This window comes from Mytilus trossulus, chromosome 6, assembly GCF_036588685.1.
Source record: "Mytilus trossulus isolate FHL-02 chromosome 6, PNRI_Mtr1.1.1.hap1, whole genome shotgun sequence".
NCBI lineage: Eukaryota > Metazoa > Mollusca > Bivalvia > Mytilida > Mytilidae > Mytilus > Mytilus trossulus.
Window position 1 is genome coordinate 71697034 of NC_086378.1, and position 144179 is coordinate 71841212.

Consider the following 144179-nt stretch of genomic DNA (forward strand, 5'->3'; position numbering starts at 1 on the left):
AATAAAAAAAAACATATTCTTACTTACAAAAAACAAATACAAACAAAATAATTTATTCATTGGAAAAACATTGTATCGCCTTCTAAGTATACCGAATATCTTTCTTCTTTTCAAATTTCTTTTTTTTAAAGAATAAAATTGAACAACCGTTACGTATCATTTCGGAAGTGTGAAGTTACAAGTCAACTTATGAAAGATATGATAATCGACCGATTTTTTTTTAAAGATTTTCCATATATAGAAAATTATATATTTTTTGTTAGATATTTTACGGCAATATAGCATGACAAGCATTTTTTTTCCATAGATTATTGATCTGAAATTTTCACCGCAAAACTGAATAATTACAGTTCAACAGGACTTCTGGGCAAATTGTATGTGTCTGCGGCTTGATTTATAAACCTTTCACCTTAGAAGAAATGTATTAAATTTTATAATTCTCATCCCAAAAAGTTCGTTATTTTTATTTTTAGCAAATAAACCTTTTAAAGAAAAAGGAGGGGAGAGAAACGTTCAATGTCATTGATATTGAGTATCGACTAAAAGCTCTTTTTGAATGTATGGGAAGTGAAAATGAAAAAAAAAATCACAAACAAGTCATACGCACATCATATAATATAAGAACTATTTAGAATTCAGGTTGTATGTATGTTCTTTCTAATACAACTTTAAATTGTTTTATTTCAATGTTTTTAAGGATGCAGTTGACGTTTTTCGCAGGTTTCTTTGTTTTGGCAGTTTTTGTTACACACGGTAAGTTTTTTTAATATCTTTTTCTTACTGTGTTGTTTTTTAGTGTATTTTTGAATGCTTCTGGTCGTTTTTACAGCTTTACTTAATTATGAAACAATATCTTATAACATTGACGCTATTAACTTTACTGCACAAGATACGCTTTTCGACAAAAGATGAATCTTCGGTGGTGCTCGAGGCAAATATTTGAAAATTCAATAAAATCTGAATTACAGAAACATAAAAATAAAACGTCGGGTTTGATTTTTTAGTCAAAATAAATTAGAATTTAACAAGAGGGGGAAATTAAGATGTTAAAAAACAAATTTATAATTCAAAGAATGAAAAAAATACGAAAATACTAACTACAATCAAAATAAGACAAGAAAATATGTTGTTCGGTTGCGTTCCTGTCTATTTGACTAATAAAACAAAATCTCCCATCTCCATTTAAGTTGTATAAAATAATTAATCGATCATAAACACAAAAATACAAAATTTGACCTTTAATGGTTTACTTTTATAAATTGTTATTTGTATTGAGAGTTGTCTCCTTGGCACTTACACCACATCCTTCTATATCTATATGTCTATTGATATAAATATTTTACTTTCAACTTAATTTTCATCATCCATTCTAAACACTGAATCTGCAATCTTTAATGATGTTTGAAAATGACATACCTTTGTATATTTCAGTAAATGGGTGTGCCTTCATGGTATGTGAGAACAAGTCTGCATACATCAAATGTCCATATCCGTTGACAATATCGGTACGATCAGCAATATATGGGCGGTCCACTGATTCATCTGTATGCCCTGGAAAAGTCAAAACAACTCATTGCAGTTCATCAAGGTCAAACAGTAAGGTCAAAGCGCAATGCAATGGCAAAAGATTTTGTTTATTGAAACCAACCAACCGTCAATATGGAGACCCTTGCCGCGGAACATATAAGTACCTAGAAGTGGAGTTCAAGTGCATTTAAGATTTGCGTAACAACTTCATTGTCACACGCCGTTAGTGTGTTGAAGAAATATAATCCATGCGTTTTGTTTTGGCAAACTGCTTTTTTTCAATGTGACCAAACATTTCAAGAAAAACTGAACTATTCAACACTTGATACTTGTTTTTTAAATCTATCTTTTGTTAATCTATAATATTTATGGAGAACGGCTTGCTAAAAAAATGTTTTAATATCTTGTTTGATGTTATATTTTCTTTCTTTTGTGTTTATATTCAAATTGTAGACCTCAATCAAACTTGAGAGAGAGATCAATAAATACATGTAGTTATAAATATTGGGGGAAAAAACACGACAAAAACCCAAAATTACCTTCATACGGGGTATATTTCTACCAATTTATATGATATTCACGCGCTTGCATTCATATCGTGATTTTCTTGACAGAGTATTGCTGCTCACACGGAAGCTATTTAACCAAGAGTTCCAAATGGTGAAGTTGAAATAATCCCTTTGTAAATTTTACGGACGCCATCACGAGTTGGATAACCGTTTCACAGATGATATCTGATATTTTCCTTATGTCGTAACTACAATTCCCTACCCATCATGATTGTGACCTACCGAATCAGACTACTTAACGGATTTGCAATATTGTAACATAAGCAACACGACGGGTGCCACATGTGGAGCAGGATCTGCTTACTCTTTCGGAGCACCTGAGATCACCCCTAGTTTTTGGTGGGGTTCGTGTTGCTTATTCGTTAGTTTTCTTTGTTGTGTCATGTGAACTATTGTTTGTCTGTTTGTTTCATTTTTAGCCATGACGTTGTCAGTTTATTTTCGATTTATGAGTTTGACTGTTCCTCTGGTATTTTTCATGGCATTCTCATGTCAAAAGAATAATTGAAAAGTAAAATCACAAAAATACTGACCTTTGAGCAAAATCAATAGACCACTTAAGAGTTCATCCGTCGCCGGAAATAACTCGTCTATTAGGCACGCATTTATGATGTCATTTACCAGATAGACGGGGTCGCCTTTATCCCTGCACTATTTACGTTTATCAAGCGTCTTAGTGATCGTCATTGTGCAGGATGAACTAGAAATAATAGTTATTCTGTAGGCACTTGACGACAATCCCCTAATGACAGCAGTGCTGATTGTCAATTTCGAGAATTCAATTTGTCGTATAAATCGTACAATATGGAATTATAGTTTTCCAACCACTCGCTCAACATTGGAATGGAAGTGACGACGCCCCTAAACTCACAAATGACGTTCACTTAAACCAGAGTTTTTTACGGAAATGTACCGAACTCGAAAGTTGTCTATTCGGAAAGTCCATAATCACATGGCAATATCAAATAACAAAACGCATCAAAAATAAATGGACAAGAACTGTCATATTCCTGACTTGGTACAGGCATTTTTAAATGTAGAAAATGGTGGATTTAACCTGGTTCTATAGCGCTTACCCTCCTACTTTAATGACAGTCTCATCAAATTCCGTTATATTTACATTGATGCGTTAAATAAACGGACACAATAAATAAAATGGTCAAAATATGGGTACATCAGTCATCATCGTATAACAATTTTAAAAGTAACAATTTAAAGGAACACTAAACACATCTACTTTTCTACGAACACATTCATTGCTTGAGTGTCTGACGTCAGATTTTTTTTTACGTCAAATAAATTTGTCGTTCTATGTGCATACAAACAATTTTAAAATTTACATAGGCAATGTAAGCATATATGGTTAAAAATTCAAAAGTATGTAAGAATAAATTTCAGAAATAGACCGAGATTTAAACTAGTCCTAAAGTTATATATAGAATTTATAAGAATCCACAAATACTTAAATCCACTACGTGATTCAATGCTTTTTGACGTTTGTGGTTCAACGTATATTGTAATTCATAATAGAAATATTTCATAATGACATATAATAGAACAATATCATTCTGACGGAATCTTTTAAAATACAGAGTCACATAATAAGAACAAAAGAAATACAAGAAGTCGCATATACAAATCAAACAACCAAAATATGAAAGCCAATACAAACACATTGACGAGATGTATAAGTACCGAGCCACGTCAAACGGATATCACATAATACCATTCAGCAGTAAAAGTAATATTAATTATAGAACAGAGACAAATGAAAGAACTATAAAACACGTTGTTAAGATGATAAACAACATCAGTACGCAGAATCTGTACATCAAGACCATCGTGTATTATTTGAGAAGTTGATACGGAATATTTATCTTGGTACCTTCTGATCAACTTTTTTATCAAAAAAACGAGACGTTCTTTGACATACCCCTACTCAATCACTGATGACGTTTTACAAAGTCTGAGTAGAAGCTGCAAGCTCTTGAATATCGAATAAGTTGGGAAATATATATCCCATATGCAGGTGAAGTTTGTATATTGCTTCTAAGGTAAAGGAAATTTATAATTTCAAAATTAAAATCGTCTCGTTTGTCATAGATTCTGGTACTGAGATGACTGTGTCAGTCAAATTCGAGATATAAGTCTAAAAGTTAGGCATAGGAAGCCGTGTATGTTGTTTCTTTAATCTCTAGTTCTAGGGAATAAATCATTAATGGAACCCAATCAGAAAGGTTCGGATTGTTTAGGGAAAGAACATCATCAATAAAAGATAACACCTAGATTAAATCTATTTCATGACTTGAAATTCAAATTGAAAAGAAAGTATTTACAAACTATAAATTTAAGTTTTATCCGACCTTTATTTGAATATACAGATATTATTTGGGATAAATTCCAGACTATTTCAGTGATAAACTAGAAAATATGCAACTTGAAAACTGGTGGTACTAAGTTATCGTCAATAGATAAATTATACGAACGTCACGCACGCTGTTCCAACAACCCCTGTGATTTAAAACAGAATCTTCGAAATTTCCTCTGCAAAACAAAATAAAATGTTAACAAACACTAACCAATATAAAAACTAATTCAGTATATGTTTTCCTTTATATTATTGTAGCTCTTGGTCATATGCTTAGAAATATATAGTATATTTGAGGATTAAAACAACAAAGCTATGTGAAAAAAACGGATTTCCAACGTTACATTTTTGAACAACTGTTTTATTTCTTATGATTAGTGATCCTATTTTTTTATTCTCTGATCTTCCCGAAACTTGGCAGAAGCAACGAAGTGTGTCAGTTCGTGGTTAAATAAAAACCGTTCTTTTGTCGAATTTCGTTGGACTCGGTGGCTGTATATTAAGCAGAAATAAGAAAAATGTCCAATGACGTTTTTTGTTAACTTAACGGCTGAAAGGTAGTTTTATAAGTAAACATAGCTAAAAATGTCTAAAAAATGTGAGATAATTATAACATCTACCGAAAGAACAAACACTTGCATCATTGTTCGTGAGTTAAAAAATTGTAGATTCTATAAAACCATCTCTACACAGTGGTTGTTCAAGTGGTAGCCATTTTGTCCAAGTTGATATTTCATTTGTCCAAGCAATAAATGCGGGTTTTTTTACCTAATATTTCAATAAGTAATATATAATTTACCAAAACAAAAGTTAGATACACGAAAAGAACATAAAGTCTAGATTCTTTTTTTATTAACTGCATCTTTGCAGGAATAAAATGCTACGAAACATTACAAAACGGTAGCCATTTTGTCCAAACGTCGAAATACGTCGAAAAATCCAACCAAACGCTTTTTTTTACGTTGCATGTGCAAAAGTTGTTCCATTGGATATTCGTGTACTTAAACCGATTTGAAACACAGTTAAAGATAAATAATGAAAAAGAAGAAAAGCTTGAAAAGCTTTCTGAATCACTTTTAAAGAGTATATTGAAAATAGAAGACCAAGTGGCAAATTTGTGTATGGGTGTTTTAGATAAAATACCAAAAGTTACCAATGATTGTTCATGTGAGAATGCAAGTTCTAATGTTACCAATAAAGTATGCGGGAGTGGTGAATCAAACCAGTTGTCTTACCGAGAACCAGTATGCATCGAGACTATTGGGTATACCAAACCATCAATCTATGATGGGTCCACTAAATGGCTTGAGTACAAGTTACATTTTGAGGCTGTTGCAAAATTAAATAATTGGTCTGAAGATATTAAAGTTTTACAGCTTATTACATGTATGAATGGTGCTGCTTTATCGACCTTAGCTGATATTGAGATAGATAATATCCCAACATATTGTTATTTAGTTAAACTGTTAACCAAAAGGTTTGCTCCTGAAAACCTGACAGATGTATATATGTCACAAATTGATGCTTGTGTTAGAAAAGCAGGTCAACCATTGCAGGAACTGGCTGATAATATAAACAGTCTAGTCAGAATGGCTTACCCATCAGCGAGTCTCGAAACCAGAGACTATTTAACTTATAGGGCATTTAGAAAAGCACTAAACGATCGTGATTTAGAACTGGCTATTGTACAAAGCAGTGTTGAAACTATTGACGGGGCATTGCACTGTGCTCTCAAGTGTTTAACTTTTATGGCTAGAGAGAAAAGGTTTAGACAGCAACCAAAATTTGAAACTGCATCTTGTAATGTCAAGTCAAACCAGACGTGTTATTTCTGTAATGACAAGGGACACACCGTTAGAGACTGTCCTAAGAGAACGTAATGATCATTATATTTGTTGCATTCAGATACCATGAATGTTGGCATGTGAAAAATTATTATTAATGTAGTTTTTATATCTATTATTATGAAAAGTAATGTAGTTTTTATATCTATTATTATGAAAAGGAATTTTGTATCACAGTCATTTTCGATACCTGAAAGTGAGTTTTATACCAGCAATAGTAATTTTTGATACCGGAAAATGAGTTCGCTAATATTGCAGTATTTACGTATAGAGTTATACCTAGTTAAATCACGTTGTTTTAACAGTTGCAACTGTTAGATAATATGAATTCATGTTACCAATGAATAACCTTATTATAGACCATTTTATGATAAACAGAGTTGTATGGTTGGACCTTTTATTGACTGCTGTATTATTTACTATAGTATACAGAATATTCTGATTGACTCATCGACCTGTCTGAGTGACGGATGAGATGTCAACATCGTAGTAAACGTAGTAAAACATCTAGGTCAATTATGGTTTGGTCCATTTATTCAACGGGGATGCATACAATAGCAAGGTACGTGCATTGCATCGACTGCGGCACTTTTGGTTTGCCTTGGTAAGTTCCTTGGTATCAGGAGTGACTGCCCTGGTAGCGGGCCGCAGTCTATCTGAAGACTGTTGTGCACTTGCTTTTATATCTCTGTCCCACCAACGTCTCGTGCCCCTATGGAGATGGTGGGCAAATTTCGTTATGCTGATTGGATGCTGATCTCAGGTCATTAGGTCACTGACGTCAATAAACATAGTGATGCAAATGGCGGCGATCGGAATGTTGACATTCTATCGAGTCGGGAAATGGACAAACAGGACTTATCTAAGCTTACTCTTAGCATGTATGGGCCCCGGTTACAATATTCATGCCTTACGCTAATAAAATAACAAGGTAATAAAGCGGGAACATGTGAAATAAGGATAAACAGAATGTGGGAACCGTCGTTCAGTCAAGGGACCCCCCATGGTCAAACAGTGAAGACGAACTCTATTTTATTATTCCCAGAGACCTTAATAACAATATTTACATACAATAACAATATATAAGTATAACCAATGATCATCAAATGTCTTTGTATACGCGTTGGCTAACAGTAAACGACGAACGCGAAAATAGAAAAGAGTGTTTACTGAGTAGCCTGAAACAGTCGTATGTACAAACCTACAGCTTATACCCTAAACCGTAACAATATTATGAATCCTGATTTCTGTTAGTCGGACATGTAGAGTTGGACAATGAAAATGTGCTAGTTTACAAGAAATCTTTTCACAGGAAAACATTTCACCTATGTAATAACTCATTCAAATACCAATTTTAAAGTATTTGCTTCAACCCGATTTGAGCTACCACGGTATTCTGTTCCTGGGTTAGACAATCAAAATTTTGGTACATATGTATTACGAAAAAGTCAATGATTTGTAAGCAATCAACTTATAATTATGACCATTTCCACGCGGTGTTTTTACAATTGCCAAATAAATAGGAGCTTTGGCTAGCCATTTACTAGGTTCAACCCACCATTTTTCATTCAATATCCAGTACCGATTGAGAAATAAGTCTGTAAGTTTTCCCTCTGTCTGATCGCTCGTTTGATAGTCAATCTGTTTGTTCGTCCTTCAATCCTTTCGTCATCCGTCCGTCATAACATTATAGCCTAACAAGCGCCTTCCATTTTGTCGGATCTTCAAATGATTTCGATAATATGAAAAAAAACCTGAAGTAAGGAGGTTCTTTTACACATTTTCCATATTGTCACCAGGATATAGTCGTCACTTTTGAAAACATTTTCTCTAATTTGGGTTCAAGGTTTTAAAAACAACTTTGCATGACTTTAAACATCAGAGACGTGTTTGCACGGTTTATCTTCAAAATACCCCGTATTACTTATATTAAGCTTCGAGTTTGCTAGCTAGACGATATTTCATGGAGTGGATATAATTTATCACATATATCTTAATTGATTCCAAGTTATTTGCATTTGTTGGTACTTTAAAAAAAAAATCAAATAAACAATGCGTGGTACACAATTCTTATTTCTGAAATTAAAGGATTTAAAACCCAGCGAAATTGTTATATACATCTGTCTCATATGTTGTTTAATATTATAACTTTAAAAAATCGCTTCAACTTCCTAAGGCAGAGAGTTATTTCTTGAATGTTAATTCTCATGTTATAATAAGGTTGCTTTCCACACGCTTGACAAAATAGTGTCATATACAAACAATCTGCAAACGAGTTTAGAAAACAATAGTATTCCTATTTATCTATAATAACGTAGTTCTAAACCAATTTAAAGAGACACATTTATAGAATGAAGCTTATTATTCATACAATGTATATAATTACATTAGATGTAAGTTTCATTATAATACGATATTCTGATTGGCTAACTGCACATCACATGTTATTCCGTAAACAATTGTATCAGACAATAGCATTTATCATGCATGATGACACGAGGTCCCACAATAAAGTGCACAGGTGAATTAAATAAAAATGGATAAAACACGTGTTTTCATGAACCTAGCTAAAAAATGTAATTATAAGTATTGAATGCTTCTTTTTGAAACTTTATAGGGTTGTAAAAGCGTTGACCGTGCGTACATTTTTAGAATGAAGCGCTTCCGCGCTTCATACAAAATGTACTTCGGTCAACGCTTTTACAACCCAATAAATTTACAAAAAGAAGCATTCAATTTTAAATAATAACTGATATTTTTTTCATTTTTTTTAACATTCATAAATTCTTTATTGCACTCTTTGCTATTTTAACAAATTACTTAATGTACAGCATTTCATCAAGTATCCATATTACACAAAATTATGACTGACTATCCAGGGAGAATATACAGTAACACTTATTTCATTTTATATACATAGTCATTTTAATACTTTTAGTTACATAGTGTGCTAGTGACCTGAAACGGTATATATGGGGTCAGTAAATTCCATATGACTGACCCCATATATACCGTATTACGCCACTAGCACACTATGTAACACATTTATCTTACCGACTATCTTAACGTGTAAAATTTAGACTTCTGATCTATCAAAATTAGCAAGCTAGTCTTCAATACTTTAAGCATTAAGATCCTAATTCCATTGATCCTACAAGTGAAATAGACAACGATAACCACTTGTAAGACTTAACTGTGTTTAATGAATTCATTTCAATGATAATCATTAATGTCTTCGTCTGTTGAAACCTCGGTTGAAACCTTTAAGATTTTTTCTCAGTTCCGTTTTGTTTTTATAAAGGGACGTAACAACACTACTAACCGTGCGTTATTGTTATGCGTTTACTTTTCTACATTGGTTAGAGGTATAGGGGGAGGGTTGAGATCTCACAAACATGTTTAACCCCGCCGCATTTTTGCGCCTGTCCCAAGTCAGGAGCCTCTGGCCTTTGTTAGTCTTGTATTATTTTATTTTCAGTTTCTTGTGTACAATTTGAAAATTAGTATCAATGGCAATCAATTATCACTGAACTAGTATATATTTGTTAAGGGGCCAGCTGAAGGACGCCTCCGGGTGCGGGAATTTCTAGCTACATTGAAGACCTGTTGGTGACCTTCTGCTGTTGTTTTTTTATTTGGTCGGGTTGCTGTCTCTTTGGCACATCCCCCATTTCCATTCTCAATTTTATATGAAATAAGCCCCGCCTCCCTACTACCTAATATGGAATATAAAGGGTCGTAACTTCACTACTAACGGTGTATGAAATAAGCCATCACATTCCTAGAAATGAATAGGAGGTAAAATAAAATTCTATATTCTATAGTTTCTTTATAAATAATCATAATATCATATAAAATCTTATCGAAGTAGAAAGATATTACAGACGCGGTGTCGTGAAATTTACGGAGAAAATCCGTTATATATTCTTTTAATAAAATTTTGAAACATGTAAAATATGTGCGAGACAGCGTGGTTATTGTTTCTGATAATTTTTGATATTTCATACCTTTGGATTTATACCAGTTTTTGAAAGTGTTTGTTAATACTTAAAAGAATGGTATGTTACATATGATTTTTGTTTGAATCTTATTAACTTTTGTCTTGATTTTTTTTTTTACACATTTGACCCCAATTTATCTACCCGTGACCTTTATTTTTGTAAACATTACAATTATATATTATTTACTGATATATATGTTCTTTTACTTTCACATATAAAAAGAAAAACATCATTAAATATATGAAAGTTAATACCATTATACAAGCTTTGTTGACTTTTATAAACGTGTATTACATTATCTTAAAATCATTTCTTTTTTCTACAATATATTTACCCCCTTTTTTCTTTCCATTCTAATTTTATACTTTACTTACATACCTACATAACTTACTTATCTACATACATGCATACACACTTACATATGCATACATTCATACATATACTATAGTCGCATTCATTCATGTACACACATATATATATATATATATATATATATATATAACTGATATTTGATTATGTTTTAAGCAATTTTAAGTTAAAGATAAACTATAATTTTATCTACAAAACCATTATACTCATAAAAAAATCTTTAGTGAGCGTTTGAAATTATTGTTAGAAGTTTATGTCCTTGGTTTCATTTTCAATAAACGTGAAGAAGGTTTTTTTTATAACATACATTTATTTTCAATTACAGCATGTTTGTATAAATATTTATTTGAGAATTTGTTTCTTTAAACATTTAGTTTGGCCTAATCTTATTTTGTTATGATCAAATGCCACTGTTTTGTCTTCAAATATAGACTTTGGAAGATGGATATTTGATAAGAAATAATAATTTAAGACTTAGCAATAAACTCATCATAGATACCAGGACCAAAGTCAGTATATACGCCAGACGCGCGTTTCGTCTTCAAAAGACTCATCAGTGACGCTCGAATCCGAAAAATTTAAAAAGGCCAAATAAAGTACGAAGTTGTAGAGCATTGAGGACCAAAATGCCTAAATGATTTTTCCAAATACAGCTAAGGTGATATATAATGTTTGTGAGTAAACTAAATTTAAATATATATATTAAATTATTGGTTTTTATGCTCGAATGTTACCCAATTTCATGATTGGAGAAAAGTTGGATTTAGGCGTCTATAATCGTCAATAGTATTCATTGTCCTTTTTTTCCAACTGATTTTCAATCAAATCTAGCATATCAAGTAAATATAGAAATCTTCCTTCCTTCTTCTTCAAGTTTGCTGTTCGTCTTCCGTATTTTGTAGTCGAGTTGTAATATTATCTGATGTATTATCTCTGTATATCTGACATCCGGAAGAAATTCGAACAGACGGTTGTTTTCGTCGTTTCCTTTTTTGACCTATATAAAAAAAAAATAGACACAACTATTAATTCAGATTTTGTTTATGAGTTTAATAATGAGCAAACTAGCTGGGATAATTTAACAGATAACATCAAGCAGTGATTGATCAGTATAATTACCATTTCCTTTGAAAACCTACAATTTAACGTCCCACGCGTGAAAATCAGAGGCAATCATAATTAATATTAACTTGTCATCTACCTAATCTCAAAGGAAATCATTTGATTTTCAAAGGTGAGAGTAGGAAATACAGAACAGACGTGGTGTTTATAAAGGAAACATATTTAATGGCTTAATTAACTTTCAAGGGGAGTTCAAGAAGAAGCTAGGCTATATCCTTTTACTAGCAGTCCCTCAATGCTATGTAGACTTCCATTTAAAACATAATAATTGTGAGCATGTTTGGTTGGAACTTATGAGAGGTTTGAATTAAGCTAACAAAAATGCAGTAAAATTCATCTAAAAGGTCAGTGTTATAACTGAATGTATACGCAAGACGGTTTTGGTTTTTTTTTATGTACAGACGATTTTCCGGAATTTAAAACATTGAATGGCCTAGTCAATTTAAAAGTTTGTGAGTATTGAATACAATAAGCTTCAAAACATGGGTGTTAAATATAATTAGGGGATACCAAGTTAGGAGAGGAGCTATCTTACATTTTAAACTTATTTTCCCAACAGGCAGCTTTTACCGAAAAATGAACATATCAAGGACAATTTTTTCAGGCCAAAATTACCACCTCAAAAATACGTGTTCCGCGTGAATTATGGATTCAATTATTAACCCTCTTTATATGTAGCTAAATACATAAATTATGTCGTTAGTTTTCTCGTTTGAATTGTTTTACATTGTCATTTCGGGGCCTTGTATAGCTGACTATGCGTTATGAGCTTTGCTCATTGTTGGAAGCCGTGCGTTGACCTACAGTTGTTAATTCCTGTTTTATTTTGGTTTCTTGTGAAGAATTCTCTCATTGGCAATCATACCACATCTCCGTTTTTATGTATACATAAATAACTGTAAAAAGTTACCATTTTGTGCATCATACATGTAGATTCGATTGATAGTATCATTAAACATGTTGGCTGAATTTAATATTAAAATAATGATACTGTTATAGACAGTCACTGTTCCGTAAGCTAAATTCGTTTCAGTTCTGAAACTTTTGATGATAAACGTTTAATAGAAAAACAAACACTTGATCATTTGGTATCAAGTGATTTTGGCACAATATTTTCAACAATTAATGATAGTTGCACCCTCGTTTCATGATTTTTATAGTCTTTTTTGTTGTGCTGGCTGTTTATTCATTTTTCGATTCGTATATCATTATACTAGTAAATGGATGTTTCCTCATGTTATATACTTGCCTGATTTTACAATGAAGCAAATGGCAAAAACCAAAACAACAAAGAAGGCACAAACAACAATGGCAATGGACGTGCTATCAATCCTCTGTAAAACTGAAAATATAAATTGTCGAAATACTTATTGAATAATACTACCATTTATCAGTTGTTGGTTTACATTCAAAAGAATACACAAAATGATAAATTATAAGATCAATATATATATATTAATAGCAAAATACGTTTTCCTTGTAAACGAGTTTAAGTGAGTCATACAAGGGAAAAGTTAGCGCCATAAAACCAGGTTCAATTCATTAATTTCTATATGTGAAAATGCCTGTACCATGTCATGAATATGACAGGTGTTGTCCATTCATATGATGTGTTTTATCATTTGATTTTTGTCCTATGATAACGGAATTTTCGTTTTATATTTTCCTTGTCTTTCAGTGTTTTTGTGTGACTTTACTTTATTTTGAACCCCTCTCCATTGTGGGTGTCCCCTGTTTTAACTACTTAACTATGAATCTTGACATTACAGTGACAACTGTTAACTATTTCACCCTTTTACTCAGGCATAAATTTCTTTGTAGACATGTGTTTCGTTATCTTTCGGTTGGTGAATATTCGTACCGTTGTTTGATATATGCAATTGTTTGATTTAGTCAAGTATAATTGACCTCCTCTGGGTTTTTTTTACTGTTTTTTTTTTACTTTATGAATATCAAAGGTTATTGAAAAGATTTCATTGTACACTGATACCAATACAGATCAACGTTCAAAATAGTTGAAAACCTACAAACATCTGTCAAGATGAAAACAATTTCTCAACTATTTTTCGTGTATGTCATAGTATCGTTAATTGAATTATTTCCTTGATTGTTATATTTTTTCTGTCTATGAACAAATAACATAAAAAAATTGGTGCAGACTGAATAACACGCGTTGATTCTAAATTCCATTTTAAACCGTAAAAAAACATGAAAAAATGTTGATGACGTCACCTTCACATGACTTTATTATGTCTATGGGCTGATAACAATAACGTCAGCCAATCAGAAGACGCGTTTCATCCAAAATTAAATATCCTAATGTTGAACAATATCCATCGAACATATTTTTGTTAAACACATGTTAACTTCTGTAGCATTTCTGTATAGACGGGACTTAAATGAAACATATTCACTGTCCTCGGTATGGAAGTGGTTTGAAACATACATACTAACCCTCTTTAGTTTAAAAATAGTGTAATTGAAATGAACTACAGTTAAACTCTTAGGCTGTTCAGTATGTTAAGGTGCTAATGATACTGTAATTCAACAGGTTTTTCTTATATTTGTCTTCCTATAAAAAAAAGGCGAAAGAAAAATACCAAAGGGATATTTGAGCTCACGAGTTGGTAACAATCCGTCAATGTCATGACAAAAACAATACTCCAACTGAGTCTCATCGCAAGTTTGAGACGGACCCTACCAGTTTGAACGGATGTGTTTGAACAAATAATGTTGATAGACTTAAAATAAGTTTTACTTAGCGTATAGTTGTTTGTTTGTTTTATTACATTGGCTAGAAGTATAGTGGGGGGTGGAGATATAAAAACACATGTTTTACCCCGCAGCATTTTTTGCGTCTGTCCATAGTCAGGCGCCTCGGACCTTGGTGGATCTTGTATGATTTTTAACTTTCCTTTATATATTTTAGAGTATTATATGACGTCCATTATCACTGAACTAACATCCATTTTTGATTAGGAGCTAGTTAAAACACGCCTCTTGTTGCGGGACATTCTCGCTTCATTAAAGACCCATTGGTTGCCTTCGGTTGTTTTCTGCTCTTTGGTCAAGTTGTTGTCTCTTTGACACATTCCCCATTTCCATTCTCAATTGAATTTATAAGATGTAACACCACCTCATAGGGCTTAGTAATAAAGTACATATTGGAAAGTAGTATATGTGTAAATCAAAATAGTTCCTACGCATAAAGGTTACTATGTAGAATATATTTTAGTAATCAAGTTATCAGACGAAAGGGTAAGTACTGGTGAGTCTCGTAGAAAACATAATTTCTGATTATTTTGAATGATATAAAATATATGAATGAATTCTAAACTTCAGGGCACAAATATCCTGAAAGTATGGGTAAGGTTAATCTTAAATTTTGGTAACCAGTGCAGTCCAGCTAATGTATAAATACAGGTATGTTGATCCCGCTTCCATAAAATGTTTTGAAATGGAAAAAAAACGTTTAGAAATGAAGAACAAAAACAGATGGTGTGCGTCTTTTTTGTTAATACAAAATGGCCTCAAATTTAAGGAATTATTTGGCACACATCAGAGAAGTTAACTCAAGAATAAATACACCATAACTTTAAAAATACAGAAGAGCAATCATAGTATACATTTTTCTTGACGGGGCAGCTACGGACCGTTTTGGTGCGGGAATTTCTTGCTGTGTTGAAAACCTATTTATGGCCTTGGACTGTTTTCTGCTCTTCGGTTGAGTAGTTATCTTTTTGGAATATTTCTTTTTTCTATGCTTAATCGTATAAACAGGGTTCATTTGAGTTCCTAATATTAATTTTAGAACCGAAATGCACGAGATAAACAAATAGTTTGATAATGTTTTCGGACTGGTCTTACTAAGAATTCTTTGGTAGTAATTCGCAATTGGTCGTTTAATAAGCTATTTAAAGTAATTGTGACGTCTGATTAAGGTGGTTCCTAACACACTACAGGGAGATAGCTCTGTAAAATCAGCTCAACGTTTTAATTACGTTGTGTTGTTACGGGAATATTATGCTTCGCAATGATTAAACATAGTGTTTGTCAAACTGCTATAGAACCAGAGTAATTTTTCTGATAAAATGGTTGGTTTAAATGTTTTGAAATATTTATATTTTTGTCAATAGGTCAAAGCAAAAACTTAATCAAAATGTTATGAAAATTATACGAGCCAAATTAAATTTAATGAAAGTGTTGGGTAACACATTAAAATACAAACACCATAACATAATCTACCTGAATTATGAAGACAATTATCAGCTGGAAAACAGTGTTTTTTCTTGGCACATTTATGTTTATCCCAAGTAAGAAATGACTTTCCAGGATATTCTGTCAAACACGAATGAAGATCAGAACATAGACTCCATGGTTCTTTACATCGATCTAAATCAAAGCATTGATTACATATATTATGATTACAATGATATCATATATTTGAGTCGTTTGATGTGTTTGTTTTGCCGTAAATGTAGGACATAGAATTTAACCGATACAAGCTTTAGCCTGTTATCTTTTTTGTTTTTTGTTTTCAAACCACTTTTGCACGTGATTTGATAATCCGATGACAATTAAACATTGAGCATATTAAAATGTGTTACAACAAATTAAAACAACTTCAATATAATTTTTTTTTTATAAAGTACCAATTGTGCTGCACCAATTGCGTATTTCAACAATCAATATCTCTTCATTGATGCTCGAGGCAAAATATTTGAAGCTTATTAAAAAACGGATCTCTCCCATAAAAAGAAGAGCTATATAAACAAAAAAGGAAATAAAAACCAAAAACGGGCATTAAAGTGAGCTCTGCATTAGAGAGATACATTTCTTAACCTAAAATTATTATCATTTTCTTTAAAAGTACCACACAAACACTTTTGCATGTCCCTTGGTCTCTGTGAATAGTTGTCCCATTATCAACGAAACCACTCTTCACAATCTATATATAATATAAAACGGTTAATGTATTATACAAATTAACACTTTTAGGAACATTGTGTTCGCCTTGCGTTGACCCTTAATACATTTAAAACTAACTATACTTGCCTTCCTGTTCATCACTACCGTCTTTACAGTGATTTACCCCATCACAGATATACCAAAAGGGTTTCCCCCAATTATAGTGATACCGGGGTAACGTTGGGGATATACATGTTCCGTCTCCACATAGAAAACAACTGTCTGAGTCATCAGAATCTGAAATATGATTTAAATTTGTTTCTTATTACTGTGATATATGATGAAGAAAAGAAGGAACATAGTTTGATTAGTAAGAAAAAGTAGTAATTAATACTTCATAATATTTTTTAAGTGTTACTCGTTAAACTCGTTGTGACTTGTTTATTTTTCATAAACATTTTGACAACATATATACTTTGACTTGTTGAAAAAATAAAAAAATAATACAATAATAAATGCAATACAAATACGAATATTCTTTATTGAACCAATTACCGTTTTATAGCTTGTGATTGTCAGTTTATTTTCGATTTATGAGTTTAACTGTCCCTCTGGTATCTTTCGTTCCTCTTTTATGCTTATGATCTTACGTCTTTTCAACGTATTTTTATACGGACAAGGCGTCAAATTTAAATCTTTTTAATCTGATTAAAATCTTCCTACCATTAAGAGCTTAGTTTTTAAACAGAATTAAAAGTATTCGAAGGTTATTGAAAAACAGTTTGCCTATACAAACGTAGCAAACTGTTTCGAAAATAATCAAAAATGTCTAAAACTTTTTTTGACAAACATTCATTCACAAATAATTTTATACAAATAGATTGCTTTTGAATTCTCCGTTTTAACCGTGGGATGTTGTAATTTCTCCATAGAGGAATTACTTGATCCCATTAAGCAAATTTTACACGAATCACTCATTTCACTTCATTTAGAAATGTTTAAATTGACATTTGAAAACTGTATTGATTTTACCAATTACAAACCTAACTTTAATTATTCCAGATTAGAATATGAATAGTCACAACATTGTGTCCTCCTTTGTTGATTTCACTCATAAGAAAATACATACCGAAATCGTTTCCTGGTGGTTTTTTTTTTGTATCATTCGATTAAAACAAATAAGAGAATGCAGTGTTGTGGAGGAAATACAAATTAACAAGTGCTTTTTAAAACTCATCAGTCATCACAGTTATCAGTTTTATAATTGTGTACGGCAGACTCGCGTCTACATATCCTTAATTGATAGTAAAACTTCTGATCATTATTTATTAACAAGAGTTTGTTATGTTTAAATTTCCCAAATCTTACAAGTTAATCTAAATCTTAAGGTACGTAATTCTTTTACAAATTGTAGCTATGATTCTCCTCTGATTTTTCCCAATACAACTACCGTTTTTATTAGGGTTATAATAGATTTTCTTTTAATTTCTACGGACATGTAATGTGCTTATGTGAAGTAAACAAATAAAATGATTTGTTATATCATTGACTGAACTTTGACCTCTTACCACAGTATTCATCTCTACCATTATCGCAGTCTTTAACATTGTCACATAATGACGTCATAGGTATACATTGTACCGGAGAACACTCAAACTGAGAGGCATGGCAAAAAGCTGGAAAAAAATGTTTTTCTTTCTTCAAAAATTAATCAAAATAGAAATGTAACATGGATGATAAGGCTCAACTTGAAATAAACTACGTGAAAGATAATAACTGTGATCTAGAAACATTGGAAACAACAAAATGCTTTATCATTAACATATAATGTCAAATGAATGGTGGACAAACATTAAACAAACAATATTTAATACAAACTGGCTACAATTTATGACTTGGCACACTCACAAATGTAACTGACTAATACTAGCCTGTTCTTACTCGGAAATAAAACTTCCTCTTTTTATCAATTTACACCACATGTTAGAGAAAACACACAATTTACGCATTATAAAACTGTAAATTGTCAATGTACATATACGATTACCATTATGAGAGTAGAAAAAAAAATTATGCAACAAGTCGGAAAACACAAGCGAATTATTTTCAGATAAAACATAAATTCGTAATTTTGTGCATCTCGTCACTCTAAGCACTACCCAGTCTTCATCGGATAAAAAAATCTAGAAAAAAGTAATGTAGCATTAAATTGGCCCAAGTGTGCAAGTGTGCTTTACAGTATAACATGAATTGTCAGACAAAAAAAAACGAATTCCAAAATCTTAAAACAAAATTGTTTATCCGGAAAACAAGAGATAAAGAAAAAGAACATACTAAAAAAAGTACAGCAAAAGAAATCAGCTCTGAAATAATGGTATAACAGATGAAAAAACACAAAAAAGAAAAGCAAACAGTTATATGGGTTGATTTAACATCCATAAATAAAATACCCAAATAAGTAAAAATTGACCGTGGTTGTTAAATTTGAGATATGCTTTTTTGTGCTTCTTTGTTAAATATTGTTTGTTTTTTGTTCTGATTGAGATTGGGATACGGTGTTGACTGCTGTACACCTATTTTGACAATTTTACCTATAATGTCTGTTTTGTTCACGCGTGTTGTCAACATAAAGGAATGTGATGCGACTGTAATACAAGTGAAAGGTTTAGAGCTATAAAACATGTTCAATCCACCATTTTCGACTTAAGAAAAATGTCTGTACCAAGTCAGGAATATGACGTTGTTGTCCAATCGTTTGAAATGGTTTATCTCTTTATTTTGCCATTTGATTATGGACTTTTCGTTTTGAATTTTCCTCGGAGTTCTATATTTTTGAATTTTTTACTTTATACAGTAATAAAGAATGCTCACAGTGACTGAACACTGGTAGACATTACCTGCTGATATGACATAATGTCGTTCTAGATAGGCTTAATATCGGTTCCGTATGGCATAGAAGATTCACTTAGTTAATAAATAATACAGAATGACATTAAATGACTAAATTATAATATAGAAAAAATAAAGGTAAGGTTTAAGAATAGCTTCAGACTATGAATTAACGAATTTTTATTCATCTCTAATTATACCAGAAACTACAATATATCAATAAGTCTTATACGTAAACAGTTTGATGACCGTATGATGACATATATACTGCAGCTATTGCATTGGCCGTATAATTATTTGTGAAATAGAGTTACTGACCGTTTATCGCCTCCTTAATGACGTTGACAATGCGTTTCTGCAGAGTATTATCAAGGACGTCATTAATAGTACAGGTTCGTGGAACTTTTATGTCGTTTGTCGCTTGCTCCATTTTTTTTAATTTAAAACAGTAGAAGACATTGCAGTAGAGAAATAATAACCATACAGCAAAGAATTGTACAAATAAAACCTATATTTCGAGACAATGTATAGTTATTCCATAGATGAAGGTGTCGATAATGGGCTATAAGTAATATGAATCGTGTGAATAGGATAAGATTCAATATTTATTAACTCATTATCGTGCCCTCAATTTGAACAACACAATCAAACGGAATATTACAAAAAAAGTAAAGTATGATAAGCATAAGATTTATAAAGTACATTATAAAAAAGCATGTATGAACATTGAAATAAGGTCATTGACATATCTTTTTAAGCCACGGTGACCTTGTCAAAAACATTTTCTTATTAAATTTATAGACCTAGGACTATAGGAGACAACTGCTGGTCGATTTTTCTTTTTCAAACTATGTTGATGTTTCTAGGTGTTTCTTTTGTTCTTCGAATAGCGAATGTATTAATTAAGATAAGTTTGAATTAACATATATCATAAAATCTTTAGATGAAAAATGCCAAACAAATTTTATCTTAGCAGATAACTTTAAACATTTTTGTAATTTAAAATTCAAAGTAGACAAAATTTAAGATCTTGTGTCATTCAGAATAAAAACACTTTCTGTATTCAGCTATTACACCAATATACCAATATGTTTTGCCTGACTGCATGAGTACATTCCTTATCTTGTCTCGTTATACCCAAGTTTCTTATACTTTTCTTGCTACAAAGTTAAATATTATTTTCAATTTATAATTCTTGTTTTTGTTTAGAATTCCACTGGTTTGTTAATATATTCAAATATATGCCGTATGTTTTCTATTTAAGATTTCTTGTGGTGTGAAATGCGCATAGACGTATTCTCATTTTTTTGTTTATAAAATCTATTTGTTTTCCCATGACAACTTTCCCTTGCCAAAAAAGTTAAAAAAAAATGTTAAGTTCATGTAGCGTTAATTTTGTTACAGTTACGACATTTTAGTGATATTGATCCTAAAACATTAAACCGGTCATGATCAAAGTTTGTGACTAATGTTTGCAGTTTTCTTGACATGCATTGTGACGTGTCATCGTATTCATTTTATATTAGAAAACTATAGCAGTTATATTAGAAAAGTATCGCGTTCATAAATATTTGATATTAAAAAATCATCGCTTTGATATAAGACAAATATCGCATTGATATTTTAAAATATAGCAGTATCGTTGACTTATAGGTGATTTTGGCGTAGGAAACAATTGAATTCATCTCAATTGCATTCCATTGAATTTGCTTTATGATATTTATAGAAGGTGTACATTTACAAATGATAAATCGTGCATTTATGTTTCATTTATTCAATAATTCAATTTTCTCGTTTAAATACACCTTGCTTGTTATAACATAAAATAACTCATGAAATTATTCACCAGACGTATGTTGTGTTAAAAGATACCCTGTTTTAAGAAAAGAGTCATTAGTTTATACCGAGAAATCTGCCTTTCTTCGTACAAATGCTCAAATTCGTCTGAAATTTCCCACAATGCAACTCGTTGATATAAGACAATATCGCTCATTGATATAAGAAAAGTTTTTATCGTATCGCACCTTCCATAAACTGAGTGTCAAGCTATGAAAATCATTAACCATGTTAACCTCATGAGAAAATATTTGAAAACACGACTTCATATAAAAATCTTAATAAAGGTCATGTGGTGTGGAATAGATTTGAAAGTGACAAGTTATTGACAAGTCTGGAAATGATAAAAGAAAGCTGTCATCAACAGAATCAGTTTTAAATACCATGACCGAAAATACATATACTGATCAAAAATATCAATTATAACTTTAATCGTATAGCAGTAGAGCATACACATGATAAATATTTGTTGCTACAATATTTGACATATTATTAAAAAAAATTGTTTGGTCTAACATTAATATTATAACATAGACAATACAAGTACATTCACTGTCTGGTTATTATAAGTATGTTTTTGTGAGGTTCATGTTGCTCAGCCTTTAGTTTTCCATTATCTGCTTTGTCACTTCGTCATGTTTTTTCACTATTGTCATAGTTGCTAATACTTGTGAGTTTTAGTTGGTGATGTGGTTTTCACGAAAAACTTTGATAACATATTAGTCGATAATTTTAATGACAGATCGGTAACATAGTAAAATATCAAATGAACGATTTTGGCCTTGTATTTCAGGTTCATCTAACGAAAGTTTTTTGACACCTTTTAAACACTTAAGTGTCTATTTAAATTGTTTCGATTAGTTTCTGTGAAATATTATAACTGTTTTAGACATTAAAAACGCTCTCATTCAAGCTTAAATATGAAACATCTATCGAATATGCTTTACAGATGTTTTTGGTCAAAAATTAAAGTGGCCTCATCCGTGTACATCCTCAACCTTTATATATGTTTTTTATTATCATCAAATACAACTTACATTTCAATAATATGAATGTACACGAATGAGGCCACTTTCATTTTAGACGGAAACCGCCTAAAAATTAACCAAAATGCAAAAAATTCATACAAGTTTGGCCAAAAACAGCTAAGGTAATCTATTCCTGTTGCTAAACTTTCAAATACATATCAATTATTGTTTCGTTACTTCTAATGCGTGTATATTAAAGACCGTCTAGAATCCACGGTAAAAATAATGACTGCATTCTGATTATAAAAGATATAAACAATCCCGCAGAAACGACTTGTATATGGAAAATAAATTGAAAATAATATGTCCTTCGGGAATGCAAAATACGCATTTAAAATTGATTTTGCATAAAACGACTCAAAGGAATTATTATATATTGCAAGCGGAGGCGATTCATCCCTTTTAATCACAATGCTTTCGTTTATAATATGAACATACATAAACATATGATCGTAAGTTTATGTCCAATTAGAAGTTTTATTTATTAAGACTGGTTAATCGAGGCTTTCAAGCGCTTTCACATAATGCAGTTATTGAATTCAACTCATGTTGAGAAAGAAAGCTAAAAAAATGAAGTTAAACATTAATGGACTCAAATATCAAAGGGAACAAATATTAAATTGCGACGACATGATACAGTCATGTATATAATCTTGCCTCAAAGGGCCTTTAGTTGATTTATAAGAAAAATAGTATATCACATAGTTTTGAAAACTTTTTGGGTCTCTAAATATTCTTTATTGATCAATATTGAAAATGTCCGTATTGTGATCCATACCTACACAATTATAAAATATTTCAAATTATGATATGCATAATGTTTAGTTTGATGTACACTTTCTTAACAACATTGTTTTGGGTTAATAATTTACAATTCAACATTATATTCAAATTGCTAACGGCAGCAACCCAGAACTAAAAGAATGTGTCTTAAATGAAAAAAAAGTTGATTGAGGATTTCAAACGATGATAGTGAAATTAACTATCGTAAATTGGATAAATAGACATATTTACCTTTATTTTATTTGCCATGATTTATTTGTTGCTTTTCATTTTTGTGTTACTTAGTTACACGTTTGATAGACATTTGACGAAGTTGTACATATAATATATATATTTTAACAACATGTATATTACGTATATATCAATAGAAAAAACTGCTTAATCCCTCAACATGGTAACTAGCACAAATATTCTAATATTATTCGCCTTTAAAAAGTCATGTCAATTATTAAATGAATATTAAACAGGTTTGGTGGTGCTTTCCCGCCTTTTTTTAATTTTCATTGGAATTTACTTACCTGGTTTGCTCGATTGTATTTCAATATGACCTTCAACTATCTGATCAAAACGTCTTTTGATCATGACCCATAAGACGTTTGACCGTGACACTATTTCTATATTCTCTGTGTGATCACAAAACTGATAGGAAGTTAATGAAGCTCTATCTGGACGATATTTGTCATTTCCGACACTAAGATAACCATGCTGACAGCCTCTCTTGGTTGGTTTATATACGATTGTAGCTCGCAAACGAAGTCCAGGATATGTAATAAACATCTTACAGGAAGATGAAAATTGATGTGTGAAAATTGTGGATGCATGATCAAAAGTCGCCGATGTGAATGTTATTACAAAATTTCCTTCGTCTATAAATTCCTGGTCATCACACGACTTCAAAATTCCTAAAACAGAATGAAAATTTCTTGTTGGTAAGGGAAAAGGTTAACACATTTGATCTTGTTTGATGAGTTCAATGTTGTTGTTTTTTTTAATTTGCCCATGTTTGATAAATAAAAAAATTATTTAAGAGCATTTTGATAATTCAAAATACACGCTTGAAAGCAATAGTTAACCGTTCCTTTTTCTTTCGATAAATTTATTTAATACAAAATTAATACGTTTTCAAATAGTTTTCTACAGAGAGCTGTCTATTTCATGACTTTTACGTCAAATGAAGTTTGGGTATGGACCAAGTTTCCCTTTTTTTAATTGGATAGGGGCCTGCGTATATAGTTATTGTAAGGTTGAATAAAAAACAGCAATAACACATCCATTAAAATAAAGTGTAAAGGCTCGGGCATGAGCCGTTCATTTATGCATTAAAGGAACAATAACACAACCTTCGAATAAATTGTAGAGGCCATGAAATGAACCGTTCATTTGTATATTAAAATTGTCAGTAGAAACAAAATGATATCAGAAATTGCACTGTCCGATGTGCATTACATAATAGCACAAGTAAGTCACGCTGATTATTCAAAGCAGAATATGTTTCTCTTCTTTCTTCTTTAAACATAATTTCAGAAAAAGGCATCATACAAAATATGCGTCAATCCGATAAATAAATTTCAATAATACTAACTTACCTCTATTATCATAATTCAAAACTCCATCAATGAATATTACTACGAATACTACAAAGGAAAAGGGAAATATCATTTCAACCTGGTTCAATATTGGTAAAATGTGTTGTCACCATCCCGAACTCGTATACCAATTTGTCACAATAACATCAAGGATCTAAAATATGTTTTGATAAATCCATCCAATCATTAATGGAATTATTCCTAAGGAATCACCGCAAGGCGTTTTGTGATGTGAAAAATCATGTTATCATACACTTCTTGAATCAACTTAAGATACCGTAAATAAAACGAATGACAACCTCTAATGAATAAAACTAGAAAGTGAATTCAATCAATCTGTAAAAAATCGAACTTGGAAATTTTATAATTGCGTGTAGGAGTATGAAGTAAAGTTACAGACTAAAATACATAAAATTACAGCTTACAGCATCTATTTAATCAAACCTAGAACATATCATTTATCCAGGGAAAACTAAACATAGGAAAATTATGGAATAGCTAACCTATAATTAAGTATCATCAGTCATGTCAAATCCGCAGAATTAAAACGACAAGCAACAAATTACAATGGATTTGACGTGAACATTTTATTCAAAGTCTTTTATTGTATCATTAACTTCTTGTCGGATTTTTAGTATTTGAGATTCATACTTTATTTTCTTCTTTTGAAAAAATAAATGAATAAACTCTAAAGAACGTCAATGCATTATTCATCTTTCATTTCTCAGATTTCAATAATTGATTTTCTTATAAGCATCATGCATTAAAAATATGTTCTTTTGCATTATGACTGTAAAATATGGCAAGCCGTTTTGCATTTATTCGAACTTCAAGATATCTTATAAAGTTTATGAGATACCACAAAACCAGGTTCAACCCACCATTTCTTAAAATGTAGTGTACTTAGTCGGGAAATTGGCAGTTGTTTTATAATAGTTTGTTTCTGTGTGTGGGTTGCATTGTCGTTTAGTTTTTTTGTTGCCCTTCAGTTTTTCTGTTGTTTAGTTGTTTTCCTCTCACAGTTGATGTGATTCACTCGGTTTTAGAATGTACCCCGGATTTGTTTTCTCTTATTCGAATATGACTTTGGAACAGCGGTATACTACTGTTGTCTTAATCTATATAGATTATAAGATATTATTTTATATATAATGTCAGTTTGTTTTGTTCACATATCGTTGTCAATATGATCGAATTTTATGAGACTGTCATAGAAATGAAAGTTTTTGCAAGCTATAAAACAGCTTAATCCACCATTTTCTACATGATAAAATGCCTGTTCTATTTATGAATATGAAAGTTGTTATTTGTTCATTTGGTGATTGGGTTTTTGATTTTGCCATTTAATTAAGGACTTTTCGCTTTGAATTTCCATTTGAGTTTTTTACTATTGTGATTTTACAACATTTTTCTAATGAATTTTCAAAATTTAAAGCTCAAGCACATCAAACTAATAGCTAACAACTGTCATATTCCTCACTTCGGGAGCTTTACATTTTGTATTAATATGTCTTTCTTGATTTGGACCGGATATTGACCATTTAATATTTTGTTTTCCTTTTTAGGGTTGCTGTCTTATTTTCGTAATTATCACATATCCTTGAATTCGTACCAACAGAAGTCTCAATGCCTTTTCGATTTATTGCAGTATTGGATGGATGTCTGATTGACCTTGACAATGGCTTTTATTGATATTCACCAGTTGATGTATGGATACCACTACCAAAGAACAGAATACACCAATAGAAAGGAAATCAACGGTTAGTCAATCTTTTCCCGAAATGTAAAATGTGAAATGTAAAAAAAAAGGAGGTTGAAAAGCGACCTGAGACTGTATGTTCGATATGTTTCTGACTTCAATACGTTTTTCATTTGTCGTTTTTTGCAATATAACTGTTAATAAAAAACCTACTATTCCAAGATATTTTGTTTATCAATATAATAACCTGTCGTTTTTTCTTATTATAGACTGCACGCATCGGGCGCAGTAGGGTGTGGGTTCGAATGACAAGGTATGAAATATATTTATTCGAAATATAATCAGCACACTTCAAATGAACTTAATCAATGCATAACATTAACACATTATTGTACACTTGTTAGCCAGAAGCAAGTACATGACAATCGCTATTATATTAAACATTGTATATTAAAGTTTTTAGGCAGGGTAGTTATAAATGAAACATTTTTCATGATCATCGTGATATTAATTGATTTAAGAATCGAGGGAAAATCGAGTGCTCGTTAAAGTAACTATGTATCTGTTCTTTTCTGTTTCAGATGCATATATGTCAATGTGTATAAAATAGCCAATCATGGTATTAAGTGGAAAATGAAAATCTTGACAAAGACCATACTTAATGGTATTAAGATTGATCATGTCACTGATAAAGACGTACTTCCACACGTTCACTATATGAATTATTTGCGTCGACATCAACATTGATTTCATGATATTTAATTTGCAAGAAATAAAGATTACAGTTAAAGAAAGCATCAACCTTGCTTACGCAATACAATGTTTTATTGTAATTGAATACCAAAATATATTTCTGAAATAAGTCATTTCTCTTGATGTCTTGATATTGTTTATATATGCTTTTTTCATATTCGGTTATAAAAGTTTAAGGCGTTATCGTGTTAAGAATACTCCCACTCGTAATTCGAAGTCTCGAAAAAACAGAGAGAAGGTGTCATTATATAATTGCCCTATTGATAAAGCTAAACTGTATACATACTTAGGGGTGAACATAAATACCTCTGGAAGCTTTACAGAGGCAAAACATGATCTATATAAAATCGGACTCTTAAATTCATATTTCGAGGTCATCAACCCAAAAATTAAACTTTACTACATATATTTGACCACACAGTCAAACCAATTTTAACTTATGGAAGTGAAATTTGGGACGCTTCAGATAAAAAAAAAGTTAACTCAAAAAGGAGATTGTTATTTCGAAAAATTATGCAAATAACTGCAAACTGAATCCGTTCATTTAAAAATCTGTAAGTTTTCTTTCGTAGTAAGAAAGGGAAACACAAATATGACAGTGATAGGTTAGCAAAGGAAATATCCTTTATTTATTGAAGCTATAGTTAGTATCTTTCGTACGTTTAACAAATACAGAGGACGAATTATTGTCTGAAGCTCTCCTTGTATCAAAATTCTTATCAAAACATAGTTAGAAAAGTTTGTATAATTTTATGAGTTCGTTAGTCAAATACTTAGACATAGATTAATCACCAGTTTTTAATGTGAAATCCAACTTTAAAAGATTTATTTTATACTAAAAGTAAAGTAGAATAAGTTGTGGTGTTCATCTTTAAACGATGACAGACACAAAAATTGGAAATAAAGTAAAAACATACAGACTTTTTAAGAAAAAAAAAAGTTTTGAACCTTATCTGTCTATAGGCAATTTGAATCTGAGAATTCAGATGACAAAATTCAGAATAAGTAACCATACTCTAGATATAGAGAGAGGTAGATACAGGGGAGTTAAATTTGTAATCTTTGTAAAAAAAGAAGCGGAAGATGAACTCCACTTTCCTCTAAAACGTTCATCTTTAGAAAGTGAGAGAGTTTTCATCCTTTCAAACACAGTTAAAACTTACAAAAATTTTCATAATTACGATTAAATATCCAAATTTATTTAGCTAATATCCAATGCAGATAGTCACATTTTTAATAAAGTGAGAAATTTAATCAATAATTTAAATGTTGTTCGAAAACAACGATTAAAAACTTACTTATATTTTACTGTTAAAAAACAGAGGCTGCTTGCCATTTATGCTTATAAAAACAACGGGGGGGGGGGGGAGGGGGGGCACAATATTTAAATGCAGTTTTCCATAATTTTTAGGATCACTGTAGATTTAATATTTATAAATAAACATTAATGTGTGTCTTTTCTTTTCTCTTCATTGTTATTACAGATTTAATTGTATTCAAATCATTGTAATCATTTGCATCAAATTTGATTAACTGATTATTCTGTCTGTAATGTGCATCTTTAGTTGACAATACAATATATTTGATTTGATTTGATTTGTAGATCCCAAAAGAGATTATAAAGCATAGCGATACTTATTGATTTAAGAATCGAGGAAAAGCTAGTTCACGTAAAATCAACTAGTATCTGTTCTTTTCCGTTTCAGATGCATATATGTCAATGTGTAATGTTATAAGAAGCCAATCATAGTACAATCATGTATTAAGTGGAAAAAGAAAATGTCTGGTCTTTATAAAGATCATACTTAATGGTATTTAGATTGATCATATCAACGATAATGACTACTTCCTTACGTTTACTATGTGAATTTTATGTGGCGACATTAAAATTGGTTTCATGATATTTAATTTAAAAAAAATAAAGATTGCAGTAAAAGAAGCTATCAACCTAGCTTACGCAATTCAATCTTGTATTGTAATTGAATACCGATATATAATTATGAAAAAAGTCATTTGTCTCATGTCTTCATTTATTGTTTATATTGATATGCTTCTTTCATCTTCGATAAAGGAAATTTAAGGCGTTTTTGTGTAAAGAATACACCCACTCGCAATTCAGAGTATCGAAAATCAAAGAGAAGGTGACATGTAGATCCAAAAAGAGATTACAACGCATCACCTTAAGCTGACGGCGAAATGAATTCATCCTTTTTAACGTGATGTAGAATAGGAGACAAACAAATTAAGGTAAATAAACATATTGAAAAGTTCGAATTAACGACAAACACGAAGTTGGTAAAACGGATTTGAAAAGTGCTTGTCCCTTACATGTCATCTTTGTCAAGCCCATGATCAAATAGAAAGGCATTCTGGTAAGTGTCCTTAAGTAGTAATGGAGAAATGGATGCCGAAATCACTTTTGGAAAATTTAATGTATTCAAACATTTAAACCTGTATCATTTTTAACAGGAAGTTTGCCACTGACAGATTCCACAACTGATTGCCCATTACTCATCATTGTCAAGCTGGTGACAGAATATGAAGCTATTTTGTTCATTAATAAAATTGAGAATGGAAATGGGGAGTGTATCAAAAAGACAACAACCCGACCATAGAAAAAACAACAGGTCACCAACAGGTCTTCATTGTAACGAGAAATTCCCGCACCGGAGGCGTCCTTCAGCTGGCCTCTAAACAGATATATACTAGTTCAGTGATAATGAACGCCATACTAATTTCCAAATTTGACACAAGAAATTAAAATTAGAATAATAAAAGACTAACAAAGACCATAGGCTCCAGACTTAGGACAGGCGCTAAAATGCGGCGGGTTAAACATGTTTATGAGATCTCAACCCTCCCCCTATACCTCTAGCAAATGTAGAAAAGTAAACGCATAACAATACGTACATTTAAAATTCAATTCAAGAGAAGTCCGAGTCTGATGTCAGAAGATGTAACCAAAGAAAATAAACAGAATGACAATTATACTTAAATAACCACAGACTACTAGCAGTTAACTGGACTTCAATTAAACTGATTGCAAGATTATGATTTCATCATATGAATATCAGGCACAATCCTTCCCGTCAGGGTTTTTAGTATCATACCATCATAACATATATGAGAAGAACATAACCCGTGTCATGCCGACAACTGGTTTTTGAATAAATGTATTTAGTTCCGATGCAAAGACCCTATAAGTATATTAATATTAACGCCAAAATATGCAATTTTTAATGACCTGACAACAGTATCGTAACTATACCCCTTCTTAATAAGTCTATTTATAGGATTTGTTAGTTTCTGCGGTGAATACTGACATTTTTGTACTTGATAAAGAATATTTCCATAAAAATTTTGATGTGAAATACCTAAACGTATAAGAAGTCTGCATGTTGAGCTATATTTACGAATGATGTCCTTATACCGATGATAAAATTTAGTAAATGTTTTGACAAGTTAGTGATATCGAAAACCCTGGTGTAATAATTTTTCAGTAATACATAAATTTCTCTCGTTAAAATCTAAAACATTGTTACATACACGAGCGAATCGTACAAGTTGAGATATATAAACACCGTAAGATGGTGACAAGGGAACGTCACCATCTCAAAATGAATAATTAACGATAGGAAATGAAATAATCATCTCTTTTATCATAAATTTTAGTATTAAGCTTTCCGTTAGTGATATAGATATCAAGATCAAAGAAAGGAAAGGACAGTGGTCATTGTTAGTATTAGCTTTAATAAAAGTAAGTTCAACAGGATAAATTTCTTTAGTATACATACCGAAGTCGTCATTATTGAGAACCAAAATGTCATTCAAATATCTAAAAGTCTTATTAAATTTGTTTATCAGATGTTGTTTCGATGGATCTTTGCTGATTTTTGTCATAAATTGTAATGACAAAAATACCTATAATAGATTTTGAGGTACAATTAACCCAAATTTAAATAGACGACTAGTAAAAGATCACATATATTATCTTACCCCACCACAAGTTTTTACCCGTTCAAAGTTTTAGTATATTATAAGATCATTTGTCTGATTTTAAAGATTGACTTTTCTTAGAAGAATATTGGTAACGTCTCTCTCTGCGATATAGCTTTTTGGTGACAATACAGTGTAAAACAAACACAATCAATCAATCAATCAATCAAAGAATATCCTTACAATCCATCCGATACAGTTATTGATGTACTCGAGAATTATATACAATTGTCTGGAATTATGAAATCGACAGACGATTAAATGACTTAAAATAAATAGAAACTTACCTACGGTCTTCATTATAGATGGTATGGTTTAACGTGATGTAGATTATGAGACGAACAAATTAAGGTAAATCAACATATTGAAAAGTTCGAATTAACAACAAACACGAAGTTGGTGCCAGACAGATTTGAAAAGTGCTTGCCCATGATCACATTGAAAGTCATTCTGGTAAGTGTCCTTAAGTAAGAATGGAGAAATGAGTGCCGAAATCAATTATGGAAAATTTAATGTCTTTAAACATTTAAACCTGTGCGTTTTAACAGGAAGTTTGCCACTGACAGATTCCACAACTGAAAGTTTTAGTTTATTATATGATCATTTGTCTGATTTTAAAAATTGACTGTTCTAAAAAAAATATTGGTAATGTTTCTCTCTGCGATAAAACTTTTTGGTGATTATGCATTGTAAAACAAACACACATCAATCAATCAATTAATCAACCAATCAAAGAATACCCTTACAATCCATCCAATACAGTTATTGATGTACTCGAGAATAATATACAATTGTCTGGAATTATGAAATCGACAGACGATTAAATGGCTTTAAATAAATACAAACTTACTTATGGTATTCATTATAGATGGTATGTTTTATTTATTTACATGCATTATCTTATTATATTTGTTTATTCATACTTACAACAATGTACATATATACATATTTACATATGTAGATTGGTATCAATTATCTGCGATATAATGTAAACAGTATACGTATTTCGTTTGCGCAATTTATTAGCAATTTAGTTGAGATTTTATTAATGATGAAACAATAACCTGCACAATGTTATATTGCTGATACACAAAATTCGGAAATCAACCCAAAAAGAGTAAAAAAATAAATATATGAATAATATATTTACGAAAGACCTTCAAATTAAAGACTCCGTGAAGTATTGAATACTTTAATGTTGTATGATCTATCAAAGTGTTCAGTTGTTGTACAATTTCAAATCTAATTTACAAAATCGTCGTCCCGAAATGCCTGTTTTATTATTAAAACTACCATAATTGATAGAGCGACTAAATATATCTGAAAAATGTATAGCGAACGAAAAGTTTCGTTTTTTGCCTAAGCGTTATACGTTAATAATTACACTTATAGGACTTACGAAGCTGTCATAATATCTCTCATAAGATATTACATATGACATATCGTATGATTCTCAAATTACTGTTTTATGACATATATTAGACATCACCTCGTAGCTGTCTTCTGATGATCTTGGCAAAAGTATCATTAATCTGTCATAAGTTCTAAAAATTTTCACATACTAACCTGGATTTATGGAAAAATGAAACCCACTTAGTACTAAGATATGTGTAAGGAAATCTTAAGACATGGCTTAGAAGACAGCTTTATGAAATTGGCATAAGGTTTATAAGTTGAGGCACTTTTACCTATTGTGTCTGTTTGTTTTGTTCACACGTACTAGTATCAGAAACGAAGACAGATTTTTTTTTTAATAAAATACCCTTTGAATCAATGTATTAGACTGTTTATACAGAAAATCGAACACATGATCTTGCCCAAATAATATTTTTAAAATGCAATGAATAAAAAAATGTATATGTATTGATAGGGAAAAACCATATGAGTAATAACCTACTAATGGTTAATGATGAGTTATCTACTAGTGTTTCTGAAAACTAAGGAAGAGGGGTCGATTGGTTAAACCTACACAACGTGTCAATGACAGTTAAGATCAGGAATATAACCCAAGATCACTCAGTAACAACGATTCGTATTTTTAATTCGTCAGTAATAATAGTAACAATTCAAACAATTCAAAGTGAGAGTGGATGCAAAAAATATTTCGAATTTATAGTCACATAATGCCAAACTCGATATCAAACAAGCATCGTTTAATTCAAGATTAATTTTTGAATTACCTTATCATGATTATGACATCCCGATTTGTAAGAACGGAAATAATACTAAATCCTTAAATAAATAATAGGATGAATGTTAATTTTGATAAATAATGATTTGAATGTACACACATGCATGATGCATTTGAATGGTCATCTCGGTGAAAGTAAATTGGGGGGGGGGGGGTATCGGGACATCGGGTAGAAATTTCGGGATTGTTCCTTTCGGGATCTGACAATTCTTTGTACGAATTTCGGGATGTCAAGATTTTAATTTCTTTACATTCGGGACCTCAAGATTCATGTTTTTAAGGTGGTAGACCTGGGGTAAGGGGAATAACTCGTACACATACACTTGGTGTCATTGATGCGTTTTATTACGGCCCTTAATTTCAAGCATCTGTGTACACAGATCGTTTACCTTGGATACTGTGACAGACGCTGATTAACAACAATGAGAGGTTTGTTCCAATCGAAAATAAAATCTAAACGCTCGAACTTTTTTAAAAATTTAAACAGGTCTATAAACTTACAAAACACTAATGACCATACTTATGTAAAACATAATTACATCGATATCGGGGCTGAAGAGGAAGTGGAGGATGAAATCGAAGGAATGGTGATAGACAATGATTGGCAAGTTGGCAGACGCATCGTAGAATTGGGTGTCCTGGCGGAAAAGATGTACTGTTGTAGGTGCAATGTTCCTTTGCACCTGCATGATACCATCCATGAAAGAACAACAGGATTTGGCAGTTATCTCCACATAATGTGCACCAACCAAGAATGCCGAACAGTGACAGATGTGCCAACTGGAAAAGTCGGTCCAACTGGATCATTCAATATCACTGCCAAGATAGTTATAGGTAGATAATTAAATATATCAATACTTTTTTAATCAAAACTTATTTCTATTTTTGTACAGATAAAGGACATACCCCCAATGCATGTAAACAGCGTACTACGATAAGCACACCTTTTTTCCCGTTTTATCGCTATCTGTTTATTACATTTAATACAACTCTTGTACATTATCGTGTACATTTCCTATTTCACCCCACAAAAGTAGAAAAATGTTGCATACATATCTGCAGATTGTATCTGTAGATAATATTTTAGAGAAGATGAGATTGACTTCTATAAATTTTAAATACATAATTGTGTGTATAGTTACTTCCCCTGATTTTTTCCCATTTGAAATTGTCCTCCAAATTATGTTTCGTTTCAAAAAAGTCTTTTACAATAGGTTATCTATAAGAAAAGATATTTTCAAGTATCAAAAAGATAAAATGATTGTTCAAAGTTTATATTTAAATTAATAATTGCAATGAATGTTATTAATGTGCAGTATATTGTTTACATAAATGAAAAAGTTATAAATTTCCTTTGTCAAATAAGGTAATTTTATTACTGAGTAAGCCAATGAAGGTTGTTTAAAAAAACTTCCATTTGTCATTATTATATATGTCTAGCCATTCTTAAATTTAATCCCTAGTTAGCTGTTTAAATTGTGTAACATCATAACATAACTCTAGTTATATGTAAAATGAAAAAGGTGAAACTACAAGGAATTTTATTTTTAAAGTTTGAAAAGTTTGAAAATGAATTTTATTTTCAAAGTTTCAAAAGTTTCAAAGCTTACCAAAATTTATGTGCCAGTTCTTATACTACTATTTATAGTAGTCTCAGGCCAGTTTCAACATTTTTTGAAATATGTTACTGCCAGTTTTCTTTTAATACTCTTTAAAACTTTTCCTTTTATTTTGTTCAAGTTTCTAAGTTTTTATTAAATCAGGAAAATCAATACAAGTATAATGATGTCTTCCCCCACATTAACATGATATTACATCACATAAATAAATATATATTATGTATGACAAAATATCTAATCAAGGTTTAATGTTGCAAACAGTTAGTACATGTAAAGGACCACATCAAAAGTTAAATGTAGGATGAAAAACTTAATTTACATAGTTTTTTTTCATCCCTAAGTAATTAGTAAGTAATTTTTATTTGTTTGAAATTTAAAATTACCGGATTGACACCAAGCAATACAAAACATACAAACATATATATATATATATATATCATATCAAATTCATAAACATTGTATACATATAAAATAGAAGATGTGGTATTATTGCCCATGAGACAACTATCCACAAAAGACCAAAATGACGACAAACATTAAAAACTATAGGTAACCGTACAGCCTTCAACAATGAGCAGCTTCTGAAATAAAACTATGTCATTTTCTGATAGTTTTGACACCAAAAACTTAATCATGTAAAATTTGGAAACACATTTATATTATACAAATATTTGTATTTATTCTTGCGTTGATATAGATGTTCTCATTTAATTTGTATCAAATTAATTGGTATTATCAATGAAATGCCAAATGAGGATTCAGAAGGGGGGGAGGCCTTACATGGGAAAAAATTTGGTTGATAATATAGAGGAGCACTGAAGTGTGACTGGAGTGGTCCCCTTATGTAAGTCAGCCCCCCCCCCCCCCCCCCCCCCCCCCCTCTTGCATAAAGTTCTGGATCTGCCACTAAATGCTATTGTACTTATTGCTAGTCTTATGAGAATAATTATAAAAATTAGAAAATGTGGTATGATTGCCTAAAAGATAACTTTCAATCAAAGACCAAAGGATGTAAAAGTTAGCCGCTGTGGGTCACTGAACAGCCTTCAACAATGAACAAAACCCATAACACATAGTCATCTATAATCTAAAATGTCAAGAAATTACAATAATTGTAAAATATAGGAATTCAAACTTATGTATGAAATTCCATTGTTACTGAACTAGTATACATGTACATATTTGTTTAGGGGCCAGCTGAAGGACGCCTCCGGGTACAGGAGCTTCTCACTACATTGAAGAATCATTGGTGGCCTTCGGCTCTTGTCTGCTCTATGGTGGGGCTTTAATACATTCCCAACTTCCTTTCTCAATTTTACATTTTGTACAAAACAAAGAGTTATATGTACCGGTAATCATATACATTTTGTACTATTAATTCAAAATGAATTTCCTTCTATTTATGTTATGAAATAACTCATGTCAATAAGCTAACACCAATTTAAATGTAATTTTTGTTTCATAAAATGTTTTCTTTCATGTAGGAATGATACATGCTGGCCTAGGATATGCACAAATAAGAAACTTTCTGACAGAGTGTAACTTGCCAGTGATGAGTAAATCTTGCTTCCAAAAACATGAGAAGAAAATTGGAAAAATCTTTGTGTCTGCTGCTGAAGAATCATGTAAGAATGCCCAACAACTGGAAAAGGAAATTTCTGCAGATAAGGTAATACTACATATCATATTATAATAAATTTGACTTTACATTTTAATCTACTGCTGGACCTCTTTCAAAGCTGACTTATACATAATTTCAAAATAAGAAAAAGTTGTAGCCAATGAGACATCTCTCCACAGAATACCAAATTACACAGGAATTATCAACCACAGGTCACCCTACGGCCTTAAACAATGAGCAAAGCCTATACTGCAAAGTCTGCTATTAAAGACACTGAAATAACAAATGTAATACTATTCAAGATTTATTTATTCAATTATATATATATATAAAATACTGAAGAATATTTTTCTAGACATTCAATGCGTTGTTTCTTCAGTGGGAGGGACCTGACAAACTTACATCTTGTACACAAAAAATATAAACTTATAATTTTTTTCCTTATCTGCATAGCATCGTCTATTCTAGAGGATCTGGTACAATTCAGAAAATTTACTGGTTGATCTTTTTTTTTAGACTTCTATATATAAATATATATATATATATGTTAAATATTGGGCTGAAACAGATCAATAAATTTATTTCAAAAGGAATAATAAAATTTGTAAATTTTTGACTGTTTTTTTTTTTTTTATAATTCTTTTATATGAAGCTAAAATGAACAATATAAATCTAAGAAATTTAAACAATTTGTTAACTACCTTATTGCAATGACTAATTTAAAAAAAATCATGAATTTTAGGAGTTGGAGCTTGAGGTCAGTTTTGATGCAGGTTGGCAGAAACGGGGATCCGGATTTAATTACAATAGCTTAACAGGTAAACTTGACTTTGTAAAAGAGGGATGAAAGATACCAGAGGGGGACATTAAAACCCATAGATCAAAGATAAACTGACTACGCCATGGCAATGATGGATAAATAAGAAAAAAGTTTTCACTTTATTTAACTTTGCATTATTTATATTTGTTGGTACAATTTAATTGGTGAAATTGTCTAAAAAGATCAAAACCTGTTATCACAATCCGATACAAATACTATATAGATATAGGAAGATGTATAGTATATATATAAATTTCAATTATTAATGGACACTGGGGTATCCAGGGGTTGGAACCAATCCCCCCCCCTTTTTTTAAATGGCTGTATCCGCCCCTGATGGATATACAACAAACTACATGTTCATTCAATATTTCACATTATATGACATACAATATATATATATATGTTTTATGTATGAGATTCTCACTTATATATCAGTATACTAGTAGTACAATGTACTACCAGCTGGTCAACCTAAAAATAATGTAATGAATGAACATTTGTAGACCTGCTAGCTTAGATGCATTTAGATTCAAGTTCACAATATTTAATACAGAATCAGATGTTATATACAAATTTAGACTATTGATTCATGTTGACAAATATTTCTACTGTTATAGAGAATTTCTATACTTCATAGAAGTACTAAGTATATATACATGTATACAGTTTCTATTTTAGATTTATTGAGTTTTATTCTTTCTGGCTGACTGATCCAATCCTACATGATTTTCTATTCATATTTTAAATAAATATTTAGTCTATTTCAAACAAATAAAATTTCTACCAAACTATGTAATTTCAAATTGAATTACAGGACATGCTTCAATGATAGGAAAGCAAACAGGGAAAGTGACCTGTTATGATATCAGAAGTAAAAGTTGTAAATTTTGTGAGCATCATGAGGGAAAGAAAGACACAGTTCCAAGTCATGACTGCTGTAGAAATTGGTATGGGTCTAGCAAGTCTATGGAACCAGATATGGCTGTTTCCATGGCACATAAGATGAATGATAATGAATGCCCGATTGATGTAATTCATGCTGACAATGATTCTACTACCATGTTAAAACTGAAACTGGACTTTGAAAACTTGAAGAAAAAGGACGACCAAAATCACACTACAAAGGGAATAACAAAATCACTGATTGAATTGTCTAAAAGGTAATGAAAGTTATGTTTTCAGTCATATTGGTTTTTTGGGCTCTTGTCTTAGCTATGAGGATCTAAAAGGGGATCCTTCAATTCTGTATTCTTTTTTTTATGCAATTTTCTCTATTATCTGATCTTTAATTTTCAGCACCTCATTATTCCCTAATCTTTATTATTTTGTCCATTCCTCTCTATTCTTTATTTGTTGCCCATAATTTTCTATTCTATAAGCCCTCATTAACACCCTCACCTATGTTGAGCAAATCAAATTACAACATTTATTGTTCACTGGATTGGCATTTCAGTGGGCCAGTGGTGGATCCAGAAATTTGCATAGGTAGGGGACCACTGACTGCCTTAGAGGGGACACTCTGGTCACCAACAGTGATTTCCTATATAATCAACCAAATTCTTCCTCGGAGAAAAAAGGGGTTCTATTTAGGTTCAATCAATCAATATTAGATAAAAAAGAGATCTTCATCCCTGTGCAGTTTTAGTCAAACTAACTTTAATTTAATTATTCATTAAACACCCTGATTTTAAGTTACAACTGATGTAATGATAAATTATATGATTTTGTAGGCACAAGGAGCTGAAGCCAGGAGAGGTAATTCCCTATTTGAACAGATGTTTCATGTATGCTATAACACAGAACAGCAGTAGTGAACTTGAAATTGATGAGGGTCTTTCCAGAATTGTTCCCCATGTCTTTGGAGATCATGAATTGTGTGGTGCAGTAGACTGGTGTACATTTAAAGATGATCCTATATCTTTCAAGTATGCATGACTCATGATGATTTTTTATGGTTCTTTTTATATTGTAACATTGCTGTCTTATTCACATCTAACCACATCACTTTTTTACCTGAAAACCTTTATATTTTCAGGCGTGGATCCAGCCATTTTAAAAATGAGGGGTTCCCAACCCAGAGTAAAGGGGGCTTCCAAGTATATGTCCCCATTCAAATGCTTTGATCTTCCAAAAAAAGGGGGTCCAACCCCCGGAACACCCCCCTTGTACTTGAGGTTTTCTGCTAGCAGTTAGGTCATTTAATTTTTGCAAATTTTTAATTGTAATGAAAATTAAAAAAAAACAAAAAAACTAGTTCATATAAAAATAACTTTAAAAAAAATAATTATAGTTCAACTGTACAAACAAATGCTAACATTATTAAATATGTAAACATTTATTGTATATAAGATATAAGAAGATGTGGTATGAGTGTCAATGAGACAACTCCCCATCCAATAACAAATTGGAGAAAAAAAACATAATCTGTAAAAGTATGGTCTTTGACACAGGGCCTATACACATTTTTACCTAGTCATAAATGTAAAAAAATAATAATCATATTCAGCTAAATGACATATGTCATCTTAATCTGTTATTACAAACTATAAGCAGCTATATATCCTTATGCAATACAAATTTTACATACATTCATGTCAATACCAACCATATTGAACACATTAGTAATACTTGTGTAATAGTTTAGCTTGATTAAATTACCTTAAGATTTAAAGAAATTTTGTTTATTTAGATATAAAAGTCTTCCTAATGGAAAGCCTCTGATAAGTGAAGATTTGAGGAGAGATTTAGAGAATCTTATAGAGAAATATAAGAGCAAAGCATCTTCACTCAGAAATTTAGGATCCACACAGGCTAATGAGAGCTTCAACCATTCTGTAGCAACGAAAGCTCCAAAATCCAAGTGAGTAAAGTTTCTATAATATTGTTAAGTTAAAAATAGAAATAACACATGTTTTTATTATGGCCAGAACTATTATTAGGGTTGCTCCTGAATAAGAAATTTTAAGGATTTTTTTTTCTGTTATTATTTTGAATATTATTATAGATAGTGATAATTTGTAAACAGCAATATATGTTAGCAAAGTGAGATTTAAAAATAAGTCGCCGTTACAAAAATGCACATGGTCAAAGTTAACCATTTCTTGTAAAAAAAAATTAAAACTTTTACAAATGCCTTCTCCTGAAACAACTGAGACAAATTTAACGAAAACTTGGCCACAAATAATCATTAGAGTATTTAGATTTTTAAAATATATCCATTGACCCTGCCTGCAAACCAAAATGGCAGACATGGCTAAAAATAAAACATTGGGAAAAAATGCTATTTTTTACTTTTAATTTCTAAAACTATAGCAAAAGTATAACGGCTGTATTATTGGATGTATCAATTGTAAATGAAAAATATCATGTGAGTGACACATGTTTTTATATTTCAGACACTATGGTGGTTCACAATCCCTGGCAAGTAGAGTGTCATCAGCTGTGCTTCAAAAGAATGAAGGTTACAATTACTTAGAACAGGTAAATGTGAATTTTTGTAGGTTTTCATAATTCTTGATAAATCTAAGAAAAGCCATTGCTACCTTTTGTAGCCGACTATACAGTTTTGGTATCCTCATTGTTGACAACTGTAAAAATGCCTGTAATGACTTGAATCCACTTTGTATAAAATTTAGCAATATATTGTCTTATTGACAATCATACCACATTTTGTTTTTACAATTTTTTTTTTATACATAATCATTTACAATTTATTTGAGGAATGACTGTAATATTTTTTCTGTCTATGAAGAAAATATAGCATAAAAAATTTGATGCACACTAAATAACGCGCATAGCAGGTTATTTAACAGTGTGCACCAAATTTTTTATGTTATTTTGAATAGACAGAAAAAATATTACAGTCATTTCTTATAATTTAATTCTAAATTCCATTTTAAACCGTAGAAAACCATAAAAAAACATTGATGATGTCATGGTCACATGACTAAATTATGTCTATGGGCTCATAAAAAAATAACGTCAACTGATCAGAAGACATGTTACATTCAAAATTAAATTATTTTCATAAAGTTTTACATCAGCATTACTACAATTGAAATGGTTATTTCCTTTATTTTTAGGGGTATGAGTGTGCCCCAAAATAGGGTCCCTTTTTCATGCCCGGCTGGTTAGAACAGGGTCTTCTTTTTCGTGTCCAGCTGGTTAGAACAGGGTATCTTTTTCATGCCCTGCTGGTGAGAACAGGATCTTTTTTAAACAAAGTATTTGTCTAGAACATGACCATTTATTTAACTTTTTATGGAGCAAAAGGAGTTGATTAGAATTTTTTTTTTTTTTGCTTTATTCTTAATCCTTGTTGAATTGTATGATTGTAGTAAAAAAATGTGTCTAGAACAGGGTATACATTTTTTGAGCGGGTCTAGAACAGGGTATACATTTTTTGAGCCTGTCTAGAACAGGTTATACATTTTTTGAGCCGGTCTAGAACAGGGTATACATTTTTTGAGCGGGTCTAGAACAGGGTATGTTTTTCAATGTTTCTAAGTTAGAACAGGGTTTCATTTGGCATAGTTATACTTAAAGGTTAGTCAGTAGCCCCCAGGGATACCATGCAGCAAACTTTTTGCTTTTGTATAAGCATATGATTCTTACTAACTGCGACTTTTTGAGGTTAACCTTTAAAATATTTACTACATAATATTTTTTGCTTTGTTTGCATCAGTTTTAATTTAATCATTACATTTGCCTCACATACATGACATACAAATGTGTCAGTTATAAAAATTTTAATCTGTAATTCTTACATCATAATATTTCAGATGAATGAAGCTGCACTTCTTTCACCTGGAGAATATACAAAAAGTATTGCAAAGAAACTTGATTCAGAAAAACTCAAGAGAAAGATTAAGAGGCAAAGTCGTGAGTTCAAGAAAAAACGGACTGAACTAAAGAAAAAAAGGAATAAGAAAGAAAGGCGACTAAATATTCATGAACCGGTTTCATATCAATCTGAAGTTGCAACAATAGGTTTATCAGATACTGAGGCCATTACTATACCATCGCCTTTGAAATTGGACGGCACAGAATCCTTCACATTTTTTGATCTTGAAACCACAGGTTTAAGTAGAGTAAGTGATATTACTCAGATAGCAGCTGTACATGATAAGAAATTATATCAATCTTACGTTTTACCTAGATGCGATATTTCATTTGAAGCCTCAAAAGTAACCGGAATAACCTGCTGTCTGGCTAAAAATAAAATGTATGTGCACGGAAAAGAAGTGGATACTAAATCCCAATATGAATCATTATTAGATTTTATTGAATTTTTAAAAACAATTTCAAATCCAATCCTTGTTGGACATAACATATGTAATTTTGACATGGCAATTTTGTCAAACAAATTGAAGGAATTCAATTTATTTTCTTCATTTTGTAATGTAACTTCAGGATTTCTTGACACACTTAAATTAGCAAAAAGGATTTTCCCCCGAAATGAAGTAGACAATTACAAACAATCAACTCTTATTTTAAAGTATGTTGGTATGGAATACAGTGCACACAATGCCATAGAAGATGTACAGTCCCTTCAACATTTATTTCACCAAAAAATGAAGAATAACTGTAAACATATCGATCTACATAGCATTTACTATTGCAGTTGCAAATCTACTTATGACAGTTTAGTGCAAAACAAAACTGTGAGCAGAGATACTTGTATGAGACTTGCAAAGAATGGAATATCTTTATCCCACTTACAGATAGCTAACAGTAGAGATGCAAACGGAATTAAATTATTGTTTCAAGAGTTCAACATTCCTACCAAAACTGCCTCTATATTTGTTTCTGCTTTTGCAACTGAACAGTAAATTTCAATAGTCATGACGAAAGAAGTTTTTGTTACAGGAATGCTGTTATCAGATTAATATGCACAGAATGTTTGAACTTGTCATAATGTACACCATCAGGTTTATAATGTATCAATTTATATTGTGTTTTGTCTTGAAAAGATATATTGGTTATTCTTTTCTATGAGCTAAATATCTTACTTGATTAATCTTTTTTATAAACTACATTTGTAGTAACTGCACTTAAATTTGTAGCATACATATTTCAAAACAAAAAGATCTATCTGAGAAATATTCACATTAAGTTTTCTATACAGCTAATTTGGAAACCTCAGAACTAGAATTCATTGTGATAGGACACCATTAATACAGTAAGATTTGTATGCCCCACCTACAATAGTAGAGGGGCATTATGTTTTCTGGTCTGTAAGTCTGTTAGTCCCTCGGTTCATTCGTTTGTTAGTCTGTCTGTCCCGCTTCAGGTTAAAGATTTTGGTGAAGGTAGTTTTTGTATGAAGTTGAAGTCCAATCCACTTGAAACTTAGTATACATGTCCCATATGATATGATCTTTCTAATTGTAATGTCTAATTAGAGTTTTGACCCCAATTTTACGGTTCACTGAACATGGAAAATGATAGTGCAAATTTCAATTAAAGTTTTTTGGTCAAGGTAGTTTTTGATGAAGTTGAAGTCCAATCAACTTGAAATGTAGTATACATGTTCCCTATGATAAGATCATTCTAATTTTAATGCCAAATTAGAGAATTTATTCCAATTTCATGGTCCACTAAACATAGAAAATGATAGTGCGAGTGGGGCATCCGTGTACTGTGGACACATTCTTGTTTCATCTTTTTTGGAAAGTCTATGCATGTATGTACAGGTATATATATCTTTACTGCAAAGTGATAACTTTTTAAAAACTACTTCTAAAGGTGTGTGGCAAAATATTTATAAAGTCCTTTTAACAAACCAATTTTAGGCAAGCAAGCATGAACTTTCACATTGGAATCATTTCAAGAAGTTTGAGTTTTTTATGTTTTGTAATAAATATGAAATTACTATATTGTATGCCAATGTGATTTGATGATAGATATGAACTCAATTTACTGTCAGTTAGTTTTGTAATAATGTTCATTCAATCATATTTTTTTTATGATAAATAATAAAATTATACCTTCTCAAATGGCATACATACTAACTTAGGAATTCTATTTTTTTAAATTTCATTTTGGCTTTATCAAATACATGCATTTAATTTTAGCAGAACATGATTTGCAGAACAGGATGCAACCCTCTGGCGCACCTTGAAAAGTCGTAAGGTTGTAAGTCCCTGGCGTAGATGGAATAAGCTCGTAAACTTGACCTGCTGCAAATCATATATAGTGTGGGGAGAATTGGAAATTTTATTTTAAAAACTGGTGTTTGATGAGTATGTATGTTGTTTGGGTTTTTGGTGAATTATATCATTAGTATATTCAGTTATGTTTTCTTGACTTTTTCTCTTTAAACACAAACACTGTTTAAAGGATTAAATATATAGTGTGCTTCACATTTTTTCATGTTTCAGTTACTCAAAGAACTCCGTGAAAACAAAAATTTGATTGATCAATGTTGATATCTTACATTTGTACTGCAGTTTCAAAAAAAATCCCAAAAACTAAATATATTGGATGGCAACGACTAGACAGCATTTGTTTACCCTTTGTATGCTGTTGTTGCACCCTGCTGGAACTAAAGAGTATATTGTTATTATAACAAACTGTTATATTTGAAACATATATACTAATTCTACTGAGATAATGAGAACTTTCAACATGTTCAAACTGCATATAAAAAAGTAGTGAAATATTTTTATTTTTCTCTTGGTAAGTGACACATTTAGATCAGATCTCGTGCAGACAGGCTTGGGATCACTTTCTATATACCATGGGTAAAGAAAGATGTGGTGTGAGGGCCAATGAGACAACTCACCATCGAAATAACAATTTAAAAAAGTAAACCATATAGTAATGTATGGCCTTCAACACCAAGCCTTGGTTCACACCGAACAACAAGCTATAAAGGACCCCAAAATTACTAGTGAAAAACCATTCAATCGGGAAAGTGATAGGACGTGCCCCTGGAATAGGTCACCTTTTCAAGTCTGAAAATATGTGAATAAGTTGAGAAAACTATCAGAAATATATGGTAAGGTAAATCAGTTTTCATAACTTTGTCTTTATTGGTGTTCATGTTGTTATCAACCAATTTTTGACATTTTTGGTTTTCCTCTTCTACATGTACTACATTCATGACATTATACATCACAGGATAGTCAAACAATATGGGAAAAGGTAACATTTTACCTAGGCAATACATGCATACATGAAAAGGTTTACATTTTTGTTAACCTAAATTTTATGAAAAGGATGGGGTAAAAGAAACACAGCGACACCTATCAATTGAGTATTGAAGCCTCCCTACCCCCCCCCCCCCCCCTTTTTTGCCCCATCTTGAGCAGACAGGTTGCAGATTTGAATAATGCAGAAAGGGACATGCAGACTTGAAAAATATGATATAATGGATTACAAATTCAGCAGTCTTACCAAAATCTTATGATCATCATATGGATGCAACTCTGAAAAGTCGGATCAAAATCTGAAGTCTTCAGATTCAAAACTGTTCAAGTCCTAGCAATTATCGGCCTATTGCAGGTTGTGCTCTTGTGGGTAATATCTCAACTACTATCAAAATACTAGCTAAAGCTAACAATTTACTCACATTAGCACACAGAAAGTATTTTGAAAGTGAAGGATTGGGTCCTTGTTGGTGTACACAAGTAAAAAAATATGACGGAGCGGTTGTAGTGCAGGGGAATGAAACCAATGTCATTGTGATGAAACGAAATTTTACACTATTTATGTTTGGGCCTATGTAACTTAGTTAATACATAAGTGGAAGAAGGATGTGTCACAAACAAACTCACTTATGGAGTAACTTATACGGTAAATGCATAGATTTAATCAAACTTCCACTCAAGACGCTTCTTTCTTGGCACCCTCCCCCTTTTTTTCTACGTCCGGGGTCCGCATGTTGAAGATAACTACTATTTGAAATGAACAACGGAATTATCTTATATATATATTCATTGTGTTAAGCAACATCTTGAACTGTTATACCATAAATTATGGCTATGAGGGTTTATAGATGTCAATTTTGGTTATTTTCTTCAAAAAACCCTATTTTAGGGGGTCCATTTGGTCACTTCGATCAAATTTTTCGTAAAATTTCAAACGGTGAAAATTTATAAAAAGTTGTCATATGAAAAATATATGACTGATAAGTGTTCCAGTAGTTTTATATGCAAATTAAACGACAAAATATTTTTCCACATGTATTTATTTATAAAAAGTGTCAAATGAGACTTACCCAAGTTTTGCATGTATCTGTTAGTTCCTACCTTACATTTTATTAAAAAATATCACATATGCCTATTGTAGGTTATATTTACTTTAGAATATGATACCATAATACAATCAAATAGTAACAGTCATAATTTAGGCCGTGCATTTTCTCGAATATATGAATATATTTACCTATTGGTATTTTGGACTGGCTTAAATGATGGCCGAAATTGACCATATTCAATCAATTCTAAAAATAGAACTAAACGGTCAATTTTGTTTAAACTTGTTCAGAACATGTATTGAGGCATACCTATTGATTGGTATAAATTTAAAAAATATTAAACGACGGGAAAATTTTGGGGTTACTGAGGCCTACCCCCTTAAGCGAAGGAAATTCATGATCAGGAACCCTCCACACCCTATCCCTCTTTATTTTACAGTGTGAAATTTGACTAATAAAGGTAGCACTCCACAGTTAGGTGTGTAGTTTTACATTTTGGCCCCTGTGGATTTTTCAAATATAAGAGCTAGTGTGCAATAAAATTCATTTTTGGATAGCTGAGTATTAAAATAGCCTTCGTATTGGGTTTATATGAACATCAAGATCATATAATGTATGTAATATATGCTGTTTTCTGTATGACAGTCCGTATTTGTATGTCCATACCATGCATTGGTCCGGCAATTATTGTAATGTTTTTTCCAACTTTTTGTAGCACGATTTTTATGATTAGATTTTACGAAAAAAATGAGGCGATTTGTTGTTTGGTCTTTACTAAGATTTATTAAAACAGTTTCTAAAAAGGTATCACACAAAGGCATTGAAATTCTAGTTTGATCCAAATTTTGGGGGGATATGTGACATGTTTTCCCCCCTTTTTGCAATAGATTATGGGAAATAAATGCAGAATGTTGCCATGGATACACATAAAAGGAATTATTTTTCACCCTTTTAACTTTTGAAAATCAAATCTATGGAAGATACTGATTAGGTACATATGCACATGTACAACGCAAACAGTTAGGTTAATTTATTAGAAATCCAGGAATAGGAGATGATAAAACATTTTTTGGCTCATTTTTGATTGTATTTTCTTACTGTGGAGTGCTACCAAAAGTTGATTTTATTTTTCTGCATACAAGTAATAGAATTATTACCTAGGCTTGAAAGCATCAATTATTAAGGAGCATAAAATGACTTATTCTTTTTCCTTTAAGTTCGATCTTCATGTATCTGATTATTGTCAAATCTTCCATTAATACGTGTCAAATTCACGGACGATATCACAATGATAAAGCAGTTCATGGTTTGACCTAAATTCGATCAGCATCAAACTGAGTCATGAGTCAATGAAAATTCATTATGAATCGTAGTTTAAAATATAGAACAGTTTGGAAATACTCATCATAAATTTCTCCATAAAACCCAACCGAACTTATAAAAATCATTGAATATGTGTTTATTAGTTTGAGTCAATTAGTACGTTAACAGCTTCATATTGTATTTGGTATGATATAGATATCAATTATCATGTACAAATTTAATCCTCGGTGTAATTTTATTTATATTAAAAAACAAATGACAATGGGAATGGGGAACATGTCACAAAGAGAACACAACCCGACCAATGTGCCGACAACCGCAGAGAGCCACCATTAATGGGTCTTAAACGCATTGAGAAAATTCCGGAGGTGGTTCTCAGCTGGCACCTATATCAAAATGTGTACTAGTTCAGTAAAAACATATAAATGAATTGAAATAAATGAATAAAAAACAAACACGACTTATAAATGTCAGAGGCTCCTGACTTGGGACAGGCGCAAAAATTATCTTTACCCCCCTATACCTCTAGGCAATGCAGAATTAAGAAACACTTAGTACTCCGCACATATTTAAAGCCAGTTTAAGAGAAGTACGAGTCCAATGTAAGAAAAGGTAACAAAAAAGGAACTAAGGAAAAGGACAATGATACATAAATTAACAAAGTACTACCAGCAGTTACTGACATGCCAGCTCCAAGCCTAATTCAAATGGATTGAAATATTATGTCTTCATCATATGAAAATCAAGTACAATCCCTCCCGTCAGGAGTTCAGTATCATACCATCATAAAATAAACGAGAAGAACATAACCCGTATTGTGCAAACAATCTGTTTATTTTACGACCCTATGAGTGAATCAATATTAATACCAAAATATGCAATTTCTAATGACCTGACAACAGTATCGAAACTATATTCTTCCGAATAAGTCGGTTGGGTAAGCTTTTGAGGTGAAAACCCACATTTTTGTGCTTTGTAAAGAATATTACCACAAAATATTGGATGTGCAATACGTGAACGTTTAATATGTCTGCATGTTGATTCATATTACGGATTACAAATGTGTCGAGGTTTGTGATTGGATAACAACACAGAGATGTCAGTATATATTCAGGAAACTGCCGGGGTATATACGACGTTATTATTCCCAATTGGAACCTCAAAAACGTCATCATAACACCGGTTACTATGTGACGTAGTCAAAAGCTATCAGACTGTCAGAGGCTCACAGAGGGAAAATAATGACGTGCTTCAGTCAATAATACATTTTTGATACAAATTCACGCAATTGACAATTTTAATTCTTAAATTTCATGTTAAAAGTGTTATTATAAATTATTACATACACAATCAAATTATGTTCACAGCAAATTAGAAAATACTTCACGTATGCTGAACATATCAGATTGGGTTTTCAATATATATGTGTTTTCAACAAATAACTGCACTGAAAAATAACATTAAGTCAGGGGTAATCCGTAATATATGTGTAATTCAGGTCTCAGAAAGGGTATATACTGTGACATTCCCGGCTTAGGGCTTATATCCCCTTCGCCTTCGGCTCAGGGGATATAAACTCTAAGCCGGGAATGTCACAGTATATACCCTGTCTGAGACCTGAATAACATATAATATTCATGAAAGATGTCCTTGTACCGATGATAAAATCTAGTAAATGTTATTTCCACACTTGAATATTAAGGGAAATTTATAGCATTGGCCTACCAACATTATACAGTTAATGTTTAATGTAACTAAATGTTACTAAATTTTTCAGACATTTCCTGTCATTCTTTCAAACATATGGAAAAGACAAACGTAAAAGATTATGGGTCAATACATCTACATACAGCAGATTTCTCAGTCTTAAGTAATAAAATGAATAATTGAAAGGATATTATCCGTACATAGGAATGGAAGGAATCAATAAGAAAATGGATAAAAAGCTTGTTTATTATGGTTCCCATTTAGCGTGGGCATCAACTTTCACGCAAAATAATCTAAAACTGATAAAATTAGCACTTTAGGGTATTTATATGATCAGTTTTCTTCAGAATAATTCTGTTTTATGTTGTTTAGTCTCTAAGAGAGATTTTTATAGTCATGGTTAGATTTCCTTAAGTAATACAGTTATTCTGTATGACATTCGGTATCTCCATTAAATAATATAAAACTCCGTCTTTATACTGAAGACAACAACAAATATAAATGGTTACACCAGAAGGACTTTCCTAGCCAAACCGCTCACAGTTGACTAATTATCTAATTTTACAATAATGTAGATCAGGTTTACCCTCATTATTGTATTAGAGATTACTATTTGTCAGTTAGCATATTTAAAACCGTAATCCTATTGTAATAATTCCAATTTTGACCAAAAAAAACAAAAACTTTTATCTGTTTTACGCAAACTGAAAGTTCTTTTTACATCCAAAACACGTCAAACGATCCATGGCATTTTCCATGATTTCCTGAGGTTATTACACTTTCTTGGTCGCTTGAAGTGATGTGTCAGAAAAACCTAAAAACCATTTTCACCTGTACGGTATTATAACAAGAACTTAGTTGGAGTTTGTTATGCAGGTTGCATGAATATGACGTCTCGTCCGGTCGAAATGGAGATTCTATTTCTAATACTGCCCAGCTATTTAAACTAAAAGACGAACGTGAAGTATAGTTTATTTACTTCAGGCCATCCAAGAAACAACAAAATCAATAGATACATGAAACAATTAAATGTTATGAAAATGATATAAAAAAAGAAAAGTATTTTTTGGTGATTTTTTTTTTGAGTCAATCTGAAATTTTACACAAATTAAATTATATTTTAAAAGTTCACATAAAAAAACCTTAGAATGTCTTATTGCACTAACATTCAGAGTAATGCTTAAAAAATCACTTCCATTTTCATTTATATTAAGAATCATTGGTAACGGAATATAAAGCTAGTGTAGTATTTTAACATACCTGTGTCGATAATAAATTGAAAACGCCATTGCTAAATCAGAAAAAAAACCAACAGTACACAAACCACAACAAAGAAAACTGAAGACTGAGCAACAAGAACCCCATCAAAAACTTGATCTCGGATGCTCCGGAGGGGTAAGGAGATTCTACTCACCATGTACCAACCCTGTAATAAGTCTAATTCGATAGTTCACATTCGTCGCAAATGAAAGGTATTATAGCTAAAACAAATGGAACATAATTATGCTTCGTGGTCTTTGGAACAATTATTCCATAATGGTCAGTCATCTCTTGATAGCGTCATGTAAATTCATAAAGGGATGAATTCGACTTTACTATTTCTCTTGCCAACCTTGGTTTTATAGCTTTCATGTGAGCAAAATAGCATCCCTCTTGCAAGAAAATCATACTAGGAAACATAATTTCTGGAATATGAACTAGAAGATATATTCTGTGTATGCAGGCGCTGCTTGAATGTTTCTATACAGAAATGAAGAGTTCACATTAAGGAAGCTAAAATCATCTTTTGGTGTAAAGTAAAGTTGTCAAAGATGTCAATCGACAATCATTTTCAATTTCCAGATGTTTGTCAAGATGCAAGGCAGTCGGTGAGAACTTACTGCATCTGATGTATACTTTATCTTAAGTTCGATGGGACAGATGCGTTAAAAAAATCACTGTTTTAAAAGAAGTTACTGAGAGATCATCCGCAGTATATATGCTATAATTAAAGCGTGCACTAACCCCATTTTTCTTCAAACCCAGATACCGCAGTTATTGTTTTTCGCACTGACAAGAAATATCAAGGGGACATGAGTAAATCATCAGTCGACGGAAAAGATGATACCATGATAAAAAAAAACCCGTGTACAACCCTATACAGAAAAGACCTCAACACGAATCAAACCAAAATTCGAGGGCTAGTCATTAAAATACAATGCTGGTATTATCAGAGAGAAAGTAACCTATCAGCACGAAAAACAGATTCGAAGACTGTTAGTATTGTTTAACCTAGTTGGTATATATATTATATGTGTGTTGATTATACGTGTGTTGCTTATATGTGTCGTTGTGTTGTTTTTATGTCATCGGCGTACACATACATCTTCTTTTATTAATGTTTACGCAGTTATAGGTTTATGTGTGTCATGGTCATTAAATATCTTGTTCTAGTTCCTGTCATTCGATTTTGATCTTTATATTGTAAACAATTTAATGATTGAAACTAAAAGTTTTATAAATCAAATATACTTTTAAATTCACCTATTAAATGAATAGTGCAAATGATGTCTTTGTAATAGCATTTATTCGTGTTTGGTATAACTAAATTAAGTAAATCGTAATACACTTTCGTTGAAAAATGTCCTTACAGTGAAAGGCCTTTTAGGAAAATCTTAATGAGCTGCAATTAGATCTCTTGTCACAAGACACCATCAAATTCAATTATTGAACTTGTATACTTTATCTAATTTTGTAAATGAACAACAACTGATCTCCATATTGAATTATATGTTAAAAATATAACTGCATTATGGAAGACTCGACACAAAAATCAGTGCAACCAATATGTATTTGGAAAAGCTGTAATATTACAACTGTCAATTTAGAACCACAATTCAAAGTAAAAAATCTTGTTTTTGCAATGGTTATACAATTATAACCTTTAATCAATTTATAGCCATACAGACAAAGCTGTTTCAATACTGAACAAGAAAATCTAATTTCTAGTGGCTTTTGCTTTGATGATGTTATGTAAATGTCTAAGAGACAATTCGGCGCCCATGTATGTTCGGGACAGGAACACTAAAACCAGTGGTAAATTCAAGAGAAAAGTATAAAAAACATAATTTGAACAATTTCACTCACTGTACACATGTGCCAATACCTACTGCTTTTAATTCAGCATGCTGTGTGTGAGAATATCAAATATCGATTGGAAATGACATTATAAAAAAGAAGATGTGGTATGATTGCCAATGAGACAACTATCCACAAAAGACCAAAATGACACAAACATTAACAACTATAGGTCACCGTACGGCCTTCAACAATGAACAAAGCCCATACCGCATACTCAGCTATACAAGGCCCCGATAAGACAATGTAAAACAATTCAAACGAGAAAACTAACGGCCTTATTTATGTAAAAAATGAACGAAAACCAAAAATTTATTTTGGGCTTTTTGTCAAAATAAAATATATTGTAATTGATATGCCAGAAAGAATGATCACAATGAGTTTCCTTCCTAGGTAACTAGATAAGGCAGAACAGAAAAACAACCACAAATGAGTAAATCACAAGCTGAACTAGAGGCTCATCTGAATGCATGTGCATGTTCAACAATGACAACTTTCCAATAGTGTAGACGAGAATACAATTCATAACTTACTCCAATTGTTTTATCTGGTATTTTATAAGATCTTTTATGTTTGACTGAGATAATTCTGTCATATTTTGTCGACCTATTTTTCGGTTGTTTGTTTGTAAATGATTTAATTGTTTACAGTTTCTCTCTACCAAAGAGTGAAAAGTAAATATTTTATCAAACTCCACTAATGCGAATTAGATCTTTTTGGCTCTGTTGACATAGATTTAGATCCTGACTTGATGCTAGTTGTTGCAATACAATAGATAGGTTTGGTTTTTTTTTTGTCTCGGAGATTTTTTCTAAAAACGTAAAAAAAACCTGGTAAAATTCAACCTTAAAGGCAATGACTCATATATAGTGTCGATCTATTACAATTTTTAAGTAATGCAAGATCCGTGTTCAAATTTTTCTCATTAAAAGAAAAGCAATGTTTTAAAATAATGTCACCCGAAATAAAATTGACGATGTAGAAAACATTTGCCTCCCGTTATGTCCATTTGATGATGGTATAACCACAGTGAAAGCTGCCTAATAATATTAAAACAGTATATAGTTGAACTTGAAGGCTATCGGTATATAGGAAGATGGAGGTCATCCTTGTCTGTGGGTTATTCATAGGTCATAAGTATATATCTATATTCCTCTTTTCATTTGTGTTTATTGAGCTATGTTAACGTTTGTACTAGCATTGCAATGCAGAATAAGCGTCTAATCTCATAGCCTTCGACTTTGCTTGTTTTGAATTAAGCGTTCTATAAATCAAAGAGACTTGTCTATTCAGCTATTACAATTAAAATGCAAGTGCTGCCTTTATGAAAGCTTTTATAAGTGAATGAAGTTAAAAAATGTAAATATTTTCACTGAATAGTTTGCTTTATGCAGATAAGTCCTTTAAACAAAATAAACTCTTAATGAACAACTATAAGGTAATCCAATTGTCCGAGATACAATTAGATATATTGTTACAAGAAACTATCAGACTGATTTATTTGTCTGTATGCTTTGTCTAATTTTGTTAATGACCCGCCAGTTTCATTATATATTTGAAATGTAATTGTATTATGGTACATTAGAAACAAAGTTCGGTTAAAATAATATGGATCTGTAATGGACGTAAAGATTAAAGCTTTGAATTTGAAACGCAGCTCGGAGTAAATTTTTGTTTTGGTAATGACTGTATACCGAAATTCTGATTTTTGGCTGGGTTTGTGTTGATTAGTCTTTTGTTTTCTATGTTTAGTTTTGTATAAAATGGAAAGTCACAAAAAATACTCCAAGGAAAATTCAAAACGGAAAGTCCCTAATAAAATGATATAATCAAATGATAAAACACATCAAATGAGTGAACAACAACTGTTATATTCCTGATCTGGAACAGGCATTTTCAAATGTAGAAAATGGTGTATTGGGCCTGGTTTATATATATGTTACAGTAAATAGGTGAAATTAGGAATTACACGTAATTACTAAACATTTCAGTAAATACCTGTAATTACTAGCCAATTTAGTAATTACATGTATTTACTAGTTGTTTCAGTGATTACTGGTAATTACTGATTTTTTTTGGTCATTTTTACAGCTATTTACTAACTTGATGTTTTTGTTTTAAAATCAAAAACATAATTCAAGATACCAAATAAGAAAGTTTAGGGGTGGGGATTTTAAGGGAGCTTACTTAAGGATGTAGGAATATAAGGCACATCAAAGGTGCACACTCTTTAGTGTTTGTGAATTGAAACAGGAAAATTGTTGTTTTATAGGTCTTGAAACTCCGTAATGCCCGCGTCACACTGTCCCGATTTTTACGTCGATGGCAACACGATTATGGGAATTTTCAAAATCGGGAATGATCGTATCCAGATCGGGCTATTCGTAGTGCCGCCTTTAACCATCGTAGAACCATCGGCCACATTTTCTAGCCTTCGGGGACAACTTCGGGAAGGGTTCTAAACTTTTTAACATTTTAAAAAATGCCCGAAAGTGCGTCCGATGTTGATGGTTCGTATTGAGTTCGTATCACCATCCTCACCATCGTAATGTCACCGGGAATGCATCTTTGAACATCGTATTGCATTTGTGTTTCCATCGTTTCCATCGGGCAGTTTTGACATTACGATGTCTACACGAATGAATCACGAAGCTACTCGAAGGTCTTACAATGGCAACACGACTTCGTGAAGACCTCGTAATTCCGTCGTGTTGCAATCGAATAAAAGTACGAAGGCGACAAGATGAAACTACGACGGCAAAAAATCCAGTAAAATGTAAGTTATTTTTTGCACTAAAATACATTTAAAGTGCCATGCGCGATATGCACTGGTCTGACTAATACGTCAGTAAAGAAAGACGTTTACAAAACATGGAGCCCATATAATATGATTCTATGAGAACAAGAAAAGCCACAGCGTTGTTTCTATTAATTCAAATGGAACAAGAAGAGCAGCTATTACAGGCTCAGGATTTACTTTAACAGGTAAAATATTATTTTTTTGTCAATTTTTCATATCAAGTAACATAATGAAAATCGTAAACGCGCCTCGAACACCAACACTGAATGTTCACGTATATAGGGAAACCAACATTTTCTTCATTATTCTGATTTTTTTATATATCGTCTGAGTTGCTTTCCCCACATCCTTCCTTTTGTCTATACTATTTTGATATTCTCCTGGAAAGAGCTCTTTTTGAATAAAAGGGATCAACGAACCTATAACCTTTCCTTTAAGATAGATAAGTAAACATGTGCATAATTATGGGTGATTATTCAGACTAGTGCACACATTTTACAGTTCACACAAGGCAATGCCGAGAGTGGCATCCCCTCGTATGTAACATTTTGGGGACAAATATGGACACTATATTTGTGTATGACACATGCAGAAAATGGTAAATTGAATATGCATATTTAATACATAAACTATTATTTTTTAGAAATCAACCAAAACATTCAGTGACTGGAAATACCTTTAATATTGTCTTTAGAACCAGTAGGTAATAAAATGAGCAACAAATTTTCGGTGTATTATGCTATTTCAAGGAGAAAAAAAACAAGTCCAAATGCATTACCTTGACCTTTGGCTTTGAACGTAAAAAATGTCAGATCATTAAAAGGAGGAACAATATACCAAATGTGGTTAAAATCTTTTGAAGCATTTTGGTTTTAGAGTGTCCACAAGGGTTGTATTGCCTTGTATTACAACTGCCACTGTGACCTGGACCTTATAATATAAATGCATCGTAAGCTGTACACGACGTCTTTTAGACATCGTATGGCCATCGTGTCATCATCGTAATCCATCGTGTAGCCTTCGTAATCCATCGTGTAGCCTTTGTGATCCGTCATGTAGGCTTCGGCTGAGATATAAAGCTTAAATACCCGTCTTCGGTTAACCTTCGTATGTCCATCTTTTGCTATCGTATATAATTTCGGCACCAGTGGATAGACTTCGTTATTCATCGTACTTGCTTCTGTCACCTTTTTGGTATTTTAACGAGATCGGGACCAACTTTGTACGAACTTACAATTTTCGCATTCGGGTGTCCATCGTATACAAAAATCGGGACAGTGTGACGCGGGCATAAGTATATGCATGCAAGACAATGAAATCAATCCAAAATTAATTTTCATAATTTTGTTAAACTAAAATCTCAATCATGCACTGTGGTATAAAACTTTAAAATAACTTTCTCCAAATATCCTTGATTTCTACCAAACTTGGACAGAAGCTAAAGGTTTATGATCATAAGATAATATCCGATAGTAAAGTTTGTAAAAAAAAATCTTTTTTATCCAATATTACTTATAAACATGATAAATGGACTAGTTTTTTTCCCCAGTAAACATTACATACACTCTGCAGTTAATTTTTTTTAAAACATTATACTTTATAAACCATCCTGGATTTTTACCCAATTTTGACAGAAGCTTCTTATAGTACAAGTAAAAAGATAGTATCTATAGAGATAAATTTTATAATATTTTTTCCTCATTTTTGTTGAGCCTGCGATTAACAGAAAAAGTAGGCGAGACAATGTGTTCTGCAAAACCCTTACAATTTTGATAGCTTAATACATCGATAACCGATCTCCAGCTAGGGTTGAATAGAAGGTCACATGAATACGTATTCAATGAGGTCCAAATATTCACTCGCAAGTGCACAACTCATCAACCTTGTTTCTCAGCTAATTTAACAAAAAAGAACCAGATTGGCTGCTAACAGTGAATTATAATTTTACTATAGCATTTTTATTTATGATTTAACAACACAAAATATTTTTTTTATATCTCGAAGATAATACACATAACAGTTCATTCCAGTTCCCAACCTAAATAACGTTATCTTATCTTCATAAGGAAATAAGTCAAAATATTCTTCAAACAGTTTTTTTTCAAGTTAAAACATAATGCTTTGGGAGAATTTTCCATTTTTGATGTCTACTGAAATTGCTTAAAAAATATCTGTATAATGCTCAACTTTAACCAACTTGGATTAAAACTAAAGTTACTCTGATTTAACCATATATTTAAAATTTAAAGTCCATAGATATTCAAGATATTTTTAATACAAATCAACCATTCAATATTTTAAGAGTACTAACTTATCTTCTAGTTAGTATTACCATGACTTTTGATCATCTGATCATAATACAACATTGTTTTAGCAGTCAGTAAATAGGTGTAAAAATTCATTTTAAAATTAGTAATTACTGGGCCGTTTCAGGAATTACTTGTATTAACTGAGTGCATCGGGAATTACCTGTACTTCCTAAATTTTAGTAATTATATGTAATTCCTAATTTCACCTATATACTGTAACATATACACTAAACCACTCACTTGTATGACAGTCGCATGTTATGTGTTGTGGCTGTTGTTCTTTTTCTTTTTTTCAGCCATGGAGTTGTCAGTTTATTTTCTACTTATGAGTTTGAATGTCCCTTTGGTATCTTTCACCACTTTTTTTATTATATCTGCATTTATCCGGATTCGTACATATCTAAAAAGCAGCCATCACATACAATGGTTAACTCATTCTCTCAATACTCATCAATTGCAAATAACAAAAATTTCCTCGTGTTTTCATGTTATTCTGTCCAATTTGCAGTTCGCAAGTATGTAACATTGCGATAAGACGTGCCACGGTACTTGTCTATCCCAAATCCATGTATTTGGTTTTCATTCTTTTATTTTTATTCTCGTGGGATTTTGTTTGATGCTCGGTCAGTTTATGTGTGTGTTACATTTTAGTGTTATGTCGTTGTTCTCCTCTTATATTTAATGCGTTTCCCTCGGTTTTAGTTTGTTACCCCGATTTAGTTTTTTGTCCATGGATTTATGAGTTTTGAACAGCGGTATACTACTGTTGCCTTTATTTATGTATCCATGTTCAGGACAAGAATTAACACTTGGATATTTCTTAGTTGAATTCAGAAAAAAAGTCAACAGACACTTGTGACAAAATTTTTCTCAGTGTGAATTAGATAAAAAGCCAATATTTGATTTGAATTTAGAATGCTGCTTGTCGAGATAGCAAAAATTTATTACAAATGACATGAGAGATTAAAAAACATTTAACAAGAAATAAATCTTCATACTGAAAGACAGAGCAGCATGTTTCCCTTCAAGTAAGAAATATTAGGCAGAATGGAATACAATTACAAGAGCTTACACTAGAGGTTATCATGAGCCATTGTCACTAAACTGGATCATTGGTTTCAAATGTCTCTCCGACATTGTAGATTAGAATTTGACAAGACCTTTTGGATTAAAGCTCTTCCTGTTTTATATAAACTTGGGATTTCAAATATTTTGGCCACGAGCATCACTGAAGAGACATGTTTTGTCGAAATGCGCATCTGGTGCAGAAAAATTGGTACCGTTAAAGTTATTCTATGTTTAGCCATGGCGGCCATCTTTGTTAGTTGGCCAGGTCATCGGACACATTTGTTAAACTAGATACCCAAATGATGACCTTGGCTAGCTTTGGTTAAATTTGGCCAAGTTGTTTCAGAGGAGAAGATTTTTGTAAAAGTTAACTCCGATGGACGCCAAGTGATGAAAACCCCACTTGGCCCTTTGGTAGTAATCATGCTGTAATGGATGTGTGTTGTTGACTTTATTATTGTTTTATTGTAGACTAGAATACAATTCATCAACTAAAATCCTTTTATTGTTGATCTTGTTTTTCTGACATTTTCTTTTGTTTAAAATCTCTTCTAGTACCATTGCACCAAACTGCCGAGATTACCATATAACTTTAGCTCCATATCATGCAGTCTTCATGTGGTAGATTATGATAAGACCTGACTTCCGGTAATGCTACACCTTTTTTTTTTTTTAAATCCCTTAAATAAAAAGATCTCGTATTGTTGATGTTTTTTTTAAATTAAAAGTGTCTCTGTCTATCTGTAATTGCTCTCAAGATAAAAGGCAAATATGTAGAAACAAACGGTTTAAATCATGATTTAAGGACAAACACACCTGTCTGATAGTTTTGATGTAAATTGAACAGTTAGTAGTTCTCAAAATACTAAATATTCTCTCCTATCCCTTTTCTCAAATGATAGCAGTTTTTAGTGTAAAAGACCAAATTTTGCACATTATCCTTGCATGCTATTGAAATTCTTGTCAGTCATTTCGATCAACTTGTTGGACCATCTTATTCATAAGCTTATCATAGATACCAGGATTAAATTGTTAAATATATGCCAGACGTGTGTTTCGTCTACAAAAGATTCATCAGTGACGCTTGTATCAAAAATGTTTAAAAGGCCAAATAAAGTACGAAGTTGAAGATCATTGAGGACCAGAAATTCCTTAAGTTTTGCCAAATACAGCTCAATACATATGATTTCCCAAACTAAATACCCCTTAAAATTTTCCCTTAGATTGATTCAAATTGTTTTTGAGTTTTAGAGGAGAATACTTTTTAATTAGTAAAATTTAACCAACAATAATGATGACTAAGGTTAAATACCTCAATTTTATTGTAGAAATTAAGCTAACCAGTCAAACTTTATCTATTGTTGATTTTTTGTCGATTGTTGACAAACAGGTAACAATCATTAAACTAAGGCTTCTAAACATGAACTTTAATTACCTGCCATATTTTCACAACACTGACCAATAGAAGAAAAAAAATGACGATTATACGAAATTTACACGAAAAATGTGATAAATTTGTGCACAAAAGACTAAGTTTATGATTTTTGTATGCATTGGTTCAAGAATTGGAAGAACTTTAATCAGATCACAACAATTTTGAAAAAGGAGAGCATATCCAATATAGATCATTTCTATCTTCTGAGATACCTTTCATTATTAATTCATTTTATATTAGTTGCTCTGTTTTGTCAAACAAAGGGGTTATTTGAAATGTATGCAATAACATAACACTACACAACATATTAACTTTTTATTATCTCTTCATTCATTTGTCATGCAACAATTTAAGATAAAAGTCATTATTTTCTCTTTCTTGTTGACAGCTCCGCTCATCTTTCATTCTGCACCATCATTTTCCAATAACAGCTGTAGTGACTAGCCCTGAACGAAACTTCAAGTTTTTTCAGATATTGGTTTGGGCCAGCCCTCATCATCTACCAGGCCCTCTGATGGGTCCTCTAACACCTGTGGCCCAGGACCAGGTTTGGTGTGGATGACATATTTTACAGACCTATTTTGTTTACTTAATTTAAACTTCTGGATTTCATCCTGTAAAATAAATATAGAATTATTATCTTTTGTTTTAGATATCATGTACCATAGGTTTTTGTTTATGAAAAAAATAGGAAAAGAAACAATTCTTAAAATAATGTGTTCAGTACATTGTATTATCATATACTTCAGTCAAAACTTTTAAATGTATATTACAATATGATTTGAAATGGAGAACCTGTATGTTCTATAAATTATTTCAATAAAAAGACAAAAGAGTCATATATATCAATAATTAAAGAATTAGGATCTGACACAGGGCTAAACTAAGAAAAATATCAATAATTTACGATTATTATCAAACAACATGTTTCAACAGATGTCACTTGTGTAGCAAACACTGCAGATCAGTTGAGTCAACCCTAATATTTGGTGTATTTTTTATACTCAATAATTAGTTTCCTGCGTAGTAATTTGGAGACAATGGTTCGTTTTTAAAAAAATTGACCAATGTATAGTCTGTTTTTCTTCAAGTAATGCTTTTTGGTTTCCCCTTGAGATCTTCACCTCCCTTTTTGTATTTATATCAACTGCTACATGTATAAATAGTTGTAATCCTTACAATAATATTCAGGTAAGTTGTGATAATATCAGAACACTTGTTCAAATGGCAATTATTTGGAAATTCAGTTTTCAATTTCTGAGAAGTTTTATGACTGATAAAAAAATCTGCTTACTGTGTGTAAAGTCTGTTCTGTTATAGGTAAACCCTGTATTGTGGTGTGTCCATTCTCAGGCAGGAAAAAGTGTTTCACCAGAGAATAAAATCTTGGCATTTCAGAATCTAACATGAACAAACAGGCATTAGGGCCAGCATCAAATGTGTATGATACCTAAAAAATATGGCTATTATAAATAAACTAATATTATCTGATAAAGATACTACTATATATTATAACATAACAAGCTAACATTCATCACAACCACAGCATGATTTGGTGTATCTGTCTTTTAGACATTTATATATTTAAATGAGATCCAATCTGAAAAATAACTGTTTATTATGATACATACTTTAAATAAACTTAATTGGCACTCACACCACATCTTCCTATATAAAATTAAGGATAATTGAACAAGTGTTGAGTCTATACGTGCAGGCTCAATTAATAGATATAGGAAGATGTGGTGTGAGTGCCACTGAGACAACTCTCGATCCAAATAACAATTTATAAAAGTAAATCATTATAGGTCAATGTAAGGCCTTCAACACTATTAAGCAAACTATTCATTTCCGCTCAAATCCTAAATGCAACATCCTTCAAGAAACTAAAAGTTATCTTTTTAATAAATTATTTAAGTAAAAATGTTCGATGTATTTATATATAGTTATCTCCCTTAACCCAAAATACTGAAATTGTAATACCAACCTTAACATCCTCATTGATATTATTATACTGGTGAACTAATCTAATAATCTGATGTGACGTGTCTGTCATGTACGAAATGGGAGGATATGTATCTAAACACACTGCATGGAGCTGGTTACTCTCCTGAAAACACAAACACAATAAAGATTGATTTAGAGAATATGTACATAGTAACATAGTTTTCTCCCCTCACCATCAACCAAATCACAAAGTCACAGAATCTGGGAGATTGGAGGATATGTGCAAATAACTTATTACTCTCCTTAAAGAACAATGCCATTTCACAAAGCAATTGGATGTCTATAAGGTTTCAGTAGATTGTAAGGATAAGTGACTAAATACTAAACATTTTAATAGCACTCATTTTTAGGCTCATATTAATGCTTGTCTATCTCATTTTAAAGAGCACTCATTCTTAGGCTCATATTAGTGCTAATCAATCAAACTAACATTTGAAAAGTATTTAGGGTGCTACAATCCAAAAGGCTGCAGAGACACAAACAAACACGATCACATGTTTGCTTCATATTTATTACTGCTCCATAATATAGAAACCTTACTTAATAGAAAACTTCTGAACTTTAATATCAGTCAAAACAATTATTATAACTCACAACTAAATTTATTTCTTGATTTCAAATTTGTAGACAATTATTTTTACCCAATTATCTTTACCTTCATTGTTATCTCAGCAAATGTTTTAAAATCTTTGTTCATTATAGCTTCTGTCATTTGATCTTCCTTGGTCTGAAGACCAGACAGCCTCTGTTTCAGTAGCTCACTGGTTTCTACTGTGGTCTGCATCCCTGCTGTACTACTGGTATGTTTTGTCTGGTCACTTACCTGAAAATAAAAATTCATGGGAGATAATCAAGGCAACTCCTAAAAAACTTTTGCTTTATATTATGCAAATTTATCTCAGTGATTAACAATATATAAACAATGGTTTTCAACAATCAATAGGCGAAAAAATTACTCACACTCATTTAAAAAATATAGAAAATTAGAAAAAGTGACATTTATAGTAAATATTGTTTTTTTGTTTTTTGCACATCAACAAATTATTTATTGCACTAACTTCTTGTTAACAACTGCACTTTGTGTAATAATATTCTATATAGGTTAATTCCTGTTTGCCAGTCTTCAAATGAACCAGGGGATTGACTTGACAAAATTGTTTGAGGTATGTACATTTGCATTTTTACAATTATTTTGAGGATATCTATTTTCTCTTATTTAATGCTCATTATTTACAGTAATTTAGTATAAGTAATTTACTCTTATTTTTGTTTATAAACACCAAAAAATATTTCTTACCACTAAAATGAGTACAGCAAGTTCTGGCCAGTGAGTATGTGGTGCTATCTGTCTGGCTTTAGAATCAGAACCATCCTCATTAGATCCTTTATCCCAGGTTACAAATCCTCCATAAATACTTCTACAGGCACTGCCAGAACCTTGTCTGCAACATATAATAAGTAATCAAATTTAATCTGAAAATATCAACTATGGATTACGTCTTATTTGTGGGGAACTGACTTTCAAGGATTTTGTGGGTAACAGTGTTTTTTTTATGGTTTGTTTGGAGAACTTGTATGGACCTTGATATAACCTAAATCTGTTGCAACCTGTATTTTTTAATTTTATCTTTACACTAAATCCATTTGGATGTAAGATTGATATTTTAGTCATCCTCATAGATACTTGATCTTTTTACTAGTTGGTATTGACTTTCAGTAACAGTGAGTGCCCTCAGATCTGAACTTTTTTGTCTTTCATGTTGTGAGGGACTAATAAATTAATGGTTGTTATTCGTTCATATCTGTCATATTTGTTTTGTTATAAATTATCTATATCATGTTTCTATGTTCATTAGACCATGGGGTCAAAATTCTTATTTAAAATTAGAAAGATCATATCATAGGGAACATGTTTATTCTATTTCAAAATTATTGGACTTCAACTTTATTAAAATCTACCATTTTTGGTAAAGGATGACTGAATGAACAACCACACCGACAGAAAAATGTAATGTCCCTAGGTGGGGCATATAAATTTAAACTTCTGTATCAAATGAACAAGACTGAAACATAATGTTTTTTGTTTTAATCACTGGATTTTTTAAACAAACAACAAAATGTATTTGATTCGTGACAGAATTACATGTAAAATCAATGGACTCATTTGAATAATTTACCTTGCGATGTCTGATAATTCTCCTTTTACATTGAGTAATTTTGCTAATGTATAAACTGAAATGAAAATAAACACACAATATAGTCATAATAGATTGAATCATTTACTATATTATATGTAATTCTTAAGTGTAGGTGTAATCATGGTAATCAAGTTGATTTTGTTCTTTTTACCTATATATGTGCGTTCCCAAAACAATTGATTTTACATGTGAAAAAAAAATAATTCAGGTTTCAGTCCACTACAAATGCTGAGATAAAACAAGTGGTTTCTGTAAATATAACTACATATTGAAGTTGTAGCTTTTTTTAAATACTTCTGCAAGTAGTGGAATGCTTTCAAAGGGAGAATATTGTAAGGCACTAAGATAATTATCAATTATTCAGATGAAGTATGACAATTTGACAGATATATAGTTTTGCTTGTTTGCCAAAAGCATAGATTATAAAAGCACCCTGTGAAATTCTCAAATCTCTAAAGTTTAGACATTATTCTAATACGACTTATTTTTGTGACCAAAATTCTAAAACATTCTCTCATATTGGGTGCACCTACACTTATAATTGATTTGAATTAGGGAAATAAAATTATCCATCTTGTTTAAAAACAGTTTGGAAAACTGGACCTAAGTTTTTAACAACATAAACTACATAAAAATTAAATTCTAGTCACATGGCAATTTATTATAACTTCATTCCAATAGATTTCCCCCAATTTGTGGTGTACATGTATTTATAAAAATCTACTAACCTAAACACCCATAACCTGCAGCAGAGGAAGCCAAACCAGCAGCCGTAGGGAAATTATTCTCTGACACAATGTGCAGTTTCCAGTTCAATCTGGGATTTGTTTCTCCATCACTCTTCCTTTTTCTAGCTCTCCTTTTAACTATACCAACAAATATCCAAAAATAAATGAACATCTTACTCAACTTTATAATTAAGGTGGTACCAAACACCTTGACTAAAATAATTAGGCTTGTTTAATTTTTCAGAAAATTTTGTAAAAATATTTACTTAGATCATTTGACCAAAATCACTTGAACCACACTAATTGTGATCATTGAAAAGTTATATACTTCTTTAACAATATAATGTGTTTAAAACAGAGTTATCTCCCTATAGTGTTATCCATAAATAATTAAGAATTATATACTGAACAAACATCTTAAATTCCCAAGGACTTTAATGTACATGTTGAAGTTGACGATTGCTTAACAGTCATTTGGGCAAAAAAAAATGTAGCAATAGCAACTAATAAAGCAAATGTTAAGGAGAAAATGCTTGGGTCAGAGCTTAAAATGACAATAGGAATCCCCAATAAAAACATACTTTTTTTCTGCCGAACATTTAAAACAAAATACAAAGTTTTACCTGCACTGATGACTGCTTGTAATCTGCTGTTGTTTATGTCCTCTTCTCTAGAATAAAAAATGTATATTCATAAAAATGAATACAAGATTGCTACACAGTAGGAAAATGTCTGCACTGCTGTCATCATGTGAAGCTTGCCATACTTAACTGTCATTTGAATACAATATATTCTGATGGATTATTTGGACTTCGACTATCATACGTCTATTACATGTAGAATACTCAGACCTTTTGAGGGTATTCCATTCTGAAAATGTCATATCCAAATGACACTTTAAAAGTATGGTCATCTACACATGATGGTCAATTATCCAACCAAGTATGAAAAGTTTTTGGCTTAAGCATTGTGAGGTGTAAACAGAACAATAATTAAAGAACCTTAGTGAGCACGCTTACATACCCCACGTTCCAACATTGTCATTGGAGAAATTAAATAAGTGTAAGAAAAAAAAATTGTATAAGAAAAATTAATTTCCTGCCAATATGCACATCTAAATAGTATGTCCTTATTATCTACAAAATTTCATGAAATTCTGTTGTGTGGTTTCAGAAGAGTTGAGATGACAAACGGTTGCAGAAGTACATTAAAGCAAATAAGTTCAAAGAGGCGTAACTCCTAGAAAAAAAATTGAATCGCAATTTCCAGTCGATATGCACAACTACATAGTATGTCCTTATTATCTGAAAAGGTTTCATGAAATTCTGTTGTGTGGTTTGAGAGGAGTTGCGATGACAAACTGTTGCAGTAGTACATTATAGTAAATAAGTTAAAAGGGGCGTAACTCCTAGAAAAAAAATTGAATCGCAATTTCCAGTCGATATGCACAACTACATAGTATGTCCTTATTATCTGAAAAGGTTTCGTGAAATTCTGTTGTGTGGTTTGAGAGGAGTTGCGATGACAAACTGTTGCAGTAGTACATTATAGTAAATAAGTTCAAAGGGGCATAACTCCTAGAAAAAAGATTAAATCGCAATTTCCCGTCGATATGCACAACTACATAGTATGTCCTTATTATCTGAAAAGGTTTCGTGAAATTCTGTTGTGTGGTTTGAGCGGAGTTGCGATGACAAACTGTTGCAGTAGTACATTAAAGTAAATAAGTTCAAAGGGGCGTAACTCCTAGAAAAAAAAATGAATCGCAATTTCCAGTCGATATGCACAACTACATAGTATGTCCTTATTATCTGAAAAGGTTTCGTGAAATTCTGTTGTGTGGTTTTAGAGGAGTTGCGATGACAAACTTTTGCAGTAGTACATTATAGTAAATAAGTTAAAAGGGGCGTAACTCCTAAAAAAAATTGAATCGCAATTTCCCGTCGATATGCACGACTACATAGTATGTCCTTATTATCTGAAAAGGTTTCGTGAAATTCTGTTGAGTGGTTTGAGAGGAGTTGCAATGACAAGAAACAGGACTGACGGACGGACTGACGGGTCAAAAACATTATACCCTCCGCAACTCGTTACGTGAGGTATAATAATGATGTGAACACAAGATTTTTTTTATTGGATATATCAGAAATATGATATTCATGATATTAGTCAACATGGTTAAGTGTCTGTTTTCAAAAAGACACAAGTATTGTTAAGATATATAAACAAGCGTTATGTAGACTGTTTAACATGATGTTTTTGATCATATAACTTTTGATACTAAGTATGAATGTTTGAACTACCAAGAAAATGATCATGATTATTGGGTGATGACTTACTTAGGCTACTTTAAAAACTACTTAACTAAGGTTCTGCAATGCTGCTATCAATTTCTGAAGATTAAATAAATACATTTAAAGCTCCATAAAATATCTCTTATACATGTTATATAAAGACTTACACACCATTCAGCCAGATTTGATCTTTTGTAAAGTTTGGACTGGCAGCTATTGTTGTTTTAGTCCTCAGCTGAAAATAAAAGTGTAAAATATGCATGTAGATTAGGTTTTGTTTTGTAACATACTATAAAAATGTTCAAAAATCTTTCAAAACTTTATAATGAAATTCCAAAACCATATGATTATTTTCAAAAGATGTAAATCAAAAAGCTTTAATATAGAGGTGTGTTATAATTATAACATAAACCAGATGCTCCGCAGGGCGTAGCTTTATACGACCGCAGAGGTTGAACCCTGAACGGTTGGGGCAAGTATGGACATAACATTCAAGCTGGATTCAGCTCTAAATTTGGATTGTGATTAAATAGTTGACACAGCATAGGTTTCTGACACAGAATGAATGTGTTCTAATGAAATTAATTTTTTTGTTTTCTCTTAGAGCAATTCACTATGCTGTTGAATATTATTCCTCTCAAAAAAATGTTTGAAGAAATTTTCTTTTTATTTATGAAATTTCAAATGAGAAAATTGAACCCATTTTTTTTAATCACATCCCCTTTTCCCTTATTCCAAAACTAATCTCAATTAAAATTTCTAATGTAGTTTGCAACAATTACTACTCATTTAAATACATCATAAAATATTTAAAAGATGTAAAAAAACTGCTTGTTATCACTGAATGGTAAAGATTATTTTAATTTATCAGTTGGTAGTATAAAGTGAATATACATTGTATATTGTATATATAACAAAGATTTAAATTGATTCTGGACAAAGAAAGATAACTCCAAATAAAAAAAAATCTTACAATTAGATATTTCTTGCTTACTATTCTGGACAAAGAAAGATAACTCTAATTAAAAACAAAATTGCTATTTCACAATATTTTGCAATAAGATATTTCTTGCCATTGCGCAATACTGTGCAATTGAAAAGACTTGCTATTGCACAAAACTTAATATAATAATTTTAGATCCTGATTTGGACCAACTTGAAAACTGGGCCCATAATCAAAAATCTAAGTACATGTTTGGATTCAGCATATCAAAGAACCCCAAGATTTCAATTTTTGTTAAAATCAAACTAAGTTTAATTTTGGACCCTTTGGACTTTAATGTAGACCAATTTGAAAACGGGACCAAAAGTTAAAAATCTACATACACAGTTAGATTCGGCATATCAAAGAACCCCAATTATTCAATTTTGATGAAATCAAACACAGTTTAATTTTGGACCTTTTGGGCCCCTTATTCCTAAACTGTTGGGACCAAAACTCCCAAAATCATTACCAACCTTCCTTTTATGGTCATAAACCTTGTGTTTAATTTTCATAGATTTCTATTTACTTATACTAAAGTTATGGTGCAAAAACCAAGAAAATGTTTATTTGGGTCCCTTTTTGGCCCCTAATTCCTAAACTGTTGGGACCGAAACTCCCAAAATCAATACCAACCTTCCTTTTGTGGTCATAAACATTGTGTTTAAATTTCATTATTTTCTATTTACTTAAACTAAAGTTATTGTGCGAAAACCAAGAATAATGCTTATTTGGGCCCTTTTTTGACCCCTTATTCCTACACTGTTGAAACCAAAACTCCCAAAATCAATCCCAACCTTTCTTTTGTGGTCATAAACCTTGTGTCAAAATTTCATAGATTTCTATTAACTTAAACTAAAGTTATAGTGCGAAAACCAAGAAAATGCTTATTTGGGCCCTTTTTGGCCCCTAATTCCTAAAATGTTGGGACCAAAACTCCCAAAATCAATACCAACCTTCCTTTTGTGGTCATAAACCTTGTGATAAAATTTTATAGATTTATATTCACTTTTACTAAAGTTAGAGTGCGAAAACTAAAAGTATTCGGACGACGACGACGCAGACGACGCCAACGTGATAGCAATATACGACGAAAATTTTTTCAAAATTTGCGGTCGTATAAAAACAATGAAAAAACGTTGTTGACGTCACAGTCACATGACATTATGTCTATGGGCTGATAACAAATAATGTCAGCCAATCAGAAGACACATTACATCCCAAATTAAACCAGATGCTCCGCAGGGCGTAGCTTTATACGACCGCAGAGGTTGAACCCTGAACGGTTGGGGCAAGTATGGACACAACATTCAAGCTGGATTCCGCTCTAAATTTGGATTGTGATTAAATAGTTGACACAGCATAGGTTTCTGACACAGAATGAATGTATTCAAATGAACTTAAAATTTTTGTTTTCTCTTAGAGCAATTCACTATGCTGTTGAATATTAATCCTCTCAAAAAAATGTTTGAAGAAATTTTCTTTTTATTCATGAAATTTCAAATGAGAAAAATTGAACCCAATTTTTTAATCACATCCCCCTTTCCCTTATTCCAAAACTAATTTCAATTCAAATATTCTAATGGAGTTTGCAACAATTACTACTCATTTAAATACATCATAAAATATTAAGATGTAAAAAAACTGCTTGTTATCACTGAATGGTAAAGATTATTTAAATTTATCAGTTGGTAGTAAAAAGTGAATATACATTGTATATAACAAAGATTTAAGTTGATTCTGGACAAAGAAAGATAACTCCAATTAAAAAAAATTCTTGCAGATATTTCTTGCTTACTATACTGGACAAAGAAAGATAACTCTTAATTAAAAAAAAATTTGCTATTTCACAATGTTGTGAAATTAGATATTTCTTGCCATTGCACAATACTGTGCAATTGAAAAGACTTGCTATTGCACAATACTTAATATAATAATTTTAGATCCTGATTTGGACCAACTTGAAAACTGGGCCCATAATCATAAATCTAAGTACATGTTTAGATTCAGCATATCAAAGAGGCCCAAGAATTTAATTTTTGTTAAAATCAAACTTAGTTTAATTTTGGACCCTTTGCACTTTAATTTAGACCAATTTTGAAACTGGACCAAAAATTAAGAATCTACATACACAGTTAGATTTGGCATATCAAAGAACCCCAATTATTCAATTTTTGATGAAATCAAACAATGTTTAATTTTGGACCTCGATTTGGGCCAACTTAAAAACTGGGCCAATAATCAAAAATCTAAGTACATTTTTAGATTCAGCATATCAAAGAACCCAAGGGTTTCAATTTTTGTTAAAATCAAACTAAGTTTAATTTTGGACCCTTTGGACCTTAATGTAGACCAATTTGAAAACGGGACCAAAAATTAAGAATCTACATACACAGTTAGATTCGGCATATTAAAGAACCCCAATTATTCAATTTTGATGAAATCAAACAAAATTTAATTTTGGACCCTTTGGGCCCCTTTTTCCTTAACTGTTGGGACCAAAACTCCCAAAATCAATACCAACCTTCCTTTAATAGTCATAAACCTTGTGTTTAAATTTCATAGATTTCTATTTACTTATACTAACGCTATGGTGCAAAAACCAAGAAAAATGCTTATTTGGGTCCCTTTTTGGCCCCTAATTCCTAAACTGTTGGGACCGAAACTCCCAAAATCAATACCAACCTTCCTTTTGTGGTCATCAACATTGTGTTTAAATTTCATTGATTTCTATTTACTTTAACTAAAGTTATTGTGCTAAAACCAAGAATAATGCTTATTTGGGCCCTTTTTTGGCCCCTAATTCCTAAACTGTTGAAACCAAAACTCCCAAAATCAATCCCAACCTTTCTTTTGTGGTCATAAACCTTGTGTCAAAATTTCATAGATTTCTATTAACTTAAACAAAAGTTATAGTGCGAAAACCAAGAAAATGCTTATTTGGGCCCTTTTTGGCCCCTAATTCCTGAAATGTTGGGACCAAAACTCCCAAAATCAATACCAGCCTTCCTTTTATGGTCATAAACCTTGTGTTAAAATTTCATAGATTTCTATTCACTTTTACTCAAGTTAGAGTGCGAAAACTAAAAGTATTCGGACGACGACGACGACGACGCCAACGTGATAGCAATATACGACGAAAATTTTTCAAAATTTGCGGTCGTATAAAAAATGCATTTTAATCCTATGTTCTATTTTTAGCCGTGGCGGCCCTCTTCCTTGGATCGGTCACATTTTTCAAACTAGATTCCCCAAAGATGATTGTAGCCAAGTTTGGATTAATTTAGCCCAGTAGTTTCAGAGAAGATTTTTGTAAAATTACTTAAAATTACCAATTTAGGGGCAGCAACCCAACAATTCATCTGTAAATTTCAGGGCAGATAGATCTTGACCTGATAAACAATTTTACCCCATGTCAGATTTGCTCTAAATGCTTTGGTTTTTGAGTTATAAGCCAAAAACTGCATTTTACCCCTATGTTCTATTTTTAGCCATGGCGGCCATCTTGGATGGTTGGCCGGGTCAAAAAACACAAACTTTAAACTAGATACATCAATGATGATTGTGGCCAAGTTTGGATTAATTTGGCTTGGTATTTTCAGAGGAGAAGTTTTTTTTAAAGATCATGGATATTTACGAAAAATGGTTAAAAATTGACTATAAAGGGCAACCAGATGCTTCGCAGGGCGTAGCTTTATACGACCGCAGAGGTTGAACCCAGAACGGTTGGGGCAAGTATGGACACAACATTCAAGCTGGATTCAGCTCTAAATTTGGATTGTGATTAAATAGTTGACACAGCATAGGTTTCTGACACAGAATGAATGTGTTCTAATGAACTTAAAATTTTTGTTTTCTCTTAGAGCAATTCACTATGCTGTTCAATATTAATCCTCTCAAAATAATGTTTGAAGAAATTTTCTTTTTATTTATGAAATTTCAAATGAGAAAAATTGAACCCAATTTTTTAATCACATCCCCCTTTCCCTTATTCCAAAACTAATCTCAATTAAAATATTCTAATGGAGTTTGCAACAATAACTACTCATTTAAATACATCATAAAATAAACTGTAAATAAAATGTAAAAAAACTGCTTGTTATCACTGAATGGTAAAGATTATTTGAATTTATCAGTTGGTAGTAAAAAGTGAATATACATTGTATATTGTATATAACAAAGATTTAAGTTGATTCTGGACAAAGAAAGATAACTCCAATTAAAAAAAATTCTTGCAATAAGATATTTCTTGCTTACTATTTTGGACAAAGAAAGATAACTCTAATTAAAAAAAAATTTGCTATTTCACAATATATTACAATATTGTGAAATAGATATTTCTTGCCATTGCACAATACTGTGCAATTGAATAGACTTGCTATTCCACAATACTTCATATAATAATTTTAGATCCTGATTTGGACCAACTTGAAAACTGGGCCCATAATCAAAAATCTAAGTACATGTTTAGATTCAGCATATCAAAGAGGCCCAAGAATTTAATTTTTGTTAAAATCAAACTTAGTTTAATTTTGGACTCTTTGGACCTCAATGTAGGCCAATTTGAAAACGGGACCAAAAATGAAGAATCTAAATACACAGTTAGATTTGGCATATCAAAGAACCCCATTTATTCAATTTTTGATGAAATCAAAAAAGTTTAATTTTGGACCCCGATTTTGGCCAACTTGAAAACTGGGCCAATAATAAAAAATCTAAGTTCATTTTTAGATTCAGCATATCAAAGAACCCCAAGGATTCAATTTTTGTTAAAATCAAACTAAGTTTAATTTTGGACCCTTTGGACCTTAATGTAGACCAATTTGAAAACGGGACCAAAAGTTAAGAATCTACATACACAGTTAGATTCGGCATATCAAAGAACCCCAATTATTCAATTTTGATGAAATCAAACAAAGTTTAATTTTGGACCCTTTGGGCCCCTTTTTCCTAAACTGTTGGGACCAAAACTCCCAAAATCAATACCAACTTTCCATTTATGGTCATTAACCTTGTGTTTAAATTTCATAGATTTCTATTTACTTATACTAACGTTATGGTGCGAAAACCAAGAAAAATGCTTATTTGGGTCCCTTTTTGGCCCCTAATTCCTAAACTATTGGGACCTCAACTCCCAAAATCGCTACCAACCTTCCTTTTGTGGTCATAAACATTGTGTTTAAATTTCATTGATTTCTATTAACTTAAACCAAAGATATTGTGGGAAAACCAAGAATAATGCTTATTTGGGCCCTTTTTTGGCCCCTAATTCCTAAACTGTTGAAACCAAAACTCCCAAAATCAATCCCAACCTTTCTTTTGTGGTCATAAACCTTGTGTCAAAATTTCATAGATTTCTATTAACTTTAACTAAAGTTATAGTGCGAAAACCAAGAAAATGCTTATTTGGGCCCTTTTTGGCCCCTAATTCCTAAAATGTTGGGACCAAAACTCCCAAAATCAATACCACCCTTCATTTTGTGGTCATAAACCTTGTGTTAAAATTTCATAGATTTCTATTCACTTTTACTAAAGTTAGAGTGCGAAAACTAAAAGTATTCGGACGACGACGACGACGACGACGACGACGACGACGACGCCAACGTGATAGCAATATACGACGAAATTTTTTTCAAAATTTGCGGTCGTATAAAAATGTTTTTTGTACAAGCTTTGAAATCCAATTTCTCTTTTTTTTAAATGTTATATTTTCATATTCATGCATAGAAACAAAAAAAGACTTTCTGTGAAATGGAAATAGCATAATAACCATGATACAATGTAGTAATTAGACTATGATTCTGGTTCATTTTTATAGATACCATTTTTTTGTGAATTAAAACAAATTTGCATTCTCACGGATATCATGGATATCATAGTTTTGCTGGTCTGTATAAAAATCCTATGGAAATAATTGTTTAATATTCAAAGTAGTTGTTTTTCTATCCCATGATATCCAAGAAAATACGCAACCAACATAACCAACCAATAGGAAAACAGCCTGTATCCATGTAGGAAAATGACCCATATTTTTATAAAAAAAATATTCTGATTAACAGTCATGAAGGTTTGATAGGAAAACAATAACCGAAAGAAAACTGTTAACATTGTAGATATATGCAAAATTTGTTAATTTATTAGGTTTATCATGTTTGTATATTTTACCAATAAGTTGAGGAGACAAGTCTATTTGGACAGAAGCTTACAACTATGATAAATAGATAAATATTACATATGGTATAGCATTCTACTGTTTTCATTGGATATAACAATCACATGTTTTAAAGGTTATTTTTGTATGCTAAGCCTTGTTTCTATTTTGAATTATGTTGACGCTGTGTTTCTTTTTATCATGTTTATAAATATATTGGTCATTGTTGGTGGTCAATACAAAAAAATCTTGCTAAATTTAGATTTATGACGTCATGACATTACACATAACATCCATGGTGGAAGCGTTGCAGCAGACGAAAAGAAAAGTTACTAGCTTATCAGGAGATTTCAGGCATTTTCTGTTGCATACTGATGCTAAGAATAAAAGAAAACCAATGCAACAAGCTATATGAATTTGTTCAAAGAATATGGATATTTTCAATAACATCTTAAAATTCTTGCAAAATAAAATTAAAAAATACACAGAAAGGGAATGGAAAATCATTTTCCTAATACATTTTTTACAAATGTAATTTATAAATTAATGACTTAAACTCAGTCAATAAGTTATATATGGACCTGTTAGATAATATTGACACTTGGACTTTGTCATATATAACGTATTGACCTTGTCAAAAGTCCAGAATTGATAAATATCAGCTGCATATTCACCATGTACACAATACCTCATTCTGATGGAGTGTCACACTAACTGAAGAGTTCAAAGGCAGTATCAATTTCTCATTTCTCTTTCCCCCTGAAAAAAAAATCATTACATTTGACATGTTTGAAATCATTAATTCATTTAAGTATTATTTTTCAGGAGTGCTGTTTGGGTAGTTGCAGTTTAAAACTTTGTTCTCAGCAAAGGATAGACCCAATTTGAATTATGACGTTAAATTTTCTTGATTTCTACTGAATTTCCTATTGTGACATCATCATGATCATGAAAATAGGTGACCATGCCTGATCATGTCACATATAAAGAAAACTTTCTGCAAATCTTTGAAAAGGAATTATAAATTTTATTTAGATATTGACTAAACAGATTCTACCACTATATCTCGTATAACAATACCACTCCACTCTCAACAGTAAAATTTGAAGTATTCAAAAAGAGTGCACAAACTGCTTTTTCTGAACCATGATTGATATTCTGTTTTTACTACAATTATCACATAAAAATAATATTATCAATGATCTGGACATGAAAATGATTCAAGTTCAGATAAACCATGTACGTAAACCAAGACAGACATGTACACCTTAAATCTTTTCATATACTGTGGATTCATTTATTTTCGTGGGTACCAATTTTCGTGGTTTGGAGAAAACTTGCATAGTCATGGATATTTAATTTCGTGGTTTTGGCAAAGGCTGCATACATTCCTTTAGGAAATTTGTAATTCGTTGAACATTTAAATTCGTGGTTCCCCTCTCCCCACGAAATCCACGAAAATTGGTATCCAACGAATATTAATGAATCCACAGTATACCAAATATAGTTTACCTTTTACATAGTAAACAAGAACACTGAACAAGAAACAGACCAGTGAAACCATGAAAATTTAATATTGACCAAATGAATAATGAACATTGAAAATGGGGTCAAGTTCAGATGAAGCCTACAGACAGACAATTTTATTGTATATTTAATAATCATTCCATGCATTTAATCCTGCTGCAACTGTTTGCACCTGTCCTAGTCAGGAATCTGATGTTCAGCAGTGTGTTTCTGGTTTCTAGTTTTTATATCATGGATATAGATTAGACTGTTGGTTTTCCCGTTTGAATTGTTTTTTACCACTAATTTTTGGGGCCCTTTAAAGCTTGCTGTTCTGTGTGAGACAAGGCTCTTTGTTGAAGACCGTACCTTGACCTACATTGTACATGACCTATAATATAAATTGTGACTTGGATAGAGAGTTGTCTCATGGGCACTCATACAACATCTTCCTATATCTATCAAAGTTTACCTATTGCTTATATGATCTAATTGAATTGTGTATGCCTATGTCATGTACAAGTGTACATGTATGTGATTATATATTAGTCCAGTCAAACTAATATTTAACCTAAAACTAATTGCAACAGAAAATGTTTTAGTTCTAATCTATAGCATAATGCCCTTACTAATACTATACACAGAAAAAAGTCCCATAAAATCTAACTTGAGGAAAACTCAAATTCAGCATTTTTAATTTCCTATGGAAATTAACATTAGAAAGGGAGATAACTCCACAAAAATGAGTCTTTTTTTGTCAGTTTTTGGTTGATTTTCTAGAAATTTATGTAAAGAATGATACTTTGATGGGGTTATAAATAGTATTTGACAAAATTATATAATCTCCTGCTCAAGAAAAGTACAAAACAGAAGTTTTATGGGTAGTTTTTTTTTTGAGCATTTTTCATTAAAGAAATTTGAATCTTTGTGACCATTTTGAAAAAATAATGTGAAAATTTGGTATTGTTTGTATCTGTATATTATATTTTTTCAGCATCTTAGGTGTCTTAAGAAACTTTAAACCATGAAAAGAAGAATACATGCTTGATTATTTTTATCTAATTTGAGATTCTTTATCTTGACATGTTGAAAAATTCAATAAATGGTCAACTGACTAATGAATTACGAAATCTAGATTGTAGCTTGATAAAAGATATGAAAACACCTTAAATAGAGTTGTTTGTTATACTCTAAAGAGTTATCTCCCTTTCCAATGCAAAACTCCATAGGAACTTTAAATGGTGATTTTTTTTAGTCTTTCTCCAGTAAAATTGTATGGGACTTTTTTCTGTGTATCTTTGGGGTATAATCATGATAATGCTAAAGATAAAAACTTAAAAATCTTCTGTTGAAATTACTTTCAGGTTAATAGGGTCAAACTTATGCTAGATGACTATATTATTAAACTGGTCAATACGTTTATTGACAAAATTGCTGATTACTTAAATGTTGCTTAAACAATGAATGGTAACTTTAGAAATATATGTTTTTATTTAAAATAGCCCTAATAACTTCTAACTAACGTAAAATCATAATCAAAACAAATGCTTATTAATGCATACATGTAATCTTGTTTTTATTTCAATTTACATAATATATATATTTTTCATTAAAATGATTAAATAAGTAGATTGTTCATGTTGTTGGTTGCTTAAAGTCCAAAGGCAAATATTCCATGCATTTTAAAGATGAAATTTTTAACAATAAATACATCAGGTATGCCCTAGGCCTGTAATCATGGTACATGTGATAGAGGACATCAATGATGATGGTTGAGTAAATTTAATCAGCCATTGCAAAGTAAGGATACATATATATTGGATAGGGATAGGAAGTTTGCTTTGCAACAGTCAACAGTCAACCTACATATGCACATCTATACAAATACAAATACAAATATTTTATTGGCACAAACTCATTTACAATAATTGACAATGGACCATACAACTAGTATACAAAATAATGAAATAGTAATGATGCAGCAATTAAGGTTCATCATAACCTTTTGGCTAATATGACCGTATTTACACCACAAATTTTACTCTGAGTACAGACATGACAGACAAACCTATGCACCTGCAAAAGTTTTAAGGGATGGGCAGGAACTAGTTATATAAATTTTAAATGCATTTCATATTTTAGAAAATTATAAACTTTACTAGATTTTGCTATCCAGTTTTTTTTGTTCCTGCAGAAGGTGTCAAAATTAACTAAGTTGGGAAAGAGGTTTGAGAATCTCCCCTCATATAATACATGTTGTGAGTAGTATTAATTTAAATGGACAATAGACATCTGCAGATAATAGGTGATTTAAACTGTGTAACTGAGTGGACCGTATCAAATGAAAATTGTTTATTTTGCTATCTTCTGCAGACTGGAAAAAACTGGACATCAAAATCAAGTTTTTAATTTTCTCAAACATAGACTTTATATAACTTTTATATATCTAGTTCCTGCCATGCCTTAAAACTTTCCTAGACGTACCAGTTTGTGTGTACTCATAGTAAATTTTGAGGTGTAAACACGGCCATATTTTTCAATTCCTTATGATGAACCTTAAATAATACTACATAGAATATCAATAGGCATATTTCGAACAATGAAATGAGCATTTATAAATATATCAATATATAGGTTAATTCAGAATAGACTAATATACTAATTTGTACATGTATACCCCTAAACTTCTAAACATGTTAATACAGGATCTGATTTTTTTAGGGAAATGGCTACTTATACGACCTTTATTGATTTTTGTCTAGTAACATATAGCTCATTAAATTAACATTACAAACTGCAATTGACTATGTAGTTCCTTACAATATTTAATAACAGCAATATTTACAGGTCCTGTGCAGGTGGCACACTGCATTTCCTGGATTATGTTGAATAATGAAAACTACCGATAGCTTCCGAAAGTAAATATTATTGAGCACGACATTCATTAAATATTTCTAAATTCTCTTTCAATCATGTGTTTTTTTAGATAAATTGTTTAAAATAACCTCATTATGTTTTTGTTTATACGAATTGGTCTCCTTTTGCATATATTTAGGCTTTATTTAGTTAATGTCCGTCGTTGTCTGGATTTTTTATTAGGTTTTTAGACTAAATTTGACTTTCGATTCTTTTCTCGAGTTTTCACTATCATCAAACAAGAAAAATGGCAGCGCCCATGCACAGGGCAAGAGTTTCTTCTTGGAAACTGTTTTCACGACACTACAGAAAAAAATCGACCAAAATCATACACCCATCAGAGGTAAATGATCCGTTTCATTTTTTTTTCATCAACAAGGACAATGTTACCACCTGAGCGTGAACATTGAGCTTTGTCTGATTCGGTTACATAATCCACAGGGGCTTGTTTAGTGGGTTAGACAAGGTTTTACTGTCAATGGCGGTCGCTATCCTATGCATAATCATGTAGCTGCGGTATATGCCGAGGTCCGTTAATAAGGGGACGAAGTCCCCAATTACTGTAGAAAAATCACTAAAAAAAAAAAAAAAAAAAATCGGGAAAATTTCCCGAATTTTTCATTGTACTAATGAACTCAAAATCGTTAACTTTTTTTTCAGATCTACTTCCTGTTTCGGTTTTCCCCGCATTTGCGCAGATAACTGTCTTGTTTGCATGAGACTTTGAATTTATTTTTATTTATCAGTCTAGTAAAATATAACATTGGATCTCAATACAAATTCAATTTTAATAATTGTATGATATGTATAAAAAAACGTTACCTGATGAAAGCGTTTCTTTTGTTTACATCGAATATGACGTCATAACTAAAAGAACGTCACAGCTAATTCCCTAACAACAGAACCAAAATAGGGAACGTTACGCACGGTATTTCGTTTTCTTTTATCAACATTTTGAATGAAAAAAATAATACATACAGACTTCGTCCCCATTCACAGGTTATGCCTGCCTCATATTAGTCCAAAAATAATGTAAGGACATGATGAAAGCTACAGTTCCGCAGCTGTAAACAATCATGTAAAGCTTAATTTTATAAGTGTCATCTATACTAGTTCTTATGAGAGGCAGCCACAACCTGTGAAAGGGGACGAAGTCTGTATGCATTATTTTTTGTAACTTCTAAATCTGTTAAAAAAGAAACAGAAATTATACAGTAATGTTTCCAATTTTGGTTCTTTTGTTATGGATTTTACTTCTGACTTTATTTAAGTTATGAGGTCATGTTCAATGTAAACTAAAATACACGATCATCAGGTAACGTCTATTCATGTCAAAGACAGAATTTTTAATAATAAAATTGGTACTGTGTTCCTTGAGTTCCTACATTTTACTAGACAATAATCTTCAATCTTTGTCGCGATGACAGAGTAGTCTCTCTTGTTAATTATCCTCAAAGTCATGATGAGACCGGAAGAAGGAAGTAAATAAAAGCGACCAAAAAAAAGTTAATGATTTTGATTACATTGGTACAATGTAAAAGTTTTTTTTTTTATTGCTTTTTCTACTGATATAGGGGACTTTGTCTCCTTACGAGTTATCTTAAAAATACGGCAATAACTGTATTTATTTGCCAATCCACAATGCTTTCATGTTGATTTAGCCCCAAGTCGAAACAGCCCACGTCGATTCAGCCCCATTTCTAAAGTCGATCCAGCCCAATTATTTTTTTTTTTATAAGGAATAATAATGAAGACATTGGAAGATATATATTATTATATGAATTGAATTGTACATTGTACATACATGACATAAGTTATAACTGATAAAAGTTTATGAAAAAAAATATATTGACCATATTCGATATGGTACCCCAGAAAAAACAAACACACATACACACTCAAAAGAAAATGTTTTAAAAAAACACATTTAATTATTATAACTTCAAATAAAAGATCAAACTACAAACTTTAAGGTGGTACCTAACACTACAGCCCTGCTTTCCTGACCTTGAATTATTCATGAATATTCATGAACAATTCATGAATATTCATGAATAATATTCATGAATGTTCATGAATATTCAAGGTAACAGTTCATGAATATTCATGAATGTTAAATGGCACCTTGAATATACATGAATATTGTTTGAACTGAATAAGCATGAATATACATGAATATTGTATGAACTGAATAACCAAGAATTAACATGAATAATTATCTATAGAATATTCATGAATATGAAATAGGGTGTCTTTGAATAATGCATGATAGAATATTCTAGAATCACCATGAATGAAAAATATATATCCATCCCAATATTGAATGCTAAATACATACTCTAGAATAACCTTGAATGTGAATATTTCATGAATATTGAATGGTTGATTATTCTAGAATAACCATGAATATTGAATGGTTGAATATTCTAGAATAACCATGAATATTGTCATTTGAATGGTTGAATAATCTAGAATAACCATGAATATTGAATGGTTGAATATTCTAGATTAACCATGAATATTGAAATAAGTGTCCTTGAGAGTTTTTTTGAAAACCAAAAGCAAATACAGACATTTAAGTTTAAAATATTTTTTAATCATGATAGCTGTAAAATATGAATTTACAATCACTTTCATTAAGATCTAGCAAAATTGTACACTATTTGATCTAGGATTTAATCCAAACCCTTCCTTAATCTATGTGTTTTCTAAAGTTCATGAAATAATTAAAAAGGATTTTTTTGAATTTTCATTTTTTGTGTTATTATCATAAGTAAACTTCTCTTCCTGTCTGTAATTAAAATTGCTGTATCAGGACTTCCAACTTGAAATGCTAAATAACATCTTGGTGCAGTTGTTCTGCTTGAAATTCTTCACAGTTGAACAGATCTTTTAATCAATAAATGCATCTGAGTTTCCCCCTGCAAAATCAAAAATCACTCCACAAAGAATCAAAAGTCCTTGATATTTGTTTTTATAAATAAACACTCAAGATTAAACAGTTTCTAACAGGTATAATACAATGTAATAATTTAATTTAATAAATGTTGTTTTTATTAAAATATCAATAGATTAAGATTAATAACATGAATACCACTTCAGCCTTTTCATGACATTTCAAATAATGTACCTACCCCCCTTTTCCCCTTTTAATTTACCCACACACAATCATAAGAGTGGCTGAAGCATGAATTATTTTTACCTTGAAATACAATATATTGTACAAATCTATCAGTTATTCCTGAATGGAAATCATTAAACTAACACTGTAAAATGTAAAGGCTACTTTCTGGTGTTTTATATTTATTTAAATTAATCAATAATTATTATAAAATGCTTCAACAAATAGTTATTCAGCAAAAAAATATAATCAAAATATATATAATTTACTTATCTGATAACAAATCTGCTTTGTTTTGACAGCTATATTACTTCACTCCTCATCAAACATCTTCATTTGTATTGTAAGCGTCAAAAACATCATTTTGCTGACGTCATTATGACGTTTTTCTATTCCCAGTCACTTGTAATCATTTGTCTACATTGTAATCTTTTGTCAAAGTCATTGAAGCGTTTTACAATAGGTAAATGTAATTCATTAATAATGATAATTATTGACACCAGTCTGCAATGTTTGGGAAAGAATGAATTGTCATTAATCTGTGCTTTTTTTCCAAGTTCCTCTATGTGCCATATGATGGTTAAGAAAGGCACATGTTTGAACTTTGAGAGACAATCAGAAATTACATCTTTAGAAGAAAGAAATTAAGTTTACCAAATTTGTCATGATTGTAAAAACGAAACATGAGAAACATCTCCAGCTCAAAGTAAGTTACAAAACTTCAAAGTTAGTCCCAAATTTTGTATGAATTAAAAATGTAACACTCTTCTGGCGTAGTATGAAAAAAAGAAAAAGGTGCTGAGCTAATTTCTGTTGTTAAATGATTTTTTTTAATGATTATTTTATTTTCTTTAATTTACCACAAAAAAGAGAGATATTTTATTTTTTCATATTTTATTTTTTTCTCCAACTTTTTCTCTTTCTCCCAACCTTCCTCTCCTTTTTCCTACCCCCTTTCTCCTTTCTCCTACACCCTTCCTCCCTGTCTCCCTTACCCCTGTCCTCCCCCTCATACATGTATTTACACTTTTGCTATTCAACTGAATTTTGTCTCAAAATGATCTCAAGATCTGTAAATGAATAAACTGGAGGTCATGCTAAAAGCACTTTAATTGTGATGTCATGATACAATGTAATGGATGTCAAAATTTATGAGAACTTGTATGACAGTCAAATTTATGATTTTTTTTATAAACTTTATGTATTCATTTATTCATTAAAAGTTCATAAAATGTTCATGAACATGTGTTATGAACAATTTATGAACATTATGAACTGACTTACAGTTCATGAAAGTTCAGAAAATATTCATGAACTGCATTTTATGAACTATTCATGAACTAAATTCATGAACGAAACTTAATGAACTCATTATGAACAGTCATGCATTGTTCATGAACATTCATGAACAGTTCATGGTGGTTCATCAGTTCATGAATTTCATCTCGCAGGGGTCATGAGCTATCTATTAAAATTATCATATATTTTTTTCATTTAACTGTGGAATACATACATGTACATGTATGTTATTCAGCATCAACAATCAAGTAAAAATATACATACAAAAGTCCTAGAACAAATTTCATTATCAATTTTTATGCCGTTTGCCACAAATAATTCTGAGTCATTATCATGCAGCTTTATTCATGCTTATTCATGTTTGTCACACAATGGAAAAATATTCTAAGTCCAAAATTTATTCCTCATTATTCATTCTTATTCATGAAATGTATGCAAAAAAATTCTAAGTCCAAACATTCATTCTTATTCATGTTTATTCATATTGACAAAAAGGGTTTTATTACCACAAAAAAAACAATTTTGAATGAAGGAAACTTGATTATACTATGATATAGTAAGTGACTAGCATTTTAAGAACATTTATTTGTTGTCTCCAAACAGTTATTAAGAATTCATGTATATTCCACTTAATTCATGTTTCATATTCATGAATAATTTTGACACTGGAATAGTAACCATGAATGGAAGTGGAATATTCATGAATATTCATGAATATTCTACTTTATTCATGAATACATGAATATCAGGAAAGCAGGGAGGGAGATAACTCTGTAAAGTCAGCTAAACGTTTTAAATACGTTGTGTTGTAAAGGGAATATTAAGCTTCTCAATGATCAAAATTGGTGGTTGTCAAATTGCTATATAACCAGTATAATTTTTCTGACAAAACGGTTGGTTCAAATTTTTTCAAATTTTTACATTTTTGTTAAAAGTGTCAAAGTAAATACTTTGATAAAATTCTATGAAAATTAAACGAGCCAAATTTATTTTAGTGAAAGTGTTGGGTACCACCTTAAAGACCTTGTTGCGTAACTTTTATCAATCAGGATTTTGATTTAATTAAGTGATTACAAGTGGCATAACCATACTAACTTAAGTTCACAATCATCAGACACTTGTTGAATAAACAAACTTATTATAGACTGATGATTAACAGATTTGATTAAACAAGTCATTATGATGAGTTGAATTTTTAAAAGTTCTCAAGAAAATGCATATTTTACATGCGTTCATGGGATCAGCCCAAAGGTCTTGAAATGTTTGTAGTATTTTTTCATTTAGATTAAACTCTCAAACTTTTCAAATCAATTTTATGGAATTTGAAAAACAAATAAAAATGCATATGATTTTTTTTACCTCTTGATAAATAAAATGAAAATGTCTATGGTTTCAGGAAAGGCATCACTCTAATGGATAGAAATTTTCCTTTGAACCAAATTTTAGGGACTCTTGTGACATTTTCACACCCTTTTTGTATCAAATAAATGCAGATTGTTGCCATGTTTTACACCTAAAGAGATTATATTTCACCATTATAACTATTGACATATGATTGAACATCAGAATTATGAAAGATGCTATTTCTATAAATAAACACATGCATGATATGCATAACAAAAATATAAAGTCTTATTTTTCTGAACGGAACGAAAAGAGGGTGGTAAAAAATTAATTGTGTCAAATTTTAAGTTTTTGCGTACTATGTATTGCTAATTTTATGACTGGTCAAACTGAAACCTGATAAATCTGGTGGAGACTTTTTTTCCATTTTTATTTTTGAAAATTCACGTTCATATAAACAATAATGACAATGTCATACTATCTTTTCCTAGTAGAACTTAAATTATAAACAATAATGACAATGTCATACTATCTGTTCCTAGTAGAACTTAAATTATAAACAATAATGACAATTTCATACTATTTGTTCTTAGTAGTACTTAAATTATAGACAATAATGACAATATCATACTATCTGTTCCTAGTAGAACTTTAATTATATAAAACAATTATGACAATGTTGTACTATCTTTTCCTAGTAGAACTTAAATTATAAACGATAATGACAATGTCATACTATCTGTTCCTAGTAGAACTTAAATTATAAACAATAATGACAATGTCATACTATTTGTTCCTAGTAGTACTTAAATTATAGACAATAATGACAATATCATACTATCTGTTCCTAGTAGAACTTAAATTATAAACAATAATGACAATGTCATACTATTTGTTCCTAGTAGTACTTAAATTATAAACAATAATGACAATGTCATACTATCTGTTCCTAGTAGAACTTAAATTATAAACAATAATGACAATGTCATACTATCTGTTCCTAGTAGAACTTAAATTATAAACAATAATGACAATGTCATACTATCTGTTCCTAGTAGAACTTTAATTATAAACAATAATGACAATGTCATGCTACAATGTATCTGTTCCTAGTAAAACTTTAATTATATAAAACAATAATGACAATGTTGTACTATCTTTTCCTAGTAGAACTTTAATTATAAACAATAATGACAATGTCATACTATCTGTTCCTAGTAGAACTTTAATTATATAAAACAATAATGACAATGTTGTACTATCTTTTCCTAGTAGAACTTAAATTATAAACGATAATGACAATGTCATACTATCTGTTCCTAGTAGAACTTAAATTATAATCAATAATGACAATGTCATACTATCTGTTCCTAGTAGAACTTAAATTATAAACAATAATGACAATGTCATACTATTTGTTCCTAGTAGAACTTAAATTATAAACAATAATGACAATATCATACTATTTGTTCCTAGTAGAACTTAAATTATAAACAATAATGACAATGTCATACTATTTGTTCCTAGTAGAACTTAAATTATAAACAATAATGACAATATCACTATCTGTTCCTAGTAGAACTTAAATTATAGACAATAATGACAATGTCATACTATCTGTTCCTAGTAGAACTTTAATTATATAAAACAATAATGACAATGTCATACTATCTGTTCCTAGTAGAACTTAAATTATAAACAATAATGACAATGTCATACTATCTGTTCCTAGTAGAACTTTAATTATAAACAATAATGACAATGTCATGCTATCTGTTCCTAGTAGAACTTTAATTATATAAAACAATAATGACAATGTTGTACTATCTTTTCCTAGTAGAACTTTAATTATGAACAATAATGACAATGTCATACTATCTGGTCCTAGTAGAACTTTAATTATATAAAACAATAATGACAATGTTATACTATCTTTTCCTAGTAGAACTTAAATTATAAACGATAATGACAATGTCATACTATCTGTTCCTAGTAGAACTTAAATTATAAACAATAATGACAATGTCATACTATCTGTTCCTAGTAGAACTTAAATTATAAACAATAATGACAATGTCATACTATTTGTTCCTAGTAGAACTTAAATTATAAACAATAATGACAATATCATACTATTTGTTCCTAGTAGAACTTAAATTATAAACAATAATGACAATGTCATACTATTTGTTCCTAGTAGAACTTAAATTATAAACAATAATGACAATATCACTATCTGTTCCTAGTAGAACTTAAATTATAGACAATAATGACAAATGTCATACTATCTGTTCCTAGTAGAACTTTAATTATATAAAACAATAATGACAATGTCATACTATCTGTTCCTAGTAGAACTTTAATTATAAACAATAATGACAATATCATATACATCATCAAAAATTCAGTAAATGTAATTAAGCAATAAGAATATACACAATAAAACATAAAACATAGTAGCCATGTACATGTGCAGTTGTCATGAAATAGAAGTTCTTTTATAATTTAAGTTCCACTAGAAACAGATAGTATTTATAAGATGTTGTCATGGTTAAAAATTAAAAAGATACATATATGAAGTGTATCTTTTTAATTCACCTCCAAAACTAAGTTTTCTTCAAAATTATGTAAATGCCTGAATTAAAAATGTATTTGATGCCGAAATAACTAACCAAATGCTGAAGTGTCTTAAATAGGAGCAGATTTAAATAAATGCCAATTTCACAATGTGCAATAAATAACCATTGTCTTTTATTTTTTGTGCAGGATGTAAGAAGTATAAAAGAAAACGAACTTCCAATGGATCCCGCTATATTAAACAGGATGAAAGATGGTGATATCAAAGCTCGGAAAAATCCTGGGATAATGAGATTAAAGACGGTTGTTGTACCAATAAGACTGGAGAAAGCTGTGGATTTATTAGTTAAAAGTATATTTCCATATCCATTTAACAAATTATTTTTAGATATTTTACAACAGAAGGAATTTAGTTTGATAGCACAAGTAATGTAGGTCTGTTTTGGTATATAAATCATTTCCTTCTAATTTTATATCGTATGTGCTTGTCTATGTGAACTTCGATAACATTTCCAATGCAATTTTCTGGTTATGTCAAAACTGTGCTGTCAAAAGTGACAACATATCGGTAACACAGCTTAACATATGAAATAAGTCTATTAGTTTAGGATTAGATAGTCAGAATGATTTAAAATGTATACAATTTAAAGGGAACCAGGTAATAGTTAGAGTTATAATATTACAATGCATGGAACTAAAATTAATACTGTTTATATATATAAACAGTCAGCTGTTTGTTTATATGATTTATTTACACTTAGTGCATGAACATTTTTTATTTAAATATATTTTCAGAATATGGAATGCAAAGTATCATAAGTGATTCAAGGAAGTTAAATACCCATTTAATTACACGACAAATGCCATTGGAAAGAACCGGTGTAATGGAAAGAAAGAATGTTATTAGACAAAAAATCTTAGAAAAAGGTAAGAACAATTACAATAAGACATATTTTGATGTATTTTTGGAAAATGACGCAGTCATTGTTCCATAACTGCCGACCTGAACTTCATTACATTGCTCTGCCTACCGCGCTTGGTTTCGTATTTCCTATTTTCCAAACAAACTGGAATCTGCTTGTGTTATCATTATGCATCATTGTGTAGTTTTAAACCAGCCAGGACCCAGTTTACACTGGTTTTTGCTTGTATTCCACTACACTCGAACAAAGTGTGGTAGTTTGACGGGAACCAGTTTTAGAATTTGTAAACTACAAAACGTAATCGGTTATTGTTCATTCCGTTTTGGTGTTTCATACCGACTTATATGGTTTGAATAAGCTTAAGACCATTCAAACATTAATGTGATAGGTATATTAAAGATTGTTTTACAAAAGGATTGAACTGTTTTACTTTCAAAGTCGTACTATAGGGATATCTGTCATATACGGATTTCCACTCTCACCGGTTAATTTCTTCTTTTACACGTGCTTTGGAAACTTCCTGTTTAATCGCAAGTTTTAAAATTGTTTTTGAGTGAATTAAACTTATTTTAACAATCATGAAGCGTTCCAGAATCATTTTAAAGCAGTTTCTTCTTCTCTTTGATGATGGAAAATAGGTTTTCTCAAGAAAATACCGCAAACGATCGCAGAGGAATTGAAACGTACAAGTCAAGTCGGCACCTGGTTAAATTGGCATCTAGTCAAATCGGCACCTATTCGACGTCAATTCGGCATCCAATAATATTTGATATAATATTTTCTATTCAATTAATTAATTACTGTTACCAAGTACATAGTGAATATGTTGTTTTGTATTTTGGTAAACCACGAAACGAAAGTGAATATGTAGTGTATAAAGGTAAACAACGAAGCCCTTACCAAAGCTGTTGTTTTAACAATTAGACAATTTGTGTAATTGTAAAAACAAGTCAATTATTAAAATAAAATGGAAAACTATGAGTCCCTTTCAATAAATCAAACTTTCATGCCAAATAATTAGCAAATTTAAGGTGTTTGTTTTTCAGTAAAGTTAAAACAGCATTAAACCAACAATCCTGTAAAATGCTCAACTGGTTAAAATAATGCAGAAAAATACACAATATCTCATGTATTAGTCCAAATAATTATGACGTCTGGCAAGGCTATTTTTTTATTTTCTGGGACGCCTTCCTACGACGTTCAGGTGCCAATTTAACTAGGTGTCAGTTTGACTAGAATTCTTTGACAAATGTTTGAAACTATCTGAGTTTCATTAGACCTTTGATAGCAGTAACAAAAAGATTATTTACTTAATATTTTGTGGGAGAAGGGGGTTCAGACTGTGTGGCATCAGGTCTGTTTGTGCCCAAAACATTTTCACACCCTACACGTTCGCACATTCACACTCTACTCATTCACGCCCAATTTTAATTCAAATTCAAGTTGAATAATTGGAAAATTATGGTTGTTTTAAATTGCTTTGGTGTAAATACTGAATGTATTTATAGCTTGGTATGAGTAAAACATTGAAGATTTTAAAGGAAAAAACACAAAAGATAATTGTTTTTAACAGCTTGGTCCCATTGATCTGAAACAACGAAACAATAAAACATAGAAACCAAAATATAGCAATCCACTAATATAACCAAAACATGATAAAATTTATTCAACACGCAGAAACAAACATAGTCAGAATCTCACTTCATTTTGAAACAAGTCAATGAAACAAGTTATAGCAATACACTAACCAAAACATGATTAAGAGTTATTCAACACAAAATAAAACGTTGACAAAATACCACTTTATTTAGAAAGGATTATTATTATTTTTAGCAATACCTTATCCAAAACATAATTAAGATTTATTCAACACAAAAAAAAAATTGCTGTCTCACTTTATTTTGAGACAATGACAACAATTATACTTATAAGAAAACACTTGCTTACATAGTTATTAAACACAAAACCAATTAAGATTGGGTGCGAACATGTAGGGTGTGAAAGTGAAAGGGGTGAAAATGAGTGGGCGCAAATGTGAATGGAAGCGAACGGACTCAGATTCAGACTATGTACCAGTGAGAAATATACAAGCCTTTCTACGGTATTTATTTGTACAATTCAGCTAGGTTGACCTATTCATTTGTCTTAAAAAACCAGCCAGTTGTCACCTTCACTTCACACACACACACATATACGAATATCAATTATATGCTTACGATACATGTTGCATTGTTAAACTAATTACGGTATGTGAAAATCAAGACTTGCATAAAAACTATCCCAATATTAGAGACAGTGGCGTCATTTTTCTTCAGAGCTTTCAGCTCTTTGATTAAACTAAAATCATAACAGGTTACAAAAGTTAAATGGGGAGAATGGCCTTAACAATATGGAATGTCATCATATCAAATTAAAAGTCTATGTTGACGAAACTTCTGTTTTAAAACTGCATATTTTTAAGACCTGTTTTATACATGTTATAAGTTGCATTATCAGGTCTTGTCTGTACTTTATAAACTATAAACAATCAGTTCAATTCACCATAGATATAGACATTTGAATCTTATGAATCAACCTTTGCATAGAATTGATAATGCCACTAGACATGTTACCTTCCTCATAATATATAAATCCATTTGGTTTTTGGAAAGTTCAAAATATCAGAAATGAGTCTTCATTACCTTTGTTTTCAACCAAAAAATATGATGTTTATTAGAAAGTTCACATACAAATGAAATAGTCTGTACCTCACCAGCACTGAAATAAAGGTAATAATGCTGTTCATTTGTTCACGTTTTACAAGCCTTGTATTAAAGATCATACCTGCCAACTGTCACTATTTGCGGGGAATTTCCCCCATGGAGGCTCCCAAATTGAAATTTTGAAAGAGCAATTTTGTCCACAATATAAACAAAATAATTAATTTTCCAATTGATTTAGGCTTATAAAAGTATGAAGAAGCCAAAAAACAACATTAAAATGTATTTGCAGGCCACTTAAAGTTTTTTTAATACTATGACAGCCATCTTGCACGCAAATAAAAACCATGGGCATTTTGAAAAGTTGGCAGGTATGAAAGATTAACAAGTTGAATTATTAGAACCATTGAGTTCTTCACAGAAAACATGTGGTTATAGAAAATATTGAAAATTCAAAAATTATTACGTGCATTTATTATTGCAATTTTGTTCTTTTAGAATAAACTGTGATTTTAATTTTTGAGATTTGAACACTGTGACATTTTTCACAGTACTTTATAAAAAAAATCAAAATTTACAGTTAGCAAACCAATTTTATTTTAACCTTTCTTCACATGATACCATACATAGACAAGCATTAATATAAGTCTTCCACCACGCTGTAGATAATAAATTAAGTACGGATATACAATAAATATCTTATTAAAAATATTTTATGATGCAGATAAAATTAAACATGGCTCCAAATCATCTGACCAAGAAACAGAATATATGAATGAACTAGAGAGAAGAGTTGAAGTGGAATTAAAACTAAAACATTTATCCCACTGGAAAAGTAAACAGTAAGTATGGAAGTTGTCTGAATTCTTGCTTCATGTTACACCTTATCGCTATTTGGCCAACATTACTGAATGCCACAAAGGGTCCTATCAAATTTTTACATTATAATACACCTTATCACTATTTGTCCGCCATAACTGGATATCACACAGGTTCCTGTAAAATTTTGACGTTAGACCAAAATAAATTAATAGTGTGTTTCCGGTTTCCCGACCCTACCTCCGTTTCTGACGCCGACCCTAAACATTATATTGACATAAAAAAAAAAAAAAATCCGGATTTTTCGGTCTGTCCGGATCCAACTTTTTGTTTAGAAAACTACAGATCTTCAAAACATTTGATAGCAATGACCAATATAAATAAGTCGAGCGTTTCAACAACCAAGATTTTAAATAAACAAACATGGCTGCAGCTATTTATTAGCTGTCAAATATGCAAAATGTGATCACACGTTTGCAAAATATAATGACATCAATTCTGGATTATTACAATATGATGAATCTTTTTTAAGAATAACATGATGGGCAAAATTTTTTTTTTATAACATACGAAAACATTTGACAAGACCATAATTGACAAATAATTTTAAGAGTAAAATGAAATCAATTTACTGCTAAAATCAATCCAGCTTTTGTTGTAAATTATATGCTCTTACCAACATTGTAAAAAATAGTTCTCAGACACAATATGCTTTGGGGATTTGGCAGTTGGAGTTAATGATGACAAGAGGCAGACAATGTGTAACAAGAAATAGAAAGCTTTCCCCAGTAGGCAGATATGGTGTATGATTCATGTTCATTTATAAATGAATTTGCCCCTGCACCATGTCTACTTTTATTCTTTTAAATTTTCTCTGGCTGGTCACAGAACAGTTTATACCAGCTAACCAGAGATGGGAAAAAAATCTACAATTTCTACAAAAGATTCTCACTTTTCTCAAAACCTGAAATTTTAATATTGTCAGAACCCCACTCCTAAAGATTAAATTCTGTCAAACATCAAAACACTTTTTATTAAATAAAGAGGGTGCAAGAGTATTGCCCCTCAAAAAATCATAAGCTGCTGATACCATCGATTTACAGTGTTTCCATTACTAAAAAAAGGGGTTGGGGAGGGTAGGAATCTGTTCCCACATGTATACCCTTAACTTAAAATTATATTTAGTTCCTCAGATACAAAAACATTAAATTGAAAGGAAATTTTTTATCATTAATGAAAATATATGTAGATTTAAGTTCTATTATAAATATCAAATGATATCATCGCTAGAAAAAAATAAAAAGTTTTCACAAAATAAAATGTTTTACCTACCTACCCTACCTAATTTTTGTCAGGGTGAAATAGGAAACACACTATTTATTTATTATGTCTTTATAAAAAAAAAAATCTGACGCCACAATGAAAAAATGATTGTTGTATGATGTCAAAAGTTCAATTGGCAGGGTCAGACAGGATTAGCAATAAGGTGTATAGAAAATATCTGACACCAGAATGGAAAAATGATTGTTGTATGACATCAATAATTCAAGTAGTGCATACTCTGGGGGTCAAGCAGCACAGATTTCCAATTAGCGATAAGGTCTATAGGATTCAGTATAAAATTCCCTTTTTGTTGCCATTAGTCACTATCAACACTGATAATACTGTAAATGATTCTTAATAAGATATCTTTCTGTGTATTCTCTAAGTAAAATATTATGAGGTTTTTAATAAGAAAATCACCAGCAATTCTCTTGTTACACAGAGGTTTACTCAAAACTATATCACCTTGTGTGTTCTGAGTTTAAAATATTGGTTTATAAATTGATCTGAGAGGAATTATCAGCATTAGCGATACATTGATAAACTTGAAATGTAGATTTGATCAGTATGTTTAGGACTATTCAAAGTAAACATTCAATTTAAGACTAAGGACTCTAAATCATATCTCTGTGTCTGAGTACTTATCAAAACTGAAATCAGAACCAATCACAGAAAATTAAAATATTCTAGGGGCATGTAACCAATTTTTAAGTGCTTTCCCTTGATTCCATATCTATATATTTATTTTTATGCCCCACCTACGATAGTAGAGGGGCATTATGTTTTCTGGTCTGTGCCTCCGTTCGTCCATTCGTTCGTCCCGCTTCAGGTTAAAGTTTTTGGTCGAGGTAGTTTTTGATGAAGTTGAAGTCCAATCAATTTGAAACTTAGTACACATGTTCCCCATGATATGATCTTTCTAATTTTAATGTCAAATTAAAGTATTGACCCCAATTTCATGGTCCACTGAACAAAGAAAAAGATAGTATGAAGCTCAGGTTAAAGTTTTTGGTCAAGGTAGTTTTTGATGAAGTTGAAGTCCAATCAACTTGAAACTTATTACACATGTTACCTCTGATATGATCTTTCTAATTTTAATGCCAAATTAAAGTATTGACCCCAATTTTACGTCCTGTGAACATGTAAAATGATAGTGCGAGTGGGGCATCCGTGTACTATGGACACATTCTTGTTAGAATCAAGTTTCTGTTGTTTCATTAGCAAATATTAACTAACCATTATAAATATCAATCAACTAAACTGTAGTAATTTGTTTTATTGTACAGGTATGATGCAAAAAGTGGTATGAAATATATGGTGGCTAGAATGGCTCAGAATTATGCTGTTTTATTACAAGTCTTAAACGAGGTAAGTGTGCAGATATAATACTTGATTTATTTTGTAATTTTTATATATACTATGTGAGTTTGAAATGAACTGGGCTATTTTTATGCATATGCATACTTGCAATGAAATGTGATTTCCTAATAAAAAATGTATTTAAGTCAGCACTTTTATTTAGAAATTGATAATTAAGGATAAATTATTTTAAGATGACAATTTAAAATTGTATTTCTTTATTTCAGATTTGGACAAGAGATCCTACTTACATACCAAAAAGTCTTTATAATTATGGATCAGGGCTAGGATCAGTTATATGGTAAGACCAAATATACCAGAAATACAATTGAAAATAAAATTGAATTCAGATTTTGTTAGAGACTTTTACCATGTTTATACTTTTTTTAACTGGATTTTTAAAGAAAATGTTGGTTATTGATTAAGGAATGTACGGCATGTGGTCAGTCAGGCCAGCAGGGAACAGCCAAATGTTGTATGTGCAATAACTCATGAACCATTTAACAAAAGCTTTTAAAATTTTAATATGTTGTTACTGACAACAAAATGGAGGTCAAGTTCAATAATGACTATTTTTGACTTTTACCGTTCAGGTTCTTGAAAGCTTGAAAAACAGTGTTTCCATTCATGTCTTGGCATTTACTCCTAAACATTTCAACTAAAGCTTTTCAAATATTAATATATTGATACTGATGACAAAATAGAGGTACAATTTGATATTGACAATTTTCAGGAGATATGTTTCTTGTTATATCGAAAATTGCCAGGACACAAATGAAAATGTCAATAAATCCGGTTTGCTGTCTCTCTTACAGCCTCTTGTTTATTTATTCTTTTGATGAATTACACTTTTGAGCATGAATATATACAGATATAGGAAGTTTAAAATTTAATGAAGAAAAGAGTAAATAGTTTTATAGTTAATTACTTTGATTAAGTTTTATTCTGTCTATATTTTACCGCTGAATTTTAATCAAGAATGTTACATACTACTATGTTTTCATTTATTTTTAATGGGTGCCAATTTTGTGTGGATTGAGAATTACTTTCATTTTCACAGATATTTGTTTTTTTGGGTTTTTCCATACAAGCCTGTAGAAAATTCATAATGTATTGAACATTTTAATTCCTGGTTCATCCAATCCACAAAAAATGGTATCCAAAAAATAGGCTAAGACAGCAAACAATAATTTTAGGTATGAAATCTCAGTAATATGGTTTTTATCTGTTGTGAAATATATGATGGTGTGATTGTAAGGAGAGGTATCAGTGAGACTAGTATCTTCTATTAAGGACTGTTATAGGAGAAATTAAACATCTAAAGCTCAGCTTACAACCCTTTGGATTAATCCTTCAGCAGGGACAATTCCAGGTATAATGAAAGAGGGTGGTTCATTGAAATGCAAACAATAGTACTGGGTATTGTGACATAAACATTTTGGAAAATTTTATGCAAATGATAAAATTTTAATCAATATGTAACATTCAGTATTAATAATCAATATATACATGTATGAAAGGTTCTGTGTATTTGTATTTTACAGGAGCTTTAAATAAAAAAAAGAGATATCCCAGTGTAATTCTTTAGTTTCAGAGTAACTTATACTAGACAGTAACTCTTGTAAAAAAAAGAAGTTTCGGTATGATTGCCAATGATACAACTTGCCACAAGAGACCAAAAGGATACAGAAATTCACTACTGTAGGTCACTATATGGCCTGCAATAATTAGCAATGCTTAAACCGCATAGCCAGCTATAAAGGCCTGATACTCTAATGTAAAACAATTTAAAACAGAAAACTAACAGCCTTATTTATGTACAAAGAATTAATTAAAAACAAATATGTAACAATATTTATTTATGTAAATATATTTACATTTATATTGTAGGGCAGCTCAGAACAATCCTGATTGGCAGAAAGACATATCTCAGTATTATTGTGTGGACCCTTCTGTTGATATTAATACTATAGCAAGATTATTGTTACAAGGTATAGTATGATTGTAGTATAAGGTAAGTTAACATAAGACATGTGTTAACAGTGGCAATTGACTCTAAACTTAAATCTTCCAAATTGTGAATGCTTTTCCAAATACAGTTTGTATCATGTACCATTTGAAATTTATTATGAAAAGCATTCAAAATATACTTAAGACATGTGTTTGGTCAACAAAATACTCACCAGTGACTTTTTATTGCAAATAGGCTCTTCAGCTTCAGTACTGTCTTGACTGTATGTGTTTTAGTTATTGTTTAAGACCAAACAGCTTCCTATGGTTCTTTACATTCATGACCTTTGATCTCTGTTTGATAATTGTCTCATTGATAATCCTACCTCATCTCTTTTATTTCATATGTTATAAGTAGCTATTTTGGTGTGGAGCAGTGATTTAAAAATGAACAAAAATGTCTTGATTAAATAAGTTGACTTTTCTTTATAGATGGACATGAAGAGAAAGATATGCATGTAAATGGAGTATTCTTTAAAAAGTTCCCACCATCACCATCTACAGTAAGTAATGATTTGAATGAGGTTCTAACCTTGACCCTCCACATTGGTGTAGGTAATTGGAGTATTCTTTAAAAAGTTTCCACCATCACCATCTACAGTAAGTAATGATCAGAATGAGGTTCTAACCTAACCCTCCACATTGATGTAGGTGAATAGAGTTTTCTTTAAGAATTTCCCACCACCACCGTCCACATTAAGTACATATCAGGATGAGGTATGAGCATTGTGCAGAGAACTTATCCCTCCTCTAACTCTAGCTTATAAAAATATTGTTTCAGGAGGGTTTTACCTTCTCGTAGGAATTAAACAAGGATCTCTGATACAATACACAAAGTATTTATTTTTAGTGTACAGAAATGATCATCTACTCATCTCTTCAATATAATTACAGGATGCTAATCTATTTTTAGAAGCATACAATCACTGTAAATAAATATATGTATATGTCTGCCTGTTTGTAGTGACAACTGTAAATTATACCTTGTCCATCAGATTTCTTATTATGATTAAGAAATACCAGGCCTTAGAATATGTATAAAGTGCCTAGAAAATCAACCTAACAATGTTAGAGTAGATTTGATTCGGGAGGAAGTTACAAATCAAATCTACTCCAACATTGTTAGGTTGATTTTCTATCATCAAATATTTTATATTTTTTTCAGAATTCCTTCTCCACAGTTGTGAGTGCCTATACATTAATAGAATGTGAAAACAAAGAAGCAAGACAGAAAATGGTGCAGTCATTATGGGATATGACAGAAGAATACCTGGTATAGAATTATCACTGATATATTCACTCTTTTTAAATAACATCTATGTTTTGAACACACTGTAACATTCTGATACAATAATCCAACTACATGTGACGATACTGAAGCAGTACAATTCTCATTTCCACATGTTCATTTATTTTAATCCAACAAATTTAAAGGTAGGAAGTTTTTAATCTGTTTGGTGCATAGCTTTTCCCAAAGAAATTAATAAGATATTCATAAACTTTATAGATTGCCATGTTTTAAAAAAGATATTTATTTGCTTAAGTTATTTATAAATTATAATAAATTTGTTGATGAAATCTATAGGCACTCCCCAGCAAAGATAAAAAATATCCATATACTTTTTATTAAAAGATAGTCCTCATAAATTTTAATATTTGCTTGAGACTTCTTTGTGTGAAGTATTAATATTTCATGTCAACACCGTTATACATATTTTAAACAAGAGTTATGATGGGCATGATTGAAGACAATAATAAATGTTTTTTTTTAGAAGAGAAACAATTATGTTGGTATATTAATTCTTAGGTATTATGTATTATGAAATGTCTTGTGAGTATTTCATGAACAGATCTAAAATGAACCCGAACATTATTGACACATATAGATTCTTTCTTTTTAGGTAATCCAGAAATAAATCTGTGATACTTAACAAATTTACCAAGCCTTGTATTAGTATATAATAAAGGGAACTAATATACTGACCAACTTTAGAAACGCAACACTAGATTATTTTTGTGTTATTTTTAAATGAATGTGTCCCCATCAAAATTGATGACTGCATGTTACAAACGTCAAAATAATTGTCAGAAAGGTCAACAAATTCTGTCTGACATGTTTTGGGTTCTGTTTTACACCTTCTGGTTTTGCATTTGTTCAACCCATTAATTGGTTTTGGCAATTATGGGGTTGGAACTTGAGGGCTTTTTTAAGATTTTCCTTCAGTCGATTCTTTGGCAATTCAGTTGATGGGAAACATTTATGGCATGTATCTGTACTAATGGCTCTCAGCAATTTGATAAGCAGTTGACGTTGCGGCCGTAAACATGTCTGGCAAATGACGTTGCGTAATCAAATTCTGTTGACATTTCATTGTCACTAAATATTTATCTGTTCATTGATGGCCAGCAACACATCTTGTCTACTTGTAACGTTGTCGGAAGGACAGTAAGACGAGTTTCAGAAGCCATACAGTATGGTTGCAGCACGTTTATGTTTAAAGGTTTGCAGGGTTCTTAAGGGGTAATTCAGCTTTTTTGTTTCTCAGTCTTGGCAAAATGGAGATGCAACATTTGTAAACTGGTTTAAGTGAGGAAAAGGATTGAAAGAACTGTTGCACAAAGCAAAACAACTGAAACAATCTTTCATGGGTCCAAAATTTCGCTTTAAGAAATTCGTACGACTTCAAAAATTCAGTATGTTCAATAATCACAGGTAAGTCAGATTTTGATTTTTTGTACGGAGAAAGAAGTATGATAAGCATGCAAAGTAGTTGTAAGAAAATCAAACAAGATTTGGTAAAAAAAATCAACAAAATGAGTGTTGCGTTTCTAAAGCCATTCAGTATATATTAGGGATTAGTTGTGTTTTTAACATACATAATATTTTTTTCCAGGTGCTAGTAGAAATTGGTACATTTGTAGGACACAGATTAATACAGGAAGCTAAAGAATTTATCTTAAATGTAAGATATTACACTTTTGTAGTTTAAAGTTGCAAATAGCTTGTTTATAGATAAAAATATTTTGAATCTCTCGTTTAAAATAAGAATAATCTGAATTTAAAAGCCTTTCAAATATGCACCTTGACCAATGCATCTTTTACAGTTTTCTTTCATCATTATAAGCAGTATTTAGATAACTAGTTTATAAGTCAACTATTAACAATGGGTTCCTAAGCAGTGTAAAGAAACAAGAGTAAATAATAAGCTGCATGTTCTGGGGCCAATATACTGTAAATTCAGAAATTATTGCGTGTATTTATTATTGCGATTTTGTCATTTTAAACTTAAATGCGAGTTTTAATTATTGCGTTTACAACTCTGTCGCATTATTCGCAATAATAAAAACCTCGCAATAATTTCTGAATTTACAGTATATTTATTGTAGCAAATAGTGTGATGGTTTTTATTGAACAGTAACAAAACAAATTTGACCTGATGAACATAGGAAATAAAAAACATAATTTATTAATTTTTGCTAAAAGTATTATATCATATTGTATACATGAATTCAAACAATTTTTTTTATCACCTATTAATGTTTATTATTTTATTATTGAAGATTTCCATTGATAATTGCATGCCTTAAATTTTGAACTGACAATATACACTTTAATATGTAAGGATCATACCATCTATGAGCATTATCAAGAATGAGGGTTGTTTTGCTATTGGTTGTCATTCTTTTAAACTTTTGTAGAAGAACAAGTATACATATTTTAAATATACATGTATGTATGAACAAGCAAACAGGTTTTGATTAAAATTTTAGATAAAAGAAGCATTACTTATGCTTATATGTAGAAAGATTCTGTCAACTAATTAATAAATTGTGTACAGAGATGATGAAATAATTGTTTAACATTTGACCTGAATATTTCTTTGTTTACAAATAGATTTCCAATGAAGAAGAAACAGATAAAAAAGCCTCTGTGTTTGCACCTGTAAGTTTGTAATACTGACAACATATAACACCTCAATATTTATACCATAAAGTTGAAATATAAATAAATGTATATACAGATATATCAGGAAAATAGGATATGATTTTTGGATCAACTGTGAACCAACTTTAAGGTGTTATCCATAAATAAATATGAGGATCAAATTTTTTTCATCATTGAATTTAAATTTGAGCTTTTGTTATATTGATTCTAAAAAAAAATGAAAAAAAAATACATTGCCAAGTAAAAAATCATTGAAAAAGTACAATTTATGTTTATTTGAAACTTATGATCATATAGGTGAAGGAAAAAAACTGTTTTAAAATAAATCTGTTTGGAAAGTAACTGTGTTGACATTGTTGTAAAGCACAGTGTTTAATTAATACAATATTTATGTTTTAGTGTTCACATGATATGCCATGTCCCAAATTCAAACTAGCACACAAAGTACCATGCTATTTTGTTGCAGATTTTAAACCTCTAGAGCAAGTTGCAGTAAGTTTATAATTACTTATATTTGGTAAAAAGTTAAAAAGATTGTAAAAAAACAAGAATTTAAAAATAATTATAGAGAACTAGTATTAATGATTGTATGCATCCGTATTATCAAATATAGGTTCTATATTTATTGTACCTAAACTATAAAAGTTATCAATGTATTTTTATAGAATTATTAATAATAGATTTAAATTGTCATCTATCTGGATGGTTTTTTTTGTTGCTGCCTCAGTTCATTTATGTTGCTAAATACATTGTTTAACAAAAAAAAAAAAAATGCAAAAGCAACACAAATCCAACTAACAATTCAGTTGTCCTCCAAAAGTGCAGCATTTGTCAATATTAAACTTTTTAGTTTTGATGAATTATAACATTCTTAGAAATAAGCATCATGGGAACATGACATTTACAGTGGAATGATAAGTTGTACATATTATTTTATTTCTAATGTTGTTTATTCATTTTTTGTTTCTTCAGAAGAAGGTAGATAAAGCTAGTGAAAGATATACCTTTGTGATATTAAAAAAGACCAAAGAACAAGTAGAAAGCAAGTATTTAATATAGTAATATATATATATATATATATGGTCAAGCCAGTCTAATATCTAAAAACTTAAAAGTAGTACGCTATACGAACATTATTTAACTAATCAAAATAATACCATATATATAGCTACTATAACATCAAAGTCATAATTTCAGATTTTATAAATTTAGTTACCTTATTCTTACACTAAAAGAACATGTTAATTATATTATATCTTGGCAGTTCAAATTAACGTTTAGCCAAATTAAATAATATTACTCAACATCCAAATTAGTCATGCTAATGATTTAATATTGCATTAAAAAGCACTTACTTAAAAATATGATTCCCAAGCCTTGTCTCTTGCCATTTTAACATTACATTACTTCTAAAGTACCTATATTAAAGCTTATATTTAAATTCAAAACTTGTTGTACATACACTGGTTATTATGGTGGAGGTTACTGTTCATTCATATTTTACATAGGATTTATTGTGTGTTTTAACGGACAGATACTGTTAACATTTATCTATTTATCGGTCTCATCAGAGTGCTCCTAAACAGGAGGGAATTATGAAAGAAGAAGAGTTCCTAAAAAATTAACTTAAAGATGTTAAAGTAGATCTGATTATTTACTTTCTCCCCAACATGGGCTCGAACCTGTTCTATTACTTCTCAATTCTATGGCAACACTGTCTAGCATAGCACAGTCACCTTGTCCCTTCTTATTATAGCTGATAAATATCTGCTTCAATTTTTTGAAATTTTGTGTTAGATTCTGTTGGCCTGTAGAGATAGGTTTAACAGGCCCAAAAGCAATTTTAAAAACCTAGGATGCTGTGCCTGTGCTTACACATGAAGACTAATATATAGAGTGGGGCGCTCATATTTGCCATGGACACATTTTCGCGGTTTTATGATCTTGAGGTGATCTTCAAAGGATGGTTGAAATGGAATAAATATGCTGTTAAATTATATTTTTATAACAAATATGATTATTTTTGAAAATGAGACTAAATTTCAGCACTTACGGCAAAGGACCGAAAAATGGACAACGATTTTCACACAATTTCCTGAATAACAGAAACAATTTCAAAGAAGCATTCCTTAGTAATTCTTTGACTGATTGCCCTAAATTTCAGTTTTTACACCTTTCAAATGTCTACAATTCGTCTATAATGAAATTTATTAGATAAATATTGTTTAAAGCTGCAGTTATTTGGTTTTAAATAGATATATAAAAACGGCGAATATGTGTCCCCCCTTGACAAAAAATTAGGAAATTTCAAACACCCTTTATTCCAACTTTTCAGATGATTTTACTCAAAACAAACATGTTTTTAAGCTAAGAATATTTTGCATTTGAAGTTATCTTCATATAGAAATATCAGAATACTTCAAAATCATGAAGACCTGAAGAAAACATTGAAAGATATGGCAAAAATGAGCACCCCTTTCTACATGTAATTCATGGATAAATTATCAAATCACTTTCAATTGTTCAGATAAAAAATAATTTGCTAGTGAGAGAGACTTGGAATGAATAACTCAAACTTTTTGGTAATTTAACATGGTATAGATTCAGACAGGTCAATAAATATTAACAAAAAAAATATGTCACAGAACTCTTCTAGATCTTAATATCAGCCAATAAATTTTGATACTTATATTTTAAAAGTATAGAAAGTCCTCATTCAAAATTTGGATGAAAATTTGTAGTAAAATGGCATTACAGTTGCTTGATTGTGAAAAATGTTTAAAACCTAATTGTTAAAATTGAAAAATAATGTACTGCATTTCTTAAAAAATTTCTTAATAGAGAAAATAAATGAACAAAGAAAAACAAAGAAAAAGTTACAACAACAAATACTAATAAAGTTGTTAAAGAATGCAGATTAAAAAAAACGATTTTATTTGAAATTTAAAAGTACTTCCTTAGATATTGTATTGACATTCTTCCTATATTTTCAGGTGTACGATGGCCTCGTCTTGTTGCTAGCTCTACCTTTGGCAATAAACATGTACACTGTAGAATTTGTTGCCCAACAGGACAGTTAGATCATATAATTGTTACAAAGAAAAAGCACTCAAAGTATGTATACAACTCTGTTAGAAATTTGTACTGAATAAAAAAGAATTACATTTTTTTAAATAACAATTTTTGATTTTTTTTTAAATTGTCTAAGGAAGAAAGGTGTGATAAGTATATGTTATAAGATAGCAACCCCATGATAAAAATAACCAAAATGCAGTTACCACATCCATGGTCTGGTGTGCACATTGAGCGCAAGAGATTGTGGATTCAAGCAAAGACTTTAATATTAATTAAAGTTACAGGGATAAAACTTTTATTTCACATAGGTCAATTTTCAGCCAATACAATTTTCATGCTTTTTACAGTAAAAGTTTTAAAGTGATGTAGTTTTATATTACCAACCTGAACCAAATTGCAAAATCATTAAAACAGAGAAATGAAAATAAAATGGATATTAATGTAATACTATTTTAGACTTTTCCCATCATGACATTTTGTATTCTTCAAATCATGCAAATTGCTTTATTCAATATTGTGAAGTCCTGCATTAAAGCACAATATTTACTGTAAGATATTCAATAATATTTGAAAATAGCCTACTATATGTTGAAAAGTCAAAAATAATTCTTTTGATTGCTACTTTCAGGGAATTATACGCCTGTGTCAAGAATTCAAAGTTAGGAGATTGTCTCCCTGTGATATATACAAATGAATCAACTAAAAAACATCAAAAATTGATGAAATATAAACAATTATTGTCAGAAGGGGAGGAGAATGAATTAGGAAACTTACCAGATTCACAAACACAGGGAGATAACTCAGAAACTGTTTCATCAGAAGAAATCACCAGCTCCAGTGAAGAGACTGAATCAGTTGGAGATATGGAAAGACATGAAAGTGATTCTGAATCAGAGGAACAAAGTGATACTGGAAACTTTTCTGCAAAACCAGACAACATTCTCACTTGATTAAAATGCACATAACGAATGTTAATAAATACTGGATTGTTTATTTTCATAACATGTTTCCAAGAGATAAAGTAAAAATACATACCGTGGGACCAGTATTTTCATTGCAGTTCTGATCTCCATCTGAATATCACCCACCTTGAAAAGAGGACAGTGTTCTGGTTTATACTTCTCTGGTCCCTTCCTATATCTGTATTTCAATCCTTCCCTCAAATTTTGTTACATCTTTCTCAAAACTTTAAATCAAAGCTTGCTGTAATTTTATATTAATTTTTAGTGAGGTTGCTTAACTGTTTGGTGGATTTTTCTATTAAATGGTCATCAGTTACAGAATACTTACGATAAGATCTTAGTCTTATACATAATTGCTATTTATGAAATGTCGGTCAAGTAAGTAAACGTAAGCTTTTCTCATCACTTGGCGTCCTTTGTCAACTGACATGGCAGACATGGCTAAATAAAGGCAACAGTAGTATACCGCTGTTCAAAACTCATAAATCCATGGACAAAAAACAAAATCGGGGTAACAAACTAAAACCGAGGGAAACGCATTAAATATAAAAGGAGAACATCGACCCAACACCAAAACGCAACACACACATAAACGGACCAAGCAACAGACAAAACACCACGAGAATAACAAATATAACATCAAAACCAAATACATGAATTTGGGATAGACAAGTACCGTGCCACGTCTTATCTCAATAAAAATAGAACAAAGAGGTAAAATGTAGTTTTTGGCTTATATCTCTGAAACTAAAGCAAAAATAGAAGGGTGGCATTAATGTATGCATCAATTGTAAATAAAGATATCAGATGAGCAAAACAGGCTCCTTGGAGCCTATAGTTCTCAATAATTATTACAAATCAAGGCTTTCTAAAAATTTCAAATGACTCCTCAAGTGAGCAATCTATACTTCATTGATATAATGTGTTACAGCATCCATCACTCTTCAATTTTCTATTTACCAGGTAATTGTTACTTCTATAAGGGTATCATTAGTGACCAATATCAGAGAGTTCATCTTATTTCACAAGGTTATCAGTTATTAAATGTCTCCCTAATTACAACCACTATTGAATAAAGTATATATTTGAGCCATAACTTTTCATATCACATGTTGATAGTTCCATTACTTGCATTATTCAAACAAATGGTGTTGCAAATTGAACTAGAAAACCAATCAATGCCTTTCTATTTTTTTAAACAGTTACTAAAATTATAAAACATGGGTCCTCCGTTTTAAAAATGGTCTTAGTAGTCCAAATACTGTATCACTAGCAGGTCAATCCTGAGGTTGTGAGTTCAAATCACACACATGGAAGATGTGGTTGACTCAAATCTTAATTTACCAGTATTTTCCTACTTATTTATCTGCCCTGAAATTTTCAGACTAGTCCAACAACCTGTTGTTGGGTTGGCTTGCTGTCCCTTAGTAATTTATTTTACAGAAAATCTGCAGTTTCTTGTTATTATCTTAGATATCTTTATAAAATCTAATATGTAAAATTATTAATTATAATTTTAACCTTATTTTACATAATTTCAAAAACATCAGCAAGTACAGGTGAGCGACACAGGCTCTTAAGAGCCTCTTGTTCCGAATGTAACATACCGAATTCAACTTATTACAAGGGTTTGTATGAGCTTAGAAATTGGAAGATAATACCAGCTTGCATTCAATGTCAGCTAGTCGATTTAAATGGTCAAAGCAATCCTTGTATTTGGCTGTGAAATACATGGATTCGGTAACAATGACATAGTTATCAATGGTAGAAGGATTATAATTTAGTACGCCAGACTCGCGTTTCGTCTACATAAGACGCATCAGTGACGCTCATATCTTTTTAAAGCCAAACAATTAGAAAGTTGAAGAGCATTGAGGATCCAAATTGCCAAAAAATTGTGCCAAATATGGCTGAGGTATTCTATGCCTATGATAAGAAAATCCTTAGTTTTTAAAGGCAGTGCTTTAAGGCCTGACTTTTAAGTCATGAGGTTCATCTGTTCATACGCAATCTATGCAGGGGGTCTTTTGGCCAGAAATAGATCTGGAAATGTTCGAATTTCTCCTCTTCTTTTTATGGTATAATATGATTTTTGTTTCTTTCATTTACATTGGGGACTAAAGAAACGATCGGTGTGTATTGTTCGTTTTATAGAACTTGTTATTAGTGTGTATTTTGCATTATAAGCAGTCAACCTGACTACAAACTATCATTATGTGTATTCCGTGTGGAAAGAGGTCGGGTCAATTTCGAGTGTTATCTGACATCTTAAGATTCTTTAATTAGTTCAGACGTTGATATAAAAATGAAAAGTCGACTGAACATGATTAATATTGCATCTTCTATAATTCAAAGCGGAATTCGGTTTATGAACGAGAAACCGTAAAGCGTTTTCAATTTCGGTATTAGTTATGTATGTTGTCTACGTATTATCCTGTTTCCCGGTACTACGTTCCGGGTATTAGCTATTTGATATATGTGATGTGTAACATTACGATCGGGTACCAGCCAATCTACGTGTGTATGTGTACATGATTTCCCGCCAAAATGACCGATTTACAGCTATGGACAATAGTCCATAAACGTTCCGTATAATGGTATGCAAATTCATAATTAATCGTAACTTTTTTTTATCTTTGTATAATAAATACAACAAAATGGATTCCTCAAAATTGAAAATAGCATTATTTTACGAGGATTTCTCATATTTTTCTCACTTCCGGGCGCAGTAATACGTATGTTTTGAAGAAGCTCGAAGAATTTGACAAAGTGAATTGAGAAGGAAACGGATAGATATACGTTCTTGCTATCAGGTAAAACAATTTAAATGTACAGAACAAACACATTTACTTCAAACAAATAGTACAGGCTTAAGCTTTTTATTGTCTTACATGACTGTAGTCTAGTGTTTAAACGACGGCGGTAACCTACAAGGTACGGGTCATACAGCTGGGTCAAGTTTAAATATGTAAACATATCCACGTGCTATTAGGTAGAACGCATCGTAATGCAATATCTACAATTTTTCCTCCTTTATACATCGTTTAACCAGATATATTTCTCTTTCAAATACACTTAAACACGGGTTGTATGCATGTATCTTTTCTAGTGTTTTCTTATCCTTATTAAAGTTCATTTGTTGATGTTTAAATAGTTTTGAACGACTGAACACAGGAGTGAAAGAATGCAACAAGTATATATACTGAAGACTTGGGCTGTACAATGATAGTGTACGTATATCATACTGATAATTATTCTAGCAGTAATTATGTTAATTTAGGATGTAATGACAGGAATTCATGAGTTATGCCTCAGGCTTTCTGAAAAAATATCAATGACAATGTAAACAGGAACAAAACATTGACACGAATGATGCTCTCTTCTATGTTATAGTTATTTAAGTATGTGTGTTGCACAAGTTTCAAAAAAACTTAAGTTATAAAACTTTTTTTCAGGGCACAAACCCACTTTAAAGAGACTTGTCTACTGTCATACCCATCCTATTTTCATGCACCATTTGCAAACAAGAGACTGAATGGTTTGCAAAATTAAAAATCAGGACTGTGTCCAATTAAAACAAAAGAACTAAACTGGATGAATATTGAAGGAGAAATCTAGAGGAAAGTTTTGATTTGTGAAATTGGTTTTCCTGAAAAGTCATTCATCCTAGCCTGCAGAAAGGAACTATAACTGTCCACCACCAAGTGACGAGCTAATGTTGAGCTTCACATATGGAATTACTCAAATACCATCAATGTCTATGTTTTCAGCACAGATTTCACAAGTTATGACACAGCTGTGCTTTTTTTTATACCTGTTAAAGAGTTGTATACTAAATTTTATTTTTTTATCAATAAATATATATTGTGTCATTTAAGAACTTGTATTTTGCCAAAAGATGCATACTTGTGAATGAAAGTGGTGCATTTCATCTTGCTTTGGTATATAGAATTGAATTACAATTGTTCATGTTATTGGAATGCTTATAAAAATAAGGAGATGTGGTACAATGTATATGATATTTAGTGAGTTTATCAAGCAAAAGTAAATAAGAAATAGGTATAAGCAGTTACAGGTACTACTGTACAATCTCAAACAATGAGAAAAACTCATACCGTAAAGGGAATTTCATATTTACAAGTAAGTTTTGTTTTTGCGTTGGATAATTTTCTTCTATTGTTTTAATTGCAAATATGGGAAGTGGTTAAAATGCTAATGAGACAGCTGTTATGGCCACAGAGCCTTAATTGAAAACTTCTTTTTCATTCATACCGGTAGATTTTGCCTGGAGTTAGAAACATATCTGCCAACTTTTCAAAATGCACATGGGGGTTTTACGTGAAAGATGGTCCATATAGTCATACAAAACCTTCAAGGGGGCCTTTTATGGAAGCAGGACAAGTTGCCCCACTGGCTAATCGCCCCATTTTTTTTAAAAACCGCCACAAACTGATTTATCAAATCGCCCCACATGTGAAATTGGTTAAATCATGTTTAATATTACTCCTGCCAACTCGCCCTACTTATAAGAAAACGGTAATATTTAGATTAATATATATATAATTAAAAATAAAAACTTGCACCACTTTAATGAAAAACTCTACACAGAATACAAACAAACCGAAAATTAATTTAATTACTATTATTGATATATACTGAAATTATAATTCTAAAAAAAAAACTGATTGTTGAAGAATAACTGTAAGTTTTGAAGCTTAGTTATTTGCATAACAATTGGAAAGAAACCAGTTAAATGTATCAAAATGCAATATAATGAATTTAACTTATATTCAATGGAATAACATCTTTTTCCATAAGTGGGGCGAGTTGGCATTACTAAATTCATCCTGGTTGATAAGATATTTATCTAGATTTCACCCATTTCCATTAGGTGGGACCAGTTGGCAGGAGTAATATTAACGGGATTTAACACAGTTCACAAGTGGGGCACTTTGGTAATCCAGGTTGGGGCAGTTTTTTTGTCGAGCCTGCGACTTTTGTCACAGAAAGCTCAACATAGGGATAGTGATCCGGCGGCAGCTACGGCGACGGCGATGTTAGCTCAGTTCTTAAAAGCTTTATATTTTAGAAGGTGGGAGACCTTGATGCTTCATAATTTGTATATGGTTGCCTCATGTTACGAAGATTCCGTCAGTCACATGTCCAATGTCCTTGACCTCATTTTCATGGTTCAGTGACTACTTGAAAAAAAGTTAAAATTTTTTGTAATGTTAAATTCTCTCTTATTATAAGTAATAGGATAACTATATTTGGTATGTGCGTACCTTGTAAGGTCCTCTTGCCCGTCAGACAGTTTTGACTTGACCTCGACCTCATTTCATGGATCAGCGAACAAGGTTAAGTTTTGGTGGTCAAGTCCATACCTGAGATACTATAAGCAATAGGTCTAGTATATTCGGTGTATGGAAGCACTGTAAGGTGTACATGTCCAACTGGCAGGTGTCATCTGACCTTGACTTCATTTTCATGGTTTAGTGGTTATAGTTAAGTTTTGTGTTTTGGTCTGTTTTTCTTATACTGTTTGCAATAGGTCTTCTATATTTTGTGTATGGAATGGTTGTAAGGTGTACAGGTCTACCTGGCAGGAGTCATATGACCTTGACCTCATTTTCATGGTTCAGTGGTCAAAGTTTAGTTTTTTTGAGTTTTGGCCTTTTTTTCTAATAATTATATGCAATAGGTCAACTATATTTGGTGTATGGAAATATTTCATGATCTACATGTCAGTCGCACAGGTTTTATTTGACCTTGATCTCATTTTTTACGGTTCATTGCTCAGTGTTAAGCTTTTGTGTTTTGGTCTGTTTTTCTTAAACTATAAGCAATAAGTCAATTTAATTTGTTGTATGGAAGAATTGTAAGCTGTACATGCCTACCTGTCATGGTTTATCTGACCTTGACCTCATTTTCATGGTTTAAAGGTCAATGTTTAGTTATCTTGGTTTATGTTAAGAATATGTGACAGTTGTAATAACGCTTTATTATTAGGACTATCAACATAATATCAATGATTAGTAAAGAAGGCGAGACATTTCAGTGTGTGCACTCTTGTTTTTAAAGTGGGGCGAGTTAGTGAAAAAGTGGGGCGATTTGTCATGGATTCCCTTCAAATATATTCTAATGTGGTTTTTGGCTTCTTCGTGCATTAACAAGCTCATAGCCATTGTTGAATTAATTGAATAGTCGACAAAATTGCTCTTACAAAATTTCCATTTGGGAGCCTCGAGCTCGATTGGGGAAATACTCTGCAAATACTGACAGTTGACAGGTATGGTCATAAAAAAAGTTGACATTTTACTATGTACATTTACCATTATGTTACTTGATGTCCTTGCTATACACACAGTACAGAGACTAGTCAATTTTTGTGAACTATTTTTTATGGGAGTCATAGAATATGTGTATACAATCAATAATTAAAAATAGTCTATTTATATTGAAAAGGAAAAGTTCTTATATGTCTAAAGAAGAGGGACGAAAGACACCAAAGGGACAGTCAAACTCATAAATTTAAAGCAAACTGACAAGGCCATGGCTAAAAATGCATTTCATGGGAGGCACAGAAAATATACTGTAAACAGTAGACTAGATATAGGTGAACTAGGTACAAAAGAACTCTAAATCTTAAATTCTACAAACCACCTCTGTTCTATGGAAGATAATGATATAACTGGACTAGAAATACACACAACCTGTAATTAACTGCCTTTACAGCGCTTTCGCGCTTTGATTCATTTTAGAAAAGGTTCACTTAAAATCCAGCAAATTCCGTAGAAACATAAAACGTAAAAAAAACATCGACAAATAGCTATATGGTATAAGGCGAACTAGAAAAATAAAAGGTCTCTTTTTGGACTTAAAACAGGACAAACAGAATATGCCAACTTCATAAACAAACTTTGGAGTTATTGCATCCTGAAATATCCATTTGTACCGATTTTCACATTTTTTTTTATGTTATCTTGAATACTAATGGAGCTAGATTTAAATCTTATTGAACTATATGCACTTATAATTTGACAACCTGTTCTGTTGTGGAATTATTATAATGATAAGACGATGTGGTATGAGTTCCAATGAGAACTCGTAAACCAATTCATAATCTGTAAATTATTGCCTTGAAATGCTGGATTTCACTTTTGTTAGTAGTGTTCTGCTGTTTTTCCAAAATCAATATGAGTATGGATAAAATTGTATAAAGCAGAAAGTGTCAGCATTATTATTTTTATCTGCACTGAAACATTTATAAAATCATAACAATGTGGCGTGGATTATTGGTCCTAAAGTGTCAAATTGTAAAAGTAAGGCATTAAAGTATGATTTATGAACCGAATCTGGGATCATAGGAAGTATGTATAGTCCAAATCATATCGCATGTCATTTTTCTTAATTTCTAGATTTAATTTTCTTTAATGTTTTCTTTTGGCATATTTCATTGCGATGTTCATTTATATTATATCTATATGCTCCAACTTTAAGTGAACAAACTGTGACAGATACTCATGGTAAAACGTTTATATTATCATTGCTTAAACAATGCAGTGTCGTTCTTCTTGTCTTAAATGGATCCTGTATGTCAATGATCACAATAAAAGCAAATTCATATTATAAATACGCTTTACACCATCTAATGTTGTATTAACAATGATCATACACATTATTTTACATTTCTTCGTCTGCAAAATGAAATTCAAAACAAAAGCCATGAATAATTATTAAATTATCAACAAACAGTCCGTAGCTCTGCAACTTTACTTATCACATTATTTTTCGCTCTTGTTCCAACAAATGAAAGAAATTTAAACATGTACATGTATTTATCGTTTAATTTTTGGGAGGGGTATGACAAAAATCCCGTACATGACACTGAAAATAATATGTATTACCACATAACAGTTTGGATGACACTTCAGAGATAAAATATTAATTTTATCAGCTACATTTTTCTGTGTCTTAGCTGCGAAGTAAGTCGACTATCTGTTTAAGCAATCGTGTGATCTATTTGATTGCGAAATATCTAACAACAAGCATGCATTTCAAAGTACTGCTGATCAATTGCTTTCTCTTTCTTAAAGCTAATGGGTTTTTGTTCGATGACAGAACAAAGCCTCCAACTTTAAGTGGACAAACTTTGACAGATACTCATTTTAATATGCTGATGGATCTATTAACCGAGGAGAGACATGCTCGACTGAAACAGAACGCAAAAATTTTGCAATTAGAGAACGAGTTGATTGCCACTCAACAGGGTGTAACGACTAACTTCCTTGCTGCACACAGTGGTAACGAGACTGTGAAAACGATATTGGATGTTATGGAGGGAAATATAAAAAAAATGGTTTCAAACTGTTCCAATTTGCAAAATGAATATAATTTGGTTAAGGCAGAATTGAACGAGTTGAGATTAAATGTGACAAGAACAAATCAATACGCCAGTCTTTTGGAACAGGAATTATCAAATGTAAAGCAGCTAAAACATGTAGCCAATCTACAAACTGTCGTAAACTTAACTGATGATACGAAACGATTAGAGCACGAACTGCTAATTACGAATAACAAAATGAGTTCTATTGCTAACGACGTCAGTGCTAGGAAACAGGATTTTATTGCACTTTTTAATAAAGCCGAATTAACAGAACGCAGCCTAGATCTAGCATTGAAAACAATAGAAACCAATTTTAGTTCACTACCCCAACATACGGACGATTCATTAAACAAATCAATTTCGTATATTGAAACGCAATTACAAATGCTGAAAAGTATGCAGACAGTATCCACTGGAAAACTAGAAAAGGAGATTCATTCCATGTCTGATAGAGGTAATAAAAGCATTTTACAATAGTACTATCCTTTTGTTTTCATTTTCTCCTAGTTTTCGATGTGCACCGATCATATCCATTCAATCTATTTTAGTTACAGATAATCCTAATGCAAAAAAAAAGAGAATCAATCAATCAATCTTCTAATCCTATCTGAAATAAATACGTTTTTTACACAAAAGCCAGCATATCCTGATACATTTGAAGATTTTCATGACAAACGCACGATAAAACAAAAAATAACAGACAAACAAAAACAAAAGTCAATTAGATACTGAAATATGCAATAAAGGTGGTTTTGATGGAAGAAAGTGGTTGCGATTCACGGATTAGCATCTTTGAAACTTGGTAATGTAAAGAATCCTCTCATCTTCTATAGACTTTTAATATAAACTGATATAAAGTGTAGGTGTATCAAACATGTCAAATACATGTGTATTTAAGATCTTTGATGTACAAGTGTGTGGATACATTTGTTATATATATAAAATGTAATGTGCATATCATTGTATTTATCTAGTTGCAGTAACAGCTTGTGCCTTAGACAAAACCTACTCAAGTGGTGAGAAAGTACTGTTTCCCTATGTTAAGACAAAACTTGGAGTAACAGATTCTGTGACATCATCTATGAAATCTACTGGAATTTTTAAGTGCGAGAAACCTGGACTTTACCTTGTATCCTCATTCATCGTGAGTCCGACAAACACCAATGGATATTACTATCTTAGGAAAAACGGCGCTTCTCTTGCGTTTGGCTATTTTTCTCCAAATGGTTACTCTCAGACAAGTACCATTGTGCAGCTAATACTCTTGAGTGTAAATGATACATTATATATAGCGAATTATGTCAGCAAGCGCATATATGGAGATCGTTATTCCTGTATATCAATATTACAACTTACAGGATAATGTTAATTCATCATGCAGATGAAGGAAGCCCAATAAAAAGAAATAAGACAATGTATTTGTTTCTTGTTTTAAAAATATTTACAAGTAATTTGTTATCACGAATGATAATATCCTACACATTTTGTAATTTTTCTATATAAATAAGATTCAAAATTGTTCTTTTTTTTAACAGATTGCAACACTCTCCCATAATAGAATATAAGATTCAACTAAAACACGGGATGACTAATAAGTATAAAAAGTTTAGGTATTTTTTGGAATGATACAGAATTTAGAGAAATAGACATATGCAGTTTATGCACATTTTGAATATGAATTAATCATCAGCAGTATTTCAAAATATAAAATTGTGATTCACAAAAAGAAACATCGAATGAAACAGCAACAAAATGATGCAAAATCAATTAACGAACACGAATGTGAATCGTATACGGTAGCCTATAAATTGAAAAGACATTAGCAATATTTTCAAAATATTTGAATATTTAACACATTTGACATTTTAAAGAAAACTACCAGATATAAAATAAACACTGAGAATTACAATGACACGCTGAGATTTAAAAAGAAAATACACACTGAAAATTTAATTCTTGTAAGCGTACTTTTAAAGAGTCTTTTAACTAGTATATGTGGCTATTTATTTAAGGTATTTTTTTACATACAGCTCTTCAACGGTTTCGGTACTTTTACATCTTCGGATTTCAAATGTTTGGCTTTGAGCGTTCCTGATGAAGGTAAATCCAGAAAAGCGCTTCGGACGCAAGAAATTAATAACGTGTTGTTTTCAATTTTTTTAACTAGTATATGTGGGCTTAGGATGTGCAAATGTATACAAATGCTAGAGTTTATATACAGGTGAAAATTGAGAGAAATAAGTTGGACGGAAGCTGCGCTTTTGTACTCAGAGTTCAAACTTATCTGATCTTATTTATTTATAATTCAAAAATCCTACCCACACTTAAAAACAAGAGTGCTTAATTTAAAATGTTTCGCCTACTTTATTGACTAGTTTACACCTTCCAATTATTTCATTCACCGAATATAGTTGACCTATGAAAAAAAATAACATTGACCAATGAATCATGCTATTCAAGTGATTGTCAAATGATATCTGCCAGAAAGACATGAACACCTTATCATTATTCCGAAACACCATAAATAAATGACCTTAAGCTTACTTAGAAACAGGTCAAACACAAAAATTAAGAATGGAAAAACCTTTAAAATGATATCAAGGTCAGATGAAACCTGTCAGACTGACATGTACCCATTACAATAATTCTTTACACCACATATAGTTGACCTACTGTTTATAGTATTTGAGAAACGAATATAATCACATAACTTAAACCTTGACCCCCGATCCTTGAAATGAGATCAAGTCCATGTGAATCAAGTCTGACTAAATATGATATCTTATAATATATCATATGTATTTTGAACTAAGAATAGATAGTAAAACGACTTGACATACAAGTATACATATTTTACCGAATGCCCAACAGCCCCTTTTAAATAAATCCAGTGTTTAGAGTTACCTTTAATTGATACTTGTTAATAAAACAAGTTATGTTATCAGTACAAATAATAAACGTAAAGATAAGACAATTGACCCCATTCTTTTTATTTTGCAACATGACATTGATATACCACAGTTGGATTAAATATTATAGACACTGCTTATCAGAAATAATTGTCTATGTGGGTTGCGCTTATCTTTGACATTGTATTATTCAACGCAATACTGAGATACACATTTGTTTGCAAATTTGTTAACACAAAGTATGCAGTTGAGAATTCTGGTTGTCAGTTTCTTACTTTTTCTTTACACCAATGGATTTTTACTCGATGACAGAACTCAGCCCCCAACAACTGGACAAGTAATGACAGACAAACATTTCAATATGCTGATGGATCTTTTAGCTGAGGAGAGACATGCTCGTCTGAAACAGAACAACGAAATTTCCCAATTAAAGAGTGAGTTGATTGCCACCCAACAAGGCGTAACGTCTAACTTCCATGCTTCACACAGCGGCAACGATACTTTGAAGACAGAATTTAATATCTTGAAGGAGGATATGAGAAAAATGATTTCAAACTATTCCGATTTGCAAAATAAATATAATTTGGTCAATGCAGAATTGAACGAGTTGAAGATAAATAATTCTCGAACAAATCAATTTGCCAGTCTTTTGAAGCAGGAATTATCAAATGTTAAGCAGCTAAAAAATGTAGCCAATCTACAAACTGTCGTGAACTTAACTGATGATTCGAAACGATTAGAGCATGAACTACAAATTACGAATAACAAAATGAGTGCTATTGCTAACGATGTCAGTGCGAGAAAACAGGATTTTATTGCCCTTTTTAATAAAGCCGAATTAACAGAACGCAGCCTAGATGTAGCATTGAAAACAATTGAAAACAATTTTAGTTCACTAACCCAACATACGGACAATTCATTAAACAAATCAATTGAAACGCAATTACAAATGCTGCAAAGTATGCAGACAGTATCCACTGGAAAACTAGAAAAGGAGATACATTCAATGTCTGATAGAGGTAATGATATACTAGCATTTTACAATAGTACTATACTTTAACGTTGTCAATATATCTGTTTTCTAATTTTCGTTTTTTTTTTATTTCTCAAAACGAATGTGCACCGATAATTTCCTTTCAATATATTATAGTTACAGAAAAAAATTAATGCAAAACAAAAGAATGAATCGATTAATCCTCTAATTATATCTGAAATAAATATGCACTGTGTACACAACATCCAGTAGATCCTGATACATTGGAAGATTTTCATGACAAACGCACGATAACAAAAATAACAAACAAAAACAAAAGACAATTAAGTACTGATATATGCAATAAAGGTTATTTTGACGCAAGAAAAAGGTTAACAGAAAATGTTTTGATTAACTGATTAGCATCTTAAAACTTGGTATTGTTAAGTATCCTGTCGTCTTCTATAGACTTTTAATGTAAACTTACATAACGTGTAGGTGTATCAAATACATGTGTATTTAAGATCTTTGATATACAAGTGTGTGGATACATTTGATATATATATATAAAATGTAATGTGCATATCATTGTATTTATCTAGTTGCAGTAACAGCTTGTGCCTTAGGATCAACCTACTCGAATGGTGAGAGAATACTGTTTCCTTACGTACAGACAAGTCTTGGAGTTACAGATTCTGTGACATCATCTATGAAATCTACTGGAATATTTAAATGCGAGAAATCTGGACTTTACCTTGTATCCTCATACATCATGACAGACACCAATGGACGGTATTATCTTAGGAAAAACAGCAGTATTATTGCGTCTGGCTATTTTTCTCTTAATGGTAACTCTCAGACAAGTACCATTGTGCAGCTAATACTCTTGAGTGTAGATGATAGATTATATATACAGAATGTCAGCAAGGACATATCTGGAGATTTTAATTCCTGTATATCAATATTACAACTTACAGGATAATGTTAATTCATCATGCAGATCAAGCACTCCTTGACTCTTACGTATTTAAAAGTAAGCCCAATAAAAAGAAATAAGACAATGTATTTGTTTCTTGTTTTAAAAATATCTACAAGTAATTTGTTATCACGAATGATAATACCCTACACAAAAAATGTCATTTTGTAATTTTTCTAAAAAAATAAGATTCAAAATTGTTCTTTTTTTTAACAGATTGCAACACTCTCCCATAATAGAATATAAGATTCAACTAAAACACGGGATGACTAATAAGTATAAAAAGTTTAGGTAATTTTTGGAATGATACAGAATTTAGAGAAACAGTCATATGCGGTATTTTTACATTTTGAATATGAATTAATCATTAGAACCATTTTAAAATATAAAATTGTGATTCACAAACAGAACAATAGAATGAAAAAGCAACAAAATGATTCAAAATCAATTAACGGACACGAATGTGAATCGTATACGATAGACTACAAATTGAAAAGACATTAGCAATATTATCAGAATATTTAAATAATTAACACATTTGGCATTTTAAGGAACACTACCAGATATAAAACACTGAGAATTACAAAAGAGGGACGAAAGATACAAAAGGGACAGTCAAACTGTTGATTCTTTTAAATGAAGAAAGAAATGCTTGTTTTAAACAGAACACACAAAAAAAATCGCTATTAGAGAAGTAACTGATTGCCATTGAACAGGATGTAAGGACTCATATCCATGCAAGTCATAGCGATAGCGGTACATTGAAACGGTATCAGGTATAACGGAAGGAAATATGAGAAAAATTGTTTCAAACTATTCTTATTGTCAGAATGAATATCATTTTGTCAGAGCAGAGTTGAATGAGTTGAAGTTAAATTATACATGAACAACTCAATATGCCTGTCTTTTTAATAGAATTCTATTACAAAAATATTTGAGATATAAAAATGATACATGTGTGTTAGCTATTTTTAGGAGTGGGTGTTATGGTTTTCGTTTGAAAAAAAAAGCATTTGTGCAATGCCCATACACATAATGTTATAATTATCCGTCTGTCAAAATTCCCGTGAATTAACTCATCCGGTAAATAAGTTACACTCAGAGTTAAAGTGATACTTCTAACTATGTAACTAATGTTTCAATTTCTTTACTTTTATATTCCAATGATACTATACTCGCATTCAACAGTGAAGATACCACCGTTGAGTTCAACATAAAAACAGTTTATCAGCTACATTTTTCTGTATCTACATGTATCTAGGTTGCTATATGTTTATTTTTCGAAGTAATTATATGATTCATTTGATTGTAAAATACCAAAATAGCAAAAATGAAGTGCCTAATGCGCTAATGGATTTGTACTTGATTAAAGAACGCAACCTCCACCTATAACTTGACAAGCTATGGCAGACAAACATTTTTATATGTTGATGGATCTTGTAACCGAGGAGAGAAATGCACGTTTAAAGCAGATAAAAGCAATACAAGAAGAAATTGGTTACCACTCAACAAGGTGTAACTACTAATTTCCATTCTAGTAACAGTGTTCGCGATATACTTTAAAAGCGGAACTGAGTATTTTGAAAGAGGATACGAGAAAAATGATTTCAATTGCAAGCAATTTAAATTTGCAAAATGAATATAATTTGGTTAAGGCAGAATTGAACGAGTTGAAGTTAGATTATTCTCAGACAAATCAATACAAAAGTCTTTTGGTGCAGGAATTGTCCGCTGTTAAGCAACTGAAAAGTGTGGCCATCCTAAAGACTATCTTAAACAAAACTGATGATGCGAAACGCTTAGAACGAGAACTACAAATTACGAATAACAAAATGAGTTCCATCGCTAACGACGTCAGTGCTAGGAAGAAGGATATTATTGCTCTTTTCAACAAAGGTGAATTAACAGAACGAGGCTTAGATCTAGCATTAAAACAATTGAAACTAACTTTAGTTCAGTAACCCAAAACACGGACAATTCTTTAAATACATCATTTTCGTATTATGAAACGCAATTACAAATGTTGAAAAGTATGCAGAACGTTTCCTCATAAAAACTAAAAAAAGGAGATACATTCAATGTCTGACAGAGGTAAACATTTATGAGCATTTTACAATAATACAATATTTTACGTTGTCATTATATTCATTTTCTTTTTTCGTTTGGCCTAATGGACAAAACATGTACACCGATTATTTTCTTCAATACGTTTTTGTTACAGAAATCCTTAATGCAAACAAAATAGAATGAATCGATTACTCCTATAATCAATTTATAAAAGCCAAAGATTTATTTGTATCCATGTGTTGATAATGGAAAAATAATGATGAGGGGAGTGGAGGTCATTGTTGCTTTCCTTAGTCATACTATCTGAAATAGATATACATTATGCATACAAAATTTAGCATATTAAGTATATTTTGTATATCGAAACGTTTGAAAATACAATAAGAAAAATAACAAACAAAAACTAAAGACAATTTAATACACAGAAATGCAATTAGAATGATTTTGATGCAGGAAAACGGTTTAAAAAAATAATGATTCGATTTACTGTTAAGCAACAGTTAAACTTTGTTGTGTTAAAAAGTCTCTCAGCTTAAATAGACTTTTAATCTAAACTTATATAAAGTGTGGGTGTTTCAAATACTTGTATTATTTCAAATCTTTGATATACAAGTTTGTTGATACATTTGTTAGATATGTATAAAATGTAATGTTTTTACCATTTTATTTATCTAGTTGCAGTAACAGCATGTGCCTCACAAAAAACCTGCTCGAGTGGTGATAAAGTACTGTTTCCCTCCGTTCACACAAATCTTGGAGTTACAGATTCTATGATATCATCTATGAAATCTACGGGAATTTTTAAGTGCGAAAATTCCGGACTTTATTTTGTTTCATCAAATATCAATACAAACACCAATGGATTCTATTATCTTAAGAAAAACGGCAAGGGTATTGCGTATGCAGATTTTTCTCTAAATGGTGGCCACAAGACAAGTACCATTCTGCAGGTAATACACTTGAGTCCAAATGATACTTTATCTTTAGTCAACGGTGGTAGCAAGCCCATACTAGTAGATAATCATTCCTGTATAACCATATTACAACTTACCGGATAATGCTTATTAATTTTGCAGAAAGACATCAAGTTTTCATTAGAATGTGAAGTATTGGCAGTTGGTCCAATAACATAAAAAGGAAAGTGTGTATTGATTTCGTGTTTAAAAAATGTATACAATTAACAATCACGATTAAACATATCACCCACAAAAATATTATTACTCCTTAATACAAATTAATATTTGACGGATTGCAACTCTTTTATAAGAATCCATTAAACACACGTCGACTTATCTCTACAACAGTTTTTGTTAATGTAGGAATGATACAAAATTAATTGATACAAAACTATATTTAATGCGATATATGTACATTTTGAATATGAATAAATCACATGCAGTATTTTAAATACAATATTGAGAAAAATTAGCAATAAACTTGAAACAGGAACAAAAGGATTCAAAGTAATCAACGAACACTCATGTTAATTGTACGTTTAGCATAAAAATTGAAGAGTCGTTAAAAATATTCTAAGATGATCAATACAATAATACACACTTGACTATTAACGAAAACTATTGTTATTGCATTGAAAACAACATTTTGAGAAGAAATTCATATCTTCAAGTCCGGGCTTTTCGAGTGATTATAAACAATTTGTATTACTAACACTGTTATGTGCTGGACTATTTACGTTTGAAAACTACAAAATAAAGGTTCAAATTAAGTACTTTCAAGGCACATGGCGTATCAACACTTGCATTTTATAAACAAGTATCGTTCATTTGTATATGTTCTTTTCACTTCTTATAAATTTCATGTTCAGTATATTATCCTGATGTCAACTTACTAATGTAAGCATATATACACATATTGTATAAGGTGATATACATGTAAAAAAAACACTATATGTTTATTTTCTAAAGGTTGTACATCCGAAATATTTCATTATCTATTTGTCTTGTATTATCAGATGATTACATGGTATTTTTCATTTCGTATGTATTATCAGCCCTAGGTTAATTGTCAGCCCAAGAGCCGCATGACTCGAGTGCTGATATTGACCGATGGCTGATAATACATTCGATATGAAAAATGTCATGTTATGATCTTTTTATCATATGCTTCAACAATGGAGAAAAGTAACAGCTATATTCATATATTGATCCTTTTACGTGGTCCCCAAATAGAAGTTCAAAAGTTCACGGATGTCGAACGCCAAAGGAATAGGTCCGGTAAGACCCTTTTTGGCCCCAAAATATGGCAGTTTTACAAAATTGGTAAAATGTAAACTTTTAGTTATTTATTGGATAGTAAAATGGATCTGCTTCATAAATATGGGCTGTTTTTGACAATACAATGCACATATATTGGATATACTAGCACTATAAAGTCAAGCTAAATTACTGAAATCTTAATAATTCCAGCATTTTACTTAAATTTTTAGACGGTTTCCGTGTAAAACGAAAGTGGCCGCATTCGTGTTCATCCAAAATATTGAAATGGAAGTTGTATTTGATGATAATACATAACATATATAAAGGTTGAGGATGAACACGGATGCGGCCACTTTCGTTTTTGACAAAAAACATCTGAAAAGTGACATTTTTTCGCATATTTGGTAGATATTTGAGCTTGAATCGGATCGTTTTTCAATGACGAAATAAGTTTAAAACTTTCACATAAATTAATCGAACCATATCAAATAGACACTTAAGGTAGATAGGGTGTCTTCCTCCATCTTGGATTTTGAAATACCAGAAAACGAGGTCTAGAACTTTGATAAAATGTACAAATTTTGGGATTAGAAGGTAATTCATGTGTCAGAATTTTCATTATGATATAGAAAATGCCATGTTTTATTATATTTATGGTTGGATTTAAAAAAATAACGAATAGTTTTGTTTGATTCAATTTTTTCCAACTTTGCCAAATAAAGGGAGACAACTCAAATGCAAGGGCCGATAATTCAGATAGTGTTACATTTACAATAGAACGTGTTAAGAATTTACCAATTTTAATATGTAGCAAGAAAACGAGTCCGGTGACCTCATTTTTTCTTTTATTATCTGAAAGCATAATATTGGAGCTATCCTCTTATATTTTATCTCAAAATTCTATGGTGTAGTTTTCGTTTTATGGTGCAAAATTGGGTTTTCCATGCATAATCTATACAAAATCGGACAATTTTGCTCAAGCTGTAGTGTGGAAATAAGTCCGGTGACCCATTCTTTTTATTAATGTTTTTAAACAAGCAGGATATAAACTACATTTTGGCAAATTATTAAAAAATTCTATGGATTATAATTTAGACACCCCATCTACCTTACGTGTTTAAAAAGTGGTCAAAATTTTTCGTCAGATGAAACTGAAATTTGAGGCCAAAATCGGTCCTTACTGGACCTACTCCTTTAGTTCATTTTTCTGTCATATGTCTCAACAGAAAAGAAAAATATTCTAAGATGGACGAATCAACGAAATAAAATGTATTCAACAATATACAGAATGAACACTGATTAGAAAAGTCAATTTTTTTTTTAAATTAACTTTCTAAATTATGTTTGAAACTTTTAAAAATGCTTTTATTTAATTATTTGTTTGGTTTTATTTATTTTGATCTAAATATTTTTCACAATATACTTTTCAGTATCCAAATAATATGTTTTGTACACTACTTTATAAATTAATGTTTTTCACTGAAAACGTAGCAATGAGGTGTATTTTCCGGGATTTGCCGAGTATCACCCGAAAGCATGCGATAACAATCGAAGCATGTGATAACCTTTTCATATCAGCCCACTAAGCACCAATTCGAAAAATATGGAATTTACGTTAATTTAATGCTATTATCATACAGTAAAACTCATGTTATTTAGTCTAAGTATATTATAACTTGTATTATCACATATTTTATACTGATATGTACGTTTTTGCATAGCCAATAATAGACGGAAGTCAAGGTTGGTTATCAGCCCTCGTGGCCAATATCTATATCAGCCTTTGAAATCCATATTGAGCCCCCGAGTTTAACTTCCAGTAACCTGTCAATTAAATGCAAACTGTAAACAAGTGGTCATCCAAAGCAGCTAGACGAATTAGTTTTCTCACAGATCAAATGACGATGCATGTAAATTCATGAGAAAAATGAAAAGAAATTTAGAAACTTACGAATCTGCTGTTAGTAGTAAAAGAAAATGTAGAAATCAACAGTGAAAATCACAAAAGTTCCCATAAAATTTTGATGTCATAAAGAATTAAGAAAATGTATGACGCCACAATGGAAAAGTGATTGTTGTATGACATCGAAAGTTCAAGTGGAACATATTTCCAAGTCACAGTAGCGATATTGTGTATTCCTCCCGAGCATTAATTGGAAATGCATCACTTTGTGTCGTTTAACATTTACAGTTCTGAAATTTAATATATTTTTTGTGAATTATTTGTTAAAATTTTTACTAAACTTTGTTCACTTACTGAGATATGAATTTTATTAAATCAATGTGATACATTTTGAAAATATTTTCCGTTAAATATATATTTGAATATTTGTTAAAAATACCAAACATAATTTGGAACATGCTATCTTTTTTTCTCTCGTTTGAAAATATGTGATAAATGGGTTATTACATGTCAATATCCATATGGTCCGTGGTATCAGCCCACGACCCATATAAAGCTCTCGGAATAACGCCTTCTGGATTGATATGGGAGTCTAGGGCTAATGCCAGGGCCAATATGGAAAACACCATGTACTAATCTATAATTATTTATCTTATTGTTTAAGAAATGGAAACCGAAAATGTAAAATGCTACTACTGTGAGAAGGAATCTGATTATGCATATGTATCAATTGGTCATACAGCAACTACACAACATGAGAACTTCCCTTCCTTGAAGTAAGATGGGGTGTCTTACTTATAATCTATAGATTTTTTTAATAATTTGCCAAAAATGTCATGCTTTAAAAAAAAGAAATAAAAAGAACAGGTCACGGGGCTTATTTTCACGCTACATGGTGTTAAAAATTGACAGATTTTGTATATATTATGCATGGAATATAATATTTTCTGCAATGAAACGTACTCTAAACCATATAATTTTGATATAACATATGAGAAGCTTTAATAGTTGGCTTTCAGCTAAGAAAAAGAAAAAATGGAATCACCGAACCCGTTTTCTTGCTACATAATAAAATAGTAAATTTCCTAACACATTCTATTGTACAAGTACTTTAATCATTTGCCTTTGGATGTGAGTTGCCTCTCCTTATGTGGCAAAGTTTGAAAAAAAAAATAATCGAAAAAAAAAGGTTTCTGGTTGGTTTTTTTTTGTAAAATACAACCATAAATATGACAAAACATGCTTTTTATATTAAAGTGAAAGTTCTTACACATGAATTTTCCCCATTTTTCTCAAAATTTACACATTTTATTAAAGATCTATATCTTGTTTTCTGGTATTTCCAAATCCAAGATTGAGGAATACACCCTATCTACCTTATATAAAGTCCCTAAAAAATGGGAAATATGAATATCAATCTAGACATTACTTGTTGTCCTGATGTCGTTCGAAGCAATTATTCCATACACCACACATAGTTGAGCTACTGTTTATTGTATTTGAGAAACGCATATAGTAACATAACTTTAACCTTGATTTCCGATCCATGAAATAAGGTCAATTCATGTGAACAATGTCTGACTTGATAAGATATCTCATAGCTATCTTGAAATTAGAACAAATAGTAAACTACTTGACACACAAATATATATGTTTACGAATGCTCAACAAATCCCCTTTTCCCGGTTGCTGACAATCTAGGAACAGTATCTCTAATAATTTATCAATATATATGTTCATGTGACAATCGAAACCGGTTTTCAGCGATGCTATTAATCAATACTTGTTTATCTAACAAGTTATGTTATAAGTACAAAAATAAACGTAAAGAAAAGAAAATAAGACTGATTCCAATCTTTTTTATCCTTTGCAAGATAACATTGAAGATACCATGCACAGTTGAATTAAATATTGTAGACAGTGCTTATCAGAAAGAATTGTCTATGTGGGTTGCGCTTATCTTTGACATTGTATTATTCAACGCAATACTGAAATACACATTTGTTTGCAAATTTGTTAACACAAAGTATGCAGGTGAGAATTCTGGTGGTCAGTTTCTTACTTTTTCTTTACACCAATGGATTTCTACTCGATGACAGAACTCAGCCCCAAACAACTGGACAAGTATTGACAGACAAACATTTCAATATGCTGATGGATCATTTAGCTCAGGCGAGACATGCTCGTCTGAAACAGAACATGGAAATTTCCCAATTAAAGAAGGAATTGATTGCCACCTAACAAGGCGCAACGATTAATTTCCATGCTTCGCACAGTGGCAACGATACTTTGAAGACAGAATTTGATATATTGAAGGAGGATATGAAAAAAATGATTTCAAACTATTCCGATTTGCAAAATAAATATAATTTGGTAAATGTAGCATTAAACCAGTCGAGGATAAATAATTCTCGAACAAATCAATATGCCAGTCTTTTGGAGCAGGAATTAAGCAGTTGAAAAATGTAGCCAACGTACAAACTGTCGTGAACTTAACTGATGATTCGAAACGATTAGAGTTTGAGCTACAAATTACGAATAACAAAATGAGTGCTATTGCTGGCGATGTCAGTGCGAGAAAACAGGATTTTATTGCCCTTTTTAATAAAGCCGAATTAACAGAACGCACCCTAGATCTAGCATTGAAAACAATTGAAAACAATTTTAGTTCACTTACCCAACATACGGACGATTCATTAAACAAATCAATTTCGTTTATTGAAACTCAATTACAAATGCTGCAAAGTATGCAGACAGTATCCACTGGAAAACTAGAAAAGGAGATACATTCAATGTCTGATAGAGGTAATGATATACTAGCATTTTACAATAGTACTATACTTTAACGTTGTCAATATATCTATTTTCTATTTTTAGTTTTTTATTTTATTTCTCATAACGAATGTGCACCGATCATTTCCCTTCAATCTATTATAGTTACAGAAAAAAAATAATGCAAAACAAAAGAATGAATCGATTAATCCTCTAATCATATCTGAAATAAATATGCACTGTGTACACAACATCCAGTATATCCTGATACATTTGAAGATTTCATGACAAACGCACGATAACAAAAATAACAGACAAACAAAAACAAAAGACAATTAAGTACTGATATATGCAATAAAGGTTATTTTGACGCAAGAAAAAAGGTTAACAGAAAATGTTTCGATTAACTGATTAGCATCTTAAAACTTGGTATTGTTAAGAATCCTGTCATTTTCTACAGACTTTTAATGGAAATTTATATAAAGTGTAGGTGTATCAAAAAAATGTGTACTTGAGATCTTTGATATACAAGTATGTAGATACATTTGTTAGGTATGCATTAAATGTAATGTGCATATCATTGTATTTATCTAGTTGCAGTAACAGCTTGTGCCTTAGACAAAACCTACTCGAGTGGTGAGAAAGTACTGTTTCCCTACGTTAAGACAAATCTCGGAGTTACAGATTCTGTGATATCATCTATGAAATCTACTGGAATTTTTAAATGCGAGAAACCTGGACTTTACCTTGTATCCTCATTCATCATGACAAACACCAATGGAGAGTATTTTCTTAGGAAAAACGGCGCTGTTATTTCGTATGGCTATCTTTCCCTTAATGGTAACTTCCAGACAAGTACCACTGTGCAGCTTATACTTTTGAGTGTAAATGATACATTATTTATAGAGAACGTGGTCAGCAACCGCATAGTTGGAGGTCGTTATTCCTGTATATCAATATTACAATTTACCGGATAATGTTAATTCATCATGCAGATCAAGCACTCCTTGACTCTTAAGTATTTAAAAAAAAAAAACAATGTATTTGTTTCTTGTTTTGCAAACATCTACAATTAATTTGTTATCACGATTGATTATAACCTACACAAAACATGTCATTTTGTTATTTTTCTATATAAATTAGATTCAGAATTGTTCCTTTTCTTAACGGATTGCAAGACGGAATGACTTATAAGTATAACAAGTTTAGGTAGTTTTTTAGAATGATACAGAATTTATAGAAACAGACATATGCGGTTTATGCACATTTTAAATATGAATAAATAATCAGAAGTATTTCATAATATAAAATTGTGATTCACAAAAAGAACAATCGAATGAAACAGCAACAAAATGATGCAAAATCAATTAACGAACACGAATGTGAATCGTATACGATAGCTTACAAATTGAAAAGACATTAGCAATATTATCAGAATATTTGAATAATTAACACATTTGGCATTTTAAGGAAAACTACCTGAAATTAAACAAACACTGAGTATTACAAAAGAGGGACGAAAGATACCAAAGAGACAGTCAAACTCATAAAGCTAAAATAAACTGACAACGCCATAGCTAAAATAAAAAAATAAAAAAAGACAGACAGACAAAGAATAGTACACATGACACAAAATTACATGCTGAGATTCATTAAAAAAAAAAAACACACACACTGAAAATTTAAACTATGTAAGCATTTTTTAAAAGAGTGTTTTAACTAGTATATTTGGGCTTAGTATGTGCAAATGTATACAGAATAAAGGACTTTTGTATTTGATACTGACTTTATCACAGTGAAATATCAGGTGAGCCCGAAGGTACATGCAAAAGCGGTACCTTTTTGGTAACTATTTATGTGTTGCGTTCAAATATGAATTGTAACATTTTATAGTGACTGAACAGGTAAAACAAATACTTCTCAAGAAACAGAAAAATAAAACTTATTGGAACAGCCCCAAGCTATGTATTTGTACTTTATGAATAAAAGCTCGGCATGGACGATATGTCAGTTTTACTTCATATAACGCATTTTTTAAAAGTCTATCGGGTTTTTCATGCATTTTCTCTTCACATTTTAACAACAAGAAGGCTAAACTGACTTTGAAAAGGTCAAATGTTTCATTCGCCAAAAATCTCGTGTGTTTCTGCGAAAAAAGTCAAGCGCAATTTTGTGAATAAAAGAGGAAAGAACATCCTTACGCGTTGCATTCGCGCATGTCATTTGCGAACTATCCCGATAATATTTATATCACGGACAGTCCACTGATACTTTCGATACACAAAAATTTAGCATTTACCATGCAAAAAATATTTAAAATGATTTCAAGGTCAAATGAAACCTGCCAGACTGATATGTACACCTTACAATCATTCTATACACCACACATAGTTGACCTACTGTTTATAGTATTTGTGAAACGAATATAATCATGTAATTGTAACCTTGGTCCCCCATCCTTGAAATGAGGGTAAGTGCATGTGAACCATGTCTGACTTGATAATATATCTTATGAAATAAGAATAAATAGTAAAACGATTGTCATACAAGTATATATGTTTACGAATGCTAAACAAAATCCCCTTATCAGGCTGCTGACAATTAAATTCGTTTTTTAGAGTTACTTTTTATTCATACTTGTTTATCAAGCAAGTTGTGTTATAAGTACAAAAAATAAACGTAAAAAAAGACCATTGACACCATTCTTAATATTTTGCAAAATGACATTAAGATACCACAGTTGAATTTTAACATTATAAACATTGCTTATCAGAAAAAAATGATGACAAAAACTCAGCCACCAACTATTGCTGGACTAGCAAAGACAGGCACACATTTTAATATGCTGTCGATTCTTTTAAATGAAGAAAGAAACGCTTGTTTTAACAGGTCGGGACCACTACCTTATATGGAAATGCATAAATTAGCATACTTATGTTCTCGCACATGTAATTGTTTATTTACATGTGACGCAATTTATGTTTACCTAGCTTTTTGACCAATCCACTAAATGAGTCACAATGCATGATGGACTACTACGTGTTTACAATCAACCAAGAGCACGTGTTATTTACTGAAATACAACACATTTTTTCGTGCAATGCGGAATTCACAATTTCGTTTAGTTTTTCATTTTGTGTAGCCTCATTTATAGTTCGTGATATAAACTTTTACTTCCATAAGAGTTGTTTCTATGCGAAGAAAAAAGTGTTTGAAATACCCGATATATAGCCATTAACATGTTTGATGATGTCAGAGAGATTTCATGTATTTGTCCACCAGACAGCAACGAAACAACAGCGAAAAAACACAATTAGCCATGAGACAAACTTACTAGTGTAAAGTAAGCCGTCTATTTCAGTATATGGGACTTCCAAACTGTTCCCTTTGTTTTGAAGGTAGTCGTGAAGTCAGCAACTGTAGTTTCAGTTTGTTCGTATTATAACGGGCTCGGACATTTGCCAAACTGAATAAAATCATTACAGCTGATTTCTTAAACCTGCAATGTAAAACTTTGGTTGGCTTGCTTGCTTTGTTTGTATAGTTGTTTATACAAACTTGAAAATAAGATTGATATCTTTAAACAATATATATATATAGGCATAGTTTAACTTGTATATTTTATATTTTGTACAATATACAAACAAAGAAAGCAAGCTAACCAAAGTTTTGCTCTACATGCATAATAAATAAGCTGTAATGATTTTATCCATATGTATGTGTGACAAGGTGGAAAATTTTATATGTTTTGTGAAAATTGCAGCGTTGGATCTATAACAAAAAAAAAGAAGATGTGGTATGATTGCCAATGAGACAGCTGTCATGCCACAAGAGACCAAAATGACACAGAAATTAACATTTATAGATCACGGTACGACCTTTAATAATGAACAAAGTCCATACCGCATAGTCAGCTATAAAAGGACCCGATATGACAATGTAAAACAATTCAAACGAGAAAACTAACGGCCTTAATTATATATAAAAAACAATTAATGAAAAACAAATATGTAACACATAAACAAACGACAACCATTGAAATATAGGCTCCTATACAATATATATTTTGTATGGGATAGATTTCTTGTCCTTTTATATATTTAGTTGGGCCGGTTTTTTTTGGTTTTTTGCTTGTTTGGACGGTTTTACACAAGTAAGTTTTTGGGGTCATTAATAGCTTACTTTTCAGCATTGACTGCTTACTTTACTAAATTATGTCTTTGTTGGAAAGATGTTTCATTTGGCACTCATACCTCATCTTCTTATTTCTATATACAAAGCACGTTTTAGAAAGAAGAAAAAAATAGGTAATATTGCACCCACTATGATTCAGAAACTTTAAATATTGGAGATAGTTTACATATATGTCAAGAGGACAGCAGCCGAACGATAAAAAAAAACTCTGAGGTATATTTTGTGATAAAATTAGCAACAAACGGATATTTTCGATGGATGGAACTATAAAAAAAAATGTATTGAGCTATATACCGTACCCGTTTAGTGGTGGATCCAGGGGGCGGGGGTTCCGGGGGATGAACCCCTTTTTTTGGACGATCAGTGCATTTGAATGGGGACATGTAGTTGGAAGCCCCTCCCCTTTTGTCCAGTCTTAGGACCCCCTTTTTAAAATGGCTGGATCCGCCCCTGCCGCTTTCATAACACTAATTTTTAGCATACGGAATATTTTGATGTTCTTACTATTAGTTCAGGTCCTAATAAAAAAAATACACATTCAGTACAGAAAGAAGTGTTTCAATGAAAGTTTTCGTTTTTTTCTAGGCAGAAATGATTTTGGAATGATATTATAATGTTTAAAAGAGCTCAAATGAATTTCTTACTGGACAGTGGTCACTTCATTGGATATTTCACTGTTTCATGTCGTGAAATTAATGTAGGTTCAATTCATAACAATGCACAAAACTGGTTCAACTACATTTGAAAGGTGAAAAAGAAAGTCGAATCGTGAAGCCAATAAACAATATTTTTTTAATCTGAGCATGCAAATTGAAGATAACGTTATATATTTTACATTAAATATCTTTTCAGAATAAAAACTTTGGAAATGAGAGTCCCAGACAATATATTAGTTGACTGTTTTCCCACTAATTCCACGTGTTTTAAGTAGTAGTTGAGTCGTAGTAGCCCACAATGCATTGTAGTTCATTGAATCGATTGGTCAGTTTTTCAAGGCCATATTGGCCTTGTGTTTTGGAAATTACTATGCAAATATATTCTGACGTCAGAAAATCTAGAGTTCTCGACCTGTTTAAACAGAACACACAAAAAAATCGCTAGTAGAGAAGTAATTGATTGCCATTGAACAGGGTGTAAGGACTCATATCCATGCAAGTCATAGCGATAACGGTACATTGAAACGGTAGCAGGTATAACGGAAGGAAATATGAGAAAAATTGTTTCAAACTATTCTAATTTTCAAAATGAATATCATTTTGTCAGAGCAGAATTGAATGAGTTGGATTTAAATTATACACGAACAACTCAATATGTCTGTCTTTTGGAACTGTATTACAAAATTCTTTGAGATATAAAAATGATACATGTGTGTGTTAGCTATTTTTAGGGGTGGGTGTTATGTTTTTCGTTTGAAATAAAAGCATTTATGCAATGCCCATACAAATAACGTTATATTTATCCGTCTGTCAAAATTCCCGTGAAATTAACTCATCCGGTAAAATAATTTACACTCAGAGTTTAAGTGATACTTCTGTAACTAATTTTTCAATTTCCATACTGTAAGAAAAAATATTTTATTTACTTTTATATTCCAATGATACTATACTCGCAGTGAAGATACCACCGTTGAGTTCAACATAAAAACATTTTATCAGCTATATTTTTCTGTATCTAGATCTATCTAGGTTGCCCTCTGTTTATTTTTCGTAGTAATTATATGAACAATTTGATTGTAAAATACCAAAATAGCGAAAGTGAAGTGCCAAAAAGTGTTTGTCATTTTCTTTCTTTTTCTTCTCGCTAATGGATTTGTACTTGACGACAGAACGCAACCTCCAACTATGACTGGACAAGTTATGACAGACAATCGTTTTTATATGTTGATGGATCTTGAAACCGAAAAGAGAAATGCACGTTTAAAGCAGAGAATAGAAATCTCCAAACTAAAGAAGAAATTGGTTGCCACTCAACAAGGTGTAACTACTAATTTCCATGCTTGTAACAGTGTTAGCGATAATTTGAAAGCGGAACTGGGTTTTTGAAAGAGGATATGAGTAAAATAATTTCCAGCAATTCAAATTCGCAAAATGAATATAATTTGGTTAAGGCAGAATAGAACGAGTTGAAGTTAAATTATTCTCAGACAAATCAATACAACAGTCTTTTGGTGCAGGAATTGTCCGCTGTTAAGCAACTGAAAAGTGTGGCCAACTTATAGACTTATAGACTTTAAACAAAACTGATGATGCGAAATGCTTAGAACACGAACTACTAATTACGAATAACAAAATGAGTTCTATCGCTAACGACGTCAGTGCTAGGAAGTAGGATTTTATTGCTCTTTTTAATAAAGCTGAATTAACAGAACGGAGCTTAAATATAGCATTGAAAACAACTGAAACTAACTTAAGGTAGCACAATACAAAGATTTTATAACTCCAACTCCCAAGTTTTAAAATGCTATAACTTTCTTAATAATGCTTGAAAATTTATAAAAATGGTAGTTTTGGATAGCTAACAGATTACTCTTTCAAATTAATGCAATGTTAGTATTATGCAACAATTATGTAACCAATTATAATGTTAACTGTGTCTAAAATATTTTTCACCAAATTTCCACTTTCAAATGAAATTAGCTTCTGCATTGGTATCCCTAGAGGGTTGATTTTATTATATGTTGTTCCTATGGCCATTATCTACAAAAGGGTGTCTCAGATTTCAGATAGAATGTATAGAACAAATTTTACAGCTAATTAAACACTATCTTCTTTTATGTGGTTAGGATGTTTACACTAATTAGAGATTTATGAGAGAATGAAATACCATAGAGACCATCTGAGACACCCTTTTGAAGCCCATGATGTGTTAGTTAAGATTTCGTTAAAATTTTCTGTATAGTAAAAGAGATGTCAGAGCTAAATTCATTCAAGTGAACTTACCAAGATTTTGCCACTAATTACGTAATAATTAATTACATAATGATTGCATAATAAAAATATTGCATTCATTTAAAAGATTAATCTTTTATCTATCTATATATACCTCTTTTATTTTTTTCTATGCATTCATAAGAAAGTTACAGCATTTCAAAGGTTAGTGATTGGAAGTAAAAAAATCTTTGTATTGTGCTACCTTAAGTTCAGTAACCCAACACACGGACAATTCTTTAAATACATTATTTACGTATTATGAGACGCGATTATAAATGTTGAAAAGTATGCAAAATAATTCCCCAGGAAAACTAGAAAAGGAGGTATATTTAATGTCTGAAAGAGGTAAACATATATGAGCATTTTACAATAATACTCTATTTTATGTTATTATATTTATTTTTTACTTTCGTTTGGACCAATGGACAAAAAATGTACACCGATCATTTCCTCCAATTCATTTTAGTTACAGTAGTTACAAAAAAGTATGAATCATTTTTTCCTATAATCAATTTCTAAAAGCCGAAGATTTATTTGTATCCATGTATTTCTAAAGGTAAAAAGAACAATGAGGGGAGGGAAAGTCATTGTGGCTTTCCTGGTTCGTCCTATTTGAAATAGATATACATTGTGTATACATAATTTCACATATTTAGTTTATTTCGTATATCGAACTTTTAAAAATACAATAAGAAAATTTGAAAAAAAAGATACTCAGAAATGCAATTAGGATGATTTTGATGCAGTAAAACGGATTTAAAAAATAATGATTCGATTAACTGTTAAGCAACAGTTCAACTTTGTTGTGTTAAAAGGTCTCTCAGCTTAAATAAACTTTTAATTTAAACTTATATAAGGTGTAGGTGTTTCAAATACTTGTAATATTTCAAATCTTCAAAAAAACATACAAGTTGATACATTTGTTAGATATGTATAAAATGTAATGTATTTACCATTTTATTTATCTAGTTGCAGTAACAGCATGTGCCTTACAAAAAACCTTCTCGAGTGGTGGGAAAATACAGTTTCCCAACGTTCGCACAAAAATTGGAATTACAGATTCTGTGATATCATCCTTGAAAACTACGGGAATTTTTAAAAGCAGGAATCCCGGACTTTATTTTGTATCATCAAATATCAATACAAAAACCAATGGATTATATGATCTTAAGAAAAACGGCGGTGGTGTTACGTATGCATATTTTTCTCTAAACGGAGGCTACCAGACAAGTACAATTGTGCAGGTAAAACTTTTGAGTGTAAATGATACCTTATCTTTAGTCAACGGTGGCAGCAAGTCCATGTTAGGAGATAATCACTCCTGTATAACCATATTACAACTTACCGAATGATTCTTATTCATTTTGCAGACAGATATCAAGTTTTTCTTAGACTGTGAAGTATTGGCAGTTAGTCCCATAAAATAAAAAGAAGAAAGGTGTATTGGTCTTCGTGTTTCAAAAATATAAAATTTACAATCACGATTAAACATATCACCCACGAAACAAAATGTGTTACTCCTTAATATAAATTAAAATTTGACGGATAACAACACTTTTATAAGAGTTTATTAAACACACGACGACAAAGGTTTTGGTAAGTTAAGGAATGATATTAAATTAAATGATACAGAACTATAATAAATGTGATATATATATATATATATATACATTTTGAATATGAATTAACCACATGCCTTATTCTAAATATAAAATTGAGAAATGAGCAATGAACCCAAAAAAGAAACAAAAGGATGCAAAAGTAATTAACCAACACCTATTTTTATCGTACGGATAGCATTTCAATTGAAGAGTCATAAAATAAGATGATTTTATGACAAGCCGATTTGCTATTCATTCTTTCTTCAAGATATATGATAAACTTTATAAGATATCTTATATAGTTTATAAGATATATTATATAGTTTTTAAGATATCGTATATAGTTTATAAGACATCTTATAAAGTTTATAAGACATCTTATAAAGTTTATAAGACATCTTATAAAGTTTATAAGATATCTCATACAATTTATCAGATATCTTATTTAATTGTCTTTATAAGATATCTAATAAACTATATAAGATATATTATAAACTATATGAGATATTTTATAAACAATATAAGATATCTTATAAACAATATAAGATATCTTATAAACAATATAAGATATCTTATAAATGATATAAGATATCTTTTAATTTTTTTTTTTATAAGATATCTTTTATTAAAATTGTTTATAAGATATCTCATATACTTTATAAGATATCTTATAAACTTTAGAAGATATCTTATAAACTTTAGAAGATATCTTATAAACTTTAGAAGATATCTTATAAATTTTAGGAGATATCTTATATAACAATAAAGATATCTTATATGATATATAAGATATCTCATAAAAATAAAAGTATATAAGATATCTTATATATTATAGGAGATATCTTATTTAGTTTATAAGATATCTCATAAAGTTTATAAGATATCTCCTGAAGTATATAAGATGAAGATACCTTATAAAGTATATAAGATATCATATAAACTTTATGAGATAGCTTATATAACATTAAAGAGATCTGATATAACATTAAAGATATCATATATAATATATGAGATATCTTATAAAAATGAAATTATATAAGATATCTTAAATATTAAAGAAGATATCTTATATATTATAGGAGATATCTTGAAAATCGAATACATAGTAAAACAGCTTACCTTATGATTTACAAATTACACAAGGTAATCAAAAACGAAAATACACAATCTGAACAAACTTACACAAAAGTCATGTACCTTGATTAGGATATATACAGGTAAAAATTGAGAAATAAGTTGAGCCTTTGTACCTAGAGCACCAGAGTTCATAAACGTATCATATTCATTCATTAGTATGTCAGAGTTTTCATGACCTTGAATTACATAAAACGATTTCTAAATTATTTCTGTGAGTAGATAGTACTTTCGTGTTACAATTTGCAATATACAATTATTTTTTCAATGATGGCTTGTTTTGTGTTATATCGATTTTGGTAAGTGTTTGATATTACGATAAATAATCACTTTTGTTTTCGTTCTATTAACAACACATGTATTTTGAAAAAAAATGTTTTTGTACTCCTAACAACAAAACTATTATATTTAAAGTTACTGGTTGAAGTTTTTTTATTTAATGCAAATTTGTCCCATTTTGTACTTGTCTTTTTGACATTATGTATTTGTATTGTGTCATAGATTTAATTTAAATATATTCATTCAGTGTATGTTTACTAGTTTTTGATAATATTTGTTTTTGATTGGTTCATGCGATTTCAATTGATATTTATAGTGTGTCTATCTATGTTATAATGCTATATTTCTGTTTCAGGATAGGGTTAAGATTGGTGCCTGTGTAAACGTTAAAACCCGCTGCATTTGTCCTGAGTCAGGCAGTTGTTGTTCATTGGTTGTCGTTGTTTGTTATAGATTAGACCATTGGTTTTCCTGTTTGAATTGTTTCACACTAGAACTTTTTGGGCCCTGTTTAGCTTGCTATTCGGTGTGAGCCAATGATCTGTGTTAAAGGCCGTTCTGTGACGTATTATGATTTACTTTTTTTTAAATGTGTCTTAGATAGAGAGTTGTCTCATTGGCACTCATACCACATCTTTTAAATATTTTGTCAATAGGTCATAAATTCTACTAACACTTACAACAAGAGTGTACTGAAACGTCTTGGTCGCTTTACTGGCCAATGTTTCACTAGTATAACATTAACTCAACATTTTTTTAAAGAAACATGAAAATGAGTTCAAAGTCAGAAAAATCCTGTCAGCCTTGATAAAAATAAGAATGAAAATAAGGAATGTGTCAAAGCGACAACAACCCGACCATAAAGCAGACAACAGCCGAAGGCCACCAATGGGTCTTTATTGTAGCGAGAAACTCCCACACCTTGAGGCGTCCTTCAGCTGGCCCATAAACAAGTATGTGTACTACTTCAGTGATAATGGACGTAATACCAAACTCAGAATTATACACAAGAAACTGAAATTATAAATCATACAAGACTAACAAAGGCCAGATCCTCCTGACTTTGTACAGGCCCAAAATTGCGGCGGGGTTAAACATGATTTTTTTTAAAAATCTTAACACTCCCCATATACCTCTAGCCAATGTAGAAAAAACAAACGCATAACAATACGAACAATAAAACTCAGTTTGAGGTCCGAGTCCGATATCTAGGAGTTACTGACATGCCAGCTCCTGGCATCAATTTAACTGATTGAAAGAGTATGTCTTCATCATTTGAATATCAGGCACAAACCCTCCTGTTAGGGGTAAAGTATATTACTATCTTGAAATATATGAGAAGAACATAACCCGTGTCATGCCAACAACTGGTTTTAGAATAAATGTGTTTAATTCCGATGCAAATACCCTATAAGCAAATCAATATTAAAGCCAAAATATGCAATCTTTAATGACCTGACAACAGTATCGTAACTATATCCCTAATTGATTAGTCTGTTTAAAGGTTTTGTTATCTTTTGAGGTGAATACTGACATTTTTATGCTTTGTAAATAATATTACAAAAAAAAAGATTGGATGCGAAATACTTGAACATGTAAGATGTCCGGATGTTGAGTTATATTGACGAATAATTTCCGTATACTGCGGATGAAATTTAGTAAATATTTTGACTAGTTGCTATTCTACATCAGAAATAGATTACCTAATATGTATTTAGTCAACGTTTTAGGAATTATGGTCCTCAATGCTTTTCAACTTCGTACTTAATTTGGCCTTTTTTTTTACTTCGAGCGTCACCGATTAGTTTTTGTAGACGAAACGCGCGTCTGGCGTAAAAACAAAATTAAAATACTGGTATCTATGATGAGCTCATTTGAAAATGCTACTGCACTAATAAAACAACTTGATATACCGAAATTTAATTTGGGATTAATGCCTGTATAGTTTTTTTTATATAAAGAAGTGCCGCCGACAGACTGTTTCTGTTTAAAATCTTTTTAAATAGAAAAACGCCTGGTAAATTCAAATTTGAAAGTCTCTAATCAGTTTTAAAATCATTATATTAACCGAAAATACATAACTTTGTACAGTATGGGACGAAAAAAAGCATGCGTAGAAAAACAGATGAAAAACAATATTGATTCAGAAATACACCCCCTCACTCCCCCCAACAATGGCGTGAATTCGCTGGTATAATGGAAGAAATCATACCGGTATTTGTTATTGTTTATACTGCAATAATAAATATATATACGTGCACGTGATACTGAAGATAAAATATTAGCACATGACAGTGGTGAAACTTAGATAAACATTTTGGTTTATCAATTACATTTGTTTGCATGTAATCTGCTGTTTAAGTTGACAATTTATTTTGTAAAGAATATATGAGATCTATTTGATCACAAAATATCTAACTGCGATCATGAAGTTCAGAATACTGTTTGTTAATTTCTGTCTTTTTCTTATCTCTGATGGATTTTTGCTCGATGACAGAACTCAGCCCCCAACTATAACTGGACAAGTAATGACAGACAAACATTTCAATATGCTGATGGATCTATTAACCGAGGAGAGACATGCTCGTCTGAAACAGAACACAAGAATTTCGCAATTAGAGAACGAGTTGATTGCCACTCAACAAGGTGTAACAACTAATGTTCATGCTAGTCACAATGTTAACGATACTTTGAAAGCGGAACTGGATATTTTGAAAGAGGATATGAGAAAAATGATTTCAAGTAATTCCAATTTGAAAAATGAATATAATTTGGTTAAGGCAGAATTGAACGAATTGAAGTCAAATGTGACAAGAACAAATCAGTACGCCAGTCTTTTGGAACAGGAATTATCAACTGTTCAGCAGCTAAAACATGTAGCTAATCTACAAACTATCGTGAACTTAACTGATGATGCGAAACGATTTGAGCACGAACTTCAAATTACGAATAACAAAATGAGTTCTATTGCTAACGACGTTAGTGCTAGAAAACAGGATTTTATTGCTCTTTATAATAAAGGAGAATTTATCGAACACAGCCTAGATCTAGCATTGCAAACAATAGAAACCAATTTTAGTTCACTAACCCAACATACGGACGATTCATTAAACAAATCAATTTCGTATATTGAAAAGCAATTACAAATGCTGAAAAGTATGCAAACAGTATCCACTGGAAAACTAGAAAAGGAAATACATTCCATGTCTGATAGAGGTAAAAAATACATGAGCATTTTACAATAGTACTATTCTTTAACGTTGTCAAAGTATACATTTTCTATTTCTCGTTTTTTTGTAATTTCCAAAATGGATGGACGCAAATGTGCACCGATCATCCCTTCAATCTATTGCAGTTACAAAAGAAACTTTATGCCAAAAATAAAAATCAATCAATCAATTTCTTTAATCATATCTGAAATAAGTTTACACTTTGTACACAAAAACCTGCCTAGGTAGTTTTCATGACAGACGCACTATAACAGACTTAAAAAATCGGATACATGCAAATAAGTTGATTTTGATGCAAAAAAGGGTTAACAAAAAATGTTGCGATTAACGGATTAGTATCTTTTAAAATAGATAATGTTAAGAATCGTGTCATCTTCTATGATTTTTAATGTAAACTGATATAAAGTGTAAGTGTTTCAACTACATGATTGTGTATTTAAGATCTTTGATATACAAGTGTGTGGATACATTTGTTAGATATGTATTAAAAATGTAATGTGCATGTCATTTCATTTATCTAGTTGCAGTAACAGCTTGTGCCTTAGACAAAACCTACTCAAATGGTGAGACAGTACTGTTTCCAAATGTTAGGACAAATCTTGGAGTTACAGATTCTGTGACATTATCTATGAAGTCTACTGGAATTTTTAAATGCGAGAAACCAGGACTTTACCTTGTATCCTCATTCATCTTGACAAACACCAATGGGTATTTTAAACTATACAAAAACGGCGGTATCATTGCGGAATGCTATTTTTCTCTTAATGGTAATTACCAGACAAGTACTATTGTGCAACTGGTACACTTAAGTGTAAATGATACATTGGCAATAGTCAACGGGCGCCACACCAAGCACATAGTAGGAACTCCTGATTCATGTATAACCATATTACAACTAACCGGATAATATTCATTATCATGTATAACCATACTACAACTAACCGGATAATATTCATTATCATGTATAACCATACTACAACTAACCGGATAATATTCATTATCATGTATAACCATACTACAACTAACCGGATAATATTCATTATCATGTATAACCATACTACAACTAACCGGATAATATTCATTATCATGTATAACCATACTACAACTAACCGGATAATATTCATTATCATGCAGAATGAGATCAAGTACTCCTGTGACTCTGAAGTATTGACAAGTTAATCCAATGAATAAAAATTAAAAGGTGTATTGATTTTGTGTTTTGTAGATATACAATTTGCAATCCCGATAGAACATATCCTACACAGAAAAATGTCATTTTGTTATTCTTTGATACAGGTTGATACTTTAAAAGTCTCATGAACGTCAAGTTGAATACTTATTCCTTATTGCTTATTCGTTACTTATTCATTATTCCTTATTCGTTACTTATTCCTTATTCCTTCCCTATTCGTTACTTATTCCTTATTCCTTATTGATTTCGTTACCTATTCGTTACTTATTCCTTATTCCCTATTCGTGACATATTAGTTACTTATTCCTTATTCGATTTTTTTATATTCTTCCCCTTTTTATCTGTTTATATTCTTATCTCTGGTAATAGTTCTAAATTTGATGAGGTAAAATTACTTTTTATCACCTATTTATAAGTGTGTGTGCTCATCCGATCCTGTTACTTTATGTTCGATACTTATTTGTTACTTATTTGATTTGTATACGTTCTACCTTTTCACTGCTTTATATTCGTATGTTTGAAGATGGTTCTTGGTTCATTGAGGTGAAATCAACCTGTATAAAAAACAGATCAATGATACAACTCTCAACACTAGACCAAAATGACACAGAAATTAAAAACTATAGGTCCCGGTACGGCCTTCAACAATGAGCACAGCTCATACTGCATAGTCAGCTATAAAAGGCCAAGACACGAAAATCTAAAACAATTCAAACGAGAAAACTTATTTATTTACAAAAAATGAACGAAAAACTAATAGTAACACAAAAACAAACAACGACCACTTAATTGCAGGTTCTTGACTTGGGACAGGTACATACTTACATAATGCGACAGGGTTGCAAATTTTAGCAGGGTGTACATCGTTTTGGAGCTAAATTTAATACCTTGTTTAATTCGATGTGTACTCGCTATTGATACGTGTATTGTACGTTGCAACTTTAAAAAATGATTTTCTTGTCTCTAGTAGTAAATTTAGGTTCTAAGAGTTGATATAACCCTTTCAGCGCGTATGTAGCCGTTTCAGGGCTCGACTGATATTGTAACAGATCACATCAAAGACATCAAATAAGGCGATAAGACGAGTATGCAGTCTATATAAGTATCTTTTATTCTTCAAAATAACATTTGAATTGGCTACTTATACTACTAGTATATCATAACAACCGGTTCTCTACAACAAAATACAAATACACATAAACATACATCGTAAGTAAAATCACAAAAATACTGAACTTAGAGGAAAATCAATTCGGAAAATCCATAATCAAATGGCAAAATCAAATAACAAAACGCATCAAAAACGAATGGACAAGAACTGTCATATTCCAAACTTGGTACAGCATTTTTAAATGTAGAAAATGGTGGATTAAACCTGGTTCTATAGCGCTATAACCACAATAAATAAAAAAGTCAAAACATGGTTACATCAGTCATCATCGTTTCATCACTGCGTTTTAATTAATACAAGATTTTTCAGAAGAAAAAAAAAATCTATTTTTTTTCCCTCAAAATTAGTCATAAATGAACAGTCATTCGGACGTATCGCAAATTTATTAAATGACGTCATTGTTTGGAATGTGACATCATAAACGTCGAATTTTCATATCTCTGACACACGAAATCCAGCTATAAAAAAGAACTCAATAGAATACCATACAAAACACGCAAAAAAATACAATAAACAAAATATGATTAAAACAACAGCACGCAAATTTCAAAGCTGTTAAAACACGACAAAAGTAGAACTGAATGTAATCCAGGTGCTAAGGATCAGAAAGCAGTTGATATACACTTTCCTTATATATAAACTAACTGTGTTATAAAGATCAAGAGGACAAGCTCTACCTTCTATGAAATTTAAGATAAATTTATAAACTTAATGTTGAGTTACCTGTGTTGCCCCTTACACGTTGTTTCCATCTTAATTGGTAGTTTTGGGGTATTAACTTGAAACTTGCCAAAAAAATGACCAGCGCTACATGATATATTGACCCATCAACATTGAACAAGTCGGAAAGGTCTGACCACCATATAGGAAGTTAGTGTGCTTGAAAGGTAAGATTCTATATATAATCACATTTTTTTTTAACATTACCGGAAAACTATATAAGCTAGTTAATAATTGTAAATTGCAAAATTGGTGAACATCAGTGCAAGACCGTCAGTGGTAGTCCAGAGTGATAAAAACCATCCTCGTCATGAAAGGAGCTAGACTGCAACTGTGTATTGCAAATCTTATCTATAGTATGTATACTAGACTATTATTGTTTCTTTTTGCTATGCATTGTATTGTCTTATTAATGACTTATATTCACTTTTATCATCCCTATTTCATTAGTTTTAATTTTGCAATCAGTGTTACTGTTTTCGGACATGATATTAAAGATAAAATACTACCACATGACAAAGGAGATAAAATATACGGTTTTATCAGTTACTTTTTAGCTGACTAGTATGTCTTAAAACATGCTGCAGTTCAAAATATTTGTGGTCATTTTCTGTCTTTTTCTTAACTCTAACGGGTTTGTACTAGATGGCAGAACGCAACCTCCATCAATTGTAACTGGACAAGGTATGACAGACAAATATTTTTATATGTTGATGGATCTTGTTACCGATGAGAGAAATGCTCGTTTGAAACAGAGAATCGAAATTGCCAATTTAAAGAGTGCGTTAATTGCC

At 31.1% G+C, this 144179-nt stretch overlaps 6 protein-coding genes and 1 long non-coding RNA gene across 8 annotated transcripts in view; 5 read left to right on the top strand and 2 right to left on the bottom strand.

Moving 5' to 3' along the window:
- LOC134723726 (uncharacterized) overlaps positions 1-1934 on the top strand; it is a 3510-nt gene extending 1576 nt beyond the window's left edge. The window contains exons 2-3 of the long non-coding RNA XR_010108168.1: positions 698-753; positions 1432-1934. This is a non-coding gene — a long non-coding RNA (uncharacterized LOC134723726). The remainder of the gene's footprint in view (positions 1-697; positions 754-1431) is intronic.
- A 9015-nt stretch (positions 1935-10949) lies between these two features.
- LOC134723727 (uncharacterized) lies at positions 10950-25128 on the bottom strand. Its single transcript, XM_063587275.1, has 7 exons — positions 24831-25128; positions 23763-24146; positions 18277-18384; positions 16856-17005; positions 16046-16192; positions 13050-13142; positions 10950-11675 (listed from the first exon to the last, which is right to left on the bottom strand). The coding sequence occupies exons 1-7, from the start codon at positions 24901-24903 to the stop codon at positions 11548-11550; spliced, it is 1083 nt and encodes a 360-aa protein (XP_063443345.1). The 5' UTR covers positions 24904-25128; the 3' UTR covers positions 10950-11547.
- Positions 25129-33751: 8623 nt separating this feature from the next.
- LOC134722977 (uncharacterized) lies at positions 33752-43363 on the top strand. Its single transcript, XM_063586611.1, has 8 exons — positions 33752-34303; positions 36573-36757; positions 37452-37527; positions 38347-38692; positions 39263-39457; positions 40222-40392; positions 40928-41012; positions 42314-43363. Exons 1-8 carry the CDS (start codon positions 33892-33894, stop codon positions 43361-43363), a joined length of 2520 nt encoding a protein of 839 aa, XP_063442681.1. The 5' UTR covers positions 33752-33891.
- Positions 43364-60795: 17432 nt separating this feature from the next.
- On the bottom strand, positions 60796-79303 carry LOC134721802 (diphosphomevalonate decarboxylase-like). 2 transcript variants are annotated; one of them, XM_063585031.1, is made up of 11 exons: positions 79180-79303; positions 75542-75612; positions 67888-67955; positions 66050-66096; positions 65427-65564; positions 64678-64732; positions 63798-63942; positions 63156-63323; positions 62481-62603; positions 61788-61943; positions 60796-61107 (listed from the first exon to the last, which is right to left on the bottom strand). In XM_063585031.1, the coding sequence occupies exons 1-11, from the start codon at positions 79229-79231 to the stop codon at positions 60952-60954; spliced, it is 1179 nt and encodes a 392-aa protein (XP_063441101.1). In that variant the 5' UTR covers positions 79232-79303; the 3' UTR covers positions 60796-60951. The 2 variants fall into 2 exon arrangements, with proteins under 2 accessions (XP_063441101.1, XP_063441102.1); XM_063585032.1 differs by lacking the exon at positions 79180-79303 and having other exon boundaries at positions 75528-75604.
- Positions 79304-79492: 189 nt separating this feature from the next.
- On the top strand, positions 79493-104846 carry LOC134721803 (methyltransferase-like protein 17, mitochondrial). Its single transcript, XM_063585033.1, has 15 exons — positions 79493-79618; positions 87806-87968; positions 88412-88543; positions 91963-92080; positions 94667-94748; positions 94967-95040; positions 96630-96730; positions 97182-97252; positions 97915-98022; positions 99644-99712; positions 100645-100692; positions 101095-101187; positions 101668-101737; positions 103689-103809; positions 104399-104846. Exons 1-15 carry the CDS (start codon positions 79523-79525, stop codon positions 104718-104720), a joined length of 1668 nt encoding a protein of 555 aa, XP_063441103.1. The 5' UTR covers positions 79493-79522; the 3' UTR covers positions 104721-104846.
- Positions 104847-112768: 7922 nt separating this feature from the next.
- Positions 112769-114481, top strand: LOC134722978 (uncharacterized). Its single transcript, XM_063586612.1, has 2 exons — positions 112769-113572; positions 114093-114481. The coding sequence occupies exons 1-2, from the start codon at positions 112783-112785 to the stop codon at positions 114479-114481; spliced, it is 1179 nt and encodes a 392-aa protein (XP_063442682.1). The 5' UTR covers positions 112769-112782.
- A 1714-nt stretch (positions 114482-116195) lies between these two features.
- Positions 116196-117982, top strand: LOC134722980 (uncharacterized). The gene is made up of 2 exons (XM_063586613.1): positions 116196-117046; positions 117603-117982. Exons 1-2 carry the CDS (start codon positions 116269-116271, stop codon positions 117980-117982), a joined length of 1158 nt encoding a protein of 385 aa, XP_063442683.1. The 5' UTR covers positions 116196-116268.
- The last annotated feature ends 26197 nt before the right edge of the window (positions 117983-144179 follow it).

Coding starts and splice junctions, on each gene's coding strand:
- LOC134723727 (XM_063587275.1), bottom strand. CDS start 24,903: ATGATATTTCCCTTTTCCTTTGTAGTATTCGTAGTAATATTCATTGAT. Junction 24,147..24,830: donor TTTGAATTATGATAATAGAG/GTAAGTTAGTAT, acceptor ATTCTGTTTTAG/GAATTTTGAAGTCGTGTGAT. Junction 18,385..23,762: donor AATACAATCGAGCAAACCAG/GTAAGTAAATTC, acceptor ATTTTTTTCCAG/CTTTTTGCCATGCCTCTCAG.
- LOC134722977 (XM_063586611.1), top strand. CDS start 33,892: ATGAGAGGTTTGTTCCAATCGAAAATAAAATCTAAACGCTCGAACTTT. Junction 34,304..36,572: donor CACTGCCAAGATAGTTATAG/GTAGATAATTAA, acceptor TCTTTCATGTAG/GAATGATACATGCTGGCCTA. Junction 40,393..40,927: donor ACGAAAGCTCCAAAATCCAA/GTGAGTAAAGTT, acceptor TTTATATTTCAG/ACACTATGGTGGTTCACAAT.
- LOC134721802 (XM_063585031.1), bottom strand. CDS start 79,231: ATGCAGTGTGCCACCTGCACAGGACCTGTAAATATTGCTGTTATTAAA. Junction 64,733..65,426: donor TGCAGGTTATGGGTGTTTAG/GTTAGTAGATTT, acceptor TTTTCATTTCAG/TTTATACATTAGCAAAATTA. Junction 61,108..61,787: donor CAGAACAGACTTTACACACA/GTAAGCAGATTT, acceptor TTTATTTTACAG/GATGAAATCCAGAAGTTTAA.
- LOC134721803 (XM_063585033.1), top strand. CDS start 79,523: ATGGCAGCGCCCATGCACAGGGCAAGAGTTTCTTCTTGGAAACTGTTT. Junction 94,749..94,966: donor TATTACAAGTCTTAAACGAG/GTAAGTGTGCAG, acceptor TCTTTATTTCAG/ATTTGGACAAGAGATCCTAC. Junction 99,713..100,644: donor CTAAAGAATTTATCTTAAAT/GTAAGATATTAC, acceptor GTTTACAAATAG/ATTTCCAATGAAGAAGAAAC.
- LOC134722978 (XM_063586612.1), top strand. CDS start 112,783: ATGCATTTCAAAGTACTGCTGATCAATTGCTTTCTCTTTCTTAAAGCT. Junction 113,573..114,092: donor TCATTCCATGTCTGATAGAG/GTAATAAAAGCA, acceptor GTATTTATCTAG/TTGCAGTAACAGCTTGTGCC.
- LOC134722980 (XM_063586613.1), top strand. CDS start 116,269: ATGCAGTTGAGAATTCTGGTTGTCAGTTTCTTACTTTTTCTTTACACC. Junction 117,047..117,602: donor ACATTCAATGTCTGATAGAG/GTAATGATATAC, acceptor GTATTTATCTAG/TTGCAGTAACAGCTTGTGCC.